This window comes from Rhinatrema bivittatum, chromosome 17 (assembly GCF_901001135.1).
Source record: "Rhinatrema bivittatum chromosome 17, aRhiBiv1.1, whole genome shotgun sequence".
NCBI classification, from domain to species: Eukaryota; Metazoa; Chordata; class Amphibia; order Gymnophiona; family Rhinatrematidae; genus Rhinatrema; species Rhinatrema bivittatum.
Genome location: NC_042631.1, coordinates 16,251,102 through 16,395,280, shown reverse-complemented (window position 1 = coordinate 16,395,280; position 144,179 = coordinate 16,251,102). Strand labels below are relative to the sequence as shown.

Below are 144,179 nucleotides of genomic sequence, written 5' to 3'. Positions count from 1 at the left end.
ACTGAAGCATAAAACTAGGAATGGAAAGAGCTCAAGAGCCTATCCAGTCCACCCGAATCCAGGAGTATCCACTGAGTTTCAAATGCCTTTCAGTGGGGCCAGTGTGCCAAAGGCATTAACTTACATTAATTATTTGATATTGACAGCTCATTTTAATGATATGCTATGGAATTTTGTGTTAATTTAGGAGAGCTAAAATTAGCCTGTTACATTATTGCACCTTGGTATAGTTAAGTTGTTTGCATTAAGGGGTCTGGGTTAACTTTTGTGAGTTTTCAGTTATTCTGTTTCTCCTGGGAATTTCAATCTTATAATGTAACCCTACCAAGGGTCACTAACATGTTTCTAGAACATCTCTGGAGGGGTCCGGCTCCCCAGGGCAGGAGTGTGTTCTAGAAGGTTCCGGCTCTCTTAGAGGTCATTTAGAGGACAGAGTTCTGCTAGTGCAGAGCTCATGCAAACTGCAGGGCTTTATGCTTTGCAATTATGCTTCCTGTTTAGGGCAGGAAGAGTAGATGTGAGAGTTGTGGTGCTGCAAAAGGATGAGGTAATGTAGGAGGTGCATTCCCTCCGAGGGGAATGGCTTAGTGAATCTATATAAGATGCCCCCAGGCATCTGTGGGGGTTGTCTTGTGAGTACTGAGAAAAGACGGGGCCCTTCTGAGGCATCTGGAGATTTCTGAAGCCAGGAACAGGAAAAGATTCCAAGCTGAGGAAAAGGGTTTTGGTGGCCTGCTAGAGAGAGGAATCCTATCACCTAAAGGAGCAAAGTCCTTAGTCTAGGAAAGCGCCAGTACTCTGAACTATTCATGAAGAATATTGGCCCCCAGGGGCCTTGGGGGCTGAAGCTGAATCCTTCCTGCTCAGGAGGAGTGAAACTTTACTGAGTGGTTACCTCCTGTTCAACTGTATTCTGAGACTTATTGACGGAGTCTGCTGAATTTCCTGCCTGCCTTTGCATTTGGCTAATAAACTTCATTTTGGAACCAGGAACTGGTGTGCGGGCACTGGATTGGGTTGAGCAGTCGGTAAGTCTTCCCTTGGGCCTCCCAGAGACTGTCTGGTTCCCAACTGGTGGACTTTACCTGATCCCAGGGCTGCAGCAGTGGCCCTCGCATCCCTCTGCGGCTATGAAGGTGATTCCCGAGAAAAGGGGGGGGGGGGGGTTTACAATAACAAAAATATCAGTGGGTAAAAAAAAAAAAAAAAAAGACTTTTCCACTGCTTCTTCTCCTGTTTGTTATAATAAAGTTTTTTCCCCACTGTATATAATCAACTAAAAGATAATATTCTACCGAAAGAAATGTTAATTTATATAAAATACAAATATTAAATAAATAAGGATCAAGCTATGGGGGACCCCAGAAGAGGAAACCCAGAGCTGAGAAAAAAAAACCGCCACTCATTAACATTTGTGTTCGCCTACAGAAGAAGGTCTGAACCCATCGGAAAACCCGTCCCCTGTCCCCAACAACCTTAATTGATTTAATGAAATGGTATTGAATGCAGTAGCAAAATCCAAATGACTATAGAGGGCCCTCCCCTTGGTCAATTCACCCGTGCAAATCATCCACTAAGCAGTCTTTTTGCTATGAAATTAAAAGCAGCTGCAAATCGCTATTTTCGATTCATTGATTGCTCTGAAATGCACTGCAGTTGCAAAGATCTGCGGAGACTAATAGAGCAACTGCAGTGCATTTCAGAGCAATCAATGAATCGAAAATAGCGATTTGCAGCTGCTTCGGATGATTTGCACGGGTGACTTGACCAAGGGGAGGACCCTCTATAGTCATTTGGATTTTACTACTGCATTCATTTTTTTGCCTCCTTAATTGCTTGAGCATACAATAAGCGTAGCAGATATTGTACCAAAGCTAGACTCCATTGCTCTTTGCACCACTCCCTCTCAAGCCTTACCAGTAGCCAGAGAATCAGAGACCTGTGAGGACATTTGCAGGTAGGAATTTTTCATCCATTGTGTTGTGCAACTGGCTACAGTTTTGGGGAGTTTTAATGTATGGTTTTGAGGGAGGGAGCCTGCCTTGTTGAGATTACCGTGAGAACATTGATAAAGGTGCGGACCCAGAGGACATACTGGCAGTAGTTCTGTAACTGCTGACACTGGGCACCTTTTACCTGCAGACTTCACGCCAAAGGGAAAGTAAGTGCACGCTTTTCCACTGAAAATTATCCCACCACAGCCACCCGCACCACCCGCTATAATTTGGGTTCAGAAGTTTTCTAGGAAAATATGCATGCAAGCTTTTGAAAATGCATGCATATGTGTAATTCCAGATCCCCCCTGTAACCCGGCCCACAAGAATGTAAATTCAAACTGGGCATAAAAGGAGACATACATAGGCTCTGTGTGTGTACTTTTATCCACGATTAGGAACGTGCATGGGGGGGGGGGGGGGTGGGGAAGTGTTTTGTTTTATTTTTTCCTTTTGGGGAGGGGGGTTATTCAGATTTCAGCTCTTTTAATGTATATTTCAATTTTCCTTGTTTACCGAACTAAAATAAACATTACATTTTTAAAAAGTCCACAAAAGTAAAAAAAACAAAAACAATTTCCCATCCCTTTTCCAGACCATGCTCCGTGGGGTCCTCTGACGTAGAAAGGGGCATAAATGATACCCCTACCAGCTCCTGATTCAAAAACATTGCCAACCAGCCCACCAACCTCAGGGCCAACCACGGCCATTATTTAACCAGGAACCGGTAGGGAAGGTGGTCACTCCTGATCCTTTATACAGGTGACCTCCACAGAAGGGGTAAGAATGGTTCAGAAGAAGGGGAGACATTTTACATCTGTCAGGATTTTGGTTTGTTTTTTTTCTTTGACTTTTTCAAATGAAAGCTAGGGAAAAAAAAATTTTGGAAGAAGGGCATTTCATCAAGTTATTCATTTAGTTTAAAAATTACCGCTACTGCACAACGGGTAGACAATTTTGTAAAGCCTGCAGAAATGGCTTTTACAATTATCCTCATTGGGAGGAATTCTGTAACATCGCACACAAGAAATTTATCAACATGAATTTAGTTACACCAGATGCACCAATTTTGAAAGCGGGCTAACACGTATAAGTGCACTTTGAAAGTTATCTCACCAAATCTACCTCGCTCAAGTTACGTCTGCACAAATTTTCCATGAACATTTACATGTGAGGTAATTTTCAGAAAGATTTACATGCATGTAAATGGGCTTTTGAAAATTGCTACAATATGTGCCACTTTTATGTATATAAATGCTTTTGAAAATTGCCTCCTGAAATTTTAACATTCAAAAAGTCTGCATGTATGTCCAATCCCTCCGGAACGCACGAAGATGACAGCCACATATAAGTTTACCCACATATCGGACAGGCAGTTTTGTAAAAGGCCATATCTGCATGTAAAATCTTGAAGTCCCTTTGAAAATTACCCATATTAAACCTACCTTGTATGTATGTTTACAGAATTGTTTACATTTAAATATATTTGATTACCCCCTTCAATTTGAGGGTGTCAGATGATAAACAGTTTGTGATTCGCCTGGCCTAGATTGTGAGAACAGTCTACAAACCACATTACCGGATCGAAGGATTTTTCAGAGAGTGGGAAAAGTGATAAAAATCTGTTTCTCAATTTTAGGAATGATTTTTTTTTTTTTTGCATTAATTGCAAACCAGACAAGAGTGGCAATGCAATTTGATATTAAATCATGATTCTTGATTCCAAATCCCCCAAGTTCGATAGAAAGAACTGCAGGTAGTGACAGAGCTCTGAAACCCTTTGGAGACCTCAGGACTGAATCACAGATGTCACTTTGTATTGTACAAGAGTTTTGTGGCTTGGATTTTATCTCCTCAGAGACAGAGAACACAAATTCCCCCAGAATCAGCTTTCTGGCAGGCATTTGTAGCAGAAATGAATACCTGAAGGCATGGTCAGTATTGGAGCATAAGGAAAGGGTTTCACTTACCTTTCACTTGTTAAGCAAATGATAGAACTACTACAGATTTCTTGTTCAAATACACGAAGCAAAAGGCAATTTGGCATCTGAAAATAGATAACTAATTTTTTAAGTGTATCTTTTTGCTTTATTTTAATTAGTAAATTGTCGTGGTTATCAGATGTACTACTTTTTTTTTAATGCATTGCAAGGATTCTTTCCACAATTTATTTTTTCAATATTTTATGATATGAAAGCGTAAAAGACGAATATTTCTAATTAACGTATATGTTTACATGGTTTCCGTACCTGTTTTCACCAGAAGATTTTCTGAAAATGTACATTCCAGGGGAGCTGGCGTCCAGGTAGTGGAAGCTAGAGTTGTTGAAAGCAAAGTGGTCACATTTGGTCTCAGTGTAGTCGGAAGTCTGGTTGTTTTTACTGATGCTGTAATAGATGTTGATGATTTTGTAACTTCTGGCCATGTGGATTTCTTGGTGGCAATTACTGTGCTTTCTGTTTTACTTGGTGTTTGTGTTACTGATACTTTTGTGGAAGTTATAACTGTACTTGTTGTAGTGGTTGAAAGTGTACTGGTGGGTGGTGTAGCTGTTGTATATGAGTTTATTGTTGCTGAATGAGTGACTGTATGTGTCTGGTTCTGAACTGTGGATGTTGCTTTTGTGTCTCTTGTCACATTGGCAGTGTTATTTCTGGTCAATGTAGACATCAGTGTGCTGTTAATCAGTTCTGTCACAAGGTCTGAGGGTCTGCTTTCAGTCCTGCTGGAAACTGAGGCTAAGGTCAGACCCGAAAACGTGGACGACGAGCTTTCTGATGTTGCTGTTGTCAATGGTCCACCAGGAAATGGTGAAGGGGACACTGTAATGACAGAATAGGTTAAGTTTGTTGTTGTCAAAGCAGAAGGCATATTTTCTGCTGGTGATGGATGAATGGAAGTTATGGTGCTTGACTGCAAAGGGCTGGTGATATTTGTTTGTAATGGAGAGACTGCAGTAACTTCATTAGCTGGCTCACTCTTACTAATGGAATGCAGCACCTCTGAGGGCTGGCTATGTTGTGAAGGCCTATGGCTAACTGCAACAGGGTTCCAACTGGCGTATTCCCGGGAACGAGAGCTAGACCTCTCCATTGCACCTGAGGACACTTTAGCTGGTGTAGAAGACGAAACAGTTTGCTCATTGTTAGATGCAGCTGTTAAACTGGCAATGACCCGAGAAGATGCTTGTAGGTTAGATGTTGTATAAAAGGAAGCTGTTTGAGAAGATGGATTTTCAGAAGTACTTTTTTCAATTTGAGTTGTTTGGATTCGGGAGGGCGAATTATAGATCAATGAAGAAAAGACAACCTTGCTAAATTCAGCAGTTGTTTTATTGCTTGTATCTGTTAAGGCATCCTGCGTTTTGGCATTAAATGTTAAACTAACTGAGGATAACGAGCGTAAAATTGCCGGACTTTTGGTAACAAAGGAAAAAGTTAGGTAAGCGTTAGAAGTATTACTGGTTTTATCATCAGTAATCCTGATGTTGTGAGTTGTGAGCACATGTGAATGCGATAAAGTGTCATAGCTTATGGTGGAGAAGTCTCTGGTTTTAACAGTCAAGAATTCAGTAGCATTTTCAGCTATGCCAAGGCTCTGTGAGGACTGAAGTGCAGGTGACGCAGCAGTAGCAGCGGATAAATACCGAGAGCTAGTCAATCCAACAAAAGAGGAATTTGTATCAGTTTCAATTAAACTTTCAGAAACTGTGCCAATCAAAGCCGAAGTTAATGCAAGAGATGTTACAGATACTGTAGAGCTAGGCATTGTTTGTAGGCGTCCTGCTGTTTTGTATGGCAGAGTTCCTAATAAAGAAGTGCTCTCAGGTACATTAATGCTTCTTGGCATCTGCATTTTTGTTGATACTGAAGCTTTAGTAAGAACTGGTGACGGTAAAAACATTGTTCCCCCTGAAGTTTCAATTTCAGAGGTATATGTAATGCTTTTCTTTGAAGGAATATTTGCAGCAGTGGGGAAACTTGCAAAAGCAGCAAAACTTTCAGATGGCGATAAATCTGGATGCTGTGTAGATGGAGACGCATCATTGGTCAAGGTGGTAGTGATATTTTCATTCCTAGCTGGAGACTGAATAGCTGTAGATTTCCAAGGAGTGACGCTATTCCTACCACTTGTGTTATAAATCTCACTGATTATCACAGAGAAATCCTCCATGCTTCCAGATGTTCCAGCACCTCCAAAGGATGATGAATTAGAAATGGCAGAAACTGTGCCATCATATCCAATGGATTGGGTTATTTTGGATGATTCAGTAGTTGCTACTTCACTGTCAAAAATACCAGTGATTAAAGATTTTGAAAGATCTACACTGGAAGCACCAGTGCTTTCTGCTACTGAACTTATGCCAGATTTTTGTGTATTAGCTTTTGTTTCTGAAGAAAGCGATGAAATCAAATGGGTTGACCATGTAGAAGGAAACTCAGTAAAAAGAATTCTGTTATGCACTGAGGCTTTTGGGGTTGCTGAGGAATACTGACCAGTTGCTGTCGTCCTTGAGGAAGCTTCATAATTTGTTGAGAAAGGTACTTGAAAGGTCACAGTAGAAACATTTTGTTGCAAGGCCCTTGATGAAAGAGGTGCGTTAGTAGCAAGCAGTTTATCAGCAGTTGCTACTGTAAGAGTTGGGCTGCTTGATACTGAGGAAGATGCTTCTGTTGAGTCTGGATATGAACTGCTCACAACAAGGCTCTCAGGTGTTAATGAAAACATGGCTGCATTAGCAGTACTTAAATCAATAACAGTTTCAAAACTCTGAACTGGCAAAGACACATTAATTGCACTACTTTTTGAAGAAATCTCTGATGTATCCTCAAATGCTGAAATTGAATTGATGGGACTTATCACGTCATCAACATCTGTTGCAATGGACAGACTGGTTGACCCCATTGATGAATGCAGGTGAGTGGCTGAATGGGGAACGGTGGAAGTCATCTCTGAAGCTGGAGGTGATAGAAGAACATGTGCATTCTCCCTTGTATCAGTAGCCACTAACATGTCACTACTGATTTTGGTTTCTGAAAACATTTTATTGCTTAGCATTAAGGGGAATGAAATCCTGACTCTAGACTTCTCTGATGTATTTACTCGTAATAAAGACACTTTTGCCCTAGTGCCATTTCTAGTCATCAAAAGCTGAATAGGTGAGGAGAATGGATTCTCTCTTAAGTGAGGTGAGCCACCATCAGTAGGAAGAAACGTTGGCTTAGAAGGCAGTGATGTGATGGATGTTCTCGAGGTTCTATTATTCGTTAACAAGGTAGACTGATTTTTTGTCACATACACAGGCATATGCCTTGAGTATAATTTTGTTTCCTCTGTAGTAATGAATGGCATCAATATGGAACTTAAAAAAAAAGTGTCTGTGGCACCGATCAGTTTTGTTATACCTGCACTAGATGATGGCTGATTAGGACTGCTTGTAAAAGTGGCATTTGTGGGTGACTTAATAGAATTTTTACTATGGTAATGGTCTGCTGATACTGCTAGAAATGAACTTTCAGTGACTGTAGACATAGGCATGTTGGAGGTTAGCATGATAGGCTCATGAAAAGATGAAGATGATGATGAGGAGGATGATGATGAAAATACAATTGCAAAGATGTCGGATCCAGGTATGTTTTCTTGTAAAACAGAGAATGCCTGCAAAATGGTTGGCAGAGGTGGGGTATTTGAACTGTGATATGTTATTGATGAAGGGTGAGATGAGATGAACATGCTGGTTTGAAGCAAACCTGGGATCACAGCTGTTTCTTGTGCAGCTTGAACGGTTGATCTCGCTTCAGCAGAAACCTCCCAAGGCTGCAGAGTTGCATTACTTTCATCGCCCTGGTAAAAGGGGGATGAAGCATTAGTTTGCTCAGTACTTTCGGTATATGGGTGAGTCAGTGCAGTTATCTGATGTAAAGTGGAATTGTTGGAGCTCTGTTCCGTGGAAGCTGTCACCACATCAGCGGATGAGGAAGAGCTCATTTCTACAGAAGGCCATGTTGGTGATAATGTGACTCTTTGACCAGTAAAGGATTCTGTTGCAGACGTGGACACATTTGTTAACTGTAGTTCAGAAGCTGTAAAAAAAAAATAATTATTATATATAGATATATATATATATATATATAAATATAAACATCTTTAAAAAGAAAGTTCTATAATCTTGTCACCATGATTCTTTCAAGTCATATCAATATATCAGCATCATTACATTAACAATTTAATGAGATTGCAGGAAATGTATAATTTATTTACTCTTTCGGATAATAGAAAGACTAGGGGGCACTCCATGAAGTTAGCATGTGGCACATTTAAAACTAATCGGAGAAAGTTCTTTTTTACTAAACGCACAATTAAACTCTGGGAATTTGTTGCCAGAGGATGTGGTTAGTGCAGTTAGCTGTGTTTAAAAAAGGATTGGATAAGTTCTTGGAGGAGAAGTCCATTACCTGCTATTAAGTTCACTTAGAGAATAGCCACTGCCATTAGCAATGGTTACATGGAATAGCCTTAGTTTTTGGGTACTTGCCAGGTTCTTATGGCCTGGCTTGGCCACTGTTGGAAACAGGATGCTGGGCTTGATGGACCCTTGGTCTGACCCAGTATAGCATTTTCTTATGTTCTTATCCTTTGTGTTGCTTGGTTTAACTTTTGCAATAACTAATCAACGTATGGCATCAATGAATTTAAAGGAGGAAACTAAAAAGAAAACACAGCATGGAAAAATGGACCAGTCTTACAGTCTAAACTTCCTATAAATCTCTTATAAGATGAAACAAGAGAGATAGAAAAGACATCTTAAGATGAAATGCCTCACACACACCAGCACTAATCCCAAAATCATTAGTTTCTAACAAAAAGAAAATGTCTGCTTTGCAAAAGAACGTGCAAGATAAGGAATGCATTGTGTGGACAAAACCCTGAAAGCCTCATTTTGTATCTTCTGAGCTCCTGGGCTGATTGTACTTGACTCAGGAATACACTGAGCGTGACGTGTAAACCCTGGCGTTACAGTATGTCTTCTAATCTAGACTACTGTCCATAGTTACTAAGTTTAAGTTAGGGTAACAATAACCAACCTTGTCCAACTCGTGAACAGCCAGAACTGGTATGGAGCAACAAAACTGATTTACAGTGGGCCAAGACAATTACTTACCAGATACACAGCTGCAAAGTAAACGTCAAACATCCTGTTAGCTACACACAGCACAAGAACTAGTCACAGGTTGAGTGAGTCCAATAAAAAATAAAATAATAAAAGAAAAAGTTTCCTCTACTTTGCATTCACTGATCCTTATCTGTGCACGAGTCCAGGACAGAACTCTAACCGGCAGAACCATGCTGCTTCAGCATACAATGTTCCCCACCAGATTCATATTGGCTTTACAATCTGCCTGGGTTACGACTCGGTCATTCTCAGCTACAGTTACTCTATATAGGGACAGGAGCAAAGTGTTAAACCCATCAGAAATGAATGCCTGCAGCACGTACGAGACTGGAACACGTCAGCACTATATGCTCCTCTAGCATCTCGTTTTACAATTGCTAATGGTACTGCTCTGTCTTAACGTAAGGCAGATACTTGTACTTGCTATATATAGGATATTGCAACCGGGGAAAACGGACTTGCTCCCTTTTTTTCGTCAGTCCTCATGTTGATTTTATTGTCAGTTTTGGGTGTTAGAGTTCTGATGTTATGATTCTTACATTTTATTTTGGTTGTTTTTATTGGTTAATTTTATTTTTTTGTAAATACGTGGTATTTTTTTTTATTTTTGTTCACAGATTTGGGCAGGCTTTTTACATTTGAGAAGATTTATAGATATTTTAATATATAGCTGTTGTGTTGGGAATTACTGTTTACCTGCGTTTCTGACTTGCTGCCTAGCGTCTATGTCAACTTCCAACTCTCCTCACTCCTCCTACTTTTCCCCCCTTTTACAACTGACGATTGTGCTGCTCTCTTACTATAAAGATATTTGTGCTTGCAGAATTATCTGCTGTTGGGAATTGCTCTTTTTATCTGTATCTGTCTTGATGCCTCCCATCATTGACTTAGCTTTTATAGATTGAGACTGCCCCATAAACACTTATTTTTTTGCAGGTTTGCTCAAGTAGAAATTATGGTTCCCTCTCCTTATTTAATCCTGATCTTATGATCTGTATTTGACAATTTAAATCACTCCACCTAAATATTTCTTTATTGTGTCTTCTGTAGATTGCAAGCTTCAAGTCGCAGGGACTGTCTTAGCTGTTTCTGTACCGTGCCGTGCACATCGTGTTGTGCTCCAGAAATAAGCATTAGTTGTAGTAAGCAAATTTCTTTTTTTTTTTCCTCTTTAAAAGCGTTAATGTATTTTTTTTTTCTTTTATAAACTGAATAAGTACCTGTAGAGAAGGATGGAGCGGAATTTCTTTATTTCCTGTTAGAGATTCTGAATGTACTGAAATATTGTCTGCTATTATAATGTGAACTCACTGCAACCTGTTGTAAATTCAACGGAGAATATGTGGTCCCTCCTCCCTAGGCTGACATCAGTACTGTGTCCCCTGTCTCCCCCCCCCCCCCCCCCCCCCCCCCAGTACAAGACCTAAACAGGTCCCTTAATTGGCCAGGCTGATGCCAACATGCTGCCACTTTTTGCCACCTACTGGTGCGGCTGCTGGCATCCTCTCCCTTCCTGCCCCCCCCCAACCCCACAACTTTGTACAGAGCATGTCTTTTTTTTTTTTTTTTTGCAGAGTATACATATCCTACAGGCAAGAGCACCCCCTCATGCACAAAGCTGGAACAGCACAGAGATACCATGAGAGTGATGGCTAAAGCCATTGTGTGGTGTTCTCTACCTCCATCTGCTGGTTGGAATGCATAACCACTTGTCTGGACTGGTCTAATTGTATTTAAGGAAAGGAAATTATCAGGTAAATAGTCATTTCACCTTCCTGCTTTCCCACTTGTGGACAAAGAAGGATAGCACTGAAGTTCTTAATTTCCTCTTAAATTTAAAGAGCTTGAAGGGTTAATATAGTGTCAGATATGATAAGGTTAATTGGTGCTTGTGGTAGTTGCTGTCTCTTTTTTGTTGAACAGTGACTGATACAACTGAATTTCTGTTACAGTAAAAGCTTAACAGCAATACCAGAACAATGTATTATAACAAATGAGAACCTTTTATTACTAACTTTATTGCTATCATAAGAATTTTAACTAACTGAAACCTGTTGAAAATTCACAAAAAGGATTATAGTTGGATACTGGTGGTTCTGTGTATAATGTGTTGCAGATTTGATATTTTTATTAAGAAAAAAAATATATGTGTGTGTTATGTGGTCTACAGTTTGGCATCTCTTTTCTCCAAATTATCTATGTCCAACAATATATCTGCATTAGTAAAAAAAAAAAAAAAAAAAAATCCTTTTTTAAATTACAGATGTTAAGAAAACTTAAACTGTTCCTGTTTCCATCTGATTTTCGATTTGTGACCCAAGCTCTGATCTGTGAAAGAGACGTGTTGGTCTCCAGTCCCCAAAGGTTATTTAATCTGATCATGCTACAGAATTATCCCCCAAGAAATGAATTCTAGTGTTGCGTACACAATACTGAACTTCCCAAACAGTGACTGGTGTCACATCCAATTCTGGGAGCTGTCGCCCCCAAGGTTCGCGACAGAGAGGGCTGTAGTTAAGGTCTGGGGATCTCGGTGGGATTGCATCTCATGAGCTCAAGATTGCAAACCAGTGTGATAGGGCAGTGACCAAAGTCAGAGAGATGCTGGGGTGCATGGGGGAGGGGAGCATAACCCACAGAAAACGGCAGTGATAATGCCTCCGTACAAGTCATCGGTGAAATCTCATCTGGAGCACTGTGTCCAATTCTGGAGCTTGCGTATCCACTGAGAATACAGAGAGGAGGCAGTTTAAAAGGTAAGATGGCACCAAAATGGTACACCCTGAATCATCATGCAGCCACGTGTATTTTTAAAGGCATCCACTTTTCACAGGTTTCATGCGGTAATAGGTCAGATTCTGACATCATCTTCATTCACTTTGTAAATCGCAGCTGTCACTGAGTTGTAATAAAACATTGTTTGGGCAGAAGGAAGGAATTTTTTATTTTGACTTTCAAAAACAGCCCTCAACAGCAGCAACTGCAAAGCTGGCACATACAGGTGCAGTATATTAAGGTAGCTGCATAGCAGGCAGTGAGCCCCGACTTACAATATGCCTTACAGAGAGCTTTGCGATGGTTAAAGCTCTGCATTCCACATTCAGAGACTCAAGGCGAGAGAGGAGGAGTTAAAAGATGTCTCCTCCTGTAACCCATGGCAACAAGCAGAAGAAGAAGATGCTTAGAACATCAAGCAGAGATGTGCAATCTGACAGATGGCAACACACAACCCACAGCCATAACACAAGTGAGCAAGGGCTATTTCATTCAGAAGAGCAGGAGCCTTCATTTTGTATGTGTACATCTCTAGCATTAGGGGGAGTGCATGTCGGTGTGGAACAGATAGATTAATTATAGCATCTGCAAAGTTCCACCAACATCTTGCTTATTATTTTTTTAAACCTACTCTTTTCCACAAAAGGCAACCATTCCAGTTTAGGGTTGGGACAGGACACAGACTGCCAGGTGCATGCATCTCAGGACCAAGTGTGACAGGACACTCACCCCTCTCAGGAGGAATGCATGATTTTATTTTATCTGGCTGAAGAAAGGTAACCACTGTAAATGATAGAACACCAGTACCAATGCTGCACTTATTTAAAACGATGGCGAATTACAGCTGAAGTTAATCTTGGGGCTCATTTACACGGTCGAACATGTTTGCGCCCAAGTTCCATGCTGCTGGGTGGGGAGGTGCTAAATTTAGTGCTCTCGCAATTTACAGAGAAGCTAATTGATTAAAGGATAGGAAATAGAGAGTAAAATTAAATGGTCAGTTTTCTCAGTGCAGAAAAGTAAACAGTGAAGTGCCTCAGGGATCTGTACTGGAACCAGTGCTTTTAAATATATTAAAAATAACCCTTGCTGTAGATACACAATGTTAGGTTCTATCTTAGGAGTTTCCACCCAGGAAAAAGATCTGGGCATCCGTGGACAATACATTGAAATCATCGGCTCAGTGTGCTGCAGTGGTCAAAAAAGCAAACAATGTTAGGAATTATTAGGAAGGAAATGGTGAATAAAATGGAGAACGTCATAATACCTCCATGGTGAGACCGCACCTTGAGTACTGTGTGCAGTTCTGGTCGCTGTATCTAAAAAATGATATAGTTTACACTGGAAAAGGTACACAGAAGGACAACCTATGAGGAAAGGCTAAAGAGGTCAGGGCTGTTCAGCTTGGAGAAGAGACAGCTGAGGGGGGATATGATAGAGGTCTATAAAATCATGAGAGGTCTAGAACGGGTAAATGTGTCTCAGTTATTTACTCTTTCAGATAATACAAGGACTAGGGGGCAACTCTATGAAGTTAGAAAGTAACATTTAAAACAAATCGGAGAAAATTCTTTTTCACTCAAGGCACAATTAAGCTCTGGAATTCATTGCTAGAAGATGTGGTTAAGGCAGTTAGTGGAGCTGGGTTTAAAAAAGGTTTGGATAATTTCCTGGAGGAGAAGTTCATTAACTGCTATTAATCAAGTAGTTTAAGAGAATATGCACTACTATTACTGGCATTAGTAGCAAGGGATCTATTTAATGTTTGGGTACTTACCAGGTCCTTGTAACCTGGATTGGCCACTGCTGGAAACAGGATGCTGGGCTTGATGGACCCTCAGTCTGACCCAGTACGGCAACTTCTTATGTTCTTAGGCATGATTCAAAAAAGAATAAAATGGAACCTATCATATTGCCTCTGCATCGAGCCATGGTGCAACCGCATCTTGAGTACCGTGTGCAGTTCTGGTCACCCTATCTCAAAAAAGATATAGGACATCAGAAAAAGTGCAGAGGAGAGCAACAGAAATAAAAAAAAAAAAGGGGGGGGATGGATTGGCTCCTTATAAAGAAAAATGAACTAGTTTTAGGGACTGTGACCCAGACAGAATTGCAGAGAATGAAGCAGATAAAAAGCTTGATGTACGTGAACCAGACATTGTGGCAAAGGAGAAAAACAGAACAATGTTGCTATTAGAAGTGTCAGTACAAAGCAACTATTCTGTAATATGTATAAAGAAAGAGAAGATTCTCAAATGCCAAATGATGCCGAGATCAAGAATCTGCAAGAGAAAGACACAGAAATAGCCACTGAACTGATTAAAAGAACGTCCAATTGCACCTTCATATGTTGCCTGTACATTTTACATGCTATGAACCAACCTATTTGGAGATAGCAGCCCGTGAGAGAGATCGCGGGATAATTATATCCATTTATCTCAAGGCAGCAAAATAGTGCGACAAAGCAGTGATGAGAGCTTGAAGACTGCAACAGATAGTGAGAAGAATTCAGGAAAATAAAAGTGATAATGCTGATATGCAGGCGACGGTTGAGACCTTAGATGGAGTACTGTGTCCAGTTTTGCAAAGTTAAGATTTAAGGACCTAAATATGTATATCTTAGGGGACAGAAGAAGCTGGGAAATGTGGTAGGGACATTCAAATACCTCAAAGCTATAAAAATAATGCAGAAGGAGCAAACATTTTTCAGTAGAACGGAGGAACTAGAACAAGCGGTCATGCTAGGAAAGACATCAGAAAACAAGTTCTTCACTGAATGATGGATGCATGCCTGGGATGAGCAGAGAGGAGCTCTGAGGGATTGAAAGTAAGCCAGTGATCAGGTGGGCTCTGCTCCAGCTGCAGCAGTAAGAGACAACGGGCAGATGGGATGGGCTATCCGCGTCAGGTTCCATGTTTCTATGAATGGCAACAATAGAAGAAATGCGGCAACCTAGGGAGGAATGCGATGCTTTGAGAGGCTCTTTTCAGTGGATGGCACTGTGCCCACAGAGAAAGTCTACATCACTATCGTCAGAAGATCTGCTGATAACATGCAAAGGATTAACACCTCGCTTCCAGCGCTCTCCCTCAAATCTAAATTGTCTTTACTGCTGCCGGGGTAATGCAGTCAGACATAAAAAGGAAATCCACACAGATCATCAACTTGGCAAACTTCCATGACTTCCAGTAATGCTAACCTAGCTTAAATTTTTAATGCCGCACTCGTCCACCTGTGGTAACCAAGGAAATGCTTGAGAGTGATCTACAATTAGTGAAAAATTTCCATTTGTTTATATCCACTAACATTTGTTTTAAAACAGCCTGTGAGATGAAAACAGGAGGCAGCTCTCCAAAAACATCCTGCGCAACAGCATAAAGATTATCAGGTGGGAAATAAAGCATCCTGTACTGCAGACACCCATTGACAGGCCGATGCAATATCAGCACGCATAAAACGGGCGCTCATGATTGAACACTGGACTGGCGTAAAATTTGCCACTTTGCAATGGGCACATTGGAATGGCCATGCGGGAATTCTTTTGCATGGTGGGGATTAGCTAATAGCCTCATACACAGAATTTATATATGATGAGCACTATTAGCTATGTGCTCGACTGGACGTGCGTTTTGAACGCACTAATCCTCTTATTGCATCGGGGGTTATGGACACACGTCCAATCGCATGTTAAGCCATGCACTGGCCGCAGCGCACAGTAATTGCATCGGCCTGTGTGTAATTTGCCTAACATATAAATAACAGCAGATAAAAACTCAGTGGTCCATCCGGTCTGCCCAGCAAGGTGATTAAGGTGGTAAATACCGCTGTTCCTTGCAGGTTACAGCCATGCAGAAATCTTACTTCTAAAGTTATCACAGGTTGGCCCTTTACTTCCTTTCCAACTTCTAGCTGTTGGCGATCCTCTATATATCCCATGCCCTTTTGAATTCCATCATCATTCTTGCCTTCACCAACTTTTCCTGGGAGGTGTCGTCTTCCTAGCAGTAATCTGAGATGCATTCATCTTTCAGAAAGTATCTATGTCAGGGGTGGACAAACTATGGACCCGGAGTTCTGGCCCACTCATTAAAAGTAAATTGAATAGGTTTACCGATCCACTATCTTGTGGACCTGCAGCTGCTCCTGCCAACACTGTGGGCCTCTGATGATGACATGACGTGTGTTCCCTGCTCGCCTCATTTTACAAAATAAGAGGTAGACAAATACCACCTCACAGCAGAAGCCTGTGACAGAAAATGCCTGGGCTGGAGGAGAGAGGGTGGTGGATACATGGAACGGCTTCCTTAGTGGAGGTGGTGGAGACTAGAGCAGTATCTGAATTCAAGAAAACATATGATAAAGGGGATCTCGGAGGGAGTGGTAGGGATTGTAAAGCTGAATTAGTTGGATGGATGGGCAGACTAGACACTTAAGGCCAAAAATGTCTTTTTCTGTTGTTATGTTTCTATGTTTCTAAGTAACATCAATTCATCAGAGTTAATCTGTTGTCAAAACAAAAATCCAAACATACTCTACCTCCTATTTATTTCCATGAAGTAGCACAAACATTGCAAGCCTGAATTATTCACTGTGTTTAAGTGTGCTCTTACCCAACAAGATTGCATGGTTACCTGTAAACACTGCTAGTACTAGGTACAAAGTGAAGAGTGAGCACACGCTCTAATGACAGGCTTACACCATGACTTACAGGACATTCCTGCACAGGAAAGATGGATTGGCTTTAAAATATGATTCAGGTGATAATGACCCAGAATGAGGGCAGTTCCAGGTAGTTATTGCTTACAGCCAGAGCACCGGATTCCCCATCTTATTCTTCTGGTCTTATTCCTGCCTTAACATTATAGCAAAATATTCAAATATCCTTGACTCTGATGTGTTTACATGCGAAATGCATCTCCAGTATAATAATCTGAGTAATATGAGTCAAGGATTTTTTAATATTTCACTATAATATTCATTTTTCAAATTACTTTGAAAAATTGTTTTGTTTTTTTTTAATAAGCATGTCAACATATGTAGGAAATAGATTGGTTCAGAATACTTTTGAAAGTCGAAATCAGACTATGATGATTGGTTGATAGGTAATCTGTCAAACGATGGGCAATTGGAGAGAAGCTACATAGAAACATTAGTGACCATGCTGTGGAGAGGAGCAGTTTATTCGATGCGATTGAATGCAAAAAGTATTTTGATTAGACACAGCTTACAAGTATTAGGGAAGTAAGTTTAGGAAATGCTGAGCCATGACTCAGTAATGCCCCTAGAGCCATATGGAATATAACAAGAGAAGATTGTTTGCAAAGACTGAATAATATAAGTGTCTACAAGAGAAATTTAAGAATATGTTGAGTTTTGATAACAACTTTATACACATTGTTTTGCAGAACTGATTTTTTGCCCGGACGCAGCTATTTTGAGGAACATTGGCAACATCGGCATGTTTTTTAAATTTCTGAAAACAGGCAACTTTCAAGCCAGAGAATTAATGGCATCATCACGATAAGTGTACTTTTTAGACACTTCCTCAATTATTTCAATGTTTGTAGCACTGAGCATACTTCTGCTTTTTTGCTTTTTTTTTTTTAAGTTTAACAAAACAAAAAATAAGAAAAAAAAAACCACGATAAAGAGAATAAGAGGATAGTCTCTCGTAAAATATTAAAAGAGATTTTTTTTTAGACCCATGTCTGTACCAACTGGTTCAGGACTAAGTCTTTGATGTCTCCTTCCAGTACTGAGGTCTTTTCCTCTCTGCACAAAAATGATAAAATATTATAAAGAATACAATGGTGTGTTTTGTAAAATTTTGATTGAATGTTTGGTTTGAGATTGATCAGCAGAAGCAACTTATCGTAACACTAGGCATTTTGTTGGATTTCAAAGGAAACCAGGGCTAGATCCCAAAACTTTAACTAAAAGTCGTTTGGTTTAAACATTCCATTACTATCTGAAATGGCTGAAAAAGAGTAGTAACCACTACTGAAAAATGCAACACCTGGAATCCCAAACTGCTTTTGTGAGAGCCACAACAGAGAATAATTTAGTTGAAGTGCTTGACACTTTATTCTACTATGCTGAAGAATCATTCCTGACCAAACATTCTTCTTGATCTAAGAGAGACATTGGATGGGGCTGGTGTAAGGGTATTAGGTGCCCTAGGCAACCATCAGTCTTGCAACCTTCTCCACCCTCAGGATTTAACCTACTGGCAGAAGCTCCTGTGCTCTTCAGTCACCAGCGGGATGGGCTCTGCTGGTGACCCAGGTGTCCTCTCACAGTTTTGACACCCCCCTAACATGTGGTGCTCTAGGCAATCATCTAGTTTTCCTAATGGAAGCACCGGCCCTGGAACTGGATATTGTTCATCATACCAATTTGTTAAATTGCCAACTGAGTGTCAGGCTCTGATCTGGTTAAGGCAGTCTTTGGAAAACTGCCAACAGTCTGTGGTTTCCATTCTATGCCACAAACTCTCAATTTCAGAGTTCCCCAGGGTTCAGTGATCTTACCACTCATTTAGCAGTACTGTTAAATTTGTTAGGAATCAATTTTTTTCTGCTATGTGGATGGCATCCAGTTAATTATCCGTCGAGTACAGGCTGGAAACAATAGGTTTTTAAATCAAGGTCTTAAGTCCATCCCTCAGTGGCTAATACCAAATAAACTTTGTTAAAATGCCAATAAGTTCGAACTCCTCTGGCTTGGAAAATCATCTAATCAAAGTTTAAAATCATCTTTACAACTGGAAGGAGTAACTCTGGTACCATCTGAACATGTGAAAAGCCTTAAGAGTAACATTTGATTTTTCACTTACACTTGAAAAACAAACGCAAGAAACATGCCATATTGGGTCAGACCAAGGGTCCATCAAGCCCAGCATCCTGTTTCCAACAGTGGCCAATCCAGGCCACAAGAACCTGGCAATTACCCAAACACTAAGAAGATCCCATGCTACTGAAGCCAGTAATAGCAGTGGCTATTCCCTAAGTAAACTTGATTAATAGCAGTTAATGGACTTCTCCTCCAAGAACTTATGCAAACCTTTTTTAAACCCAGCTACACTAACTGCACTAACCCCATCCTCTGGCAACAAAAATTCATAGAGTGCCCCCTAGTCCTTCTATTATCCGAAAAAGTAAATAACCGATTTACATTTATCAGTTCTAAACCTCTCATGATTTTAAAGACCTCTAATATATCCCCCCTCAGCCGTCTTCTCCAAGCTGAACAGCCCTAACCTCTTTAGTCTTTCCTCATAGGGGAGGTGTTCCATTCCCTTTATCATTTTGGTCGCCCTTCTCTGTACCTTCTCCAGTGCAACTATATCTTTATTGAGATGCAGTAACCAGAAATGTACACAGTATTCAAGGTGCAATACAGGGGCATTATAGGGGCATTATGACATTTTCCGTTTTATTCACCATTCCCTTCTTAATAATTCCTAGCATTGTTTGCTTTTTTTTGCCTGCTGCAGCACACTGAACCGACGATTTCAATGTGTTATCCACTATGATGCCTAGATCTTTTTCTTGGGTGGTAGCTCCTAATATGGAACCTAACCATGTAACTACAGCATGGATTATTTTTCCCTATATGCATCACCTTGCACTTGTCCATATTAAATTTCATCTGCCATTTCGATGCCCAATCTTCCAGTCTTGCAAAGTCCTCCTGCAATTTATCACAATCTGCTTGTGATTTAACTACTCTGAATCATTTTGTGTCATCTGCAAATTTGATAACATCACTCATCGTATTCCTTTCCAGATCATTTATAAATATATTGAAAAACACCAGTCCAATTACTGATCCCTGAGGAACTCCACTTATTACCCTTTTCCACTGAGAAAATTGACCATTTAATCCTACTCTGTTTCCTGTCTTTCAACCACTTTGAAATCCATGAAAGGACACTGCTTCCTATCCCATGACTTTTTAGTTTTCTTAGAAGCCTTTCATGAGGAACTTTGTCAAAGGCCTTCTGAAAATCCAAATACACTACATCTACTGGCTCACCTTTATCCACGTTTATTAACCCCTTCAAAAAAATGAAGCAGATGTATGAGGCAAGACTTGCTTTGGGTAAATCCATGGTGACTGTGTTCCATTAAACCATGTCTTTCTATATGCGCTGTGATAATAGTTTCCACTATTTTTCCTGGCACTGAAGTCAGGCTCACTGGTCTATAGTTTCCAGGATCACCCCTGGAGCCCTTTTTAAATATTGGAGTTACATTGACCACTCTCCAGTCTTCAGGTACAATGGATGATTTTAATGATAGGTTACAAATTTTAACTAATAGATCTGAAATTTCATTTTTTAGTTCCTTCAGAACCCTGGGGTGCATACCATCTGGTCCAAGTGATTTGCTAGTTTGTTAATCTGGCCTACTACATCTTCCAAGTTCACAGTAATTTGGTTCAGTTCATCTAACATCACCAGAACCAGTATCGCCAAATCCTCATTAGTAAACACAGAAGCAAAGAATTAATTTAGTCTTTCTGCAATGGCCTTATCTTCCCTAAGAACCCCGTTAACCCCGCGGTCATCTATCGATCCATTTCACAGGTTTCTTGCTTTGGATATATTTTTTTAAATTTTTATTATGAGTTTTTGCCTCTATGGCCAACTTCATTGCAAATTCTCTCTTAGCCTGCCTTATAAATATTTTACACTTAACTTGACAATGCTTATGTTTTATCCTATTTTCTTCAGATGGATCCTTCTTCCAATTTTTGAAGGATGTTTTTTTGGCTAAAATAGCCTCTTTCACCTCACCTTTTAACCATGCAGGTAATCGTTTTGCCTTCCTTCCAATTTCTTAATGCATGGAATACATCTGGTCTGCACTTCTAAGATTGTATTTTTAAACAATGTTCACACCTGTTGTACACTTTTAAACTGAAAGATGTAGCTGCAAAGTTTTTTCTAGTTATTTTCCTCATGTTATGATCACTATAGCCAAGTGGCCCCACCACTGTTACCTCTCTCTCCAAATCCTGCATTCCAACAAGAATTAAATCTAAAATAGATCCTTCTCTTATTGGTTCCTGAACCAATTTCTCCATGAAGCAGTCGTATTTTTCCATCCAGGAATTTTATGTCTCTAGCATGTCCTGATGTAAAATTTATGCAGTCAATATTGGGGTAATTGAAATCTCCCATTATTACTGCACTGCCAAATTAGTTAGCTTCCCTTATCTCTCTTAGCATTTCATCATCTATCTGATCATTTTGGTCAGGTGGATGGTAGTATATTCCTATCACTATACTCTTACCGAACACACATGAGATTTCTACCCATATAGATTCTACTGAGCATTTAGTCTCTTGTATGATCTTTATCTTGTTGGACTCTACACCCTCTCAGACATAAAGTGCTATACCCCCACCAAGTTGATCCACCAAGTTGATCCACCCTATCATTGCGATATAATTTGTATCCTGATAGGTTATCCTCCTTCCATCATGTCTCAGATGCCAATTAAGTCTATGTCATCATTCACTGCTATCCAACTCTCCCATCTTACTTCTTAGACTTCACAGACTTCTGGCATTAGCATACAGACATTTCAAAGTGCGTATTTTGTTTGCATTAACAACCTGCTTTTCAATTGATATGGTTAATTATTTACTTACAGGCACATGGACTACTTTTGCTTTTATTGGAACCTCTCATTTGGATGCCCTAAATCTCCTGTTTCATTAGTATCCTTCAAAGATACATTCCTCCGAACCATGCACTGCTGAGTGACTATCGGCTTTCCTCCTTGTTCTAGTTTAAAAGCTGCTCTATCTCCTTTTTGAAAGTTAGTGCCAGCAGCTTGGTTCCACTCTGGTTAAGGTGGAGCCCATCATTTTGGAAAAGTTTCTCCCTTCCCCAAAAGGTTGTCCAGTTCCTTAGAAAACTGAATTCCTCTTCCCTGCACCATCATCTCATCCATGCATTGAGACTCCGGCGCTCTGCCTGTCTCTGGGGACCTGCATGTAGAACAGGGAGCATTTCACCCTGAAGGTTCTGGATTTTAGCTTTCTACCTAAAATCCTAAATTTGGCTTCCAGAACCTCCCTACCACATTTTCCTATGTCATTGGTGCCCACACGTACCATTACAGCTGGCTCCTCCCCAGCCCTGTCTATAATCCTAACTAGGTAACACGCAAGGTTGGCTACCTATGCACCAGGTAGGCAAGTTACCAGGTGGTCCTCACATCCACCAGCTGGAAGACATTTTTCTGTTTTTACCCTGCTCTCTTAGATTCAGCTTTATTTAAATAAGTCAAATATATTGTCAATAGTAGACTCCAGACAACTATACTTTCTCATCTTGAGTATGGTAATGGTCTGTTAGCTGGCCTTCCAGCTATATCTGTCCAAATAAGTCTCTCGACCTAGAAATAAAATAAATATTAATATAAGATGCAACACTCAGAGTGGAAACCATGAGAACATTTCCCAATATGCAGAGTGTGGAAAATCTCATTCTTATTGAGAAGTAACAAAATATTATACAAGAGCTAGGGGAGTGTAATGTGTATGGTGAAGCCTGAAAATAATGATAATTCTAATAATTGGATCACCAACTATGATGCCCTCCTGGGCAGTAGTCCTGGGAGACTTATTCTCAGTGTGAGAAGACAACACATCACCTGGAGAGCAGGGCCTTGCTACAAAATTACTTCCTGCTCTTCCAAGGTGATGCTCTCCAACCGGGAGACCTTTCTGATCCAAGACAGCACCAGGGCTGCCAGACTGGATTTGGGACTTGGCTTCTATGTCCCTGAAGGTCTCATCAATGTACCTCTCTGACTGCCTCAGCTCCTCCAGGTCTGCCACTCTAGCCTCCAGAGATTGGACTTGTTCTCTGAGAGCCAGAAGCTCTTTGCACCGGATGCACACATACAATCTCTCACCAGTGGGTAAAAAATCATGCATGTGATGCTCTATGCAAAAAGACTGGAAAGCCCCTCTCTAGCTGCTGGACTGCTGCCTTCATCTTAATTTTGTTGAGTTCCTAGTTAAGTTTAGGTTGCTAAGGGAGTTGGAATTATAGTACTTTAAATGTATAAGTATTCACTAATTAATCTGCTAGGGACCTACAAGGGGATGATAAAACTCTCAATAACGGCTGGTGCAATAGTATGATTTAGATGAGTCTGATTGATTTTTACTGAGAAAGTGTCTCTTGCCTAAAAATCAAGGGTTGAGCTAGGCTGGGTGGGAGGGAAAGAGACACTAAAATTAACTCTCTCTGGCTTGCTTATTATCTCAGACTCACAAACTCTAAAGAATATATCCCACTATTAAACCTCTCTTCAAACATTTTTTTTTAAAGTCCTAAGAGTTTCCAAAGCTACAATTACCAATCCTCTTCAACCACCATTAAGTTGATCTTCACTCAAAGAATTGAGAGGTTTGGAAGCTGGCACCATGGAGCTCAAAGCCTGTATCGCTTACTGTGACATCTGGAGTCCTCTCCCAAGGGATGCTGGGAGTAGTATGCAGATGAGCCCTTCCAGTCCTCCTCTTCTAATATTTCCAGGAAGACATTTTTCTGTTCTTACCCTTCTCTCTTAGATTCACTTTATTTAAATAAGTCAAATATATTGGCAATAGTCCAGACAACTATAATTTCTCATCCAGCTATATCTGTCCAAATAAATAAATCTCCCAGCCTAGAAATAAAATAAATCTTAATATAATATGCAACACTCAGAGTGGAAACCATGAGAATTTTCTCAAGATGCAGAGTTTAGAAAATCTCATTCCTATTGGGAAGTAACAAAATATTACATAAGAGCTAGGGAAGCATAACATGTATGGTGAAGCCTGGAGAAAAAAAAAAGAACAAAGTTCTCCTGCACATTACACACTTTGCCTTCTCATCACCTCTTTAGCAAATGAAGTACTGGAAGAGGACTATTCCCTTCAAAAAAAAGCACATCACTGCCCTCCAGCACAGCTCTGGAGGTCATTCTCTACTCCATGTATCACGTAATGGCAGCCAGTCTTCCTCAAATGGTGCCATATGGAAGTATCTATTCAACAGAAGGGGTTACAGGTAAGGGAACTGGACACCCTAGTTGTTCATAGGATTACAACTCATTCAATAAGTGCCTATCTCATGACAGTACAAAGACAAAGGCACCTCTTTTCTACTATGTATCATAGATATTTGTTTATGTTTACTGGATCTGGTATACCACTTGTATATAAACAAACCAAATAGTTATTAAAAAGATACATAATTGTCAGACAAAACAAAAATTCATGGTACATCACCTACTATGTACAACAACAACAAAACTATTCCCCCAAATGCAACAGACAAAATAAAAGAGTTCACATCCAACATACAGAATAAACTCATAGAACAACCTTTTCAAGCCCAGCCAAAACACATGGCCAAGCGAGAGAAAAGGAAACATTGCAAGCAAACTCTAACAGTTAAATGCTGGTTAAACAGCTAGGCTTTTACAGTTTTCCTGAACTTCAGGTAATTCAGTTCCAAATGGATGTCCAGTGGTAATGCCTTCCATAGAATAGGTGCTTGATAACTAAATGGAGCAGGTCACTTGTAATGTTATAGCTGAAGGCAGCAGAATCCTGAACAACTCCTGTTGCGAGGAGCAAAGTGTTCTCCTAGAGCAATAAGGATAGTTAGGATTTACAGGTATGGGGGATTACTATTTAAGCAAAGCTCAGATGCTGACCTGGGAAACTGCAGTGCTGCTACAACTGCCAGGGGCAGCAGGAGGTTGCATTATGGGTAGCTCGAGCCCCTTTCAGCCTCTCACTCTTGCCAAATACTCTCCAGTTTTTTTAAAGCCTTAAATGTCTCATGAAAAATTCCATGCTGGTAGAATGACTTGATCCAGTATGAAAATAAAGGAGGATTTTTTTTCTCTCTTTGAAATGGTAGAAATAAGGGTCAACAAGTAAGTTGTAGGCAAGACTTTTTTTTTTTTAACAATGAAATTACATCTATTACTAGATTTTGAGAGCGGTGCACCCTTCATTGGGTCCTTGCTGCCCTTCTAACTCAACCCCCCTTTTCTTGTGGTTCCAGTCCTTCTCCCTCTCGCTGGTGTTCCTCTAACTCTCGTTAACTCCTGGGCCACCTCCTCTTCCTCCTTGAAATTCTGTGCCCGTTTGACTTTCCTTCTCCACGTCCTTGTCCTCCTTTGGTTCTTGGTCTTCTCCTCCTATTCTGGGCTTGAAACAGGAGCTGCTCTGCTGCTTCCTCCTCTTTGCTCTGCAGGATGGATTGCAGCCTCTGCTTTCTGCCGTATGGTTCCAGCCTGATCTATAACGTCTCCCGCCACCCGGGACAGGCAGCATAACCCATTGCTTTGCCTGTATTTTAGGGCTAGATTTAAGATTATGCTGCCTATAGGCAGGGACCAGGCTGGGGTTTCATCCCTGGAAATCAAACAGCAGTGAGCGGGGTAGGGGTGAATTCACAGTTTTTTGGGTGCTTTCAGAATTTGGCATCCTGTGTACCTATGCCTTCACCTCTGGCTCTGCTGTAGTTATCTAATGCTTTTGTGAAGAGGCATGACAATGCCTGCCCATCTTGATCAATTTCTGTAATTATGTTGTGATTCACCTGGGTAATGAAACATGCTGGACAAGAAAGAAATCTCGAGGGTGATCTCCAGGCCTCTGGAACTGCTCTAGCCTCCAGGGACCTTGGCTTCACTGGCTACGTGTCTAAAACATTCGTGTATTCAAATACTGCAAAACTGACAGAGTCAGCATTTTCCTAATGATCTTGAGTACTTTTAGATGAAAAAAGGTGATTGGTCTCACAGTTTATGATATCTGCTCAAACGCAATATTATCTGGTGCTAGCGAAGTTGAATAAATATTTTCTACATTCTGTAAAACAACGGAATGAGATTGGAAAGGTGGCTTCCATGCATTTCTAAAAGGTATTCTGTACATTTCCTTTTTGCTCTTCAGCTGGCAGGCCCTGGAAACTCCACCAGCCTCTAAGTTCCTGCTGCTGTTCTCTGTCTGTTTTCTTAAGTTTTCACTGCTGTGGTGGGTTTTCCTTATATTAATTTGACTTTTTAAATTGTGTTTTATTCTGCTGCTCGATTGCAATCCCTGATTTTATTATTAACGCTCATACTTGTTTATGATGTGAACTACTTTGATTATTGATGGAAAGGTGGCATACCAAAGAAATAAACTGAACTTGCTTATTACACAGCTAACTTTCTGTTGCCAGATGAGTTATACACACAAGTGGAAAAGCAACATGGACAAAGTTAAACAAGCAGGCCGATGCAATATAGTTAATTTGGAAGAGCGCAAGGCTTTACAAGTGTTTGGATGCGTGTCCAAACCTCCTCATGCAATAAGGGGTTCAGTGTGTCCAAAACGCATGTCCAAACCAGCGCATAGCTAATTGCGATCACATGTAAATTCATCTGACTTAATATCACGGCAATATTAAGTTGGAGGAACCATTAAAAAAAAAAATTAAAAATTAAAAAGTGTCACCGGCAGTCAGGTTTGGAAAACTGATGCTCAATTAATGAGCGTCCATTTTCCTAACCCGTGGCTGTGCTCCGGTAAGGAAAGCAGATGCTCATAAAATTGAGTGTCCATTTTTCTAACCTGCTGACAGCCACCTCTCCTGGGTGCCCAACGCCAAGGAGGCACTAGGGACGTAAAATTTAAGTAAATCCTGCAGTTTCTGTGATGACGTGTCGGAGTCCCATGCAAACAGCACAAAAACACCTGGAGAATGGAGTCAGGGAAGAAGTATTTAAAAAGCAGCATAAGAATAAACCAAAAGATGGATCTTTACTCTAGCAAGATGTGCGAACATTTCATAATGCCTAGTTTTCTTATTTGATACATAAACTTGTAGATGGCTTTTATTATTAACCAATGGTAGGGCAGCTTTAAAAATGCTTGATGGTATCACAGAATATTCTGATCTACCTGAGATTTCAAATTAATTGTACTGAACTGACCTGGGGATTCTAAGTGGGAGCAGTTGAAGGGTATGCAGGGGGGGTAACCAGGTGCCCTACTCGGGGCAGAATTCTGAATGGAAGTTCTCAGGAATGGGAACTGAAAGATGATTTTATAAGGCTTTTCTTTGTCGCAAATGAGGCTAAAATGTATGAAAACAAAGGCAGAGTTATTGTGACCCTTTAAATCAATATAAAGCTGCAAGCCACAGAGAACAATATTTGCACATTAAAATCCACTAATGAAGCTGCTTGTTAGTTTGCCTCTTTGCATTGCATTGTGTCGGCACACACCACAACGATCCTATTACTACACAAAGTAATGGAATCACCTTGAACTGATTAATACCATATCAATTTTCATGGCTGCTTAGACACACTCCATAAGGTATTAAAGAATTGTAAAATAGGGGGGGTTTTGTTGGGTTGGTTTTTTTTTTAATACGGTATAAGCCAATTTTAAATTGGCTTCATTCGCTTATGACATTGGTCATTGTGAGCTTAGATTCACATTTCTCTTTAAACGTAAGAACTGCCATGCTGAGTCAGACCAAGGTCCATTGAGCCCAGCAACCTGTCTCCATTCAGGCCACAAGTACCTGGCAGATCTCATAAAACAGATCTAATTCCTTGTTACACACTCCCAGGGATAGCAGTAGCTTTCTTTAGTCTACCTGGCTAATAATGTGTTATACACTTTTCCAAACTTCTATTAAACCCCACTATACTAGTTGCCTTGATCAAGTCCTCTGGCAACAGATTCCATGGCTTGATAATGCGCTTGAATGTAAGAGTACATTCCATGATTGAGTTGTTTTGAATCTGCTGGTTGTTATTTTCATGGGGTGTTCTTAGTTTAGTATTAGAAAGGATAAATAACCAACTGTCCTTTATTTATCCATTCTACCCCACTCATGAATTTATAAACTCCCATCCTGTCCCCTCTCAGCCCTCTCTTTTCCAAGCTGAAGAGCCCTAGCCTGCGTAGCCTCTCGTCATAGGAGAGCTGTTCTAGCCCCTTCATCACTTCTGTCACTCTCTTCTGCACCTTTTCTAGTTCCACTATAAAACTTTCTTGAAATGGGGTGACAAGAACTGCACACAATATGCAAGAAGCAGCCATACCATGGCTCAATACACTGGCAATATGATGATTTCCATTTTAATCTCCTTTACTTTTTTGGATCACTCCTAACATTCCATTTGCTTTTTTTGACCACCACCCCCCAAAGGTCCTTTTCCTGGGTAGTGACTCCCAATACAGACCTCAGCGTCATAACCCCTAGTTGGCATTATCTTTTCCCTATGTGCATCATTTTGCACTTTTCCACAATCAATTTCACCTGCCATTCCATTACCCAAGGTCCTTCCTGCAGTTCCTCCCAATCCACAGCTGTTTTAACAAAATTTGAATAATGTTGTCACATCTGGAAACCTGACCACTGCACTTGTCATTCCCTTTTCCAGATCATTTCTGGATGTGTTAACCAGCACAGGTCCTGGTACTGCTCCCTGAGGTACTCCACTAAGGACCTTTCGCCATTTGGAAAACCGATTCTTCGGGTCCAGCCTTTTAACCAGTTACCAGTCCTCAATAGAAGGCTGCCTCCTATTCCATGAAACGGTTCATGCAGGACACGCGGTATGAATGGCTCTCAGCACCCTCTCCTGCCTGCTCTGACATGGTACCATTTTGTTGGGTCTCTTTGAAAAATGCTGTTACCCAAAATGTAAAAAAAAAAAAAAACAACACCCCAGCCTGAGTTCCCACAGATCAGAGGGCCAGCAGCGTCCAGTTTCCAGGAATTGCTGCAGCTGCTTTTCTTTCAGAAACAATGCAGCCCTTTTAACCCAAAACCTTCCACAAAAAACAAAAAAAAAAAAAAAAAAAAATCAGACCGAATTAGGCTCGGATTTTTTTTTAGCAAAAGCTTGCTGGGATTGTACCCGCGAACGAAATCCAAGGGACCGGCACTGGATTCTCCAAATCCGAGCCCTTCAGCTCTTGTGCCGGGAGCCCCAGTCACAATGAAGCTCCTACCCCTTGCAATATGTTCTTGTTTCACTCAAAGTTGTCAGGCAGGCGCCTTTCTGACAGCGATCGGGTCTCTCATATCCATGATTAGAGAGAGATCAAGTGCACAATGCGATCAGCAAGCCTGCGCTTCCCACGGAAGGGGTACCAGCTCCTCGATTTCAGGTGTAGCTGGGGAGGAGCCCCCCCCCCCCTATACAAACATTTCTGAAGCCGCCGCCGTTCCCATTCCCGATCTCATCTGAATGCGTTCCTGCGGCCCCCCCCCGGGAAAGTCCATTCCCCGGGCGCCCATCCGGCACCGCTCAGATCCTTACCCGTTTGCGCGCGGGCGGGTTGCACCAGCAGAAAGATCGCGCCGATCCACACCACAGCCTGGGCTCGGGCCCTGGGAGCAGGAGGGGGCTTGCAGGGCCGCCGGGCCGTCGCACCCGCCCGCCCCCGACCTCCGCAGCGGTGCCGCCGGGCTCGCCCGGGCCGTGCGGTCCTCTTCCCGGCCAGATCCATTGCGGCATGGGCGCCGGGCTCCCCTCGGGCTGGGCTACAGGCCCCCTGCACGAGCTGCCAGCCCCATTGCAGTGCGCTCCGAGCCTTCTGCTCGGCGGAGCTCGAGCGCTTTGTGGTCGCGCCGGGTACTGCAGCCGAGAGACGTCGCTTCTTCGGGGGGGTGACCAGGAGAGGGAGGGGTGACACCTGGCAAACCCGGCCGGCTTTGCTCAATGAAAGGGAGCTTGCTCTGGGCCTGACGCTCACTGCCCACCCCTAGGGCCAAGCTGGCAGCCTGCAGGTGAGGGTCAGAGGTCAGGCTGGGCCGGTGCTCGGGAGCGGGAGCGGTACCTTCCCCCGGTTCCTGCCGCACACTGTGCAAGCTTGGGCAGGGAGAGTTAGCACATTCTGCGGCCTCCTTGAAAAAAAATTGGAGAGAGTTGTTTTACCTTAAGAATAAGACATGTTCTGATATTTCTGCTTCCAGTTTTTATTTTAGGGGGGGATTTGGGGAGAGAAGCAATAGCAGACTGGAGGAGGGAGGAGAACATGGCCATGGAAGAGTAAAGGGACAGGAAGACAGGGAAGCAGCAAGGGGGCTGCTCAGGAGTGGAGAAGAAAGGGGAGATGTTGGCTTGATGAAAGGACCCAGAAGCAGGAGAGAGGAGGATGCTGCTCTCCCCACCCCTCCTCTCCACACCAAGCCCTTCTTTCTCCCACCCCTCAGCCGCTGTAGCTCATGGGAATGGATTCAGCAGGGCTTTGCTGTAGCAGCCCAAGGAAAGAAGAAAGAGGCAGCAACGAAGAAGCTCCTTTTATACCCAACGAAATGTAATTTACAGAAATGTAATTCAATTTCGTTTGTGGTGCAGAGTTTTTTATACTATTGACTTACTTTTGCAAGCTCCATGACTTTCCCTCTTCCCCACACCAGCCCCCGGAAAGAAATAACCAGCAGGAAGAAGGGGAGGGTGGCTCGGTAAAAGCTGTACTGGATCCAGTACTGGATCCAGCACCTCCAAAAGGCCATAATAAAGCATAGGGAGGCAGAGAAAGATGTAAACATATATAGGCCTAGGAGAGGAGGGAAAAGGGGAGATAGGACAGAGGCCTGCAGAGCTTGCAGAAAGTGGCCATTGCAGTAAGACAGTAACACTGACACGCAACCTTTCTATTCATAACCTGGGAAAAATCCAGCACCGAAGCTACAAAAAAAAAAGTTTGTGAACACACACACCAAGGCAACAACTTTTCAAAAGATTCTTCCTTCTTCTGTGAACCCTGAGGGTTCATCAGCCTGAAGCCACCCATTAGCACAGAGATTACTTTTCACACACCTACCAATAGCTTGATAAATCTGCAGCAATTGCAAACTATGTTATAGAAAATTAGTCAAACTAAGGTTCAGCTAAGTTTCCCAGTTCCTTCTACTCTGTTTTTACACTGCAGTTGACACCCTAATGTTCTATAACTGGAAATTGGGGGTTACTTTTAACTTACAAAATCGAATGTGTTGCACTACTCCTTAAAATTTCATCCTATCCCCACCTTCATAGATGTTTTATCATTCCTAATTAGAAAAAGGGGAAGTGAGGTCATGTTCCTGGGAAGACACCCCCACCCCTGTGATTATGGATCAGAAATTGCATTGAGAGTTGCACCCACTGTACAAGAAAAGGGGTGCATGAAGAGTAACCAGCAAGGAGCAGTAGCTGCGACCTGTAACAAGGCATGGGGATTACTACCCTTAATCAATTATCTTACATGATTTTTTGATGCAACTACAGCATCACTCTCTGCTTCGATGGGGGGGGGGGGGGGAGGGGCAGAAAAGGGGAATCGGATTGAGACGACAGCCAACGCTGGGCCCTGACTTTTACAGTCTGGGGTACTAATATGCAGGCAGGGAAAAAGCACAGGAGTGCTTCTACAGACAAGTCCAAAAGCAAAGCACATTCAAGCAGGAGGGAGGGAACCTGCCCGGAGCGGCAGCCACTACCATAAGAAGCTTGCTGGACAGACTTGATGGACCATTCGGTCTTTTTCTGCCGTCATTACTAAGTCAAGTGAATCTGATCTTGATTAAAGCCATTAGGTCCACAAAATCTAAAAGAAAGGATAAGGAGAGCACCAGAACCTAAAATGGCTGGTGCTCAGGAGGAAGATGTGCCATCTCCAGTCAGCAATTCCAGAGTCACTGAAGTAGTTGCTGCAGTTGTGCTTGCCCTGGCTAGTAAATTAAAAAAAAAAATGTATGAGAAAATTGAAGGGGGGAGTGCACTGTTAACAAAATTTGAGAAACAGCCGATGAAAGCAGAGATTTGCATCTCTGGGGTAAAAGACTGCACATGCAAATAGGAGACAGAGCTGGCAATCAAATTAATTGCCAGTATGCAGAAAAACTGGACCACCCAGATAATAGGTCCCATCAGAACAATCTGCATTTTGTTGGAATCCCAGAGACTGTGGCAGAAGCGGATTTAGTGGAGACTTTGGCAGCTTGGCTGAAACAGGAGCATGTGGTTCTGTGTGTGTTGAGGGAAAACACTGCTAAGGCCTACATATGGGAGGAAACACAAAGTCGAGAACTGTGATTGCAAACACGTTGCATTTTTCTCAAATTGGACATTATGAGCGAGCTTGGAGGAATTATGAGTCCAAAATTCTGATTTTTCAGGATCATTCTGCTTGAGTAGCAGTATGGCACAGAGCATTCTCAATTTGGTTGTGGCTGGTCTGTTTTACTCTTCAGTTCCCGACAAAGCACCATATGATGTAGGATGGGGGGGGGGGGGGGGGGAATGCAGCTTTTTGACAACAGAATCGGCAGAAGTATTTCTCCAATTGTAGCAGGAAGTTTGAGATGCTTAGCAGTAGCCATTGCCTGTATGTGGCTGCAACTTCTTTAAAAACGCTATTTCTGAAAGCTGCATCCCATTATAAAGAAAATGCGACTGTGTGCATGGAGTATCTTAACCATGGGGTTTGCACTCTGTATCTACTGGAAGTTCTTTGTGAACTGTTTCTATTACGGATTGTGCAAGAATAATGTTTGGGCTTTTGATGACTTCACTGTCCTTTCCTCTTCTCTCGACATCTTGATGGGGGTTGCCCATCATTATAGATAGTGGGGACCATTAACCTCTCCTTTCTACATATATTTGGAGTCACCATAGGAACATTCAGGCCTAGTGATGTTCATCTTTTGCCAAGAAACTACAAGGGAACATTACACACGTTTGAAGCTTTGATTTAATGCCTCTTGCTCTGATCCAGCCTTTTTGATTATGGTTACAGCATGTAATGAATTATGCCACTTAAGCATTCTATTCTATGCTTTCATGGAGATCTATTTGTTTAATGCAGTTACATTTCACTAAATCCAATGGATAAGGTCAGTGCAGATAACTATTAACAAACAGTCACATCAAACAAATACATGACAAAGCATATTATACAATAAAAATATACAATCATAATTAAAACAAAATTAAAACCAAACATAATGGGCAAAGTACTTTAAAAACATTCAAATAAATATTTAAAAAAATTACAACTAGAAATTAAGACAATTAAACCTGCTTAAAAAGTTGATTTAAAATGTTTTCTAAAAGTTTTCTAATCATCCTATAACCTAACTGATGGATCTAAACTATTCCATAGAATTGGACCAATTTTGAAATGCTCTTAGTCTAGGTCTTTGAGTTCCACAACTTGAAATCTAGGGTATCTTGAGCAAACATTGGCCATCTGAACAAAGTGGCCTAGCTGGAATATAAGGCTCAGTTAATTCTGCCAGTGGAAAAACCTCACATTTCAGGGGCTTAAATAGTAGTGTTGTATCTATAGGCTTTTTTTCCCCTTTTTCCCCCTTTTCTATTCCTCTCTTAGATCGATATAATGATCCATTTGGTTGAATAGGTGGGGGGGGGGGGGGGGGTGTCCTCACAAGTCATAAGTGATAGACACCAAGGTTGGTGTGGTGGGTAGCTTAGGGTTTGATTGCTGTGGGAGTGTTCTGGAATAGAGGTAGAAGTGAGAGGGATGGGTAGTTTGGGAGTAGGGAATGGGATAGAAGCAGCATCAGGTTTTGGTTGGCCAAGAATTACAAATCAGCTCCAAAGATCTAGGCTGGGGGATCTCTGCAGGTTTATTCACAAATCTGATCTTGGGAGATTACACAAGGACAGGTGTGGGATAATGGCTTCTAGTGCAATCAGAATTACCACTTGGAATATTTCTGGCATTGGCTTAATAGCAAAGAGATTAAATCTTGCAAACTCTCAAGGAGGTTTAAATAAGATATAGGCATTCTTCAAGAAACAAAACTGAATGATCTGGAAAATGCAAAATTAAGACAACGGATAGGCAAGGATTTTTTTTTTAATCTCTTCTAGTGGCAAAAGAACAAGGGTTAATAACCACAAGGAATGTGGAAAGATGCACAGCACACCAAAATGATAAACAAAGTGGAAAGTGTGTTGCCAATGATTCAATGGTCTGGTGGGTCACATCAGAACCAATAAATGTCAAATTGTATAATTCATAATTTCCAAATATTTATTCTAAAGCTCCTCTGTCCCCCCCACACAGGACAGTGTTTCACCGTAGCTGTACTGCGAGAACAGTTCACAATAGTGAGTGATGAAGTTGTCATTCTAGTGACCATAAAAGCTTTAACGAAGGTTGGAACAACACTGAAGAAATGTCTGTTTACGTGTTTTGAAAAGGTTTGACTCAACCGCGATTAACACTTGGAGGGTCTTGCATCCAACTAGAACAAGACTACACACACCTCAAGAGCCCCATAATAATCAGTTTAGACTGGATTATTTGCTAGTATCTAGAACAGATTTTTCTAAAATGATGAATGTAGAGGTAGGGCCTATAGAAATGTCAGATCACTCTCCTGAATGGTTGGACTTGGAAGGATTCCAACGAAAAGACAGGAAGGGGAACTGGAGATTTCCAATCTATTTATATAGATAAAATCTTTCAAGACTATTGTCCAAAAATGGAAACGTATGCTGGTTTCAATAGAGATCATCATCATTCTCCAGTTCTCTTCTGAGACACAGCTAAGGCTGTTCTTAAGGGAGATATATCATTTGTAGCCGGGGGAGACTGGGAAGTATTACTTCTTGAAAAACAATTGCAAATAGTTTTATAACTATGGACAATTTGCTACACAAGTGCACTAAATTCTCTAATACACCAGCAAACAAAGAAGGGACTTCTGTATTATAAATACAGATACTTTGCCTTTAGTTACAAGGTGGGGAAATTAAACATAACTAAATCAGTATCAGGTCCCAAAATTATAACTACTTTAAAAACTAAGTGAGGGAAAATAGTTAACTCCAGTGTAAAGATTTGCCAGATATTTCAGGAGTTTTACCAGGAACTTTATAAATCAGAATCTGGTAGTTTAGAGGTGGTAAGAAATTATACTCACTCAATGCTCCTCCCGAAATGAATGGAGCAGCAAATACACGTGTTAAATGCCCCCCATAGGGTTAGAAGAACTGAGCAGGCTAAGCTTTATCAGGCACCTGGGTCTGGACAGACTCGAGCTGGACCACATATCTGCACCATTGATTTTAATATATGAGCAATCAGCCAGGAAACACTCCCTTTGGGAGCAAATCTGGCAACTATTACAGTCATGCCTAAACTTGGATGCAATTTGCTACTCCTGTTGAACTTTGATGTGAAAGTATTGACAAAAGTTATAGTCAACTGGTTGGCAAAAAGCATGACATTTGGTTGGGGATGCACAGGTAGGTTTTGTAAAGGCTAGGCATACAATAATAAATGTTCGTATAATGTTGGCTTCTATGGAGCATATTAAAAGGCACAATATTCCCTCAGTTAACTCTAAAGTCAAAACGGCTTTCAGTAGGATGAATTGGACTTTTATGATATAGGCGGCCAGTTTTTAAAAGTTATAAAAACTACGATGAGCAGAAAGCTCATACTTTCTATAGAGATACAATTGAGGAGAGGAATGAGGCAAGAGTGCCCTTTGTTCACTTTACTATTTCTATTGTCACTGTACCACGTCTGAAAAAAATAAGAAAACAAAGATATCGAGGGCATACAGAATTGGTAGTCACCACTTTAAAAATATCTGCAAATACTTCTATTTTATGCACATCTCCAATCCAAGACTTCATTATTTATTATTTATTTATTATTTATTTTATTTATTATTTATTTTATTTATTATATTTTAATAAATAAATAATATTTATTATTTAATATATTCATTATTCATCATGCCTGTTTAATGTTATAATGTAAACCAATATGTAACTTTGCTACATGAATTTCGGTATATAAAAATGTTACATAAATAAATAAATAATTTTACCTTTTACATGAGTTTCATAATTGTAAGACAGTGGTGGAATTTAAGTTGAATTTAGATAAATCTGAAGCATTACAGTTGATGGAGTCAGTTGAAAATATACAGGGTGAATACTTTCCTTTGAAATGGGCAGTGAGTTCTTTAAAATATATGGGATTGTGGCTCTCAAGAGATCCAGCACTTGTTATATTCAATTTTTGAAACCACTAGAAAGATACTACACTCCTGGAAACGTTTCCCACTCTTGTTAAATGGGTCATAAGTAATCTTTTCAAAATGATGGTGCTTTCCCAGTGGGTGTGTTTAATCTTTTGCCTATTTATTAAAAAAAAAAAAAAAAAAAAAAAGGCTGCTAAGATGGAGAAGGAAGTTAGACTGTCCTTTTGGTAGGGGGAAGAGGCCATGGGAAGCTCTCACCCAGTTAAAAGCCTTGGATGGGAGGAGAGGGCTGGTTTACATTTATGTAATCTGGCAATCAGTGAGAGACATTTGTGGGATTGGTTAATGCAGACTAGTTGCTACTTTCTTTTAGGGCTAGAAGCCTCCTTAGTGGAATGGAGATTTTTAGTTCATACTAAAATATCAACTCTACCTGTGCATCTCAGAAATGTTTTGAAACTCCTCATGCTGGAGATGGGTGTGTAATAGACTATCTTAATCCCAAAGCATCTCATTATCTGCCAATTCAGGGACACAGATGTTTTTCTCCAGGATGCAATATAAAAGCTTCAATTATATGGATAGAAAAAGGGGTACATCTGGGTTGCCCAGTTGATAGATGAGGAAGAAAGGATGTTACCATTTCAAGATGTACCTCAAAGTTTTGATATAACCTCAATTATATTTTTATGGATATTTACAAATCAGACATATCAGATCTTCAGGGGAAATAGAGTGGGTATGACAGAAGGAATGAGTAGGTATTGATTTATTTTCTTACGATGATCCAAACAGACAATCTACATGGTTTCTCAATTAAATTAGAACCAGAGTTGAATTTTGAAGGTCTACCCAACAAATGGCAGCAGGAACCTATGCTTAAAGATCTTTAAATACTTTTCTTAATTGTTTCAAGAGTCTTCACACAACTACGGGGAATGTAGCATTGCAAGAGAATCAGTAGAAATTTCTGACTAGATTTTATTTCTCAAAGACGAGCATCCTTGGCTAAGAAACAGAGTGAAACCTGCATTTAATGTCAGACTGCTATAGAAACTCTGGGTCAATTCTTCTGAACATGTGAAGCCATTCAGCAGTTTTGGCATAAAATATGGAGACAAGTCTTTACCTTTGTTTTTTCCCCCCCGAGTTGTTCCTCTTTTTGTGGACCTATCATTTCATTAGTTCCACCTGGATAAAAACAGAAAAACTTATGATTAAGGAAGGAACTTCTTTTGGAAAAGCAAACTATTCTTAATCTTTGGACCATACCAGAGCCTCCATCAATAGAGCGCTGGAGGATTATATTTCAATCTCTTAATAACGGAAAAACTCCTGGCCATAGAAGGGACCGTCGATGCCTTGATATTTGGGAGGCCCATATACAATCCTTGCTACATAAGGCAAGACGTTTGGTACTTTACAAGTCTTAAGATAAGGGATTTGTTGTTTATGAGGGTGTAATCAGACAATGTGGTTGTTTCATGGAGTTAAACGGAGACTATGGAGTTTGAGAGTGAAGGGGGGGGGGGGTTATATTACATAATAGCTGAATTCTTAATTCTATGGTATCTAAAAAAAATATGTGCTGTATATTTTAGTGAATAAAAAGATTTAAACATAAAAAGGGGAGTTTCTTCTCTGATATCCCAGAGATTAACTATTCAGTTATGAAGATTTTCTATTCTGATTTTACATATAATTAAAAAACAAAAACCCAGAGAAACATAGCAGAAAACTTACAACCTATCCAGTCTGCCCATCCACACCAACTTCTCAGCTTTATGATTTATACCTCTCCCTCAGTGTTCATCCCATGCCTCCTTTTATTTAGATACTGTCCTCGTCTCCAACACCTCCACAGAGGAGGTTTTTCCATGCATCCATTACTCTCTCCATAAAGAAATATTTACTTAGTCTACCCCCCCTCTCTTTCCCCCTCTTCCCATGATCTCGATATGCATGACCTACATGCAAATGTAAATGTTTCCTATCCGATTCACCCAGGTAAGCTTTCTATCAAGAAAACAGCCTAAATGGCAAAAGGAGAATGCATACACACAAAGCACCTGTAAAGAAAAACAAAAACCCCTCTCAAATTGACAGCAGGGTTTACCAGCAGCTGCATAATAAGCCATAGCCATTTGTGGCCCCGGAGTGGTGCTTTGCATGCTGCTCATGGAGTACCCCCACCAGTCAGGTTTTCAGGAGAGACACAAACAAACACATAGGAGGCAAGATTTGTGTACAGTGGAAGCAGTGTGCATGCTAATCTTTTCCCCGGTATATTTTGTGGATATCCTGAAAACCAGATTGGTTTAGTGGTACTCCAGGACTGTGTGTTTGAGACTATGGTCTCCATCATTTATAGTCTTTCCTCCCTCCCCCAACCCTCTTGGTATTATATAAAATGTCAAACGTAGTGAGTAATGCATCAACCTTCATGGAACTGTTTTTTTTCAACAGACAATGGAGTGCTCTGATCTCCTTCTGTCTTCATAAATTGCACAAGGATTAAGTCTCACTTAATTTCTCCATGTCTGAAATTGTCATGAACGCCAGCAACAATTTTTTGTATTAATTGAAATGCAGGTATTAGACATCAGCTTCGAAATGGCATAAAAATCTTTAGTGTCCTGCTTAATTATGAAGAAGTGTAACAAACATCTTAAAACTGCCACTTACTCTCTAACCTAAAGCTAAAACATTATATTTTCGCTGATGACATTCAGATTCTCTTGCCCATCACAGAATCACTGCAAAAAACTTGGGCACATTGGAACAACTGCTTACAGGCTATCAACACTCTGCTATCCAGCTTGAACCTCATACTTAATCCAAACAAAACAGAAATCCTCATCATCTCACCTGACGAAAACAATACCCTCACCAACTCCCAAAACGCAACACAATTCTCAAAACTAACTATTAACCACTCCACCTCAGTCAGAGACCTGGGAGTGCGTCTCGACAACAAATTCAACCTTAAATCCTTCATCACCAATACAACTAAAGAATGCTATTTCAAACTCCAAGTGCTAAAAAATCTTAAACCTCTTCTTCACTTCAGTGACTTCCGGCTAGTAGTCCAGTCTATAATTCTGTCTAAGCTGGATTACTGCAACTCTCTACTGCTAGGTCTTCCAGCCTTATCCACAAGACCATTACAGATGGTGCAGAATGCCGCAGCGAGGCTACTCACTAACACAAATAAAAGAGCCCACATAACACCTATTCTTCACAGCCTCCACTGGCTTCCTATAAAAGCTAGAATCTCCTACAAGACATTATCAATGATCCACAAGGATATCATGGGCATCGCTCACCTAAATCTAATCACACAAATCCGCCCTCACACATCACAAAGACCCATCAGGTACAACTACAAAGGTTCCTTATATGCTCCCCCGATCAAATCTACACTAACAAAACGAGCACTCTCCACAGCTGGGCCCACCCTCTGGAACTCATTACCGCCGGATCTACACCAAGAGACCTGTCATCTAACTTTTAAGAAAAACCTAAAAACGTGGCTTTTCAGGCAAGCCTATTCAGAGTCACAAGATCACTCAGACACCGGTCAAAGAGGAAAATAGTCCAACATCAGATCATCGATCACCCATATTCCCCTCAAGAACCAACCACGCCAGACCTGAACAACTCACCTGTTTAAGACTACTTCTCTGATTCATCAGTCTTCTTTAATTCATGCATAACTCGGATTTTGCATTTCAACAAGGTATATGTACCCTCACATCACAATTTAGACTATCCCTCCAATTATTCAAGATATTTATTCACGCTTTAAACATTCCTGATATTGATCTTCGTCCTGCTGACGAGTTATTATCATTATTATTGTTTATGTAATATTCAAGTTGTATTTATATTTAAGTTAAGTTGTATTTATACTTATATTTAAGTTGTATTTATAGTTATATTTATATGTGATATGTTAAGAAAATATATGTTAAGAAACGCTGTTTAATGTAACGCCTTTATTGCGACAGTTATTGTTCTATGTAAACCGACCTGATTCGATACTTGTATTGAGAATGTCGGTATATAAAAATCCGAAATAAATAAATAAATAAAACACTGTTTTGAACCAAATGACTGTCTAGCCACAATCAAGTTCTCAGCCTTTAACAAGATTTCAGTTGCTGGTTTGGAATTAATCTGAAAGTAAATTAATTCTTCCTTTCTGGAGGATCCCTTGCCTTTCAAATTCTTGAAAATTCTGGACCATGGATTGTGTTGATATAAACACAAAAGTTTAGAACATGGCGCCATAGCAGGTGCCTTGAAGACAGCTATCCAATAATAAACAATGCTGATAAAGATCTTCCAGAAAACTATCCACCTACCTTGATTCTCATCCGTGTTATCCAAAATAAAGTTTCCTTCAATGCTCTGCCTTCTTGGACAGAAGGCCAGTTCACCATCCCACACAGCCCTTACCGCAAACAATATTTCTTCAAATTTAAACAAAGGGAATTCAGTTTACATAGATATGAGAGCACATTTGATACTATTGATCATTTATTAGCTACCTCTGATATTGGGATTTGTGATGCTCTCCTAAACTGGTTTCAGTCTTTTCTTAGAAAGGAAACTTATTATGTAGGCTGGAACTCTATACTATCCCAGGTATGGCAACTTATGAGTTCTGCAGGGTTCCATTTTATCACCCAAACTCTTCAATATATGCCTTTCACCTCTAGTCAAGTTAACTCAGAGTCTTGGCTTCAGTTGTTTCTTCTATGCCGATGACATTCAGATTGTAGCTAGTCTAGATCTTAAATTGTTTTATTCTCTAGAATAATTTAATTACTGTCTCAACGAGGTTGCCAACCGACTACTCTTCAAAGGTAAAAGTGGATCCTGACAAATCTGATGTGGTTTACCAGAAACACTGAATCTTTTATTCTCTTCTCCCCCCCTCCCCTCCCAGTGATGTTAGGTACTGAAATTCAAATCAAGTTGTCATGACCCTTGGAGTCAAGTTTGACCCTCCCTCAACTTTTCTCCTCAAACCTTAGTGCAACAATCCTATTGTTTTCTGTGACTTATCAGTCGCTTGAGATTGTTTCTGGTAAAAAGAAATAAGAACATGACCCCCTTACCACAATCTCTCCACTGGTTACCTATTTCTTATTGGATCTAACTTAAAATTAGCAGCCTGTTTAAGGTAGGACGCAGTGGCCCTCCTCCCCACGATCTTGCTAACCTTCTAATTCTAACCTGCTTGCTCTCTACATTCTTCCCAGCAAGAACTACTAAAACTGCCCTCTCCCAAGAAAATTAGACTTGAGAGAACTAAACTTCTTCTACCTGTTTCCCAGCTTGTGGAATTCTCTGCTCCTCAGGTTTGTAAATTTAAAAAAGGCCTCAATACCTCACTTAGATTTATGTAACTTGGGACACCTGCCTGCAGTGAGCTGCAGTTTGACATGCAATACTTATTTTAGTTTATGCCTTTGTAAGATATTTCTTATTGTTTTATGTTTATGACTTGTATATTTTATTGTATTTTTTTCTAAGGATAATTTAATGTTTTATGTTTATGGTTTATTTTACTGTATGTAATCATGTGAATTTTATTGTACATCACTGATTTACTTATGGAAGAAAGTCGATTAATCAAATATAAACTAGTGTAGATGTATTCTCCGTGTATAAAAAAAAACTGAGACAAGCAGAGCTCATAGATTCACTAGCGTCACATTCAATTAAATACATTTCTTAACCACTGTTTCAACAGTTGCCCAAGGAGGCATATAAAGGAAAATTGGTTCTTACCTGCTAATTTTCATTCCTGGAGAACTACGGATCAGTCCAGACTTCTGGGTTTTGCCTCCCTTCCAGCAGATGGAAACAAAGTTTCGCTGATGACATATAACCTGGTGTGCCACCTGCAGTCTGCCAGAATTGACCTATACCCAAGTCAAGGTGCTATTGTACCTAAACCAATATATCTACACTTAACACATCTCTCCTGTACGAGCAGCAAGATGTGGGAAAACCCTTTAAAGGGAACAATCCTTTCCAACCTTAATATCAAAAGAAAACCAAACATGCAACCTGTGCCAACCTTCAGAGTATTTACAACTGATCGAGCGGGCTCTCCAAACCGGGCAGGACTCTGGAGTGATCTGTGGTACTACAGGAATGAAAATTAGCAGATAAGAACCAATTTTCCTTTCACTGTACATACCCAGATCAGTCCAGACTCCTCGGATGTACCAAAGCTTCCCTAAATAGGGTGGGACTGCGAGAATCCTGCTCGAAGTACACTTTCAAAGCCAATGGTATATGGAGCTTGGACATCCAAACAGTAAATATTTGGTGAAAGCGTACAATGACTTCCACATAGCTGCCCTCTGGTGGAGACACCTGTTGACATTCAACCCAGGATGCTGCTTGTGGCAGATAGAGTGAGCCCTCAATCCGATAGGAATCGCATGACCCTGACATATGTTCTCTGAACTTATTGCCTCTCAACCACACGCAATGGTGGACTTCAAAGCCATATGACCCTTTGTGCCACCCCATAGCACAAAAAGATGACTGAACAGCCAAGCTGTGAGTGGTCTTAAGATACCATAACAAGGTAAGCTTCACATCCAAATACCTCAACTCTTTTACATGAGGTACCACTGCATCCAGGTTCGGAAAAGCCGGGAGCTCCACCAATTGATTCAAATGAAAAGATGACACCACCTAGAGCAGGAAAAAAGGAACTGTATACAACAAGACTCCCACCTCCGTAATCTTTAGAAAAGGATCCCTGCAAAAGGTTTGGATAAGTTCTTGGAGGAGAAGTCCATTAATGGCTATTAATTATACTTAGGGAATAGCCACTGCTATTAATTGCATCAGTAGCATGGGTTCTTCTTAGTGTTTGGGTAATTGCCAGGTTCTTGTGGCCTGGTTTTTGGCCTCTGTTGGAAACAGGATGCTGGGCTTGATGGACCCTTGGTCTGTCCCAGCATGGCAATTTCTTATGTTCTTATGACAGAGCTTGTATCTTCAAAATTCTTCTAACAGAATAAAGTGCCACCAGAAAGAGAAATACTAGCGGACTGCAGGTGGCACACCAGGTTATATGCCAGTGCCAGCAAACACTGTCTCCATCTGCTGGAAGGGAGGCAAAATCCAGGAGTCTGGACTGATCTGGGTATGTACAGGGAACAATGAATACATAAACTAATTACATAAAAAAATGCACATCACATTACCACAAGTTACCAAAGAATTGTGGTTACCATGTTAGTCCATTTGGATGTGTGACATTAAGGGTCAAACAAGTTGCAGGTGATATCTTTTTATTGGAATAACTTAATACATCTGTGACAAGCTTTCAAGAGTTATCCTCTTTTCATCAGATCAGTGAAGAAACTGCAGTTATACAGGGTTTAACTCATCTCTGTTTTAGGTTGCCTGCATGTGTAATTAACAGTAATAAGTGCAGTACTTTGGGTGCAGATGTACCTCTTAAAAACTGTTGTAATGGATACATCATGCTTAAAATGAAAAACCTCAGAGATAGACTACCAAAATAAATTTAAGCTATATAAAAGCCTAGGAAAGAGAATTGAAAGGTCCAAAATGTTATAAAGATTTCTCGTTGTGTGGATTTATGTATGTTTGTTTTCGACTTATCTTGTTTTCTGGTTATGCTTGTTAATTGTAAACAACTTCCATTGTTACTGATTATGTGGCATATGTGTGTTTTACATATCATCTCTACTTTGGCATTGGAAAACTGTGGTTATATAATATTTTATATAAGTGGTACTCCACACCAAAGATGGGTTCATAGGATTTTTTTCTGGTGCATCAGCTTCCTGTTGGAGGGGCTGCAACAATACAGGGGATATAATTATATTTGGAGGATGTTTCCAGTTGTCCAGAATTGTTGGGAGGCAATTTGTAATACATTTCAAGATATAATTCTGCATGAGATAGCCTGGAATGCTAAGCCAGTTTCTTTTAGGCTTCTCTATTTCTAATCTTGGTTCTGATTTGTCTAAACTTGTGACAATAGATGCTAAATGTGAACTAGCCTTTCAATGGATGAAACTCTCACCACTATTTCTAACTGGTTGAAGCATGTGTGAGATGCAGTGCAAAGAAAAAAATGAAACCGAAGAGTGATTGTTCCCAGTGAGTTCTGGAGATTCACCGATCCTTTATTGATTATAGATTAAATACTTGAAAAACTGTTGCCACTGAGCCTGCCCACCGAGCCTGATTTTTTTCTTTACTTATTGTACTATGGTTTATTGTTTGGCTTTCTTCAGTTTGGAAAATATGAAAAATGTTCCATGAGACAAATATTTATAGTTCTCAGTAGGCTTATTCACTGTAGGTAATGTTGCTAATGTTCTCAATGTAAAATTCTCTCTTGGGATGAATAAGAATAAAGTTTTTGAAAAAGAGAAACCTCAATAAGGACAAAGTGTTACATTTTTCCGAGAGGTTACTACCAAAGGTTTCTCCCCAGGTCTCCTCACCTGACTCTTTTAGTGTCCCTTCAAGCTCTTTTCCTCTCAGACCACAAGGGGCCATCAGACTGGCACTGAGAGCATCTAATCCTGTTAAAATACTTAGCAGTTCTTGCCAACGTTTTGCCATTTCAATTAATCAAAATAGGAAGGGTTATGACAGTAACGACTCAGTCCCTCTCTCTCTCTATGGATAAAGACTAGATGTAATGGGGACACTTTTCCCTTCCAGGTCTTCGAGAACAACCCACATCAGGATTCTTTTGAGAGAGTCATATGGGAAATTATGGGACAAACAAAATAAAACCCCACAACTCATTTGCTGCAATATATATTTTAATTCAAAGTGAATCGACAATACACCATATATTCTTATTTTGACACTCACCAAAATAGTCACCTGGAAAACCCGCTTTTTGTGACAAAGTACAGAAGGCTTGGTCACATTTAAATCACTGAGAACTAGAGAGAAACACTATCGCAAACTGTAAGACATACATCCATAAAAATTTTCCCAGTCCTCGTATTGTAATATTGCACAGTGCAATTGCTACATGGCAAACTAGTGTAGCATAAAAATCAAAAGCAAAAAAGCCACAAATCCTACAAATTGTTAAAACAGTAACAGTTCAAACTTAACAGTTCTACATTACTGAATTTCTAAACAAATCTTCCTACAACTTGCAGTGTGATTTAACTTTTACTTTTAAACACAAGCAAAGTTCAAATTAGCAGTAAATAAAGAATATTGTTTAAAAATTAAACCAAAAGTCTTAGCACAGTAACGTAGTTGATTAATAAAACACACTGAATTCTAGTTAAAAAGTGAATACAAGGAATTCATATAAAAACTTGCAAATTAAAACAGTATGCTGATATGTTGATCTGTAGTCATGCAGTGTTTTATTTAAAAAAGCATTCAAATGAGAAAATCATGAAAATTTCAACAAAGGATGACTAGATTAATTTCTGATTAGAATGTTTTCATCCACTGCTCAATTTGTGGCAACAATTCTTAAACATTTACATGTTTTAAAAGCCAAAATAAGAGCAGTAGAGTATGTTCCAGTACATTCAGGTCAGAAATATTTACTCTGAAGATTATGTTTGTGGAGTATGGAAAAATTAAATTAAAACAAACTTTTATATCAACTTTCAAAAACTTAACACACAAGGAAAACCGCGCCAGTCCATAGCATAGTAAGGCTCATGTGGCCCCAAATTAAATGCTGAGTTATATCAGATTACAAATGCTTGTTAATAGAAACAAGGAATCTTTGGAGCCACAGATGTAAAAGTTGACAGAAAGCTGCGAGGGTGTAGGACACGTTTGCTTATACATTTTCTTGACTCCATATACTTATGCCCAACATACATGTATAGATGATTTCAAATTAAGTAGGCTATAATCTGTTTAATATACATTTAGATATCTTTTTGTACAAAATGCATAGTGTTGATTACTAAAACACTGAAATGTGGAAAAAAATAGGATCCTTCATTTCCAGTGCAACTAAAAAACCTGTCCTGCTGGTAGTTCTTAATGCTGTATTTCAGTTTTCCCAATATAAAAGTTTCAAATATAGGCACATATATTTCAGACATTCATTAAATAAAACACTGCGTGCATTTATGGAGTAAAGAAAAAGTGTATCATTAACCTATTGACCACTAGGACTCATTTTAGTGGTGTGAAATCCATAAGGAAACAAAATGTAATTCCAAAACATCAGGGGAGCAGAACAAAAGTTATGTTCATTCCAGTCAATGCTGCAGAATTAAAAAAAAAAAATACATAAAAGTTAAGTCAATTCCGCAAGATGCAGCTTTTTAAATGTCAATACAGTGCCAAGATGAAAACATAAAAAAAAAAAATGAAGTTACACGGATACATCCATTTCTATGCAGTGATGACAGCTGAGCGAGAATACTGATGCAAATAACACACCCCCAAAATAACATCTGCAATTAAATTCCATCATTTTACAATACAGTAGGTACAAGGACACTGCAAACATGTCAGCAAAATAAAAACCAAACCCCCACTTCTATTTCATGTAATCAAACAGAAATAAGAAAGTTATGCAAGAACTAGTTAATCACCTAAATTTCACAGCTATCCAAAGTGGCAATCATTATATAGCAGCTTATATAGGATACATTCAAGAGAAATGATACAACTTATTACTCTGCCTGTAAGCTACGCTGTCGCCTCCATTCACAATACCATTCCTTGAATCCTCTTGTCTACACGCGACAGCATACTGAGCTACCTTTGTAAAGAAAACTGATGAGTCAATCTTTGGTGCTGCAAAAAGCAGCTTCATTTGAAACAAACAAAAAGATGCACTAATTTAAAAAAAACCAAAAAAAAACAAAACGCATGTGATTTATGTCCCTGACGGAATGTATTAAATAAGCAGTCAATACCAACAAGCTAAAACAAATACTATAATGTAAAAAGGCTAAAATCTCTCACATGCATAAATGGAAAATTGCACACAAAACTCACATCTTGTCAAGCCTCAACGGTAAATATTTCTGGTACTACTTATCAATACTGCATGGTTTGCTCAAGCTAAGATGAAACCATATCATTAATCAATGAGTATTAATTGCATTTTCTGTCATTCTAATCAGAGTCATGCCTACTGAAAGTCCAAACATTTCAATGAACCCAACCAGACAGCAAACGCAAAAAGAAGCTACTTAGATTGTACTGCAGTTCAGATTGACAGTAAACAGATACTGTGTTCTGTGTTCTTACAATACTATCCAATAATAATTAAAAAGAAACCTGAACCAATGTCTACTGCTTAAAAATGCTCATTTTTTCCTTGAAGCTAGACCATCCTGAACAAACAGGAGAATTAAGCTACAGAAAAACATGCCGTCCTCTTGATCAGGAAAAACCAACACCAGTAAAATCATACCACAAAAAAAAAAGCATTATGCTATAAAAAATTTAGCAGATCTGAATTTTAAGTGCTGCAGTCCTCAACATTAATATTTAAGTAGTAACACCAACAACCTCAAATATTTAAGGCACTATGTGTGGGAACGGTTTACAACGCAGCTGAGATTATTAGGACAACATTGAAGAGCAACGTCTAGGCAATTTGATTTTGCCCATGCAAGACACACATGCAATGTGAAGAGCATAGTTATTTTAGATAGATAACACTGAAACAGACAAAAAAAACCAAAAAAACAAAAACAAACCTCTACTGCCACATATAGGCATCTGTTGCTCTAAATCTGTACATCAAATGGCTTCGCAAAAGTATTCGTGTCTTGCACTAGTTAGAAGGCAATTTTATAAAAATAGCAGGAGAGAAAATGGACTTCTGTTCCTGTAAGTCACCTGTCTACAGATACTATAGAACAACCCAAGACAAGTTATACCAAATGTGCAAAACACATTAAAAGTGAAGGTTTTCTTTTAAAGCTCAAGACTGTTTAAATTGCACCCAAGTCTACATGATTTGAAAAATAATTTTCTTGTGCCATGGTTAGTATTTATTTCATCACCATGTTTTTGTTTTTTTTTCAAATTGTTTGTATCATTGAGCTTCCTCAACACTGTTCTTGAATTTTCACATATACGGATACTGGTTGAGTTTTGTTGGACTCAATGGAAATCCTGTGTAAGCAGGTGATGCTGCAATGTAAGAATGTGGTGGGAAAATTGGTTTGTACCGAGTCTGGTGGATAGTTGGGGACGGTAAAAGGCGGGGATTTATGCCCACTGTGACCTGGTGCACTATGCCATTGGGATGAGAGAAACTGTAGGTTGGATGTTGTAAAATGGGTCTTGAGGTACATGGAGAGGCGAGGATATGGGTTATTGGTGCAGTTGGTGGATACTGAAGAAGTGCAGGCTGTCCTCCAAGATGTGCATGCACCGTGGTGTGGTTTGGGCTGCCACGTGGAAGGGTGAACGGATGGCTGGCAACACTGGCTGGGATATACGGCTGCTGTGTCCTCTGACTGTACTTTCCATTCCACTCCTGATGTCCAGATCCAAAGTGCTGAACCTGTTAAAATGCAGCATACAAATCATTAAGAACCAATCAGGTCACATTAAAAGATCTGGATAGACTTCCATTGTGTAAGATGCTTGAGCACAAAGGGGGAATGAAGAAACGTGGATCTATATACAGACAACAACCAACAAGAACTGAATTACATAGTCTGGGTAAACAAATAAGCATGGGTGTAGCTTGCTTATTGCGGCGGTTACTACCCCTAACTAATTAAGCTAGATATTTCACTTAGATGCAGTTTCCAACACAGCTCTTTGCATTAATGGTGGGGGTGGAAGGGAATAGAACCAAAAGGTTACTAACAGCCAAGAGTAACAGATAAGGATGAGAAAAAAAAAAAGTGCGAAACTTGCTGGGCAGACTGGATGCGTCATTTGGTCTTCTTCTGCCGTCATTTCTATGTTTCTATATGTTTCTATAATTTACTTTTATTTCTTCTTTGGAAGGTGTGTCAGTTTATTTCTTTAAAAATACAAATATGTACGGGGGCTTATTTACAAATTTTCAAAGGAAAATATAAATGTAAAATAGTAGCCATTTTCAACAGCCCATGTACCCTCAGCTTTTGAATATTGCTATAATATATGCTATTAAATTGTCAATAGGTTTACCTTCAATCAGTGCACTTAATGTATGTAAATGGGGTTTTGAAAATTGCTACAATAGTATGTTATTTTCCTTTGAAAATTACCCTGTAAGAGTTTTCTCCATTTTGTGTCTATGTTTAGTAAATACGGCTCTTTTGTCTTTTACACATTTTAAAACCTCGCCTCTCCATGAGTATTTAAAACATGTTAATTACCCCAAAATCTGGTTTCCTATGCTAAATTAACTGTTCCAGTCTAATCATGACAACAAAAAAAAAAATCACATTCTTCTACTACTGATCTTCTGTGTCCCATCCCAAACTTTGAACATAAGGGACACCTTTTCACCAAAGTGCACATATGACTTGTATTAACCATTTGCTTTGGCTGTAAATCACTCACTTGAGTAGCTTGTGAAACATGGAGTATCCCAACACACTTATTCTGCTACACACTCTGTAAAACCATTGCTTTCTAAACCCAAGTTACAAACCAACTTACAATATAACTTTTTGTGATTTTAATATATATTATTTTAAAGATGCAAATTCTTTAAAGAAAACTATACAACGAGTCAGGAGCCCAGCTGGATATAGGATCATAGCAAGGCCAGAGGAGCAAGTAATCTGCTAGAGTTACCCTGAAAATTCACATTACAGCCTCCCACTTCAAGATTGTTTTTGAAAGTAAGCTAAAAGGTAGAAGGTAATGCTAACAATGTCCACTTAAAGGGATGGGAAGACCCAGAGGCAGGAAGAGAAAGAATGTATTCAAATCTCGATAAAGTTATTTTTCAAAATTGCTATAAGAAAAGTTATTTACCTGAGAACATCTGTTAGTCACACACCTTTTAGTAAATACAATTTCTCAGCATCACTCTACCACCTTCCATAACAGACTCCAAATATGACCAATAATTGTATGGTATCAACCCATCAGTAACCGCCCCGCCCCCCCAAAAAAAAAAAACCCAAACACAACAACAAACAAAAAACCCAACCTCACCAGTTTGTGAACAAGAATCAGAGTGGGTTGACCCAGGCTTGGTGTCAGAGTAACAGAAAGAAGGTATCAGATAATTAACTAATCTGCTCCATCTCATCCCTGACTGATATAGGTAGGGCCTAGAAAAAAACCAAACAGTTCCCCAACTATAAGGTATGATTGCAGCCTACACACACACACACACACACATATATACATACACAAAAAAACCCCTCACAAAAACTTTACATCTTAAAGCTACATCTACTGATGACCATTTATCAATCTAGTAACATTTAGAGAAGAAATGCAGTGATTTACAGGTAACTGCATAAAGAATGTCCACCAGAGAGGCTTCTATGCCCTCTTCCTAAGGTGCAGGAACAAGTCTAGAATAAGCCAGAGGGTCTCTTACAAACTCTAAAGCTATCAGTAGAGTCTAAGGGTTGTTGATGTGCTTAGGATGGCTACATACAGTGATTAGCAGGCTATAAGAAACTTAAATAGAGAAAGGTGACTACGCATTTATTTAGGCTACATTTATGGATTCTGTTACTCTTTTCAAATATATAAACCGCCATGACGTCCTGACTGAATAGCGGTTTAGAAATCTTAAATAAATAAAAAAAAAATCTTGCCCCAGAATTTGAGAACAACAAAATAAAGATGCTCCTTGCAACTGTCCTTTTTTTTCCTTTCTTATTTAAAATGTTTATAGCCCGCTCTTCCTACTTTCAGGGCAGGTTACAATATCACATTCACAGATTTTTTTTAAAACATGGTGACAAAGTCACATAAAATAAAAACTGCATTGCAGCAAAACACATATGATGGTAATGGGATAATATGGACCACCAAACTCTACAATCAAATCCAATTGGTAGAGGTAGAGAATAAAGACCAGAAATTTACTACTTTAAGACAGCAGCACCAATAAAACTGTTCAAAGTTTGAAAAACCTCTATTTTTTTCTGTGAGGGATGATAAAGTGCTGAACACTATTGTGAGATCTTTCCCTTGCCAAACAAAATCTCCCATAATTTTTTTTTAAAGAGCTGAACATATTTTGGGTATGTTAATAGGTAGCTGAATATTTCGTGGTTTTTATATATTCTGCAACTTCCAATTTCATGTCCAGCGCAACCGCTAAATAAATAAAGAAATAACGTTGCAAAGAATTTTAACACTGATCCTTCCTATCAAAGAGATTGCCATCTCTCTTCAGGATCTCAAATCCAATATTATATTAGTGACTAATCTCAATTTTAAGAATAAAGGCAAGTTGCTAGGGATCACAACTCAAATATCTGAACTTGCTATCAGTCTGAAAACTAAACTCAGATATTTTATTTATTTATTTAAAAACTTTTCTATACCGTCACTAAGTTATCTACCATCGCAACGGTTTACAAATAGGCACATAGACTAAGGTAAGTAAATGTAGGATATCCTACATTCTAACAGGTGCCAATAAAGTTCGGTTACAATTTCATAAATAAAATCATTATTTGAGTAATGTTGGTCAAGTCCAGGTATATTATTGAGTTACTATCTCTTTGAGGTATTACTTCTTAAATGTAGGATTGAGTAAATTCATTCTCATCTGCATTACCCTGTACTTTCATTCTCTACCCTCCACACTCTTTAGTGAAGGCTTTTTAAAGAGCCATGTTTTTAGATTTTTCTTAAAAGTTTTGAGATTATTCTGTAAACTGAGTTCGGGGGGCATCGTGTTCCATAGTATGGGCCCAGCCAATGATAAAGCCCTTTCTCTCACTTGGGTTAATTTTGCTGACTTTACTGAAGGGATTGTTAGTAGTGCTTTGTTTGCTGAGCGGAGGTTTCTTTGTGGAACGTGTACTCATAAGGCTGTGTTTAGCCAGTCTGCTTCTTTATCATATATTAGTTTGTGTATGGTGTATCACCATCTGACTAACTTTATTCTCAGTTTTGCAAGGCATTAAGATAGATTTAGAAAAGGTTACTAAATAGTCTGAAAGACAATCAAACTGCTGCACTAGGATAAATCAAGTTTGGAAGATACTTCAGGGACTCAAATACACTACAGAGCCTTCTGCATACAAGGAAATCAAATGAGTCTCAATCCCAATTTTCACCTCTGCAATATCATCTGCTTGTCTAATAGATTCAGCCAAGGCGAACAAGGGATTTGGGAAACTCTTGTCCAGCCCCATGAAACAATGGGAAACCTAAAGATCTCCAACCATTCACACATACCACAGCTAAAGGAGCAAAATATTAGGCTTTGATTCAGTCTATCAGGTTATCATCAAGGCCAAAATGAGAGAGAACACAAAATAGCAAGACCAGTCCACTCTGTCAAAAGCTTTTTCAGCATCTAAGAAAGGACAGCTGATCGCCCCTTGAAGTTCTTGGATAAATGTAATACATTAATCAAACGTGTTATCCGAGCCTCTTGATAAAGCCTGATTGAAAATTATATCCTCAAATGATTAATCCAGAACAATGCATAAACACAACATCATAGCAAAATATTGTAGTCCACATTTATGAAAGATATAGGCCTGTAACTGGAGTGCGATAAGGAATCTTTCCCCTCTTTAGTGATAAGAGTGATGGGAGCACTATAGAAAGAAGAGGAGAGCCTCCCATGTCAAAGGACAGCATTAAAGATCCCCAGCCACTAAGAGCCAGATTCACTGAGAAACATTAGTGAAATTCTGCTGGTGATAAATCTGGACCAGCTGACATTTTTTATGAATTTAATAGATGTACAGGTCATGTCTCGTGTGAAATGATGATTTGTTTATTTTCCAGGTTTTATATACCATCATTAAGATATGATTAATACTCTCTCTAATATGATCTTGCAATTTAAGTAATTTAAGAGTTCCCAGCCAATCAGATATTTTCCTCTCTGGGAGCTTGTAATTGCAAGGCATACGATTTGTAATAGGTTGCAAAACATTCTGCAGTCTCGTTGGATTTATATGTATTATTTCCACAATCAGTTTTAATCGTATTAATTCTCCTTTTAATTTTGTCTCTCTTTAATTGCCACAGTAATAGTTTACTGCTCTTATTGGCATGCTCATAAAAATGCCGTCTTATCAGCTTAAAGTAACAACGCTGCTCGTGAGGCTTCTCTGGAGTCGAGCTCATTTCGGACTTGAATTATCTTTTAGTATACCATTGTCTGTTTTCTTCTTAGGTACTGCTTCCAAATTAATCAGCTCTGCTTCAAGAGTCTTTGACTTGGCTGCCAACTGCTTCTTTTTGTGTGTTGCCAAAGAGACAATGCCATGTAAAAAGCCTTAGCAGCATCCCAAACAGTATATAAATCAACTTCATTGTTGTAATTTCTTATGTTTTAACCAAAGAAAAGGAAAGACTAGGGGAAAAGTCTGCAGTTTATCAATCCTTCTAGTCAACCAAATGATCATAAAAAAATTAAGTCTCTACTGAGAGGTAATAAGAAATAGTCTAATGGTTCAAAAGGAAGCAGAGCAGGAACTGTACGACCTCCAAGATACAATGTCATCCTAGTGAACGGGAAGATCTTTTCTTTGACAGGGTTTTATCTGGTGAGGGAGCGGGAGGAGTAACTTCCTGTAAAGATGATGTCTCTGTTTAGATCATTTGTAAGATCTTATCTGGAGTATTGTGTCCGATTTTTCAAGCACGCATATTGAATACAGAGCATGGGGGGAAAGTTCTGAGGAAAGACACCAAAGGGGCACACGGCCCTCGTCATAAAACAATTGAGACAAAAGGATCGAAGTGTCTGTACTACAGAAAGGAAAAAAAAAAAAAAAAAGGGATAGGACTGCATACAATTCTGGTCGCCACATCTAAAAAAAAAAAAAAAAAAAAAGATATATATATATATAACTGCAATAGAGAAGGTACAGAGAAGGGCGACCAAAATGATAAAGGGAATGGAACAACTCCCCTATGAGGAAAGACTAAAGAGGTTAGGGCTGTTCAGATTGGAGAAGAGACGGCTGAGGGGGGATATGATACAGGACTTTAATATCATGAGAGATCTTGAACGAGTAGATGTGAATCTGTTATTTACACTTTCGAATAATAGAAGGACTAGGGGGCATTCCATGAAGTTAGCAAGTAGCACATTTAAGACTAATCGGAGAAGTTCTTTTTCACTCAACGTACAATTAAACTCTGGAATTTGTTGCCAGGGGATGTGGTTAGTGCAGTTAGTGTAGCTGTGTTTAAAAAAAGGTTTGGATAAGTTCTTGGAGGAGAAGTCCATTACCTGTTAATAATCAAGTTGGCTTAGAAAATAGCCACCATTATTACTAGCAATGGTAACATGGAATAGACTTAGTTTTTGGGTACTTGCCAGGTTCTTATTGCCTGGATTGGCCACTGTTGGAAACGGGATGCTGGGCTTGGTCTGACCCAATATGGCATGTTCTTATGTACAAAATGAAGCATTTATCAACAAAAAGGAAATTTAAAATAAGAGGACATTGCATAAGTCTGAAAGAGAGTAGACTCTGGACTAACATTACAAAGCATTTCTTCCAGACAGATTAGGCAGGGTTTACAATGAGCAGACTGGAAGGACCTTGTAGTTATTTCATCTGGCAGCACCACATCCACAATTACCCTTGCCATTGGGGTCTCCGGGTCTGGAACTGTATTAGCAAGTGTGTGCAAGGTATTAGAGATATTATTCCTTCCCTTGTCATCTGTTTAGCCTTCCCCCTTTCAGTGGAAAGGAGCTTGTAGAACAAGAGGTAATATGAGATTCTATGGGTTTCCCACTTATCTCATTTGTTATGGGGCACCCTTATTCAATCAGCTTCCATTTTCAACTCTGTCCTCAAGTTGAAACTATTGCCAAAGTAGGAGCTGAACCTCCTACTTTGTCTCTTTAAAAGTTATAGAAACTCTTTCCAACTTGTCTAATTGCCTCATGTAACTGCTATGAAAGTATTTTTTAGACACCAGATTTGAGAAAGGAGCAGTTTTCCTTCTACTAAGCAAGCATACAAGAACAGAAACAAACAGTGGCAGAAAAAGACCATAGAGCCCATCTGCCAAATTAATTTAGCATTATTTATTATATATGCAGTTTTTACTGCTTTTCTGTGCACTTTCCCGGCGCCGGCAGAAATTAACGCCTACCTTTGGGTAGGCGCTAATTTCTGAAAGTAAAATGTGTGGCTTGGCTGCACATTTTACTTACTGTTTTCCGCGGGAATACCTAATAGGGCCATCAACAATCATTTGCATGTTGCGGGCGCTATTAGGTTCGGGGAGGTTGGACGCGCGTTTTCAACGCGCTATTACCCCTTACTGAATAAGGGAGTAAAGCTAGCGCGTAAAAAACGCGCGTCTAATCGCAGGTTAACAGTGCGCTCCACCGGAGCGCACTTTTACAATCTGGAAACCAAATATACAGGCCAGCTCACAAAAGCTAGCCCACAAAAATGAGAGTCGAAAAAAGAATATTTTAGCCACTCTTTTAAAAGTTTTATAACTGTTTGCTGCAGTTCTTGTAGTAATGGGTTCCAGAGGGTTGGTGTGGCAACAGAAAATGAATATTCCCTCGAGTCTGGCATGATGTACTGAAGGAATGTCCAGCAAGCCCCTTTGAGAAACATAGAAACATAGAAATGACGGCAGAAGAAGACCAAACGGCCCATCCAGTCTGCCCAGCAAGCTTCACACATTTTTTCTCTCATACTTATCTGTTTCTCTTAGCTCTTGGTTCTATTTCCCTTCCACCCCCACCATTGAAATATCTAGCTTGATTAGTTAGGGGTAGTAGGGGTAGTAACCGCCGCAATAAGCAAGCTACACCCATGCTTATTTGTTTTACCCAGACTATGTTATACAGTCCTTATTGGTTGTTTTTCTTCTCCCCTGCTGTTGAAGCAGGGAGTGTGGTAAATTTACCACATAAAGGAGCTATGCTGGAAATGCGTGATGTATCAGTCTTCTCCCATGCTGTTGAAGCAGAGAGCCATGCTGGATATGCATCGAAAGTGAAGTATCAGACATTTGGTTTGGGGTAGTAACCGCCGTAACAAGCCAGCTACTCCCCGCTTTGTGAGTGCGAACCCTTTTTTCTTCTCCCCTGCCGTTGAAGCAGAGAACTATGCTGTATATGCATTGAAGGTGAAGTATCAGGCTTATTTGGTTTGGGGTAGTAACCGCCGTAACAAGCCAGCTACTCCCCTCTTTGTGAGTGTAAATCCATTTTTCCACATTTCCTCTTGCTGTTGAAGCTTAGAGCGATGTTGGAGTCACAGTAAGCATGTGTATGTTTATCTCAATGATCTCCTGGACTGTTTATCTGTAACAGGGCATTAGCCCAAGGCAGCAAATCCAAAAGTTTGTGAGACGATGCCACAATTTTGAATTTGATCCTCCACTGGACCGGTACCCAGTGGAGGTCAAATACAAGAGAAATGCGAGATCTAATAGCACAGCCAGATATCAAGCACGCGGCTGCATTCTGGAAGAGCTGAAGTGCTTTGATAGTAGAGGCAAACCAAAATACATTAGTACAATAATCAATAGTGGGGAAAATCATGGCTTGCAGCACTGAGCGAAAATCAGCAGGCTCTCATAAACATAACTTACAGAAAGCAGATTTAAGTACTGCCTTAACATGGGGTTGGTATCATTACTCCCAGACTTCTCGATTAAGAGGGAATTTTGAGCTCAGTGTCTCTACAGTATGTGGTATTGCAACTGTCTCCCTGCTGCGGATCACTACAACTTCCATCACTCCCTTAGAAATCCCCTGCATTTCTCCCATGCTTTCTTGAATTCAGATACTGTTTCTGTCTCTACTACCTCCACTGGGAGGTTGTTCCATGTATTCATCACCTTCTTTAAAGAAATATTTCCTAAGATTACTCGTGAGTCTACCCCCCTTCAACCTCATCCCATGACCTCCTCGTTGTAGAGCCTCCTTTTCATTGAAAAAGGCTCGCCTCCTGAGCATGGAAACCTTTGAGATATTTAAATGTCTCTATCATACCTCATCTCATCTTTCCTCTAGGGTGTACGTTTAGATCTTGAAGTGTTTCCCCTTCATGTTTTAGAACACTATTTTAGTAGCCTCCCTCTGTGCCGACTCCACCCTGTTTATATCCTTTTGAAGGTGGCGGTCTCCAGAACTGTGCACTGTATTCCAAGTGAGGTCTCACATACAGATTTACCATGTTCTTGAACCAATAATATGCAATTCTGTGAGCAGGCTTTAATGGCAAGCATCAGTATGGACAGGGGAGGGGTAGCTTGAGCCTGTGCGGAAGCATGCCTGTTCTGCTGATCTACTTTGGTTTCTTTAATAAATCTATCAGAGTAAAAATATTTATCAAAAATTCTTTGTTTCCAATATGTCAAATTTCTTTTGATTTAAAAAATACATCGTTTCTCCCTCTATTTTAAGATGGGAGTTTTCTGATTACAGTAATTGCTAATTCTAACTGGTTTATCTTCAGAAAGCCAAACTAACTTTGATAGGATTTCCTTTCATTATACTTCTTTGTTCTTGTCTTACATAGGCACTGTTCCCAGGTGCCTATGTAAGAAAAGATGATCTTAAGGTGGCTAAACCAATGGATAAAGCAACAGCAAAAGCCAGAAATTGCCCCTGTATAGGTCCCTGACTCTGCTTATCTTAGAAACAAAACCTGAAAACCTTAAGGAAGGAATGTACATATCTACCTGACTGAAGTTCATATGCTGCTGCTGGAATGCCGACGTCCGTTTTTGCTGACGGTTACCCATAGCTGAAGACTGGTTTAATCTTCCAGGAGCAGATCGGCCTTTTGTCAGTGGCTGACATGCAGTATCTATCAATGAGCAAAGAATGCAAAATTACATATAATGAAGGGATATGCCAATCTTTTGAATTACTAGTAGCAGCAGCAGCAGCTGTTTTGTGGGATGCCAGAATGGGGTTAGAAAATCCTGTGAACTAAAGCTTGACATGTAAAAATTTTCCTCCTGATTTTGTGAAGGTGATTAGAGGAAATTCAGCAGCAAAAGCGCTCAATACCAATACCTTCAACTTTTAGAAATCCATTACCCATCCAAGATATTTTAGAAGGAGAAATTACTACTTCCCTTTTCTTTAATGAAGACAGGTTAATACAAGACCAGTAGGTTATGCACCTCTACCAGCAGATAGAGATGGAGTAAAGCTGAAGTCATAGTATATAGACCCCTGCACTGACATCAGCCCACCAGTATTCCCTGCAAAAGCCAACTGTGGACAACTAAACAATACATGAACACAACTATTAACAGACAACCATTCAAGCACTCAGATAATAGGAAAACACTGAGCTCAGATAAGAAGTGTAATATCACTAATCTAGGGAAAGGATCTGACAACAGTAATTTCCGGAAATGCAACCACTCAGGATGACCATAGCATCACCATCCAGCAGCCAAGAGCGGGAAGGTGGATTAACCTCTCTTCATTAAATGAAAGGAAATTATCAGGTAAGTAGTAATTCCTCCTCTCTTATTATTCAGATTGGTAAATCCCACTGGTCATGGATTAACCTAAGCTACTCCCTTAACCTAAGCTACTCCTGAACAGGGCGGAAGACTGCCTGTGGGGTCAGATCAACACTGCACACGCAAAGGCTGCGTCCTCCCGGACCTGAACTTCCAGGCAGTAATGCCTGGAAAAGGTGAGTAAGGAGGACCATGACACAGCTTGGCAAATTGACAAGAGACAATCTAATCTCTGTCCATGACACTGCCTGAGCCCTGACTAGCAAAGGCTGATCAGCATCCACATTCGAGGCCGTAATAACCTCCTTAATCCAGTGGGCTGAGTCCACGAACGCCCTTCCTTGTATGATCAGCTTGCAACCACCACTGCAGCTGGATGCTGATCTCCACCAGTAAGTGAAGCCATATCAAGTAGTCCTGAGATTGTGGAGTCCAACGTGCAAGCTGAAGAGAACGTACATGCATCCTTGCCCACGGTACAACTTCTAGGGTGGCTGCCATCAACCTGAGCACCTGCAGGTAAGACCATACTGGCAGGTGTATTGTTTCAGACAATAGTCGCACCTGTACCATCAGTTTCTGAATGTGGATCTCCAGCAGAAACACCCTGCCTTGCTTCGCGTTGAAACAAACACAAAGATACACCAGTGTCTGGGATGGCAGTAGATTGTTCTTGGTCAAAGTTCACCACCCAACCTAGGTTCCTGTAGCAAGGAGATGACCTTGGGCAAGGCCTAAAGACTTTTCATACTCTTGGCCCAAATTAACCAATCGTCTAAGTACAGGTGAACCAAAATGCCATCCTCTCTCAACACTGCCACTACCACCATTCATGACCTTGCAGAAGGTTCTGGGCATGGTGGCCAAACCAAAAGGTAATGCCCAAAACTGATAATGTTGTCCCAAATAGCGAAATACAGAAACCGTTGATGTTCCAGCCGGCTGGGAATATTCAGATATGCCTCTGACAAATCCAGAGATGTAAGAAACTCCCCTAACTGCACTGTCATTATCACATGTATACGGTTTCCAAGCAGAATGAGTCACTTGCAAATGATGGTTGACTCCCTTGAGATCCAGGATGGGGCAACAACGTTGGGTACAACAAAATAAATGGAATATCAGCCCATATTTTCTTGTGACATGGGCATTGGGATCACAGCCCGCAGGCTCAGGAGCCTTGACAATGTGGAGAGCTGAAGGGAGATGCAATGAAGAAGTCCCGAGGAATGCTGAGAAACTCTAGAGCATATCCGCCTCTTATCACCTCCAGAACCCACTGGTCTGACATGATCTCGACCCATCTCCGATAAAAAGAGAGGCAACCCCCTATCTCCTGTTCCCAGAGGTGGGATGGCACACCTATATTGAGGGGGTCGGGGGGCACCACTGCTCGAGTCTGTGCCCTGTCTGGGCAGCCTAAAAGGACTGAGACCTACTCAAAGGTCGAGCCCTCTGAGAAGCCGCTCTTCTGTAAGGCTGAAAATATCTGAAACCCCTAGCAGGACTTCTCATGCTGAATGAGTGCAGTGCTTACTTATCTTCTGGTATCAGAGGAACCTGGGACTCATCCCACTTATTGGCCATTTTTTCCAACACGCCTAAACAAGAGTGATCCTTTAAAGGGCAATTTCATAAGATTAGACTTTGAAATTGTATCGGCCTACCAATTCCTCAGCCATAGCTGACGGCCTGGCCGCTATCAACAAAGCCACCCCTCTGGCAAAAGTACAGGCCAGGTCGCAGCCAGCATCCACCAAAAAGGCAGCTGCCAGTTCCATCACTGCCCTGGAATCCAAACCAGACTCATTGACTTCCTGAGAGAGAATCAAGCAAATGCGAGCTACCAGGGAACAGCAAGAGGCTTTTTTTTTTTTTTTAATATTTACTCTTTACCTGAGCTCAGTCCATTCTGGCCAAATATAGAGTCGGTCTCCTGCGGGGGGAGAGAGCAAAGGCCTTCACTGCCGCGCTTGGCTTCCTGTACCCGCTAGTCTCTCAGCTAAGTCCACGCTGGAAAACCAGCTACCGAACCAAGGCACTCTACTGAGGGATGGATCTGCAGATATCACCTCAGGAAAACTTATCTGAGAGCGGGACCATAAGGTATCACCACAGGAGAGTGAGGCGAAAATGTCCTTTTCTCCTAAAAATTTTTATTGCATGTCCATCTGCTGGAGACTGAATACTGGCGGGCTGTCAGTGCAGGGGTATATATTTATTTATTTAGAACTTTTCTATACCGACATTCAAGTGAATATCACATCGGTTTACAATGAACAGGGGTAACCAATAACTTTAGGAAATAAGAAATTACATGTAACGAAAGGGAGCTAGAACTGAGGGGAGAAAGGGCTGGAGTAGCAAAGTCAGGTGCATGCGAGGTAAGGTAACAAAACAGAATGTTAACACTTGCTTATGCTAAAAATAACCATATTACAATATATACAGATATATCTGCAGGGGAGGAGGTAGCTGAGATGTAGCCGGGAAGTAGGGTCTGTGAGGTTAAGTGAAGGCTTTTTTGTTTGTTTTTTTTAATAAAGGTTTTGGTACAGTGTTCTAGGCCTAAGTAGGAGGGCATAGAATTCCAAAGAGTAGGTCCAGCAATGGGCAGGGCCCGTTCTTTAGTGGCTATGTGCTGGGTAAGTTTGGGGGGGAGGAATGTAGAGGGTTCCTTTGTAAGCCGCTCTCGTGGGTCTGTTAGATACGAGATAGTGTAGGGAGTTATCCAGCCATTGGATGTTTTGGTTATGAAGGGTTTTGTGGATAATGGTGAGACTCTTGTGAAGGATTCTAAAGCGTACTGGGAGCCAGAGGAGATCCTTGAGTGCGGGGGTTATGTGATCTCTTCTGCGTGAGTTGGTAAGGATTCTGGCTGCCGCGTTTTGAAGCATTTGGAGTGGTTTGATAGAGGTGACAGGGAGGCCTAGGAGGGTGTTGCAGTGGTCGATTTTGGTGAAAAGTAAGACTTGGAGGACCGTGCGGAAGTCATAAGGATGGAGAAGGGGTCTTAATTTTTTTAGTATATGGAGTTTGTGGAAACAGTCTTTAGTGGTATGGTTAACATTTTTTTAGGTTAAGATAGTTGTCTAAAGTTACTCCAAGGTCTCTGACGTGTTGAACCTTCATTGCAGGCGAATCGGGTTGTGGTGGTTTGGTGAGATGATGAGTAGTTCAGGTTTGGTAGTACTGAGGGCAAGATTGAGGTTAGTGAGGAGGCGGTTGATTGAGAAGAGGCAATTATCCCAGATCTTGAGGGATTTAGGGATGGATTCTGTAACGGGAATGACAGTTTGGACATCGTCCGCATAGATATAATGGGTAAGGCCTAGGTCAGCGAGCAATTGGCAAAGGGGAAGGAGGTAGATATTGAATAGTGTGGAGGAGAGGGAGGAGCCTTGGGGGACTCCTCGTGTAAGGTTTATGGGATTCAATTAATTGCTTCCAATTCTAACTTTATAGTTTCTATTGTGGAGGTAGGATTTAAACCAGGTCTAGGCGGCTCCTGTGATGCCGATTTCTGAGAGTCTATCTAGTAGGATATTGTGGTTGATGGTGTTGAATGCTGATGAGATGTCAAGTAGAGCAAGGATGAAAGATTGGCCTTTGTCTAATCCTTTAAGGAGGGTGTCAGTGAGTGAAATAAGTAGTGTTCCGGTTTTGAGGAATTTACGGAAGCCAAATTGGGAAGAGGAGGGTTTTTTTTTTTCCAGGTGATCCATGAGTTGGAGGTTCACTACTCTTTCCATAAGTTTTGCTACAAAAGGGAGGTTGGAGATTTTTTTTACCTTTCTTTGACATCTGATGGGAATTCATTCTCTTTGTTACTATTCTCCTTGGTGGGACCACTACAGGGCGCACAGCCGATTTGGTTTCTATGTTGTTATCTGAAACTCTTGTTTCTGTATTTTGATTGGTGTCTTCTACATAGCTGTTCCCCACAAATGGGCTGTCCTGTCCTGAAGAATCTGAGGTTGGGGAACCATCCACTGTATCACAGCCACTCTCTGGTTCATCATCTGATATACTACAAAAAAAAAGTATATCATGGAATGACTTTATCCATTACAACACAGACAGACATTGAACAATATTCAATCTGTAAACATTTCATTGTATATATCCATGTATAAATTAGCATGTGTGTATAATAAACTCAAGCATGTGTGTGTGTGTGTGTGTGTGATAGATATATATATATATATATATATATATCACACACAAAAAAGGTTTACACAGTACACATTTGGCACTTTTCTATATATATAGATAAAACTAAAGAAAATCAAATTAGTCCACGCAGCTTTAACTAAATCTCTAAAGAATTCACATGTCAAGCTATAGTTTACATGGTAGAATTATTTTTCTGTTAGCCATGCCTGTAAAGAATGGAGGAGAGCAAAACATAACACAACTTACCCCAAAACAAACCCATGTTAATACAAAACCAAGCCACCAATCGTAAAATTAATTGGAGTTTAAATCTGCCATCACTTTCCTCTGCCAGGAGGGCTGTACATCTAGCCAGTCTATTTGAGAATAAACTCAAGCATGTGAGCCCAAACACACACTAATGCATTATCCACCTCTAGAAAAGTGATTTATCTCCTAGCATCACTGGATATACAGGATCCAAAGTCAATATAACCCTTGCAACTCAAAACATTAAGAGTGAACAAGAAAACTTCATTAAAAGATACCACTAAAAAACAAAACAAAATTAAACAATTTTAATTTAGAGTATCCAGCTTCTAAAGAAAGCTAAAATTGCAATAATTACTGAATATGGTAGTCTCCCATTCAGCATCAAGTAAAACACTCCAGTAGTCACTACTGACTTCGTGCGTCTGTACTTTTGTTGAAAAAAGTACAAAGCTAGAAAGTACAAAAATTAAGTATTGCAGTTTGTTACCTGTTCGGTCTCTTGCAAGGAGATGGGCTGGATTGTCCTGATGAGCTGGTACTCAAAGTGCTGTCAGGGCTACTTAATGAACACACACGATCAATATTTAGAGTACTCTGGCAGGCCTCACAATCCACACTACCTTTACATCTAATTTAAAAAAAAAGAGAAACCAGAAAAAAATGACATTACATATCCATTTTCTTTTTTAATTAATTAGTTAATTAATCGAGTTTTATATACCGTCATTCGGTTTTGCCATCACAATGGTTTACAAATTTCGAATGAAAGAATGCTAAAGTTAGTAGAGGCATTAACAAACAGAGTCCACTTATAGAATTAGTAAGATTGAACATTTGTACTCAAATATGCCATTTCCACCAAGGGCAGTGCAAGCTGTGTGCAATGCATGCTCATGTGACAGGGGGAGTAGGCCACAGTGGACAGATATGGGGCTTGTCTGTCTTATTTCCCGTTGGACTGTATATTTTAAGTTGGAAGCTGCTTCAGGCTTTAGTGGCCTATAAATACAAATAAATAATACAACATACTACTCAATTAGAAACTTCTGGTAATGAAGTCAATTTCTAGTTACAACTTTCTTATTTTGGCATTTTGAAACATGTTGCAATCTGCAGAGCCTACATTGTTATCTACACTTATTTCAGCAAGAGATATTCCTAAGGCTTTTGAACACTAATGTCTCCATACATGTACCTTTACAGGTCAAGATTTGAATTCATGATTAACTTAGGCCAGTTACATAGTAAATGACAGCAGATAAAGACTCAAATGGTCAATTCAGTTTATCCAGTAAGTTGCTTGAGTGGTAACTGCCACTCCATGCTGGTTATCCCCTTTCAGAAATGTTACATGTAAAGTTAAGACTATAAGTTGTCATACTGGGTCAGACCGAGGGTCCATCAAGCCCAGCATTTTGTTTCCAACAGTGGCCAATCCAGGTTACAAGTACCCGGCAAGTTCACCAAAATTAAAATAGATCCCATAAATTAGTATATTACCCCTTTTCTTCATTTCCATCTTCTAGCCATTAGGGCTCATCTGTGTTTTGAATTCCATTTTCACGGCTAGACACCCAGCATTGTCACTACCTTTAGAATAAGCTTCCTCCAGGTGTCCCAGATGCCCCTGCATCTCTTTCCATCCAAGCTAAAAATGTCCCTGTTCTGTCTGATCTATTCCAAACTGCAATCACCACATTTATGATCTTTGTGGTTAAGCTGCCACAGAAGAAGCACAGTGAATACATGACCCCCTCTGCCTCTACATTCCTTCTAGCAGCATGGGACGCTGCAGCAGGCTAAAAATATACACGCCGCTTTGGTTTTGTTTTTGGCAAGTCGCCATGCCTGTCAGTTCCCTCTCCTTAAGCCCCTTCGTATTTGCATGTTCGGTTTAGGATGATTATAGTCGATTCTTACTCTGGGAGTAAGTGTCCTTGGGTCGTATCCTCCTCATCGGTGTCGCTGCTTATTGTAATCACGCTCACTGCTGGACTTGGAGAATCGGCAATGATGATAGCCTGGCGCTGTTTATTGGAACACGAGGAATCGGCTGAGGTTTTGCAAGGATTCCTCTCCTCTCCTTCTGAGTTATGACTGTCATATATTTTGCCACCAACTTCTCTTTCTACAGCTTTCACATTATTAGATATCTTTGGAGAAACAAGCACCGAGTTTTGGATATTGGTATTTTGTATTAAACTGTTCCTGCAATTAAAAAAAAAAAAAAAGACGTCGTTTAGCATTCAGCAAAACCATGATCTAGAACACATTTTCAAAAAAAATAATATATATATAATGCGTTTGTAACTGGAGTCTCCTGAGATCACTTACTTGAGTTTAGGAGATCGTAGGGCACTCCTTCCCCTGCAATCTCACAGACTGATTCAAAAAGGGTGACGTGGTGCTCTCCTCCCCCCAGCACCCAGGGCAGTCGCCCTGCTTGCTTAGCCCTTGCAACGGCCCTGGGAGCTTGACCATGGCTACAACCTATATGGTCTCCTACAACTTTGCCACACATTTGCTCGTGTGTATATAGATACATACACACATGGAGATCGTGACAGATTTGTATTTTTAAATTTCACTGACCTTTGATCTAGCCTGATAACTTCTCAGATGAAACAGATACGCTTTATTTTAAGCAGCATTTCAACTTAGCCAACCAAATATAGTTTCAAGCCAAAACGCTCCACCATGCTCTATATACCTTCAAATAACGAAACAGGACTTTAAATGAAAGAGTAAGAAGTCCCACAGCTATAATTGCTTTTTTACGCGACATATTTGAGGAACTCCTACAATTCAGATCATAAACCAGCTTTCTTAAATATAGTGAGCAAGTAGATGCCAACGTCTCAGGGTTTCAAGCACCCTATGGCACTGTTCCAGAACATGCATGCTCCTCAGCCTGCAGGAAGGAGCAGAAAAGTCCAGAGGCAAGCTAGAGAAATGCCTAAGGCAAGCAAACTGGACAGCATTGTACACCTACGTACAAATGATGGGAAAACAACAAGTTCGTAAAGATTCAAAGGCAGTTTAAAGGAGCTGAGGAGGGGTCTCATACGTAGCCAAATCCATGACCTTCTCCAGAAAATGCTACCTGCTTAAAACAGGAGAGCAGATGGAGTTGTCCTCACAAAGAACTTTTTAATTCATTGCTAAAAAAGACTGGTGCTGGGAAGGTGGTTTGGAATATATGGGTGACTGGGTCTGTCTGGCAGGCTATGCAGAGAACCTACAGAGCTGGGTGTTTGGGCAGTGGTGTCAGCTCCAGTTCAAAGCAAACCAAATGCAAATGAAAGGCCCATGGCTGCTGTTCCAAATAAAAGGACAAGCAAGCGAGCAGAGCTTTACAATCAATTCAATACATGCAATGGTACAGGAATACTTAGAATCACAGTTTTCGCAGACAAATATCCTAGAGCCATAATGCCCTTCTGCCTTTTGCCAAAGTGCACCAAGGTTGGTCCTTTACTCTTGATCCCAGGTATTAAACTGTATTCAAGAATCCATACATATTGTTATTGCTTAAATATCCCGGACAGTAATACACTGAGATTTCTCAGGTGCAGCTATATTGCAAACAGGAGATTTTAATGCAAAATTTGGCACACTGTATGTTTAGAAGGACTTCCTCGAAAAAACCCCCCAGCATAGCATTTTCTTTCTTGCTGGCTGACTCATTTCACTGAACAGGACGTCCCTTACTTAGCACACCAGTGTTTCCAAAACATATCCAAAAAATTATTAAAACTTTCCTTCACCAGATTTCTTTCCCTCTGAATAATTTTTCGTTTGGAGAGTTTTTGTTTCCCGATAAGGCCCACTAAGGCTGGTCGTCTCCTCTCCCTGTTTCTGCATTACTTGTGAACATCATGTCAGAATATCTTCAAACACGTTACCTTTTCTGGCAGCGCTTATTTCTTTTATGAGCAGTAGGCTGAGGCCAAACCACATGTGCAATGCCCACACTAATTGGCTGAGGAGCTGACAGAGTTATTTGATTGGTTAAAAGTGGTTGTGGTATCATCGAACTATAATGGTTGGCATGTGTAAGAACTTTCCTATAAAGCAAATGAGATAAAAAAAAAAAAACCTGTGAAATTCTTCTTTAAATGAGCCAGCATTTCATCAGAAGTCAATCTTGAAACTACTTAATCACAACTGAACTTTTATATTTTTAATGAACAAGAAGGTATATTCTTCTGCATTCACTAAGTATTACACAGTCACTATGTTCTTATAATATGCATATTTCCTCAACTCACCCCCAGTCTCCAAGCCTTTGTGGACCAGCCACAGTGTCAGAGGTGAGTGCTGCAGTAGAAGGAGCCACAGCTGTTACTTGCTGCCAAGCTGGAACCAATATTTGTTGGGTTCGATTAGACCAGGTTTGCTGTAATGGAGTGCATGTGTCACCATGAAGGCCCAAAGGAAAATAAAGAAATCCTAGATCTCAGCATGCACATTGCAAATTAAAGAGGCATGATGGATTCAAACCTACCTTCCCTTCACCCACGCATATTTAACGGTCCCACCCAATAAGAAAATAGCCTGTTTCCTCCCAAGCAAGTCCTCGCAACTCATTTAAGCTCAGAGAGCTGGTACTCCCATGCCTACATTTTAATGGGCTCGGGGAAGGGAGAAGTTAGCCAAATGCTATATTCCCAGGAAACTCATTACCACACAAAAATGGCATACCTACATTAAAAACTTTTTATCATGGAGAGGCTGAGCACGATTTTAGCGTTCTATGCCTAGGATGCAGATATTTTTATCATGGAGGGGCTGAGCACTATTTTAGCGTTCTATGCCTGGGATGCAGGTATTTTCCAATTACAATCAAGGGCTTCAAAAGACTTCACATTAGACGACCATCTTTTCTGATGGATTTACAAGATCTGCTATCACAATTCAGTCTTCTAAACCCCATTACCATATAGATATAATTTACTGTCCTCCTGCATTAGCAGCCGCTATACACCTCATGCACTGTATAAACTATGATAGTAAGACAAATTCAGACAAGTACAAGTGCCTTCACTTATAGAAAGAATTCACCTAACCTGGGAGAGAACACCAGGTTGTATCTGCAGTGGTTGTATGGCTGAGGCCTGCGTCACTAATGGAGCAGCATTATCCACCCTTATAGAGTAACTAGCAGGCTTTCCATGGTTTGCTGGGATTCCTGGGGAGGGGGAGAAAAGGAAATTGATATACCGTACAAAAATCTGGTCATATATATATTTATACACACACATAGTCAATAAGACAATTCCCTAAATAACACACCTTCCATACCTACTAATCAATACTAAATTAAAAAATATATATATATTCTTGTATAAAATGTAGAAGCTTAAAACCAAACTGAGCAGAAAGCTAGCATGCAAATATAAATTACAAGAAATGCTATGTGAGTAACTAGGTTACAAGTCAGAAGTTGCAGAAAAATGTATCTGGAGTCCAGATATACAACTATATGAGAATAATAAAAAATAAATTAGTATGGAAATAACCTATAAAAACAAAACAGCATACGATACATACATATGTGAGTCCAGATTTTTCATGTTTGTACTGTGAGGGGAGTGCTGTGTAGTGCTGAATTTTAAACTTAACATGAAACATCTGACTGCATGTTGTGAGATATAAAAACAAATGAAGAAACTTGTCAGTTATAATGCTGAACACTGGAAAGACTATGATACTGTGACCCTCTTCTACCTGATGGCTGAAGACAGCGTGAACAAAAAGAAATATCAAGTAGAGCCATCCACCTGATAACAGAAGTCAGCTCTAACAAAGGATTGACAGCTGTAGCTTATAATGGCTGGTCTCACCCTTCCCAATGTCCTTTTCTAGCCATTCAATTGAATGCATACCTAAAGAATGATTCAGTTCTCTCACCCAGGCAAGACTGATTCAAGTGACTACATCAAGACTGAGCAATGATTATCTCAAAAGACAGCCAAGACTGATTTAATGGAATACATTTCTAAAGGCTGATCCAATGGAATACATAACTGAAGACTGATTCAATCTTCTCCACCAATAGCCTGCTGTGTGACTAGATCTCTGCCAACATTACTACAAGATACAAGAACACAGACAGAGACCAAAGAACTTCTCAGACAAGAAAGATGCACAGACACGCACACAAATCAGAAGTCACATGGAGTCCAAGAGAGATTCACACACACATGAAGACCAGAAGAACAGAATGAAGACATCTGCAAATTTGTTCCAATCCAGATACAATGCAGAAGGCCCAAAGACCTGCAGCTTCACACACCCAGAGACTATCATTGAGGGACTATCATCTAGAATGATTCCTTTAGCTGAAATTCACAAAACATCCTGGACATATGCTACGAGAATCTCTGGGAAATGTAAGTTGTGTGATTTTAGATTCAGAAATAATTCTATCATAAATCACCACTCATTTTCCAAGAGAAAGTGCAGGTATATAAATAGCAATAATTTGTAATCTTATGATATTGCTGTTATGAATGGAATATATGATTTATGATCTTCCATAAATAACTTCCTTTTAATAATTCTGCATGAGAAAGATAATTGCTAAACTACCACTTAGCTGCTATCCTCGGAGAATGAACATTCTAAAATGTCTAATTTTACTTCTCAGATAGGCATATATATTGGATGAGCTAGCTAATGCTGGACCTAAAATAAATGGTACATAACACTGGTAATGGGTGACAAAATGCTATTAAAGTTGGCGTCCGAGATACGTCAAACGTAGAATATATTTAACTAGTTTTCATGAGAAAGAAAAGTGATCTAGAGACTTACTGTCATACTGGAAAGCAAATCCCCTACATTTAACAATCAAAGACTACCTGGTAGATGCCTTCAAGACTCAAAACACTTCCTAAAACAAAGCCAATTTATTACCACCCTCTCTGCATCCAAGTCAAGAAATCTAGGGACTGGAACATCTGGATCCCAAATGATCAGACTTGGAGGACCTTTGCACTATAGGTTCTATGATGGAAAGCCAACCACCTACAATATCGAAAAACCACATGGGTCTACAGACTCACCTCTATAAAAAGGACAAAAATAACAAATGTTTGACAGGTTCCATCCCCAACGTTTAAAACTAGAGTTACCCATTAGTCAATTCCTTTACCTAACACAAATCTAGATTTTAAGTCTGCTTCCCAGGAAGCAACAGATCTTTGGAAAGGGGAAACCCACTCTTCTGTATTAACAGTGCCTTTAAACGTGGTTTTGTAAGTCGGGAATTGCTGATTATTAGCAAAGGGTCAGAGGAGACAGCCCTTACTTGTGTATTACCATACACAATGAGCTTACAAAAAGTTATTTCCATCATTAAGAAATACTGGCATGTTTTATGTTATCACATGATCTTTCAGCCTACTAAATTTTGTTTTTACAAGGGACAAGATTATTAGAGATTTGGTAGTGCACTCGAGTTTGCCATCTTTGCAAGATTATAATTTTGAACTTGTCAACATTCGGCCAGTGTTCCTTGTGTATTCAAAGTCTAGAAGGGATAGAATGGACACATCCTGCTACAGGCATGAAGTATTTTCAAAGGAACGTTTTGAGACTCTGCATGTGTTATCTACATCATGATATGTACGCCCTTGTAATTTAGTTTACGTTGGGCGCACACAAAAAAAAAAAAAGCTACAAAACAAGAGACTCCATCAGCAAGCTTCATTTGTGTCTCATATCAAACAGTCATCTGTTTTCAGATCTGCAATGATCAATTACTGATTGTGTCAGCACAGGGTGGGGACTTAGTTTAATACAGATGCCATCAGGAACAACAATGGATATTTGTGTTAAACTCAGTAGCACCTTATGGACTGAATGAAGAAATTGATTGGCCATATCTTTTGTAAAGCATTGTTACTATTGGTTGGCTTTTAATTCAGAGCTCTGCTTAAACAGATTTGCATATGGAAGTGGTAGACGCCAAGGCAAAAAAAATGGCTGATAGTCCATGTGGAGGAAGTTGGAAGTTATGTCTGTGCTACAACTTTCCCCTGATGCAGATGTTTAATTACATTGAAACACAGGCTCTACTGGGTTATACGGATGGAATTATGAAAGTGTGGGAGTAATTTATAGCCAGAGACCCTGGTTTCCTGCAGCAGATTTTTCAAAATTCTGCAGCAACTGTGGCAAATTTGCATATTTTGCAATTTCAATATATTTGCTTTACAAAAAAAATAAATAAAGTCATTTACTGAAATGTGTGTCCAGTTAATTTATTTGGTTCTTTATTAGAGCAAAATGATCTCAGTGATTAGGCTTGAGGAAGGAAGGGGAAGGGATCTGGGAATGGGAAAAGGATACTGTAGAGGAGGGAAAAGAATAAGCAATCTTAGGCAGGAGGGGTAGAGAGATAAGGGATGGAGGAAGACAGGTACAGAGGGAGAGAGGAGATGGATGATTCAGGGAGGATAAGGAAAGGGGAAGAGGAGAAGGAAGAGGGTTCAGGAGTGGGGAGGAGAAGGAGGTGGTGAAAAGAGGGGAGACTGGGATGAAGACCAGAATAGGGAGGACTAGGATTGGGGGTGGAAAAGGAGGAAAGATTGGGAAGGGGTAGGAAGAAAGAAGGAAAGTATCAGCTCCCTCATCCTTTCCCTTTCTGAAGCCCCATTTCTCCTCTCGCTCACCCTGGTTCACTCCCCTTCTCCTCCTGGAGCCCTAATTCATTCACTCCTTCTCTTCCCCCATCTCCTGACATAAAACAGGACGAGGAGGATGGCAGCCTTGCAGCACCTCAGGTGCATGAGCATCACACTTTGAAGGACGTGGTTCAAAGCATGCCATTCAGATGCCAGCAGGGGAGGATGACCTGCCTGAGGCGCTGCAAGGCTGCCATCCCTCCTCGTCCTGTCTCGTGTCGTGATCAGGGGGAGGGGGTGCAGAAGGAAGAGACTGCACCATCTCCCTCGATAATTTGGCCAGGACTGGCCAATCCCCAGGCCCTTACCGCAGTTGAGGAATCATGGGAGATCAAGGTCCCTGCTTACAGTGTTGCTGCCATTAGATCTAACATTCTCAAATCGATCATTATGTCTGCTAGTTCTTAATTTCTCCTTCTGAGGTTGAATCTTGGGCTTTCTACTCAGGGAACTAAGTCTTTGCTTGACTTGTGTCCATGAAATATGCAGAAATAAAGATCGCTCACCAAATTGTAGATGATAGTCAATAAAAAGTAACATATGTGACTAGCTTCCAAGAGTTCTACTCTCATCAGGTCAGTGCAAAATGAGCAAATGATAATGTTACCAGAAGAAATAAGTAAATGTGTGTGTGTGACTCCACTGAGGCCCAGAACAGCAGGAACTGGCAATGTCTCGTTCTGATCTGGGTGAAGGAGGAAACAGCCTCCCACTGGTCCAGAAAGAAGAGAAAGTGAGAGTAGCGCCCCCCACCTCCCCCCCCCCCCCCCCAATCAGGCCCAATAAGAAGTCAACCAACTCCCACCCGGGCTGATGAGGAGGCAGCCATCTGCTGGCCCTGCCACACACCTCCCAGGACCTCTGCTCCAGACTATTCCTCAAGCTTCACTAGATTCCTCATCCTATTTTCCACACTTTCCTGGGTTTCTAACCCTGTAGCACATTTTGATACCTGCAAGACGACAAACCTTTCCAGATAGACCATCACCAATATTCACTTATGAAAATATCAAAAAGAACCGGTCCAAGGATCCATCCTTGCAGCTGACCATTAGTAACACCCTTCTCTTCGTAGTGAACTCCATTTACCATACCCTTTGTCACCGCCCACTCAATCAGTTTCTAACCCAGTCAGTCATTTTAAGGCCCACACCGAAAGTACTGTTTATAGGCTGAAGTAGCCTTTTAAAGTTTGATTTCAAAAAAGACAAAGAAGGAATTAAAAGGCTTTTTTTTTTTTTTAAACATGCCAAGAGGCATGCCAAGGTATTTAGGTATTAACATGCCAAGAGGCATGTTAATACCTAAACATGAAAAGACTTCCTTACACCTTTTTAGCAAGACAATGAGTGGATTGCAAAGGTCATGTGGGAAGAACCAGCCAATCAGAATTTAAGATTCTCATTCCATTCAAGACTAGAGACTAAATCTATATTCTATTGACTACAAGTCTAAGAATGTTAACTGCTCACATTACTGTTAAATTAAATAATTTTGACTGATTCATTCACTAACACCAGCAACTCTAGTAGCTTATCTGGTCTCCTGACAGCTGGTTTCCAGCTGAAGAAGCTCTGGAGGTTTCAGTTCTAACCAAACGAGAAGAACCCCTCTTTCACAAAGTACATCTTTACAACCATTTACCCTTTCGTCATAACTATACCCCGGTTTATAGGAGCAATACTACCTACGACTGTAGTTCTTTGGTGGTCCAGCGGAGACTATAAGGCAGTAATTATCTCTTATACTACTTTCTAGACATATAAAGAAATGTAACGTTGAGCCACATTGCTCAGTTCTACGACCTCATACCTTGAATTGCTGGGGGACACAGGATCAGTGTCTGCTGAAATGCATCATTACAACCAAACTGAGCAGGTCCTGCCTGCAGTGGAATACCATGGTGCAAAACTGAATGGCCCGATGTTGCTAATGCCTAAAACAAGGAACCCAGAGATAAAGCAATCACAAGAATGAATATTTAATGCTGTTGTATTTTAAATGAATAATTTCTTACCCAATCCCTTTTTTGAGAGTCTCATACAGTCTGGACCAGTAGGGTAATGCCACCTGCTGGGGAGTATTCAGATCAACATGTTTCCCTAGAAAGGATTTTTGTTTTTTTTTATTCTTTACAGGAAATGCCAGAAAATACCATTTGTCAACAATAGATTGTCGAGTCCTTTTTCAGTTTGTGTGTATAATTTTCAAAAATTGCATGCAGAAATTCCATGGCATCAGAAACAGGCACACGGCAACATGTTTCCAATGCCCCAGAACTTATGCATGGAGACTGACGAGCAATGGTAAGCAGAAGTGGCAGTTTTCAGTGACAGCTGGGAGTACTTTGTACCCAGGAGGCTACTAGCGGATTCTTAAAGGGAAACTCCGCAGATTTTTCCTTTAAAAATCTGCCAGCTGATCAGGGTCACAGAAAGCAGAGTTGCTTACCTGTAACAGGTGTTCTCTTACGAAAGCAGGATGTTAGTCCTCACAGATGGGTGAATATCAAGCGACAGGCTGCTCCCGGATGCAGTAACAGCCAACAGCCTCTAACTGGGTGCCAACGGGCACAATCAACTATGGTGCTGTTAACAGAGGGAGGCAGCCTGAACCCTAACAATGGGCTCTAAGCAGGAAGAGACTGGGAAAGACAGATTGGCCGAAGCTACTGTCGTGCCAACCATCCTTGTCCAAGCAGCAGTGGGTAGACTGCGCCATCCAAACTTCTGAGCATTACCACCGATGGCCTGGATGTTGAGTGCTTAGTCCTGCAACCCCTGAATTTCTGACGACATGTCTCAAGTGTTAGTAGCTTCCAGGAAGCCTTTCCAGCTAAAGTGGAGGAGGTTCTCCGTCTGGTACAAGGGGCATGGCTTCGATCCCTTCACCTGTCCCACTCCGAAGTTACTGGACTATCTGTGGCACCTCTCAGAGGCTGGGTTAAAAACCACCTCGGTCAGGGTACACCTGAGAGCCATCAGCACTTACCATTAGGGTGTGGCTGGTATGCCCATCTCTGTGCAGCCCACAGTGGGGTGCTTTATAGAGGGTCTGCTTCACATGAAGCCCCCCCAGCCTCCTGTTGTATCCTGGGATTCCAAAGTGGTATTAGTGTGGCTCATGTGAGATCCTTTCGAGCCTATGCGCTCCTGCGATCTGAAGTTCCTCACCTGGATGGTTCTCTTCCTGCTGGTGGTCACTTCAACTCGTAGGGTTAGTGAGCTTCAGGCTTTGGTTACGTATCTACCCCTACACAAAATTCTTTCATGATGGGATGCGTATGCAGAACTACCCTAAGTTCCTACCTAAGATGGTGACTGATTTTCATCTTAATCAGTCGATCATTCTGCTCACCTTTTTCCCCCCCCCCGAGGCCTCATTTACACCAGGGCGAAAGGGCTCTGCACACTGTAGATTGCAAAAGAGCCTTAGCTTTCCATCTGGAACACACAACAGGCCACAGGCAGTTCACACAGCTCTTCATATCCTTTGACAAGAATAGATTGGGAGTTGCAGTGGGCAAGCAAATTCTGTCCAATTGGCTGGCGGATTCTGTTTCCTTTTGCTATGCGCAAGCAGGCCTTCAACTTGGAGGTCGTGTCAAGGCTCATTCTGGTGAGGGCAGTTTCTGTCGCCAAAATCTGTACAGGGTCAGCAAGTCTCACAAGCCTACAGAGCCTCGTGCAGTTTCTATTGCGGGGGAGAGGCAGCAGAGGAGAAAGAACAGGCAGCTGCAGATAAGCTCTCCCACGCCCCCTACTGGCAGGAGACAGCCTGCAGGCCAGGAGCAAAAGAGAAAATGAGAATGCAGCCATGGCACATGTGGACATCAGCAGCGGCACATCGGTTGGGAAATGTTTTCCAACTCACAAACAATCAGGTAAATGTAAACATCTTTGGAAACTTCATGTATTCAATGGAGTACACCTTGCCAATTATTGTTTTAACCCAAGATCCAGTGCTGCTCCTTTTCTCAGTCTGAACTCACTCTCAATATCCAGCAAACAAATGGGACATGTCTAGAGTATGCAATGCAGCAATTGCCAAGCATCATAGAACAGGGTGAAATGGTCCAGACTGCTTAAGGTAAACAAAAAAAGGAATTAGCCAATAAGAAAAATACATTTTCTGTGCCACAGCCAGTCTGGAATAGCAGAGACTTACAGCAGTATTTCACAGTGGTAGGCACTGCCTTTACAGATGCACACTTGACGCTTTGAAAATGTCTATCACCATCTTGCACGATTCTACAAGTTATAAATCCAATCACTTCTCATTTATGGCTGAATTCACAAAATTTGGGACTTAAAAACCAGCAGCCTTATGGGCTTCAAGAATAACATTTTTACTTAAAAAAAAAACCAAAACAAAAACAAAAAACCCTATACCAATGCAAAACAAATATAGGCATGAAAAGGGAGTTTCTGGAGAGGAAGTGATGACAAAATCTATTTAACAACTTTTTTTTATACCGACATTCGTGCGTACATCATATCTGTTTACAAGGAACTAAGAGAAATGCAGCGGGGGGGGGGAGCAGCAACAACGAGAGGGGGGATTAACAAGGCAAAAAGGCATAACGAGAATATGGAATAGCCACCTGGATATCAAAGTTAAAGGGGGATTGGGAGTGCCCCATTTGCACAAGAGTGATAACTGAATGGCATGGGAAGGTGGTGATCAAACCGTGGGTCCGTATTGAACAAGCCCTGGCAGGTGAAATACCATTGGAGATGTGGGCATGGATGTTAAGAGGGGCTTGATGGCTGTGCACCCACTACCAAGATGTGGATGGGGGTATGGAGAAGATGGAGCACACAGGTAGGTGGTAAACACTTCTCCTCCTCCCCCCTTCCTATTTAATATGAGGTTTCCTCCGGGAAAGAAACCATCGGAGGTAGCATGGTGGAAGGCTCCGGGGGTGACAAGGAGGGGAATGATCACCAATAACCAGCAGGGAGGGCAAAAGCAATAGGTCCTGGCAGACTAACCTTAACTGGGGGGTTGGGGGCACCTTCTGAGAATGTTAGCAGCAAATTAAATGAGTAAAACAATGGATAATGTATCTGGTTTTTATTAAAGATTTTGATATGATATTGAATGAAAGTGATTTTAAAATTAAGAATGGAAGAAATTAAAAATATTTGTATGTGCATCAGAAGCTGGCTGAAGAGGAAGTTAGGAGGGTCTTGATTAATAGTACATATTCCCCAATGAAATACAGTGAGTAATGGAGTAGCACAGGGTTCTGTGCTGGAGCCACTTAATATCAGTGATTTATTGTAAGAAAAAAAAGACAGCAATCAACATTTATGCAGATGACACCAATCCACCATACTGTAAATACACAGCAGGATTCACTGATCTGACAGGACTGACCATAGATACTTTAGCGAAACAGGTAGCATTTGAGGTAAAAGAATAGGGAGGTGAAATAGCTTCCAAAAAAGTATTTTTATTTACTTATATATGTAATTTGTTCTAGCTCACTGAAATGAGAGTCCTTTTTGGGGAAGAGAGGGCCTTCCCCCCACCCCAGGAAAGTGACACTGATTCTTTAACCCGCCTGTCCCTTATACCTTCTTTGTGGTGTTCTTTGCCCACATCACAAACTCGCCAAAGCAGGCCTGCACATTCCTTGCAACAGTATCACCTCCCCTCAGGCTTACAATGTCTTGCTCTGTCAGACTCGGAAAGCACCTCTTTGTTTATCCATGGACCCTCAATCCCTTGGCCTAACACCTGCTGTGCTCCCAACTCAGTCCTATGGTTGATTGGTGACCAACTCTGGTCCTCAAGAGCCATAAACAGGCCAAGTTTTCAGGATATCCACAAATATGGCAAGAGAGACTTGCAATACAATTGAAGCAGTGCATGCAAATCTCACTAATGCATATTCACTGTGGCTATCCTAAAAACCAGAGGCCCGTTTGTGGCTCTTGATGACTGGCACTGGCCACCCCTGGAATCAACTGAGCAATTGGTGCAGTTGTCCTCTAGACCCCTGCCCTGTAGCTGCAAACGGTGGGCCAAGACCCACAGTTATAGGAAACAGCTGGTATAATGGTACAACAGAAGCAAAAGCACTAAACAACCCACACTCCTTTTGGGGATTGTGTTTTCTGTCAACCCAATGAACCCCTGCTAGGAAATGCAGACATGGCTAAAGGAACAGCAGCACAGGCTTGTAGGTTTAAAATGAAGTCATTGCAGGAAAAGTATTGGTCTGAAGGCTCCTCAGCAGCTGGCATTACATTACTGATCTAAAATGGCCAAAATACTATAAATGTATATAAATTGAATGATTTTTAGCCACCAGAGGACTCTAAGATAAAGGTAAAACTTCTTAGTGGATGACATGATAAAGTTTTAACCCTTATTTATCTGACCTCTGTCCTTTGAGAGCATGTCCAATTCCGTGAATCCTAAAAACATTTTGGAGTTTAAAAGACAAAAACTAACAGAAATGCCTAAAAATGGAAGCATTCTTACCCGACCCCTGACTCGGCCGATTTTGGTGACATTTGCCGAACTGCCTGAGGCGACTGGTCTCATGAGTAACATTTTATTGCGATTATTTATATCATGTGAATTTGATTGAGATCTGCAAACATCCATGATATGAAAACAACATTTCACGCTGTAAAAAAAAAAAGGAGAAACATCTATGAAGCATACTTTCATTCAGTAGGATTTCACACACTGGCCCAGATGTACTAAAGGTTTGCTCCTGTTTTCTGTCTACAAGGAAACTGCTTAGTATATAGGGCCCACTGTATCTAACAGAAGGAGAATAAGTTTCCAAGAACCACAAGACAGTCACATTTAAGGGACAGAGGTAGCACAGTCAAAACTCAGGAGTGGTCTCATTGCGAGCAAGTAGTAGCATAAGTCTGAAACTGAAGTGCCTTAAGGTGGAAAATACAGTGAGTGAAAGAGATTAATTTTTGGTATTTAACAGGAAAGTTTGCTTTACCTTTTGATGAGATGTAGTCAGTCTCGTTGCACAAAAAGTGCATGAAGGGGGCGCAAAAATACAGACCTAAAAGTCACACTGAAATCTGTACTGCCAAACTAATAACTGAGAAACAGTGAGATACTTCAGTCCACAGTCCTAATCCTGAACTCATTTGCAAGGGACAAAGTTAATTTACATAACTGCAAAATTTGTTTGCTGACCAGGTTACTATAGCTTGCACAAAGGTCCAACTTCCTTCAAAACTAACCATAGTTTTAAACCATCTTAATCGCAAAATGATAACAGATTCTACTAATGTTCCCCCCTGTGAGATATTTCAATACTAGTGAAAAAGTCCCATGCAAAATAACAAGCTGAAATGTGCTCCCAACCCTATGCCGATATGGCTGCCATTATTCCAGCTGTCCTCCAGCAGACCAGTACCACGAGACATCCACAAGCCTGGTCCCACCCAGCACCACCGAACAGTGGATGGGCAGGATGCATGTAGTGCTGCATGCGTCTACCTGCAAATGTGCAACATCAGCAGGATACCCACCCCCATCCCACCGAAACAAATGTAACGCACACAAACCAAACTTACTCTTAGAAATAGGCGACAACTCAAAGACTGAGCTTTTAAAGACCACCAAACGTGGACTACCTAGGCTTCTCTCAGGATATGGGGGAAGGTGAAGTTTGTGAACAGAAAAAAAAACAAAATTACTTACAAACAAACAAAAATAAAAATCTTACTGATTGCTATGAGGAAAATCTAACAGATGCTTCATGCTAACGAAGGAGTGGTTCAGTGTCTCAGCTGGAGCGATTCTGAGATCAGCGTCAATCAGCAGCATCTTCTTCAACAGGTTAACAAATTCTCTTCTGTCTGCCTTCTCTGCCAACACATCACTTGCATCCAAGTCCATGAGCATGTTCACCTGAGGAATAAAAAAGCCACATCATTGCTGGGAACAGGAATCAACTGAAGTCTGTGGTCTCGACTAAAAGGAGGAGTACATACTTTATTAAAAATTCTATCTACAGCACTACTAGTTATTTGCAAGTTCTTGTCCATTAGTTCCACAACGAGCGGAATGAGAAGAATCGAGACCGTACTATCAGACAGTCACAAACGAGTTGCAAGTGATGTTCTAGTATAGCAATATAGTGAATAAAAAGCAATCCTTTGACACACTGCTATACATTTCACTTGGAAGCAACTGCCAGGGCCACAGTCAAATTTCCAAATCAAAATCAATGATTATTCTGGGTTTACCCTGGTAATTCACACCTCACGTTTCTCAGCACAACATGGCTTTCCACTGGGGCATAGCACATTTCCTTTCTAAGAGCCTGATTCATTAAGGCTTTTTTCTTACTTTGCCTATTAAAAAAAAAAATGGACCTTAGTGAATCAGGTTCCAAGGGGTGAAAATCTAAACTACAGCATTTTTTTGGCCAAAACATTTCACTTCAAAAAGGATATGTTATAGCTTAATGCTGCAAAGGAAAGAACTGGCATCCAGTCGAGAAACTCATGTTGTCTCATTTCAGACCTGTGGCAGAATATATTAGAGTTCAGACAATTTTCGGAGAAATTGAAGTGGGCATCACAACAGCCGGCTTGCAATCTGCTACCCTCCTCCTTTTGGCCTCAATAATAAAGCTATCCATGCATTACTTTTATTTTCTGACAGAACTTCAAATGGAGGCAGAGACATTGCAACAGGATGGGCTGCAGGTGCTGGCAGCCGAAGCAGAAGCGGCCCAAGTACTCCTCCCTCCTAAAACATGCACAAAGCGGTTTCAAAAATAGGTTAAACTTTGTCAGTTTTCCTAGCCATAGGCCCTCTAGAACAAAAGCATGAAAGTCCACAGTGCTTCTCAGTAATAATCCTCCGATTCACAGGTGATCGGAAATATTTACAAAAATGTTTTCTATACTGCCTTCTCCATCAAAGATCATCCCCAGGCGGGGAACATAAATAATCAAAATTCAAGATCATATCCCATCCACCTCCCTAAAAAGCCCTCAGCAATAAAATAAACTGTCAGCACTACAACATAACTTATTATCCTCTTCCAGGCCATCCAAATATACTCCACTAAGATTCCGGAAAGAGTCAAGCTTCCACATGTGTCTGCGTTTTGTACCGCACTGGCAACTATATTTAAAGTTGGATCGTCAAAAACTATTCTTAAGAGTCCTTTCTAATGCTTGGAAACATGACTTGGCCAGATTATTTAGCCCATCTGAAACGTGACCAAGACAGTACATGATGGCAGATAAAGACCAAGGGGTCCATCCAGTCTGCCCAGCAGGTGTTTAGGTTTGTAACTTGCTGCTCTGTGCTGGCTGAAGTATATGGTCTTTTAAAAGGAAATAGCGCTCAATACGTACCTTTCAAGATGGCAATAAAATCCCTCCTGTATCAGTTCACATGCTACAGTTGCATACAAAAAATAACCAAGTTAACTTTCTTCAAGGAATTCTCTTTATAAATTATACCAGCTGGGATGTCTTGCTGCTATAGCTTGTGTAAGATGTAATTATTCAGAAGGGATCTAGGAATGTCCAGAGATTCGGAAATTTTGAACAGAAGTGATACAAACATCTTCCCTACTGAATAGAAATATAGTGCTTTAAAATATAGTTGGCTCATTTAGTCTGAGCGATCTGAAACAATATTCTGGACTATCCCCCACTATGAAATGGAAAAATTCATGTGTAGCCAATAGAGAAGAATGGAAAATGGACATCAAAAACAGAATTGCTAGGCAACAACTTGTGTTGAAGAGCTAGGGGCTGGGATTTGAAATATAGTAAGATTTGGCAGCCACAACATGCATATCATAGGGCACAGAGAGGAGAATTTATAAAAGGGACTTCTGCAGGTAAAGCGGTGTTTTACTGGCAGAAATGGCCATTTAGATAAGTGCACAACTGATACACATGTAAAAGTATATGCATACTCGGCTGGGGGGAAAGCAAGATGGCCGCTGCCTAACAGACAGGTTCCAGAGCCACTCCTGAAGGAATTCCCCATTTTCCTTTAAACTTTGCCTATATTTCTTTCTTGAATGGGGAAGTGAAAAGGAGCCATCAGGCAGGGTAAGACGGCTGAATTGCCGATCCCCCTTCGCCAAACAACAAAGCCAGAATTCTTACCTACTTGCAGTACGGCAGTCGTTGCTGGCTTGGCTGACTTTGGGGATGTTTTAGTCCTGACCCTGACTGCCATACCACTCCGCGTCCTCCTGCTGGAACCGCTGCCCAGTTGAAGAGCTTGGGATTTTGGACAGCTCCATTTCTTCTGGCTCTGCTTCCCCCAGTCTGTCGATGCAGTTGCAGTGTTGAGATTTGGTTGGTGAGCCTCGGGACGCACAGTTGGCTGCAGAGGGGTTAAACCCCCAACTTTCCTCGTCAGCTGGAACAATTGCAGCAGGTCTGGCAGACTGTTTTGCCTTTTAGGGCTCCTGTAACAGCTCTACAAGTTTCTGCACCTTTCATTAAACCTGCGGTTATTACCTGGACAGTCTTTGGACTGTTATGTCAATCAGTTTCATCTTTGGTTTCTCTGACTACTGATGTGCACAATAAGTTTCAATCTCATGAATCTGGTTTAACTTCTCAGAAACACCTATAGCAAATTCTTTTTGCTACTTAGTGACAGATGATTCGAGCACTGCACATAGATTTAATGCCTTGATGTATTTTATCATTCCTGGAAAGTCCTCAATTGGTTCAGAATCATCTAGAAGCTGGAAAGGGACTGAAGTCAAGAGTCAAAGTGTTGTCTTTTGGACAAATGCATGGTCCTATGGAAAATTTGTTGAGGAAGAGAGACTCTGGAGCCAAATTAGGAGAGGAATCTAGCTTTCACTTTTTTTTGTCATAGGCTGGAAGTGAATGCTATCAGTGTCTATCGCTGGTGCCTCTGGTGCCAGGACTTTCAGCGCCAAAGTGACCATTGACAAAGAGGTCGCCTGCTCCTACACCTAGGTGACGGACCTCATATTTGATGGTCCTGGAACACTTGAGGGAGCAGAGACCTAGAAGAGCTTAAACTGACAGTATCTGATAGCTCTGGTAACGTTCTCCCACATTCCTCTCAGTTTGTCATGTCATGGGATGAGCCCAGATAGACATAACTTGTGTAGATCCAGCGACACCATTTTGTGGCCATGTGCAGTTCTGATTGCCACATTTCAAAAAAGAGCAGCACCAGAAAAGATACAGAGAAGGGCAAGAAAAATGACAAAGGGGATGGAACAGTTCCCTCACAAAGGAAAGTCCAACAGACTAGTGCTCCCCAAGATGACCAAAGGCGACACAATAAGAGGTATACAAAATTATAAGGGCCAGCAAAATACTCAAAGACCCTTGTCAGTGCTTCCATGTTTTGCTTGGTGGCGCAGCAGATCAGAGAACCAGAGCCATAGAATCGTAAGCTTTGCTTGAGGAGCTCCTGCTCAACTCGGCATTGAAGGCATCAGAGGAGGCTGCTGCTCTGAGATGAGAAACAGCCGGCTCTTCCTCAACCTGCAAAGTTCCTCAGTCTTCCAGGCCCCGTTTCTTTGTGACCTTGGTGACATCTGGTTGCAAATCGTAGCGATTAGCTGTATCCTGGTCTAGCCCCAGTCACCTATAGATTATGGGTATCTTCCATCAGCAGATGAAGTCTCTGAAATCGCTGGGTGTGGCCTTAGAGTGTGTGCGCACATGTGTGCCTAAAAAGTGCTGTTGGGAGGCTGCAGAGGCACATTGAGCCAAGTTAAAACCAAAAGATTCTAGTATCGAAAACGTAGAGAGCATGTCTGTGCAGGAGCCTGGATGATAAAAGACTAACTTGTTGACTTGGAACAGATAATGCTGCTGAATCAGGTTCTTTTTCCCACTTCAACATGACACAATGGCAAAATAAGGGACTCTATTCCATACTATTGAAATCACAAGAAAAAGTTCAGATTTGTCAGCATTTTCTGACAATCAGTGTTCATTAGTCTTTTTTAGGAACTTTATTGCTCTTCCCTGATTTCTTCTGATCGTTCCCTAATTTCTTCTCCTATATCTCCCTCCTCACCTTCTCTGTACCAATCTTTATGTCTCATAACAGTAGATGACAGACCAATTGTCCAGTCTGCCCAGTCTCCATACTTCTGCCTGAAGCTCCATCCTCACCTCTCTACCAATGTTCTTTCCTGCCTCCTTCCTCACAATATTTCCTTTTGTTCATCTTTTCTTGTTCCCCACTCACTTTCACACTCCCTCCCCACTCCATGATGAGCAGTGCAAGTCACCATGTGCTCCCCTCACACTCGCTGATTAACTGTCAGCCTCCAATGATAGACTGGTGTTCTGTTTTAGCCACCGGGTGACAGAAGCAAGAAAGACCTTGAACCGTATTCTGTGGCTCAGTGACTATAGAACTGCCACTCAGCATGACATATGGTGTATCCACTAATGGCAATGAGTGTTATGAACAACCAGACGAGAGCGAGCTGGCTGTAATGCCACAACAGACAGACAGCTGGAGGCAAAACATGCATTTTGCTACTAAGTTGTTAGATCTGTACAAAGGTAATCACATCAGTCTCTAAATGTAATTAACATGGAAACTAAGAGATGGTTAGTGAGAATGGTTTCCTGTGAATTACTCACATGCACTATATCATCCAAACTGTTGAATATATACTTCCTGGCTTCTTTCGACTTCATCCCAGTCTCTGTCTCATGTTCTTCCAGTGTCTGGTGCATCGACAGAAGAAAAAGAGGAAGAATCAGAGCATTAGCCATCTGTATATTCCTGCTGATTACAAACCGCAGAACCACCTATGTATTAAATGTTAACTTGATGCAATATAGCCCCCTCTTCTAAAAAAAAAAAAAAAAAAAATCCAAATATGAGCACATTCACAGCTTTCATGCAACTCCCAAAATACCCACTGCACCAACTGAGCCCAGATCTTTCCTATGAAGTAACCTCTTATTCCCACAGCAGAACACTAAGCCCACCACTTAATACGAATAGGCTTTCCCCTTTTAAATCCCTTTCCTCCAAGCTGAGTAAGATGCTACTGGTTGGGAGTGAGAGTCAAGAAAGGAAAAAAGGTGTCAATCTTTAAAAATAGTCCCTCACAGAAATATTTCCACTGTTAACTGGTTACTATTACTTTTAGGATGAAATAGGCAAATTAAGTTTTTCAACCTCAGTTTGGCTTGTTTTTGTATCTTTACAAAGCAAGTCTATGCACAATCACACTAACATTTATTACCTTTAGTCGCCATCCAGAATATGGCGAATCTGCTTCTCTACAGAAAAACCGTGCAGTTTTTGCTCCCACGTTTAATAGCTGTTCTCCTGGTAACCCCTGAGTCTGTGAAATATAACGAATCTGGAGGGGTGGGAGGAAAAACCATATTCATTGTTACTTTTTCCTTCACATATCAAAAACCCAAACATTAAAAAAGAAAATGCCAGGCTCAATCTGGTATTACATTTCATAATGTTTTTAATAAGTTTCCCCACTATAATCCATCTGACTTAAAATAGAAGTAATCATGAAGATAAAAGAAGAAGAAGTGGAGCACACATCTGAGGCAGTGACTGAGCTACAAAGCTCAGAAAATAATTCATGTTTCACAATTTCTTTAGGGCAATGAGCTTTATTTTTTTTTTTATTATATAGTTTTCTGGAGGAGAGGCTGAAGCTCTCGTTGCAGGAAAAAGTAATGGGAGACTAAATAAGAAAAAAGTTCAGAACAACTTTATGGAGATACAAGCCCGCATTTTCACACGTTTAGCTACAAACAGTGGGAGAAACCCTTCTAATAAGCAGAGCCTTTCATACATACAAATATTCCTTGTAGTGACAGCGAAAGACGTTACACATGCACTAACAGGGATGCTACTACAGTCCTTGCTAGCAGTGATTTTGTTGGATACAGAAGTCAAGAGCGAAATTGTTTGCCATTTGTCACATTCGAGTGCTGGAATGACTTTCCATTAGACATTTTGTTAGCATGAGCTCACCACACTACTTATTTAAAATCCTCTGCAGTATCTTCACGCCATCCATTTAAACTGTGGGGAGTTTTTGTGATTTCTTGCAACTATTTATAATTACATGAAATAAAATGGATTAAAAACATTTCAATTTCAACCCTGAGAAATGGAAAATTGATCACGAGTTTTAAGAGAATCCTTTTTAGAGAAGTAATACCTTGCTGATAGGCGAGTATAATAGCAAACTGCAACACCTTTTCATTTTGCTTTTTGTTTTTAAAGTAATAAAACCAAACAAACCAAAGAAACCAAACTTGACGTTGCTGCTGGCTCCTATGTAGCTGCCTGACATAGCAGGATCTAAAGGTGAACTTGCACCGTCATAATTACAGATATGTGCAAAGAAACTATTTGTTTGCTTGAAATGTGAACCAGCCAGAGACCTGGACTGGTAATTATCCAACAAATGAATATATTTCTATGAGTTGCAAGGTAAAGGCACAAATATCAATTTAAATACTGAGCCAAGCAGAATTACACAATTCAAGTAGGAGACTGAGCAAGAAGGCTCATTGTATAAACTAAGTACAACTTCTAGTTTCCTGAGATAGCTAAGGGGGAGATTCTGCAGTAAGTTAGAAAATTCTGTAGCAAGCATGCAACATTTACAGAAATCTGAATCATTTTGCATAAGAAAATAGTTTTCAACTTTGTGTGCTTTTTTTTTTTTCTTTTTGCAATTTTATGGGAGGGGGAACTCAATGTGGAGGCAGGAAAGGAAGAGGAAAGGGGTGGGAGAGGATTGGGGGTGGGACGGGACAGGGAAGAAAGAGGGAAGATTGGATTTAAACATTTTATTAGGATTTGATCTTTACAGACAAAACAAACAAACATTTGTGTTTTTGCTGTTAAATTCATCTGCTGAAAACTTGTACATATTTTCATTTAAGAGCAGATAAGTCTTCCATATCTGGGAAATTAAAAAAATTGCAAAAAGAAAATTCACAAGGGGGGGGGGAGAGAAGGAACTAACGCCACCAATAGAGGAACCCCAATCTCACGCCAATGTACTGTAGTGTTCATTTGTTTGATAAACCCATACCCAACGTGCTATAAATACAAAAGCATAAAATATCATCGATGAAGACAACAAGTCTGAAGTCCTCACCCTAGTACTCTGATTTAAAAAGAAAAGAACAAACTTGATCAGGATATTAAAAATCAGCTTTTGTGCTGAAAACTAATTTTATATTTACATGAATATTTAAGAATAATTAAAAAAAAAAAATCCAAGGCAGTTACTTGGGGTCTTAAATCCCTGGGAGCTTAGCTCTCTCGTTACATCTAGAAATACTGAGTCTGTTGCCCATAAAACATTTTTTCATGCCTGGAAATAAAAAAACAAACCTAAAAGTCCAAGCGCAATCAGATTTCAACAACATTGCTACCAGCAAAGGAGCCGTCTTTATCAACTTAGGGAGTTTAGAACATAGATTCAAGGACAAGTTATCCAATTATCTCCTTTGGTACAGAGGCTTCTAGCCCAGCATCTTCCAACACCTGCCCTCCCTCATTAGACAAATATGCAGGAAACAAAAAGGTGGCAATGCTGCTTTGAGAAGCTCTAATATTTTTCTACCATCTCTTTGAAGAAAGCATTGTGGTGCGCAAGGAAATTGTGGGAAGAATGCACGTTGATAATGTTATACCCGAGTGGGTTCTATTCAGGCAAGATATGGTTATTTATTTATTGTATTTATAAACCATTCTGTATTCAACCACAATGGTTTACAACTAAAAACAACATAACAGGTACATAAAATTTACAGATTTTTATATAAAATGTATATGGGTTTTTGTTTTTTTAAATAAGTCCAGCGATAGGACATGAGTTAGCAATCTAAATTCTTTTGATTGCTGTTTTTAACTTGCATTGTTTATGTAGATGGTATGGCACGTGTAGGTTATATATTTTAGGGTTTTTTGTATTTATGTATATGTTCATAGTTGTAATCCATAGAGATCAAAGACTGGAGAAGATAAGATTTTTAAATAATAAATCTAGAAGACTACAATAGTATAAATTACATTTCTCATGCTCCATGAGAGGGGGAGGGTGAAGATAGCCCAGGAGAGTTCTGAAAGCCTCCCTTCATTTAAGCCACTTATAGACTGCCTACCCACAGCAGTGAACATAAAAAATTAAAACCAATACAATTAGACAACTACTAAAATTAACATTGACCTGAAAGAGATATGTAGCATCAGACACCTTATGAGTAAAATACTGAAAGACACAGCCAAGTTTTTAAATTCTTTCTAAAAGATAAAATTAGGCACCAACGTAATGTCTGCTGCAAGTTTGCTCCAAAGTGTCCAAAAATAATTTAAAACTTTTTTTAAATCTTGGGAGAGGAGGGGCGGGATAGGTTTAATAATCCACCACTTGGAGAATGAGCCATGCAGTAGCAAAGCTGAACGGTTATTTTATTTATTTTGAAAAAAACAAATCTTAGGGCCCACTGCCTCCAACAAGTCATTCTGTGCAGGTAACTAAGCCTAAAACTTTCCAAATGAAGGACATCTTTATGAAAAGATGCTCATCAAGATCTCCTGGGAGGTCCCACTTCCTTCTGCTCTCAGAAAGGTAGATTTTCTTGTATATGATGCAGGCTTATTTACAAGTATTTTTATACTGCCTTGCCCAGTCAAGGATTGCCCAAAGCGGTGTAACAAAATGAGAAAAATTCAAGCATGTTCACGATAAAACTATGGCTAAAAACAATCAAATGGGTCCTTTAGTTATAACATCAACCTGACAGTCTACACAGTAAAGCTTACCAACAATTAACAGCCAACCAACCGCCACTTCCCATATTGGTTATAAACAAGCTTCAAACACTAAACTGTTACTGGAAATTAGCAGGAAAGGTCCAGATTTTCTACTTTTTTCCAGTAGGGCAGTATGCTAGTTTCCTTCCTTCCAGTGGAAGACTGTTCCACAAAACTGGAACCACAATGGAAAAGGTTCTCGCTCTGAAAGCGCAGCCCCAGTTAGCCCTAAGCCTAGCCTATACAACTCAGCCTGCACTTTCCCAGCAAGGTACGAAGGCTGTTTCAGCCTATGTTCCCTCATACAACTGGTGCCTACCTCTAAACACTGATTTATTCCCATGGCACTTTCTTTACAGACCTCTTCTAGTGGAAACTGGAGCTGCACGTCACTGGCATAAAAGGTGATATCCTATCCTGAAGAATCTGATATGGGAAGAATGGCCGGGAACAAAATTCTGCCACTTCTTTTCAGATTAAGATGCAGAGTAGCAGGGGTATTCATCTTCAGACTCTCTCCTCCAGGGGACAGGTGGAGTAAGGGTGAGATTGGAGCAGAGAACCATCACTCTTCTCCCTAATCTAGCCCTTCCCCTTCTATATTGGAGGGGACAGGAAGAGGAAGGGGCAATCCTGAAGCAGACTTTAAGCAGTAGTGCCATCTTGGCCTTGACAATTGGCAATACTGCTCACAAGTTCCAAACTTATTCTAATTCAACCCCCCCTTCGAGGGGGGACCATGGCGCTCAATGGCAGTCCTGGTTCCTGACACTAGAGGTCGGTGCTGCTACTAGACCACATCGAGGCCCAAGGCACCCTGACTCCAGTGCATCGAGACGATGCCTGCGGCAAAGAAGGCCCTTACGGTATCGAGGGTGGTCACGTACCTCAATGACATAGAGGGCACCCAGGCACCTTGACGGCATCCAGGGTGACTATGGCGCTCAATGGCAGTCCTGACTTCGATGTGTCAGATCATGGTGCGCTGGTCACAGATGTGCACAGGCAACAGTTACTGGGTATGGCACTGAAGGTGTGGCAGCAAGCTGTTTGTCCAGGCTCCTGCTCACCCTCTCTCTCAAGGAGACTGAATTGCCATTAAGGGCAGGTAGGAGGGGAGGCTACATCGTCCAGGGCTCCTGCTCATAGAGACTAGTTCCTTTGAATGTAGGGAGGATGAGCTTCCTCCAAACACACACAGGAACAGTGTGGTCCTAGATCTCTTCACTATCTGAACCTCCATCAATGCTGATTGACTGGTGAAACGACATGGAACTCCTGCCCAGGTAGAACTCAGGCAAATCCCCAGGTTCAGCGGTCTACAGAGGATCACCCATGAACTGCATTCAGTCAGTCTTGCCAATACCTGACAAAGATGCAAAAACAGACAGAGCAAGGAGAGGACACAGATACTAAACTGCAGGTACAGTATTTATTTAATAAAGAGATAGTAACAGGCTCTTCCAGATCGCTAAGCGACCAAGGCCCACCATGCAGCTGGCAGACAGTGGAAAGAAGAGGAAAAAGGAAAAGAAAATAAAACTACCGTAAGGGAAAGTAAAGAAAAACAGCTGCAGCTCTAGAAAAAAAGTAACATACAAAAACTGTGAGGAGAGCGCGAGCAAAGCCGAATACCATGACACACACAGCTCCACTGGGGGGGGGGGGGGAAATAAGATTGAGGGACTCTGATTAGAGGACAGGGTGATGACGTCAGCTGCACATGCTCAGTGGGGCAAGTTTGAAAGTTCTAGAATCTTTGAGATGAAAGTTCCAGCCCGGGGGTCCATCTAATGCTGAACCCATGTGTGTAACATCCTGCTTGTCCTCGGAGAATTTGTTACACCTACACTTAACATTTCCGCATGGGAGTTCCTGCAAGGAGTGGCAGCTATTATCCTTAACAGACAGCATGGTGCTAACCTTTACGAAGCAGCAGTTACTGCCTTAAGCAGCTCGCTGGGCAGACTGGATGCACCATTTTGGTCTTTATCTGCTGAAATTAACTAGGTTACTATTTACATGTCAAAAATGTAAAACTGGTCAATAGCAAACAGAACAGAATATTTAACCAGTCAAACAGGGATCCAATTCACACATGATTGGCCTCATTTTCTTTCACACATTGTCTAAACATTCATTTCCAGTGCCCCATAGACCTTCAAGAATTCCAGGGAAAAATAAAATAAAAACCAAACACGATTATAACAAACCAAAATGGTTCATTTCTGCCCCCCTGATTCTCATCTATTTTGGGTCCCTATAATAAATTTCCAGAAAAAAATTATATAAAAACTGAAAATGAACGTGTCTAGCCATAATCGCTGGAGGTGAGTTTCAGGACACACTCTTCATTCTGAAACTTCTGACAGACATTACTGATCTTCTGCATAAAGACTGTGCAAACGACTCAAATACTCTGCTTTACTCCGGTTTGGGGAATAACAGGTTTAAATCTTCATAATGGAAAATAATACCCAAGACTTATTCTGAGATGTTCTAATTATCTCCACAAGTATTGCTTTTTTTTTTTAATCTATCTTCACTAAAATCAATTTACTAGAATTATCCTGGAACATTTTCCATTTTATATCCCTCCACCCATGCCCCAGTACTTTTGCTTCAAGATCATTGCTGCACCAAAGGGAGGATCTCCATCGGATTGAAACTTATCCACTTTTCAGGCGCAGAACAGTCAATAGCTCCAAGGAATTTTAATTTCCATTAAAGGCACCCTCAGTAGAAAATCATCCAATTTCTTCAAAGCACATAAAGGAATCAAGTTTCTAGGGCAAGGGTAACCAACTTCAGTCCTCAAGAGCCACAAATAAACCAGGGTTTCAGGATATCCGCAATGAATATGCCTGAAATAGATCTGCAAATAACGGAGGCAGTGCATGCAAATATCTCTAAGGCATATTCATTGTGGTTATCCTGAAAACAGAGCCCGTTTGTGGCTCTTGAGGACCAGGAGTTGGCCACCCCTGTTCTAGGGGTGATCTTAATATAGAACCTTTTTCTCCTTCATACCTCCTAAAGAAAAATTAAATAAATAATGCTCTGACCAAGAAATAGGTCACACTGAAATATGCTCAAGGGAGGATTTGTGTTAAGATACTGACAGTAGACTCCAATTTAAGCAAATCAATGAGTCTAGCCCAGAAAACAGCACAAAATGTGGGTTATGGAGTATGACTGACAAAGTGACCAATACACAATGCTAATAAATTATATGAGAGGAGTTAGCTCCTTTTAAAGAGATTTCCATTTACTGAATGCAACAGTGGCATTTCAAACATTATGAACACTACTGTTAATATTTATTTTAAATTGTTCCTTTTTAATATGTATATTCTTTGCTAGCTGCTGAGAATCCATGATCAAGTGGAGTACACATTTTTAAATACTATTGATTGAATATTTTTGATTTGTAAGCACTATAACGCATTTATAAACAACCTCAACAGAACAGAAAAGGGGCAAAATAAGCATTACATTCTAATGACCAAGTATTTCAAATTTGACTTCTTACAGAACAGCAGACACTTTTCAAAAAAATGATGGCTTATAACCTCAGTCAAGAAACCAAGGCAGCCTTGAGTAAATAAGGTCTTTATTACAGATTTTTGGTGAAATATAAAAAAAACTTTACAATATTAATGAGAAACAGTTTCAGAAAAACACAACTTTTCCTTAAACTGCACAGTGCTCTTGTATACAGTCCATCTTTAATTTTGTTTCACTGTCTGAAATAAGCCTGCTCTTCCTTAGTGTGCAATTAGCTTTTATTATTCCTAGTGTCAAAAATAGGCTGGCATGCAGACATTCAGCAACAGGAGTTTCCCCATCTGCTAGCACAATGAACAAATTTAGCAGTAATACTACAACATTATAATGAGCCTAGGGAAGTTCCACTGTGTGGGTCACTTGGATATAAACAAACCGTAGCTAGGCGGCAGTCCAACAGCTCAGTGGTGAACACGACAAGCTTTCATGTAGGAGATCAAGGCAGGAGTGACTTAATACTTAAGTGACCTGGAAGACGTAACAGCAATGCAGACTCAAAACACTGGTTCTCAGGTGACCTTGCTCCTGAGAACGTGACAGTTTAAACATTTTCTCCCAATGCGATCAGTCAAAAAAATCATCATACAATCACCACCCGTTGTCTATTTATCCTTTCCCAACAGAAAAGGTAAGGATTTAAACCCACAGTTTGTGTTTTGTCAATGGATTTTTTTTTTTATCAAGGGATTTCCAAAAATCTAGTTTATAGCATAAATCTAGGTATAGCATAAGTTCACTAAATATAGCCCGGACTTTAGATGTTTGCTATAGTCTTATGTTATTTATTTATTTTATTTAACATAACATGTTATGTGTATAAATACAAATTCTCTGTCTATTGGAATGCTTACCTACAACTCGGCAATTTTTTCAACAGAATGGATCAGAAGGGTACAGTGCCTCCTACTGGGTGGAGACCAAAAACAAAAAAACCCCTCTTCTCTTCTGCCCCGCCCTCACTGACACATCCCAATCAATAGGCCTCTTCCTTCCTCCCTCCCAACCCAAATGTGTCACCTCCCTCTCCTCTCATGATGCTCCTCTGTATCAAGAGCGAGCAAACTTTAAACTGGGGTCACATTACTGGCTGTCATCTGGACCGGGGGGGGGCCCTTTGGAGCTGAGTGTGTGTGTGGGGGCTTTGTTGGCCTTGAGTAGAAGCCTTCTGAAAATTAACCCCCGTCAAGAAAATGCAGAGCTGTGATATCCAAGCAAAAGGAGAGTCTGGCAGCTAGGAGCGGTCCAAATATATTCAGGGAGGAACGACCATGACCCTAATATATAGAAATCTTCGTTTTCAGTTTTTTCTTTTGTTTGTTTTATTTTCCCTGAGAAAATAAGTGTTTATTACAACAAGAACAAAATTTATATTTACCTGTAAAAACTACAAATCTTTTTTCCCCCACTAATTTCTCCCATTTTTCTTGTAATAAACATTTATAAATTCCCAGGAAAAATAAGCCAAAAATGAAGTTCCCTTCCAGGCAAGATACGGAACACAGCAGTGTGTTGAATTTAAATCCACGAAGAAGCTTTGCCCCTCTACAATAATACAACATTTAATAAAAAGGGATTTTTAACTTCACAGTCCTTGTTTACAGACAGAAGAAATGGGCCACAGGTGAGCATCTGAGAAAACCTGGGGGAGGGTATCACGGAAACCGGGGATCCTTTCCTCACCACCGGCCCCAAAGTTGTCCACCCTTAGACCCTCACTAAGCATCTGGCTGTAGCTGAGTCCTTAAATGCTGGCTTTGTTGTCCCACCGGCTGGTGGTTGTGTTCTCCAAGGGTAAAATATTCCTCTGTTCCATGCGTTTCCCGGCTGACTAGCCCAGCCTGCCCCAGATCATACTACTGTTGTCAGTGAATGACAGGGTATGCTCTGCTCCTGCCCTACCTGCTTCACACGACCCTCCTGCCCTTAGGGAAGGAGTTTATTATTTATTTAGAGATAGGAGTTCTCCTTTAGAGTTAGAAATGAAATAAACCAGTCTGAATATATGAAAATAATTTCTTTTATTCAGATAAAAAGTGATCTTTTAAAGCGTGTGAATAACTTTATGAAGCATTTTATTTTTCTAATCTTATCTTAATCAAACAGTACAGAGCTAGAAGCATAAATATGACAATAGTGATTGCAACTACAGCAATTAGATAAATATCTACTAAAGACATTTTCTTGTAAAATAAATGCTTTCTAGAACATGCTTAGCTTATACTAGCTAGGAAGGGTTCTCATATGCAGAAAAGTAAAAGCTTAACAAATATCATGAAGCATCTGGCCCGTCTTACTGCCTCTCTCGTGTGGTCAAAGACTATCTTGCTTTGCTTTGCTACCGTTTCTCTTCTTAACAGGGGTTTAAACAAACAGAATAGCAGGTGGGGCCTAGCTTGCTCCTTCTTATCAAAAAAGTTAACAAATTTGCCCCCCTTCTTAAGACAGAGGGGTCTGAAGTTGGAAGGCTTCCCAGTTCAAGAAAGTCAACTCTTTTGCCCTCCCCTCGAGGGTAGTCAGGCAGGGCTCTCATTTCCTAAGCAAGCGCAAAGATAAAAGTAAAAGTTGTTCTACTTTTTTTTTTTTTTTTTAGCCTCCAAGGACACAGGTGTCTGCAGTTGGAAAGGATCTCAAAAGGAGGCCCTTTTCTATAGTGCAGGGCAAATGAAAAGCAATTCTTATGTTTCAATACTAACTTGGTATAGCTGACTACACTGCATATATATGCGATTACAAAGAAACACATTTTCATATTTACTAACATATTTTCTGACACTGTCACCCTGCTCTGTGCAGCCACCTGAGAAGATAATTCCGTTGCCAGGAGAGCTACAGTTGTTTAAGTTCCCCAGCTCCTGAGTCATTCTCCAATTCTACAGCCATAAGCTATTGAAAGGTCCAAGCTCTTCTGGCTGAAAGTAAGTGATCCTTTAATCCATCAAACGGCGATGTCACTCCCCACAATGGCAACGGGAGCGGTTAAAAATGCTCCCGTCGCTATTTCTTTGCATCTGGCACTGCTGCATTTTTCACAACTCTTTGCTAGCCTCTCTAACCTGAACCAAACACTGCAGTTGCCACTAAAAATAAGTAAATAAATAAAATGAGGTCTGCAACCCAGTGATACCATAGAGGAGAGCAGACGTAGGCTGGCCAGATGAAAAGGTTCTGTGGACCGAAACTGGCCCACAGAACGTAGTTTGCCCACCTCTACATCAGTGACTGGTAAAAGGGATTCTGCCAGCCACGGATTATTTACATCATCCTGTCACCAAACCTAAATGGGCGGAGGTGGCCAGAACAGAGAACTAGACCATCTCACTTTGGGCTCAGATGCCTGGCAAGTTCTCAGAATATATGGTTTACATTTTTTTTTTTTTTTAAAAAAAGCATAGGAAAAATTAATTTGGTATCAAAATTATTTCTAGTTGCCTAATGCTCCCCAGAAATGATACAACCTGCTAAATAAAATGTAAAAGATTACAACAGTCACAGATGCTGCTCAAGTCAGTGGCTCAAGAGTAAGAAAATACAATGTTGTATTAAATATAAAAAACAGGAAATTCATTGGGCAAACAGAAAGAACCTGTAACGAGCTACTCTACTACCTGGTCATACTCCAGTGCTCCTGGGTACAGCGGCCATCCAAGGAACAGTTCAGCAATGACACACCCCAGCGACCACATGTCTATGGCTTCGCAAAACGGCAACCCCAAAATAATCTCTGGTGCTCTGTAAATTAAGTGAATATGATTACTAAATTAGCAACAAAAAACAAATTTACAAAAAAGAAAGAAAAAATTCAGTATTAAAGTTTCCTTTTTAGACTCATTAACTTTTAGAACTCTCTCTCTAGCTACATTTTTTTGCTTCTGACACTCCAGTATCTCAAAATGATTTAACAAGCTGAACAAAATTATTATATTTCTATTATAAAGGTAGATAACCTTTTAAATGGAAGCCCAATAAAGTACAGTGGCCATCACACAGAACTTCCCAAAAGAAATCCCTTAGCCCACAAAGTTACCAGAATACTCCACCTCAGAGTCCCACATTTTAAATGCACTGTGAAAAAGATTGCTATTTCTTTTTATTAAGACAAATTCACTTTTACAGAAAATTTATTAGTATTGAGAAGTTGTTTACATTAACAGAAGGCACAAAATAAAGAATCAGTTTATAGTTATAACCAAATTACAAACATTTTTATAGGCTGTATCTTATTTTAAATTTCTTATAATTAAACCTGTAGGTTAAATCGCTCTCTATGCAATAGTAACTCATAGGTTTATTTGCATTCGTCAGGTTTGTGACTTTGAAGCCAAAAGTGGTCAGTACTGTGGCAACCGAGTGGCAGGTTCCAATTGAAGCAGCAGCAGGGTGTCTTCTGCCTGGGATGGCCACCTTCCTCTTGGGTGCTGGTGGCCAGCAAGGATTAGGTTGAACACCCTGGAGTTAGGTCTAAGCAGAAATGCAGCCGGAAGCATAGAAATACTGGAAACAGAAAAGGCTAGATGAGCTGAATCTGAAGCAGCAAGAAATAGGCTGGACTTAACGCAGCAACAAGGACTCTAGAAGTCCAGACTGGAGAACGAGAGCCAATCCTGAGGGAGGGCTGAGTGCAGAAGAGTTTGCTGGTGGCTAAAGAGAATTGCTGAGTATTGCTTTGATGGGTAATTTTAGGGCAAATTAATTTTTAGTTTGAATTTCTCAATTAAAAAGGAAAGGTAGGTAAAGCAAGCTTGCTTACCGTAAATTATGTTTTCTGTAGATTTATAGGATATATTAGCCATTGCACATGGATGATGTCATCGGGTGGCACCGAACAGACTCGTTATCTCCAAGTTAGTAGAGCTTTGAGATCCTATGTGAACATTGCTTCCTGAGCCTTCTCAGGCTATACCAGAGCTAATCTAGCTATGTAGTTGACTCTACGGGGGGTGGGGGCATTTCATGACTAATTCAATCTAAGGAAAACGCCATTTACAGAAAGCAAACAATTTTTACATCAATAAGTTGGCAAAATAAAGCCATTACATGTGGGGGGAGTTCCAAGCTGAGGGTTGTAGCAGAGCATTAACTTGGTTAAGCAACCCCACCAACACTTTGCAGAAGAAACTACAGCGAGAAAAGATTTTGCAAAATTGCTTCTCCAAATTTACTGTCAGTCTTTGAGAAGTTACTGAGACAGTAGTGAGACAAAAAGGTATCAATGGAAGACCAAGTTGCAGCTTTGCAGATATCTTCAACAGGTACTTCTCGAAGATGAGCAACGAAAGCAGCCATGGTTCTCACTGGGTGAGCTTTCGCATAGTCTGTGATTTACAGTCCTGCTAAGGTGTAGCAGTGAATACACTCAGCCAGTCAGAAAGGGTGTGCTTAGTGACTACTACTACTAGCTTATTGGGATAGACGAACAGTTGGGAGGTTTTACGGTGTGGCTGAGTTGGAGATCATTTTGCCATTTAGTTGTGTATGGTAAGCTGATGTAGCATTAAGGTGCAGTCACATCAAAGAGGTGTGAAGACTTGAGTGAGAAAGGTGGAGAAAATATTTTAGCAGATGCTTAGGTTCACAAGAAAATGAGTCCAAAGCATTTTGACACCATCTGGAGTACCATTTGAAGGCATAATCTCTCTGTATTTAAGGTTTTCTATATTAGACTAATATGTACACAATTTCTGTAGGTAATTGGAGATCTGCGATTATTAAGTGCTCAATATCCAAGCTGTGAGAATGAGAACAAAGTCTGGGAAGAAACAATGTTCCATCTTCCTGAGTTAACACAGAATCTGTTCCTAGATGTATGGGAGGACTGCTGAAAAGTTATTTAAGAGATTATACATAGTAGATCTGTCAGGGCCATACCAGGGTTACAAGAATCAGCCGAGTGCAGCCTGAAGAATCTTTTGCACTTTCTGGAAATAAGTGGTAATTGTGGAAGCATCTCGAGCTAGTCTGATTACTTGGTAGGATTAAGCAAAATTGATTTAAATTGTGTTCTGTTGAGATATGAATACATCCACCAATTGTAGGCCCCAAAAGCTGAAGAGTTCATCAGCCACTGATTGCTGTAGAGAACACTTATAAGGGTGAAACACTCTGCTGAGGTGATCCACTGATGTGCTGGTGACACCTGGCAAATAGATGACCTATAGAGCAGTGATTTTTCTGCCCAATTACAGATATTTGGGGTTTTCTGGCAGAGGCCATGATCCTTCTCCTTGCTCAACAATGTAAAACTTAGGAACAATTGTTGTTGGTTTGAATCAGGATTCTCTATTTCTGAAGGCTGATAGAGAGTGTATCTGATTGCTCTCAACTCTAGTAGATTGATTTGATAACGGCTCTCAACAAGAGTCTTGATGCCCTGCATTCAAACAATCCTGGTGTACATACCCCACCCTTTGGTGGAGCCATTCATCACCAGTACCACTTGAAAGGGGAGCAAGCAAAGTGGGGGTCTCCTTGAAATCTTGGGGTGCAGCTGCCACTGCAATTCCTGCTTCATGATGGCTGTTATTTGAACAGGAGATGAAAGCAGTTGTTCCCACTAGATAAGTAGACCCCACTGGAGGCAGCAGAAATGAAGACAGATCAGTGGGACCACATGGATGGCTGCTGCCATGTGACAGAGGTCTATGAGAAGCCTTCTAGCTGACAAGCTTGGAGAAGAAAGTAGGTTGCAGATAAGCAATGTCATGGTTTTTGCCTGGGAGGCAGAAATGCTCTTTCCTGCAACATGGGCTCCATGCTGTATTTCTTGAAGTTAACCAAAAACCTAAGTGGTGCGAAAGATCTAGTGTCAAGCTCTGGGAGCAAAGCACTTTGACTTGTGATTTTACTGTGAAGAGCCAATCGTCAGAAACGAGAAGACTCGTACTCCATGGTGACACGAGTGAGCTGCTGCTACTGAGGCATTTCGTGAAGACCCTCTGGGCTGACAAGAGGCCAAAACTAGTGTACTTTGTACTGGTAGGGAGAAGAGTACACCTGGAAGCAGAGATAGCACCCATTTTGAAGGGTGTACGAGTATGTAAGTTTAAGCATCCGTTAAATCCAAGGCACACGTTCCTTCATTCTTCTGTATATAAGAAAGGATACTACTGAGGAAGAACATTTTGACTTTCTCCCCAAGCATATGTTTGTTCAGACATCTCAAATACAGAATGGGTCACAGCTGTCCCTGTTTTCTTGGGAATAAGGAAATATTGGGACTAGAACCCCCACATATGTTGAGTTGCTGGGACTGGCTCTATTACTTGTTGATGAATCGATTGGACTTCCAGATAAAGCTGTGGTAGACAAGAAGGATCCAGATGGCTCATTTAACAATGCAGAAGTGACGGTGGCCAGGAGAAATGCAACTGGTACCCAGACCGCACAATCTGGAGGGCCCAGGGTCTTTGGTGATCTGAAGCAGCCACTCTACAAAATGCTGCATTCTTCCACCCTACTGGGAAAGTCAGAAATGGACTGATCGGAAGGTTCAAAAACTAGGCCTTTGTTTGGGCTGGGCCTGTTGTGCGAATTTCAGTTCTTTGTCTAGGGCAGGTTGGAAGTGGCTATTGATGCTAGTCCGGAAGGGGCAGTGAACCGTACTGTTGAAAAGCCCAGTACGGCATCCTATGAAAGTATGGTTGTTTGTATGAGTAGAAGTGATGCTTCATCATGGAGGGTTGCTCAGGAGCTGTTGAGAGTAACTGTACTCCCACATTTGGGTTCTTTACCCAAGTGACTGTCTCCCAAAGCTTCTCGCCGAAAAGGAATGAAGATGAAAGAAGAAACACTGCTCTCTAATCTAGTCCCTCTCCTTTTGCTTCCCCCCCCCCCTCCCTGCTATACTAATTGTCTTGACCACATCCTTTAGCAACAGACTACACAGCTCGACTGTGCACCAAGTAAAAAAAAAAAAATATATTCTCTATGATTTTAAATCTGATTCTTAGTTTCACTGCGTGTCTGTTTTAGTATAATCTGAAAGAGTAAATAACTATCCTTTATTTACTCATTTCACCCCACTCATGATTTTATAAACTTTTCACGTGCCCTCTCAGCCATCTTTTTTCCAAGTTGAAGAGATCTAACCTGTGTAGCCTCTCCTCATAGGAGCCTAACATTCTGTTTGCTTTGATACCCGCTGCAGACTGAGACGGGGATTTCAATGTACTGTCCACAAGGACTCCAAAGTCCTTTTCCTGGGTGATGACTCCTAATATGGAACCCAGCACTGCATCACTTTGCATTTTTCCCACATATATACTGTAAATAATTACACCTCATTCTGTTAATTCTCTCTAGCTTTCCTCCTTCTCCCAGTTTGAACAGCCTTGTTTTATTGTAACTTCATGGTTTCTTTGTACTCGTTCCATGTTCTTGTTTCACCCACTCCCCCTGTTAATTGTAAACCAGCATGATGCGATTCTATCATGAATGCCGGTATATAAAAACCTTAAATAAATAAAATAAATAAAAAATAAGTTTCATTTTCCATTCGGATTCCAAGTTGCCTGGTTTCTCAAGATCCTATCTGCAGGTCCTCACAATCTGGTGCTGTTTTAACTTTGAATAATTTTGTCTCGTCTTCAAATCTGATCACACTCATTGTTCCTTTTTCTAGATTTATGAATGTGTTAAAACAGCACAGGTCCCAACACAGTTCCCTGTGCTACTCCACTAATGACATCTCCATCTGGAAAACTGACAATTTAGTCCTACCCTCGGTTTCCTGTCTTTAACCAGCTAGTAGTCCATGACAGGACACTGCCTCCTATCCCATGTCTTTCATTTCTTGATTCTCTCATAAGGATCTTTGTTAACTGCCTTTTGAAATTCCAGATTCCCTATCACTCAGTTCACTTTTCTCTACATGTTTATTTATATCTTCCAAAAAAAAAAAACCCACAAATTTGTAAGGCAAGAATTCCCTTTGCTAAAACCATGATTGGACTAGTCTCTGAAATAGGAATGTTAGGCTTGAAGGACTTGTGTTCACCATCAACCATTAGATTTATCAAAGATAGTGACCCTAAAAACTTAGAGAGACAGATGTTGAAACTACTAGTAAAACTGTTTGCAAGTTTGACCTGGATTACATCAAATATGGTTTAAGCTTGTATTGAAAACAGTGGTACGCCAATACCACAACATGTTTATGCAGTGAGACATCAGCAAATGGAAATATAAAGCCTACAAAACTGAGGTACTTAAGAAACCAAATATTTGCACTGTATCTGCAAGTCACTTAAGTTTTTCCAAAGAATGCATGATTGTTCCTTTTAAAAAGCAAATGCATTTCTCTCCATTCTGCAAGTTTTAGCAAATGCACTGAAAGCATACATTTTTTTAGCGAAGTATCAATGCAAAAGAAAAAACAAAACTATTATAGGATAAAATTACTCACTTGATATTTGAAAGGATCATTAAGAACTTCAAAACAAGACATTTTAATACAATTTGATAAATCAATGTGTCTAAGTAGGTTCATTTAGTGTATGAGAAAAGCTTCTTGGATGAAGCTATGCCAACCACTACTATAATGAATGAAATTTTCACTGGATTAACTGCAGAGTTGGTGCAATACCATCTATGGTTGGCAAGAATAGTGGAACGATTTATCTTAGTAACAGTGTCCTGTATAAAAGAGTTGCAAAGCACAAGTAAAGTGTCAAATATGCAAAAATTGTTCGCTTCATCAAAACCAATAGTTTTACTTTAAGATGTTTTTAAGATCTTTCTGCAGAAATTAGTTTTTAACAAGACTTACAGACAGATGCGAGATGATTATTACAGGGAGGAGAGTGAGGGAAGGGGAAAACCACTTTTTATTTTTTTTGTTTAACTTTTGTCTCAAAGTACTTATGTAATTGAGAAGAAAGTCAACCACTTACATTTCTCAGTTTGAAAACCAGTGGCTTTTAAAGTTGGCATAGCTTGCAGATGTGTTTAGTTGATTGAATGAGATAAATATGGCCATTCGAGAGGTTTTGCACTACCAACATGCACACAAAAAAACCAAACAAAGCATTCAAGAAAACTATGAAAAACTATGCAGCTATATGCTTCCAACTGTTTTGGAAAAGTATGCAAATGTCAATTTTGTTTCAACCAAAGGGGATACAGTGTAGTATGTTAAACAGTTGGTTTAACAGTTTGATGTACATTTCCCTGAAGATTTGCATGGAGATATTAGGCAGAGAGTGCAGAGTATCACCATATTTTGGCAGCAGACTTTAAACATTTGGAGTTCAGCAAGTAAAAAATATCCAGCTCAGGTGATAAACTGTGCAGCAAGAGTTAGAAAATTCTATGACAAAAGTTTAAAATACTGTGGCAATTATAACTCTGTATAGATCTCTCTAAGCATGCACCACAATTCTGTACCGAAAAGGTTTTAAAAGTTTTTCTTGAAAATAAAACATTTTTCCAACCTTATTGTACATTGTGTCTCTAGAACTAGACATACAGCATTGTACAATAAGTCCCTGCCACAAAATGTTTACAATCTAAATGGGTATTTTATTTATTTACTTTCAGGCCGATACAGTACAGTGCGCTCCGCTAGCTTTACCCCTTATTCAGTAAGCGGTAATAGCGCGTCGAAAACCCGCAGTCAACCCCATCGAAACCAATAGCACCCGCAACATGTAAATGCATGTTGATGGCCCTATCAGTTATTCCCGTGCGATTCAGTAAGTAAAATGTGCAGCCAAGCCACACATTTTACTTTCAGAAATTAGCGCCTACCCAAAAGGTAGGCGTTAATTTCTGCTGGCACCGGGAAAGTGCACAGAAAAGCAGTAAAAATTGCTTTTCTGTGCACCCTCCAACTTAATATCATAGCAATATTAAGTCGGAGGTCCCAAAAGTTAAAAATAAGTAAAAATAAAAAAAAGATTTAAAAATCGGCCCGCGGCTTGAAAACTGGATGCTCAATTGTGCCGGCGTCCGGTTTCCGAACCCGTGCTGTCAGCGGGTTTGAGAACCGATGCCGGCAAAATTGAGCGTCGGCTGTCAAACTCGCTGACAGCCGCCGCTCCTGTCAAAAAAGAGGCACTAGGGACGCTCTAGTGTCTCTAGAGCCTCTTTTTACCGCGGGCCCTCATTTGCATGCAGGCCAATACTAAATCGCTTGCCCGCTCTCCCGCGACTTTTATTGTATCGGCCCGTTTCTGATTTATATTCCGCCTTTCAGGCACTTCAAAGCAGATTACAATTCAGGTACTATAGGTATCTTCCTATATCCCCAGAGGTCTTATAATCCAAAGGGTAGATTTTAAAAACGTGCACGCTCAAATCGACGCAGCTATTTTATAACATGAGCACATTGGCGCGCACGTTATAAATTAGAATTCCCACACGCACATGTGCGGACGGGCGGCCTCTTGCGCACATGGGAAGGAGATTTTTCAAATTACGTGTAGCAACGCAATTTGCATTTTTCCCAGTTCCTTGACCCTATCCTTCCTCCCCGCCCCCTAAACCTACCCTAACTATGCCCAAAGTTTTTATTTTCAGAATCTTACTGCTCCTCCAGAGCAGAAGTAAACTCTGTGCACCAGCCAGCTGCAGGTGCGTGCTTCCCCAGGACAGCGGCTAACGGCGCAGTCCCAGCCCACCCCTTTCTTTATGCCTGGCACTTTTGCGCGTATCAGGGGTTACGCGCATGGCTGGGCCCTTTAGAAAATGTGCGCGGCGCGTGCAGGACCCGGCCCCATGCGAAACACCCAGTATTTGCACACATGGGCCTTTTAAAAAACTCTACCCTTAAGTTTGTATCTGAGGCAACGGAGGGAAAAGTGACCTGCCCAAGGTCACAAGCAGCAGTAATGAGATTTGAACCTGGGCTTCCCTGGTTTGCTGCTTTAACCACTAGGTTTCTCCTCTACTCCTGAGGCAACAAGAGAACGTGACTTGCCCAAGGAATGCATCAGTGCATGCTTGAAATCATCATCTTTGACTGAACATCTCTAATTACCAAGACACTAAGTATGTAAACAAGTTGACTAAGGTATTAACACTGCAGTCATTTATTTAATTCTCATACAAGTGCTATTTTTAGAAAAGCAAAAATCAACCCTGGCTTTGGAGAAGCTGCGTATGAAACCTGGTTGCAGCCCATTGCTCTAATTACTAAGCCATTGCCTCTTATGTTGACTGTTGGCTTTGTGTTTCAATGTTGTGATTTCAAGTATTCGTCATTTTAGGAGAGCTCTGTCTTGAGTTTGTGTATTTCAAGTGATTCTTATATAGTCTCCCTTTTCCTTATAGTAACTAGGAGTACCATATTTACATACATATAACCCACAGGGTATACACGTTTCTACCTTCAAGCAGTTGCTGATGTGGGGTAAACAAAGGTGTGGGTTATATTCGTTTTTACACTATGCGAGTACCTCAGGTATTTTGACATTTTATATACCGTCATTCCATGAGTAGATCACAACAGTTTACAAAGTGACATTCACAGTTATTACTCAAACGCTGATTGGTTACAGAGGTGGTATTCATTGGCTGGCATTATCAAGTGAAATTTCTAGCATATTTTAACTGATCTAGTGCACAAGACTAAGGGTATAGGTAATTGACATTAAATGATAATTTTCATGTCTTAGTCAGTGAGTTGTTTTGAGAGACTTGCATTCTCTTGTTTGAGAACATAAGAAATTGCCATACTGGGTCAGACCAAGGGTCCATCAATCCCAGCATCCTGTTTCCAACAGTGGCCGATCCAAGCTACAAGTTCCTGGCAAGTACCCAAAAACTAAGTATATCCCATGCTACTGATGCTAGTAATAGCAATGGCTATTTTCTAAGTCAACTTGATTAATAGCAGGTAATGGACTTCTCCTCCAAGAACTTATACAACCCCAGCTATAATAACTGTAATAACCACATCCCCTGGCAACAAATTCCAGAGTTTAATTGTGAATTGAGTGAAAGAATTTTTTTTACAATTAGTTTTAAATGTGCTACTTCCTAACTTCATGGAATGCCCGCCCCCCCCCCCCCCCAGTCCTTCTATTATCCGAAAGAGTAAATAACCGATTCACATTTACCCGTTCTAGACCTTTCATGATCTTAAAGACCTCTATCATATCCCCCCCTCAGCCGTCTCTTCTCCAAGCTGAACAGCCCTAACCTCTTCAGCCTTTCCTCATAGGGGAGCTGTTCCATCCCCTTCATCATTTTGGTCGCCCTTCTTTGTACCTTCTCCATTGCTACTACATCTTTCTTGAGATGCAGTAACCAGAATTGTACACAGTATTCCAGATGCGGTCTCACCATGGAGCGATACAGAGGCATTATGACATCCTCCGTTTTATTCACCATTCCCTTCCTAGTAATTCCTAACATTGTTTGCTTTTTTGACTGCTGCAGCACACTGAACCGACGATTTCAAAGTATTATCCACTATGATGCCTAGATTTCTTTCCTGGGTGGTAACTCCTAATATGGAACCTAACATAGTGTAACTAAAGCAAGGGTTATTTTTCCCTATATGCATCACCTTTCACGTATCCACTTTAAATTTTATCTTCCATTTGGATGCCCAATTTTCCAGTCTCACAAAGCCCTCCTGTAATTTATCAATCTGCTTGTGATTTAACTACTCTGAATAATTTTGTATTATCTGCAAATCTGATTATCTCACTCGTATTTCTTTCCAGATCATTTATAAATATCGAAAAGCACTGGTCCAAGTACAGATCCTTGAGGCACTCCACTGTTTACCCTTTTCCACTGAGAAAATAGTCCATTTAATCCTACTCTCTGTTTCCTGTCTTTTAACCAGTTTGTAATCCATGAAAGGACATCGCCACCTATCCCATGACTTTTTACTTTTCTTAGAAGCCTCTCATGAGGAAGTGAACCAACTGAGAACCATTCCGTCGATCCCTATGTTTCTCATCTGATGGCATAATAGGGTATGATCCACAGTATCAAAGGCTGCTGTTAAATCAATTAGCACAAGACAGTAAGATTTGTCTGCATCAAGCCCTCATGAAACTGAGTCCATTAATGAGAGGAGTAGAGTCTCAGTTGAGTGATGTTTCCTAAATCCAAATTGATTTGGGTAGAGTATATTTTGATCTTCCAGGTGATCTACAAACGGGGATAAATACTGCTTTCTCAAGAACTTTTGCTAGAAATGGCAGGTTGGATATTAGATGCTAGTTGTCCCAATCATCAGTTCTATTGGACTTATTGTTTAGGATCAGCTTTATCACCACTTGTTTTAATCCATGTGGAATAGTTTCTTCTGATAGTGAATGATTAATTAGGGCTGTGATTGTCGGTGTGATTACATGGTGTTTCAAGGAACTGGCTGGTATTGGGTCACATGGGTGAGCAGCAGGTTTAACTTTAGCATTGATTTTACTGATTTTCAGTTTTGAGACTGCAGATCACTGAACTTTGTCATTTAAGTCTTCAGGTGCATTTGGTGGGGGTTAATAGTGAATTGTTTTTGCAACTTATTGATTTTGTCTATGAGTGTGGGTGGCATATTCATTGCATGAGGCCTTTGTAAAGCTGTAGCTTCTCGTGGTGGCAGAAGGATGGTTAAGTTTTTAACAGTCTCAAATAGTTTTGAATTAAATATAACCCCGTGAATTTGTTTCACATGGTCATTTATTTTTTTAGCGTTGTTGGTATTGTGTAAGGAAAGATTTATATTTTCCTAGGGATTCAGTAGGTGGGCTTTTCTGCCATTATTTCTCAAGGTTCTGTTTAGTGCTTCTCAATTCATCATTGTACAAGGGTTTTGTTTTTTTGTGTTTGGAGTTATTCCTTTCTTTATTAATAGCTTTTGTTTGGACAGGACTAAGATCTTCAGCTATATCGTGGACTTATCCCATGAATCAAATGCCGACGAGGAATTGTTTTGACTTAGACCATGGATCTTATTTTCAATTACTTCAGCAAGTACTTCCATCTCTATTTTTCTCCTGCAGGTGAATGTAAGTTTATTATCTGTACTAATATGGGTTTGGCTGGTGAAGGCTATATCTGCTTTTATTAATTGGTGAGCAGTTCATGGCAATATCATATGAGAGGTTTTGATAAGGCAATTATTTGTATTAGCAACTGTTAGGTCTGGAGGGTGGTCCACTTTATGAGTGGCTTCCAAGACAAATTGTGACCATCCCAGGGCTTCCATTGCTTCTAAAAACATTTCACAGGCTACAGTTCTTGGTGTTTTGTCCACCTGGAGTTTAAAGTCTCCTACAATTAGTGCATATTCTGGTGATGGGAACACTTTAGTGAATAATTCAATCAATGGTGAGCAGTAATTTTGAAGTAAACCAAGTGGACAGTAGACCAGACCTGTTTAGCTAATGTGATTTTAGAATTGCTACATCATATGGAGGGTCAATCTCTACTTTGCACAGTACCAGTTTTTGGGGTTGTTTTTTTTTTGTTTCACAGATTAATGAACCTCTATCTTTTCGTTTATGTCTAGGGAGGTAAAATAACTCATAGTTAGGGTGGACAATTAGGTTTAGCAGTACATTATCTTTGTCAGTCACCAAGATTTCGGTAATGCAGAATATATTTGGTTGTAAATCTTCTAGCAGATTGTTAAAGGGATTTTTTTTTTTGTATATAGACTGAACATTCAATAGTAGCAAAGTAAACAGACATGAGGAGATACTGGAAGTGTTAGTATTTATCGTTGAATAGATTAAGTTTGTGATTCTTCTTTGCTTCGTACTTGAGGTACTCCTTAGATCTCCATTCAGGCCACGTCCTAGTACGGGTTCAATGAAGCACATCTGGTCCATGATCGTAGTTTTAGATTCAGGGAACTAAATTAATCCACTCCACTTCAGGCGCACACAAATGGGCATGCTCCTTTGTCACACTCTTGTGCGCACACCTCAGAATGCAAGCATCTTTGGCGTCGCCTCGATGGTTTTGGAGGAGTCTGTGGGCAGGCTGGTCTCTGTGCCAGCCACTCGCTTCTCACCTTGTTTTGCGAGGAGGGTGCTGACATCAGTGCCTCTCGCTACCCCCTGATGCTAGTGGAAGCACATCTCAGCGAGGCCAGGTAGGCCTTCCCACTGCCTTTGGAAATGTTGCGGTGGTTTTGAAGGAGTCTGAGCAAGCGGTAGGCGGGCTGGTCTCCTTAGCACCGGCAGCTCACTCCTCACCTCGTTTCACAGAAATACTGGATAATATCACATATAAAAAAAAATTACACGCAATTATATTTTTTCAACCAAAACGGTAGAAACTAATGAACGTGCAGAGACAGAGATAGAGATATATCAAGCAAATGCAGCTTTGTTAGTATGCGGTGTGCAGGGTTTACATAGGTGTGGATTATATACTGATTTACATCCGCTAAGACTACTTTACACAGGGCACACATGGGTGTGGCATTTACACGCAAACACACAGTATGTGTTATCAATGATTTTATGTTAGCCTTTTTGGGTGCTCTCAGAAGACTGGTATAAAATGAATATACACAATCTTTTTTTTATATTCTTCCTTCTCTTCGTGCTTTTAATATATTTTTATTTTTCTAACACTTTTTCTCACCCTACTCTTCACTATCCCTCCCCTTCATCTCTCGCTACTCCCATCCATCACGCCTGATCTTTCAGTCCCCTACATCACCCTTTGCTCCCTCACTCATCACTCTATTCAGTTTTGAGGAGAAAGTGACACTCAATAGTGACCCAGGTAGAAGGATATTTAGCAGCCAGGAGGAGCAGAAAAGGATAGCAGCTTAGATAAGGAAAAGATGGCCACAGAGGCAAAAACTCAACAAAACAAAACAAAAAACCCACACTCTTTACAAAATATATCTGAAGCAGGAAGCCTGCAAGGGAGTCTGTTTGATAACTGAGGGCTTAACATGGCACTTAGGGAAGATAAGACCATCCGTGGAAAGACTAAATTAATTCTTTGCTTCAGTGTTTACAAATGAAGATGTTGAGGAGCTACCTGTTCCAGAGAGTTTCAAGGGTGGCGATTTAGATAAACAACCAAATCACAGTGAACCTGGAAGATGCAGTAGGCCAAATTAGCCAACTGAAGAGTAGCAAATCGCCCAGATTATATACCCCAGGGATCTTAACTCAAATATGAAATTTCATATTACCAGTAATTTGTAACCTATCATTAAAATCATCCATTGTATCTGAAAACTGGAAGATGGCCAATGTAATCTTGATATTTAAAAAGGGCTCCAGGGAAACTATAGATCGGTGGTCCTGACTTCAGTGCCAGGAAAAATCGTGTAAACTATTCTAAAGAACAAAAAGCACAATTAAGCTCTGGAATTCATTGCCAGAGAAATATGGTTAAAGAAGCTAGTATACAGTAGCTGGATTTAAAAATGATTTGGACATGTTCCTGGAGGAGAAGTTCATAAACTATTAGTCAAGCTGACTTTGGGAATAGCCACTACTTATTACTGGCATTAGTAGCATGGGATTTACTTAATGTTTGGGTACTTGCCAGGTACTTGTATTCTGGATTGGCCACTGTTGGAAACAGGATGCTTGGTCTGACTCAGTATGGCAACTTATGTTCTTATATGTACAGTGGCCAATAGGAAGTGGCCTGAGGGAAGAGTCCAGTGGTCCAACAGAAGGGGATATTCGGAGGTAGCAGGTAGTAACAGGGTCTAATTTCCTTTGATTGGGCGTGGAACTGCAAAATTTGTAGCAATTTGCTGTGGCTATAGAATCAAAGGAAGTCAGGAACTCTACTCCATTTATTCCAAAGAATAGAAGAAAAATGAATGTCCACAAGCAGAGAAATATAATAGTTATGCTAGCATTCACATTTTAGATAGCAACTGTAAAAAGCCTCTCAGTTCTACCATACACAAAACTATAGGGTAATTTTATAATACTGTGCGCATCAGTCAGTCAGCAAATATGTACCAAAGTTATACCAATTCTCAAAATGGACTTACATTAATATGTTTTTCCTTATGCATACACTCACACATAGCTATGTAAGGCATTTACAAACTACAGATGATTGTTGCCCCTGAGAAAAATACCCCATAAAGAAATTCATCAAAACATCCCCATATTCAAAACAGTTCATAATCTCTGTATCTTTGACCCTTTGCTTTCAATGCACGCCCATATTAAAGCTCTAACATAAGCTTCTTTTTTCAAAGACTTATGAGACACTTGAAACCCACTACTGCATCCTAACGACTTTCCAACAGTTCTACAATCTTTGATTTTCTCGGGCCTTGATTACTCTATTTTCACCAGTCTCCACAGAATACATAATTCCTCCTCTATAGATCATACAAAATTCCATAGCTAGATTACTGACCAGAACCCCAATATGTGATCACATTTTTCCAGGTCTACAAACATTGCACTGGTTCCCGATTTACCATCAAATTCAGTATAAACTTGCTGTCGCTATCCACACTCTTACATACCAACTCAACATGGATTTCAGCAGTATTGAAAATTTATACTCCGAGAACATTACAATCCTTAAACACAAGGCCTACTGGATATCCCCTTCTACTAAAGCAATTCATTTAGAAGAAACTAGGGAGCACGCCTTTTCTACTGCAAGTGCACTATTTTGGAATTCTTTACCAAAGGAGATAAGAGAAATCAGAACCAAAGTTTTTCAGGAAAACCCTGAGCACATTTTCCCCAAAAGGCTTACTCTATCTGAATCCTTTGGTGTTACCACCACAGAGATATTTCAGATTTTGATGTAAATATTTTACTGTAACTGATGTTACTGTGATTGACTTTTTGTTTTGGTTTTATGTATGTTTGTTGCACCTTGCCCTGAATGTAGGAAGGGTGGGTAATAAATAATTTTAAAATAAATAAATAAAAATAAATATGAAGTGAGTTTTTAAACCTCATAGTAGCATAGCTGATTACTGCAGAAAAAGACCACCTGGTCCATCCAGTCTGCCCAATCACCTCAGAAGATGGCATGAAATAGAAATAAAGGGGTATATTTAGTTTGCATTTTAAGGAATTTCCAATTCTGCAAATATTTTTCAAGTTTAACAAAGTAAGATAATTCATCTTGTAAAATGTTAAGTATAACAAAGAATAAGATAGCACAGGCTAAAAGGACTAGATAAAAACAGATTTAAAGAAAATATTACAACCGTGATATATGAAAATGCAGAACACTGCAGTTTTTTCTTCAACATACCAACTTCCCTATATCTTGACTTTACTTCTCTCTTTTAGTCTTGTCATATCAGTCTAAACTTCTATGGTGTACAGTATGCAACAGTTACATAACAATCTTAGTGAGAGCAATTTTCAAAGGCATTTCCTTGGGTAAAAGCTGATATGCAGATAAACTTACGCATGCACATGTCCGTTTCCATATAAGTTGACCCAGACTGAGCAGTGGCATTCCCGCGGGAGGAGTCAGAGTGCTTTGCACTTGCAAGCATACTTTCGGATTTAAAAAAAAAACAAAAAACGTGCATATATTTTCATGGGAAATTTGTGAAGCTGTTTTAGAAGATGTAACTTGTGCAGTTAGACTAGGTGGGATTATTTTCAAAGCGCACATTCTCCCTTTTCCTTGGAGCCTGATATCTCTCTGGCTTTTTTTTTTTTTTTTTTTTTTAAAGATTGCACACAAGGTAAATTTTGGTTCAAGTATTTGGCAAGCAGGAGAGCAAAAACCTTTTAAAAGCCTGGTGGTCATTTGACCACTTACTGATAACCAGTTTTATGGGTGCCACTGATCACAGCACTCATATGGCAGAAATAGTTCCACGGCAAAGTGTAATTTAGAAAAATGTTATATTAAAGACTGCTCTTATACACCATGTGATCTTCTAAATAAGATGCCTGCTCAGAGGCTCATTTGATCTGTGTGTTTTACAGGAACACAATTTATAAGCAATAGCACAGCAGAATTAGTGGTCTTTATTTAGCTCATTGGACACGTGGTTATTGCCGATGAGAATTTCAGAGTCAACTCTTTATATCTCAAGAAACTAAAGCATGTTACTTTGCTTACTTTTTAATTAAACTTCTAATCTCTGCTTTATATGTCAAATGCAAACAAATAGTCAAAAGCAAAGTGTTCCAACTATACCGCATAAAAGATTTAGAAAGGACTATAAAACTGATGTGATTTTTCCTACAGGAAGAAAAATACCATGAGCAACTTTCTTGGCCATTTGGTAGCTTTACTCTAACTTTATTGTATCATAACTATTTCAAACAAAAAGAAAAAGACTTTAGCTATAATAATTCATTCTAATCGCAGCCCTGACCAACAGAACCTTGACTTGTACTGCAACAATTATCTTCAGCATACAAATGGAAACCATGGATTTAGCAGTCACTCTCTGTACTCGATTGGTAAATCGGCTTCAATTTCTGATTCTTTATACAAAGCCTCATATTCAAATGCCCACTGAGCAGGTAAGTCATGCCAATAACCATTCTGATATGCAGCAGGACTGGCTGGATAATTATTTCGCTGAATATCCACAAAACATTAACTGGAGAACTTTAGGCCAGCTATTTGTGCTGACTTGTTGGTATACATTTAGCTGCAAGGTGCTCAATATGGTGCTGTCTTTTTAAATGTGTTAGACCACTCTCACTATGCCTCCAGATTCACCCTCTTTCTGTCCAGGTAACTGTTGGCACAAATTTGCCCAGAGAAATCTTGCCGAGATAAAAGGGGATATTTTTAAAGGGCCAGATTTATGCAGCTAAAACCTAAATTGTATCTACATAAATCTTTTGAATATAGACCTCTTGTTTACCTAACTCTAGGTTTTATTATCTCTTATGTAATTGAAAGAATCACCTTGTAACACCAGTAGGATCTGTGGTGAGGAGAAAGGGAAGCAAGCAATCAGCTAACAGAAGAGAATTAGCCCCCTAAGGTACTTAAAGTTCAAATTTAGACTGTTTACAAGCTGCTCAAGCAAAGTGGGTCAGCTGGATGCTAGAGCTGATCTCAATCTACTAAAAATATCAACTGCATGAGAATTACAGAAATGACTGCAATGTTATGACCTTAGCCAACTTATTTACGTACTTTGTGTCCTAGTAATTCGAGATGTTCAGTCAGTCAAAGACCATGGTTTCACTCATGCTCCGTTAATGATTTAAACCATTTTTAATTCTACCATCGAAGACCAGCTACCAGAAATGTAATAAGGAATTCTGGTAGTATAAAGTGCATGCTGAGACTTTCAGCAGTGTCTTTGAGCTTTAGCTGCTTCTACAGTTCACAAGAGACCAACCTGCTCTTGGCTTTTGGTTTTCTTTTCCGAGCTCTGTTGTGATGACATACAGAGCCTATTCTGGAGTACTCAGTCTATGCTATATTGATTGCACTCTAGCAAACAGAACATAAAAATAAGAATAATATAAGATGATATTTCTAAAAAAAATATATATTAATTTCTAACTTTTTTCTGTTAAATAGCCAATACTTTTCATTTAAAGCAGCAGTGCATGTGTCGATGACCAACTTCCATGTAATTAGGGATAGCAGCTAATTTTTTTTTAATAAAATCAACTTGCTTTTTGACTATTTCATTCCTGATCTACCTTATTCCTTAGTCACTTTTCCTTTTCATCCAAGATATTTATGCTTCATACATTTTGTAATAAAATATGTGCATATTTCATTACAGAAATCCACCATTTATCACTTTCTTTTCCATGCTGGACAAAGGACAGACAGTTGCTTCAGCGCCAACATTCACTGCAACTACAAGAGCAACCCAGTCCAAACCAAGGCCTTTTATGTATCAACCATGTGACTGTAGCAGCCATACCATACAGGAAGCAAATCACAGGAATTCCTCATCACTTCAAGAAATCTAATCGTAAATACCAAGAACCTTTGTCTCCTCGTTAAACTGGCATTTGATGTATTCTGTGATTTGGTACAGAAATGTAAGACAAAAAAAGACTGTATAAGTGACAGGAGAAAGCATTTCTCTTCCTATAGCTCCAGATCAAGCTTCTGTACCAAATTCTGATTGCCAAAATTACTAAAAAAAAAAAAACACAAAAAAACCAAAACAAAAACAAAACTGACTTGCAAATAATTTATTGGTAACTACCAGAGGCTGTGCCACTGCGCCCTCTTTCCCGCTCCACTTTGTCCTCCTATTCTGCTCCCCCCCCCCCCACCCATGTCATTCACCTGCTTCTATTCCCTCCTCCCCCTCTAGGCTCAAACCCTTCCACTCTCTCCACTCCCAGAGTTCGATCCCTCTCTCACTACTGACCCTCACACACACACACACACACACACACACACACACCCACCCGCACACAGGCTACCTATGTCTCTCCCTCACACACCCGTGCACACTGGCCCCTTCTCTCACTCACCCCCCTACACAGGCTCCCTCTCTCTCTCACACACCCACCCGCACACAGGCTACCTATGTCTCTCCCTCACACACCCCTGCACACTGGCACCTTCTCTCACTCACCACCCCCTACAGAGGCTCCCTCTCTCTCACACACACACACTTCTTCACACAGGCTCTTACACATTTCCACCCTCATGCAGGCTCCCTCTCACAAACAAAAAACCCAAAACACTGAAATATCACATAAGTATTCAGACCTTTTACTCAGAACTTTGAGGCATCTTTTACAGCGATTAAAGCCTCAAGTTTTCTTGAGTGTGACGCTACAATCTTGGCACACCTGGATTTGGGAATTTTCTTCCATTCTTCCCTGCAGATCCTCTCAAGCTCTGTCAAGTTGGATGGGGAGGGTTGATGCCAAAGGGTCTGAATACAGGGTTTTTGTTTTGTTTTGTTGTTTTTAATTTGCACAAATTTCTACAAACTTGATTTTGCTTTGTCATTATGTGGTAATGTGTGTAGATTGAGGGGGAAAAATATTCATTTTAGAATAAGGCTGCAACATAAAACGTGGAAAAAGTGAAGGGGTCTGAATACTTTCTCAATGCACTGTATGTGCACACATGCATAGATACTTATTTTTATGATATAGAGATGTATTAGATGTTATTTCCTTTAGCTCCACTTACACAAAAATGGCATAAGTTGGAAACTTCTGAACAGCAGCACCAATGGCTAAGGCTTCTCTAACAAATTATGCTAGTGACATGGACTTTAGTACTCAAAGTTTTATTTTAATTATATTGTATTTTAATAGCACACGTGGTCTTTACAGGGTAGTTAAAGTGAACTGAAATATTTTATGTACACTTGTGCAATTGTTACTTAAATACAAAAATTAAAAACCATTTTAACTGGAGTATGCCAATACTCATACCTTAACCTCAAAATATAAATGCTTGCTATTCTAACCATTTTTGTCCTATCATCAGATAATCTGAATGCATGTTAAAATATACACTTTGTTAAGACTGATGTAAGTAATACAATCCACTAGCAAAGGTTGCCAAGCTTTGCATCCTTGGCAACCATTTGTTAGTGCACAAAATACACTTGTGTACACTGTCTTCCTGCACATTTAGCCATCAACAATAAACACTTTCTACAATAATCTATGACAATTTGCCTTTATTTACTCATACCCAGCTGTCTTAGTAGCAGAGGTAACACCCATAGGACACTACTGGATTTGGATGGGATCACTAAAGCATTTTTTGCTATTTGGTAAACAGCAGCTTATTTGTTATAGTTCAGCAACATCAAAGCACAGACTACCAACATATTAGTTGTATTTGCTGCATCCCTTCTTCATATGCTACAATCTGAATTTTCTTAGTAGTGTCACATTTCAGGTCTATCATAACAGCAGTGACTCTTAATTATCAGCACTACAAAGCACACTGACTTTCCATCAGTTGCCAGACTATTCTATTCAGCAAGCTGGCCCTGCACACAACACCACTATTCTAAATATTCTCATTTCAAACACAGTGCCCTTTGTTACAGCAGAACCTCACTAACTAGTAAACCAAAAGCATACAGTTACTTTGGAATACAAAACTTCAGTGTGTAATATGAGAATGGGCACTCAAGTTTGTTATCGGCTGGTCTTGGGACTGAGCACCAATAGGTTCAATTTTGTCCTTGGAGTTTGGACGCATAGTCAGGCCAATGCAATATTGGTGTCGTAAAACGGGCGCTCGTGACAGAGCACCCATGCTAACGCGCGCCGATCTACCTCTCCCTGGCATGCAATTTAATATTAAAATGAGACACGTGGTTAAAAAGGAGGGGCTAGGGGAAATTGTGTGGCCCTAGCGCCTCTTCGACATCGGCGCCCATGAGAGGTGGCTGTCAGTGCGGGTTAGGAAAACAGTATCCGATTTCTCCTGCTACTGGCACAGTATACACACAAGATACACAGCCTGTTCCATGTATCTTGTGCTTGTATATTAGGCTCCCCGAAATTTTTTTCCCCCCAATTTTTTTTTTTTTTTAAACCTGGATCTGCTTTCTGTGGTTCCTTCCTACTTAATAAATATCCTGACAATACTAAGAGGACTCACAGAAAGCAGGATTTTTGTTTTTTCCAATGCGCACTTGAGTGTGGCAGACCTTTATGCCAGCTTCAGGCTGGCATAAAAGTTTCCATGTTGCAATGGGTGCATTGGCCACGTGGGACTTTTTTTTTTTTTTTTTTTTTTTTTAATTACAGGGATTAGCTAATAGCCTCATCTACATGTACTTTACATGTGATGACCGATGTTATTTGCGGTGGTTTGGACACGCGTTTTGGATGCACTAATCCCAGTACTGCATCGGGTGTTACGGACGCACATCAAAAACACGTAAAGCCGTGCGCTTGCCTGAGCGCACTATAGTGCATCGACCGGAGTGGCATTGATGTACTTGCACCACTGAAAAGCACTGAAATTAGAAACCTCATTTAAAAAAAAACCAAAAAAAACAAAGGCTTTATTTGATTTATATTCTGCTCTTCAAAGCAGATTACATTCCATTGTATTTTCATATATTTTAGTTAAGACTGTCCAGTTTACTGATTTACTAGTTTTTATTGTGGATGGTAATGTTTTAGAGAGTTAGCACTTTTACTGGATGATTGTACATTGCTACCTTATCTTTGTAATTTTAAATTTATATTTTATGTGCAGAGTTTGAATGCTGTTATTTTTTGCTTTGTCATTTTATTACAGTTTTATAGAATTTATTATGAGGACTTCCACCTCGAGTACTTTTGTGGAAATGCAGGATATAAACTGAAATAAGCAGGCTCAGGCCCCAAAATGCTGTCCTTCCGAAACAGGCTTCGTGAGTCAGGGCGTCATGCTCACTCTCAGGCCATATTTAAATCCAGTCTAAAAATTCGCCTTTTTGAAGGTGCTTTTAATTCCTAACCATGTCTCTATAATAAATGCTTCCCATTGACTCTAGGCTGTCATGTATGTCGGTCTTGCCTATATCGTCAACTATATGGAGCATGGTCTCTTGTGTATTTGCAAAGTCCTGCACGTGTCTAGTTGCACAAAAAACAGCAGTAATAGTAGTGAGAACAGAAAACAGTCTACTTTTTTTTTTATATATATATTTGACCAGAGAGTTAATTTCAAAGAATCAAAATCATGCTCCCTTCCTGTCTGAAAAAAAAAAACAAAAAACCAAAAAAAAAAAAAAAAAAGATGCAAAGGCATGGCTTTTCAACCAGGTCTTTCCCAGTCTATTCATTAATAAAGAATTAACATCCACCGTGCTTGGACATTTATGCAAAGCTGACTGCACACGACCCCACAACTGTTTTTGCTATTGTACTTATTAGTCTAGTATAATTGATTGTAATCTGTTTTGAGACCATTCTTGAAGGAGAGAAATATCAAAGATTATAAACAATAAAAGCATTAGAGAAATCCATCAACATCTAGAGAACTCTGTTTTACAAGAACAGCCCTTTTTGCTGCCAATTAACCTGCTAATTTGTTTTTTAACCCTTTTATTTTTCGGCCAGCAGTCCATCTACATTCCACTCCAGTTGTGATGAGGAAAAGAAAGCAAAAAACGGCAACCTGCCAGAAAATAACCACCGATTCTAACCATTTCAAACTCTTTGGCTTGATCTAGGGATGCATTTTGTTCTCTTTTAATCTTCAATCCACAACCAATATATTGGCTTGCTTTAAAAATTCCCTGAAGGGTTGTCTCTACTTAGTGGCAGTGGTTTCACTGCCATGCAGAGGAACCGGCGTTTAATTTCTGGCTCATATCTTCCATTCGTTGAACTGGACAGGGATACAACGGAGGCAGCACTCATAATCCCTAGAAGAAGGGAGTCCATGATCATGACACCAAGTGGGCAGATTCAAGACCCAGAGGAAACCTGGAGCATGGCATCCTCACCCATCAACCCCAAGTTGAAGACTAGCACTGCGGAGACATGGATATAAAATAAGGGGGGGGAAAATGCATGAGCAGTTGTGAATGAAGGCTTGTGGCACCGTTCCACAGCCCTGGTTCTGGAAGCAGAAGACCACAAGAACCGCCAGTATCCTGTTTCCAGCAGTGGCCAATTCAGGATATGAGTACCTGGCAGGATACCAAAGAGCAGATAGGATCGTCTGATTCCTTAATTTATTGAAAACAATTAAATGTGGAATCTAAGCAGGTGCCACAAAAATGGTATAATAAACTCCATCTAGGAATTAACATAAGGTTGAGGAAGAATTGCTACTCTTAGAAATGTCCTAGTAGAAATGATCAGCAATTCATTAGAATGTGGACTGCTGACTGTTACATTAGCTAACTGAATCTCTACCTACAGAAAATAAGCAATTTGTATTACGTGTAATTACTTAAACAAGAGTAGTAATAGGATGGTAAATAAGCCATCCTGCACCAAAGATATGGTAAAATTAACACAGGTAGAAGAAGAGAAAAAAATTGTACTAAGTATACCCTAAATATACAAAGCAGATGGAATATTCCATAACAAAAATATTGTTTATATAAAAACTTAATTGCTGTTGTGGAACATGAACAACATCTAAAACCAAATTATTCTACTTGTATATATATTAAGATCAACATTAAAAAGTTATTTGAAGTGTAATTTAATAAACCACTTTTCTGCAAGCACTATATAAATCATATGAAGCCTTTTTCCCTTCAGGTCTACAATGTGGATTCAGCGAATCATTTTGTGGTCTATCTCAGGAAGCTGGTTTAAAATAGAGAGAAGATAGAAGGAAAAAAAAAAAAAACCAACAACAAAAACACAAACTGTACCTGACCCTATGAAAGCTAAGCAGACAGTGGACAAAGTCCGGCATATAAAAAGCTCTCAAAATTGGTTGGGGAGTGACTTGCAGTATTTTCTCATCCAAATTTAAATAAAGCATTCTTATATAAAGACAGACAGCTGTAATTTAGTTTAGCCACTAAAGGGAAAGCTGGCTATACCATCTCTTCTTTAACTCTAGCTAGTGGCTCTTCCTCCAAGCTTACCCCCAATCATCATCATTTCCTACTAACACCCTAACCCAAACACCATCCCTGGCCAACACCCCACCCCAGGACCTACACCCTACACCCACCCCCCCTAAGGAACTACAAACCTAAGAAATTGCCACTCAGCACAACCATATACATTTTCCCACTTCTACCATTGTCATCCTGCGCTTACACAATTTTGTATATAACCTGCGTACACACTAATTGTTCCTTTTTACCCCTGTATATAACCTGTGTACACATCAATTGTTCCTTGTACCCCTGTACATAACTTCTCCTTATGTATCCACTCACCATTCCCCCCCCCTTTCTCCTTTGTCCCCCTCCCCCTCCTTATTTACTTATTTATTGTATATTACCTTTTAATTATTTACTATGTTACTTCGTTTATGTTACACAATGTTCCATGTAAAGGCTTTGCCTATATATCCTTGGTTGTAAGTTATCTGTAAACCGGCACGATGTGCAAACGGTTGCCGGTATATAAAACAAAATAAATAATAAATAAAATAAATAATAGTACTTGGATCAGAAATAACGCCAAGTCAATCATTACAGAAAACAAAGCAGCCCCAAAGGCTACAATAAAATAAGACGCTAGCAAGCAGAGATCAAAAGGCAAATCATTCCACATATCAGCTTTCACAGTTTGGTCCATTCATTAGTGGAATTTAATCCTAGGTCTCTCTTCCTTTCTGATCAAATATGCTCATTTCTTACATTTCTGAAATCAAAAGACTGCACACTATTGTTTACACACACCCACCTGCTCTGAACTCCTCCTACCAGTCCAGTCTCTGGCTGCTTGTGCTGTATTTTTACTTCACTTGTATCCGTAACATACCTGTGAGGGGTTCTGATAAGGTTCAGCCCACCTCAATTCTGAGCAGTATGAGTGGTGCATGAAGACATGGATTAAACAAAGCAGAAAGCAAAGAGTATTGGTTAACTTAAGTACTAAACAAAAGGCTACACTAGCACTGCTGCACTCTCTAGCAGGAACTTTGCTTGTGGCAAGACTGCTAAGGTTTAGCATGGGTGGGAGAGGCTGCAGTGAATAGAAACGTTCATGACTATCGATTGGCTATCAACTCTTACAGTTAGGATATTATTACATTCTCCAAGAGTTAGTAGGATACTCGTTTGGGAATCTGACAGGCTACCCAGCTGCTAGAGCAAAGGTCCCCAAACTATGGCCCAAGGGCTGAATGTGTCATTTGGTTAATTTTCATCTGGCCCCAGTAGCAAGAGCAGAAAGAACTTGAGTTGGCCTAGAGCAGCAGCAAAAGCATGCATCCTGCAGACAACACAGATACTTAAGTCGGAAGGGTAAGCAACAGCACATCAGTGCAGCATGGGCAAAGCATAGCACTGCAAGGCCACCATGGACTGATATCATTCTGCACTGTTGATGTCGTGCAGGTACAGCCACAAGGGACCATCGATGATAAAGAGAGAGGCTGCAACAACTGCCTTAAGGAGTTTTCCGCTGCTATGGAGGGGAGCTGCAGGCCATGGGGAGAAAAGGCACTGGCAATGCCAAACCATCAGTTCTAAGGGGCTATCAGGGAACGCCAGGTAAGAATGGCGATTCTTGGAGCTACCAACAGTGCTCTCTCTTCAGAGCTGTGAAAAAGGGGGCATGGACATAGTCTCCTGAAGATGCAGGCAGGCGTAGGAGGCACAAAGTGCAGAAACCATCATTATAACCCCGATACCGAAGTATGAGTGCATCTCCCTGAATTAGGGTCTACTGGGGTTGTTTTGCTCATACCACAAATCTGGCACCTTGCAAGAAGAGAGGGGAAAAGGGATGGAAGAGAGCAGGTGTGCATGTGGGGTGGGACAGTGAATAAGAGAATGCACCATACAACACCTCACCCTGCCACTCATTCACCCTCCCTGCCCCCTACTCCCCTAGACAGGCAGATATCAGGGAGGGCTGAGGCGGGCACTTTTACAGCCAGACTTTTTTTTTTCCTTAATTTCTCGGTTTTTGTGTTGATACTGCTATTTTTAGTTTTTAAAATGTTGCTCTTTTTTTAGTTGCATATTTTTTTCTTCTCTTATACTTTTGTTTTCTGAATTTTAGGCACCCAGATGATCTGGCTCCCAGGAGTTTTCCAGCCCTGCTCTAATCAATGCATTGATTAAAATATTAAAGAAAGTCGGGGCTGGATCCTGAGGAAGCATTTGCTAGTGTGCACTGGGGATTTCTTATGTCTGTTCCCATTAAAACTGATAGGAGTGGTCTTTATTAATGCACATTTGAAAGTTAAGACAAACCAATGGCTCTGTCATTGGAAGTCAACAGGGCAGCCCTCGGTTCTTTGTATTGCATCTCTTTTCTATGGAGCCTTTGATGGTAAAATTTAGATCAACCTAGATTTCTCGGGCATTGAATTGGATGAAAATGTGTATACAAAGCAACCTTGTTTGCTATGTCCTCCAGGAGATTAGTAAAACCTTTCATGTCAATCCCAGTGCTTATGAAGCAATTAGCAATTTTGAAGTTTATTTTTCAGAAAATGGAAGCTTTGGATATTAACCTTGACTAACACTGGCATCACCTAAAGAAACTTTTTTTTTTTCCAAAGGAGTTAAAATCTTTATCAGTTATCTTAGAGTTAATATCCCCAGCCTAGATGAAACACTGGTCAATGTCCATTTCCCATTGTTAAATAGCTCGTCTCGACATTTTTGACAGACTAGCTTTAATATTTATTTTATTTTTATTAAATTTTACACACAGAGCAAGAAAACATCATGCTACAGAAAATAAAAATATCGCAAGTGAAAACTGAACATGAAATAATAAGCAATGGTTTGGTTGTATCCATAGAATAAAAATGAATGTCCTCCCTATATTTGGAATCTATAACAAACTTTACCCACTGAAATCCCAAAATGAGTGTTTTTAGGTATGCAAAACATTTTATTTGGAAAATACCTCCCAATTGTGTCATAAGGAGTTGGGATTTTTTTCACATTGCTCAAAGAGAAAACAGTTACATCCCAAAACCTTATGTAGGATGTTTGTAGCAATTCTGTCAGTCAGCAGCGCCCGATGCTTTTAGCAGTCTTACCTGGAAGATCATATTAAACCTTAAATTACATTAACATTTTATGAGGGCCACTTTCAGACATGCCATGGAGCTACTTGATACAGGGCAGATTCTTACATTTGGTGATCTAGGTGGCCATCTAGAGTGCTGGGGGGAGGGGGAGAGTAAAGGTGCTGCACTGGGACCCCATTATCATCTCTGAAGTCAGCCCCCTGAAACATGGTCTCCCCCTGCCATGGAAAACAACTGATCAGGCTAACTGTATCCTTCCAACACACTCCTCAAGCCCACGCTCAGGGCTGCTACTTCCTAAACCTCTGCGCTTACAGGCATGACACCAACACAGGGCTAAACATATACTCTGCATCCACAGGAACTGTCCCCGCCCCCAAACAACGGATGCAGAGCAGCAATAGTCCTTCCTATGAAAAAGGCAGCAGGGCAGCCCCAGTGCATGTCCTATAGAGAATGAGAAAACACAAAGAAGATTGATACAAATCCCTACCTACTAGTAATATACCTCACCTCAGGCCCACAAACAGATCCAACCTTCATCAAATACAGAGGGATGGAGACAAAAACTGGAAAGGAAATCTCAAAAGGCCACTCTGCATGCAGTGCAAGACTAGAGAGCTAGAAACATAAATGCATTTCTTCCTACACTAAGCAGTGTACAAAGACCGAAGAAATGCACATTCCCAGAACTGACATATGGCTCCTGCACCCCGTCACTCCCCTTCCATGCCTCCATCATCTTTCAGTTTTCCCAATCATCCACTCGCACTCACATCCCTGCCCCCATCCTCTTCCCTGTGCTCCTTCTCTCCCCTGCTTGACTCTAACTACCCCCTTCATCCCTTCTCCTTGCCTGCCCAGCAGCCCCCACACTCCCTCTCCATTCCACCTTTATCTTCCCAGCATCCCCCAACCTCCTTTCCCCCACCCTCCACAGGGTGAAGAGATCAGCAGCAGCGTCACTCCCAGACTCAGCAGGGCCAGAACAGCAGGAACGGGCAATGTCTTGCTCTAATTCTGGGTGAAGGCGGAAACAGCCTCCCACAGGTCCAGAAAGAAGAGAATGTAAGAGAAGTCAACCAACTCCCACCCGGGCTGATGAGGAGGCAGCCATCTGCTGGCCCTGCCACACACCTGTTGAGAACCACTGCCCTAAACAATGCTCTCTCTCCACCAGTCTGTCTCCACCCTCCTGCCCTCTGAATAGCAGCTCCCCTCCCCCAGGCTATAGCTACCAACAGCTGTTTCCTGCTCCCAACAGGGAAAGAGCAGATCAGGAGGCTTTTTTTTTTTTAAGCTGTTCCCTAGCTGTAGGAACTTGCTCCCTTTATCACCACAGCCTGGCTAGGTTATTTAAAGGGATGGCATTCCCTTCCCGTACAACCAAAATAAGTGAATAAAATACATTTTGAGCTCTGCTCTCAGGAAGGTAAAAAGCTAGGCTAGAGCAGAGTGGCTCATAGGGTTTCCCAGACCCTGTCAGCAGAAAACAAAGGGCACCCAAGCAACTGGAGAAGCGAAACTCCCCCAGGACCTGACAGGAGCGGCAGCAGCAGGAGCCCTTCCCACTGGTCTGCCTTACTGCAGCGAACGGGAGCAGCAAGATGGGCTTCCCGCCAGGTAGAGCAGCCATTATTCCTAGAAACCAACAGCAAGAAAATAAGAACACAACAATTCCCTAGATAACAGCTAGCTGAGTAGGGAAACTACACGAAGGTGGACAAGTCAGTTAAGTGACCATCATGCTCTATTCCTACACGTGAGCAGAAGCATCTCTTTAAAGCCTCGATTCTACTGCAACCACTGGTCTTTATCTTTATCAAGTAGAACTAACCCGGATCGTCAATAGATGATCCGCTCAATCATTAAAACTGGTCTTGCACATGTAAAATGAAAATAAGGAAGAGGAGTGGCCTAGCAGTTAGGGTTACGGGCTGTGAAACTGGAAAAATAGAATTCAAATCCCATTTCTCCCATTCTCATGCCTAGTGACTTGATTGGGCAAATCGATATCCATTGCCTCAGGTACTCTTAGGGGCCGATGCAATACAGTTTGCTGAGCCCAGAGCACTGCATAACCCGCAGTTGGACACGGGTTGTAGAGGCGCCAACTAATCCCCTTATGCAATAAGGGAATTAGTGCCTCTACAAAGCACGTCCAACGTGGAGAGAAACTAATAGCGCTCATCACATGCAAATGCATGTGAATGAGGCTATTAGCTATTCACTCCCTATGCAAAAAAAAAATGTGCGTCTAGGACGCATATTTTAGCTATCAGAAATTAACGCCTGCCCGGAGCAGGCTGAGTGCTACTAAAACTAGTACAGAAAAGCAGAAAAAAAAAAACTGCTTATATGTACTGCCTCCTATTTAATATCCTTTCAGGACAGCCTTCTGAAAGGTGATTGGTCCTTTCACTGACATGTGACAGCAATAAGTGAAGGAGTGAATAAATTAATATTAAGTGCCCAACACTTTAATATTGATTTTATACACTCCTTCTGGTGCCGGTAGTCAGGTTGGGAGAATGGCACTGAATTTATCAGCGTCCATTTTCCTAACACCTGCATGTGCGCTGGTTAGGAAAACGGGACGCTGATAAATTCAGCGTCCGTTTTCTTAACCGGCGGACAGCCACCGACAGCGGACCTCTCAACAGCGCGAGGCTCTCGACAGCGCCTGGGGGCGCGTTATGAAGCGGGCGCTGAATACACAGCGCCCGCTTTCAGCACAAATTTTTTTACATCGGCCCCTCAGCCTGTAAGCTCTTTGAAGAAGAGACTAAGCACACCTAGATACTTATCACCATTGTACAATGCTGTGTAAATTTAGTAGCACTATAAAAAAGAATTAAGGCTCGCCAATGAAAACACTGGACTTCAGAAAAACTAATACGATTAGCTACATTACGAAACAAGTCAAATTTAAAAATTATCCACTTTCAAAGACTTCCTGCACCTTTTCATCGTCAGACACTCAAACACTGTATTACATTTTCCACAACATTTCTATCTAAAAACTATGTGCAATGGAAAATTCCATTTGCTTCTGGCAACAGGTCACAACCTTAGCAATAAACACTGCTTTGCACAGAGCAGGGAATGTGTGTTAAGAGTCGTACTTTTCTAATAAATGTGTTTCTATATATTTCCTAACTTGAGAGAAAGAAGAAATGTCTGATGAAAGAAATACAGAACTAGTGTTTACAGTAATACTACAGAATAAGACTAGGAAATGGTGAAAAAATGTTTAGCACTGTCAACTTATTTAAAAAAGTTTTTACAAGTCTTGCTCGTCCAATAAATATTATATATCCCACGTAATTCGGCTGCTAACTGAATTATTTACCGACTACTGCACTGGCACATTGCCATACAGGTCCTGAGGACTCATGTTGCTGATGGCACCATGGGAAATGGAATCCGTGCTCCTCTGAAAATGCTGACACGTAGGAAAAACATGAACTGAACTGCAGGCAGCTATAACCTCACACGTATGGAAAACTGCAAGGCTGGTCTCTCAGGCCTAGCAGTCTAACTGGGAAACATCGGCAGCTGCCTGTGGTGAAAGAGGCAACAATTCCTCCCTGCCTATGGCCCTCTTTCACAAGTAGTGCTGGGCCTGAGTGGCAGCATTCCAGGGGTGGGGAGAGGGGGCGGTTTCTTTCAGAGCACTGTAAAATGCAAATCGTTGCTGCTCACCTACTGTCTCTTAAAGGGGGAAGGTCTTATGGCATGCTTCCACCCAGACTAAGCAAAGTTTGGGAGAGGACCCCCAAGGACAGAGGAAGCCCCCGACTTTCACTGCAGCTCTCATCATCGCCCAGATCAAGCAGAGATTTTTTTTTTTTTTTTTTTTTTTTTTTTTTTTAAGTGTGGCACCTCTTCATTATGTAAGGTGTCGTCCCTTGAAATGACGCTATCCCATGTCCCCAGAAGCAGCTTTACTTGCCTGACGCTAAGGAGAAGTATCTAGAAAAGCAGTCACTCTCCACTATCAGTCAGAAGAGGAGCAGGGAATGGTGGCTCTGTGCTACTGAACACAGCAGTAGCAGCAGCCTAGTGGAGACTATAGGAGCCACACGCAGATCTGTGGGAGACGAGAGAAGATAGAGTAAGAGAGGGATATAAAGGTGAAAAGATGGTGAAAAGGAGAAGGCAGAGGGAGAAAGAAGAAAAAGCCACTAATGTGCCTTTCTGCTACACATGAAAGTTGCACTGTAGAGACACCACTGCTCCTTACAAGATAAGCTGAACGAATCAGGAAGAGACACTCCCCAAAGATACCAACAGCACAAGTCTATGCCAGTTCCTTGCTTGTGGCACCTGCCTGCAGGCAAGGAATGCTGGCGTGTACATGATTTTTGGCAACACCATGTGTACCAGAACACACGGAGCAAACATCCCAATCTTGTTAATCTCAGGATAGGAAAATCCCCCAAATTCCCAGGTTTGCTGAGGAGCCCAGGAGAAGGAATACACTGGTGCTACCAATACTGGTAATGATAGGGGTCCGGTAAATTTAGTTAGATGCCAAAAGGGGTCCTTAGAGAAAAAAAAAAAAAAAAGGATTGGGAGCTACTGGCTTAGAGTAGAAGAGACCACTGTTGGGGTGGAGGAGGAGAAAGACCAGGGTAGCAGGATCAAAGTCACACCACCTACAATGTTCACTTAAAAACAAAAACACAACACAAACTGTTACTAGTCTCATTAATCTGAGGGCAGCAGTAACTCACAAATCCTGACAGATTATGAAAGTAATAGAAAAAGAGAGATGTATAAGATGTGAGTTAACATTAGGCTCTCTTTTTCTATGTTGCAAACCACCACAATCCTTGAAGTGGCGAGAAACAAATTCATGTTTTTAATAAATCAAACTATCCCCTCCCTGGGAGACAATTATCCAAACAGAAGCAGGATCAAATTATGGAGATTTCAACTTCTTTCTAGATGCAACTCAAATATTTATTCATTCAGCTCACGCCTTTACATTGGTAAGCTCAAGGAACGTTACATTCCCTGCGCCCAGAGGACTTAACTGAAGCATATGCTGCAGGAAAGAGAGAGCAAGCAGCTCAGTCCCTGCCAGACGATTTTCAGAACTGCACATGTGATACGGCCTGATCTGAAACCCTATCAATGTTTCCCATCGTACACAGCTCCAATAGTAAATGCCATGGTCTGCATTACACCCTGTCCAAATGTGACTGGCGCACCTGAGCCAACACTTTCAGATATTCGCTTTTTACCTGCTGACTGTTGTGCAAAGACAAGTCAAGCATTTCCACATGAAAACAAACTATAAGTTGGGTAAGAGGCAAAAAAGCAAGTCTTTTGATAAAAGCATTCGACTATAATATACTGGTGTTTTAAAGCCATGAGTTCAGTTGGTTAGTCCACTTTTGATTGGTCACAATGCAAAACAAGGAAGTTAAAGCAAAATAAACAGTAAATGAACTATTTAATAGAAACTGCAGTAGTCCAACACTTAATACAACCAACCTTAACATCTCCAACTGTAACCATGCCCACACACACACACACACAGAGCAGCTGACTTCAGAGCACAGTGACCTTGAACAAACCAATGCCCTTCATAGCAGGAACTTCTGGCGTGTCTCACTGCAACTGCCAGACAGCAGCACCATCTATAGTAGTCAAACATCTCTGGTTACCACCTCCCTTGCCTATTTTAAGAAATCCCCCACTACGTTTCAGTGAAGCCCAGTTCAAAGTGACAGAACAACATCAAGTGGAAGTTCTGTAGGGTGAAGTTGTGTTCACAAGCTCGCGTTCACTCACTGGTGCAGATTAATAAAGCTTCCCGTTTCTAAAATCAAAGAATTCCTTCCTCCTTCATGGGATGCAAAAGCCCCAACTTTCACATTAATCAAAAGCATGAGAAACCATGGCTTTTAATCTTTTTATTTAAATTATTAAGAATAACATAGCACAAAACATCCAACCTGTAACGCAATGCAAATGGTAGAGCTCAACAGCAAATATATATATATTAAGTTATAAGAAAATACCCCCTGAACTCCCACCCTCCACAGCTTCATCTCAGACTGTCTTGTGATTTTTTTTTTTCCCCGCTGTTCATAGAACTTCCAAACAGTCCAAAGCTTAGCAAAATTGTCTTTACGAAGTGCCGTAAGCTGTTCCATAATACGGTCACCTGCCTCTTATATAGATACAATAAATCAGGGGCAGATATTTTTCTCCAGGAAGCTGCAATCACACATCTTGCTGCTACGATGACTTGCTTAATGAGCATGTGTGTCTTCTTGGATACCAGTTCTACTGGAAAGATAAACTGATTTTTTGGTCCCAGTCTACTGCTACTTTTGTACATCTCCCCAAAAAGCAGCAATAGGGCAACCCCAAAACATAGCCCACTGTTTCCTCTTCATCACAATCCATCCAACACTGCTCAGATACCAAGTTATATATTCTACGTAAGCGAGAAGGTGCAAGATACTAGCTACAGTAAACCTTATATGCATTTTCCTCCAAATGCACAGATATAGAAGTTTTAGCCACATAAACTCATCTTCCCCATCATCTCCCCTGCCCCCATCATCACCCACATCATGGATAATTCAGCCCTGTTTATCAACAAAAAGTTGTTTTTGTTGGGGGTTTTAGGGTATTTTAGGGGTAGTTTTTTGTTCTTTATACTCATGACAAATTCTCTCAAGTAGACACTTGCAGCAAAAGTCAAATAAAGAAATGTAATAAAAATGTGATCATATCTGCAACATTAGAACTACAGCAGCTCCTGATATGCGATGCCTCTCTCAGCTGGAGACAGCGAGTTTAAAGGAAAGGCACATCCAACACTAACACAAGCAGAACTCATTACAACAGTGTTCCTTCAACAAGATCACTCATATCGCATATTGCTGTAAAAATAAATTTCAATCCCAGACACAAACTACCACAGTAAACATCCATAATACAGTTATGATGTGCTTAAAAAAAAAATAATTTGTAACTACGCACCCATGTGCAAGGTGTAAAGGTCAAGGTTTTGTGTAACTAGAATTGCTGCTCTTTATCAAACATATGTTAATGCATAACTAACCATCACTGGGGCAGAATGAAGGGTTGTTTTTGTTTTGTTTTTAAAACAGCGGACTGATACACTAAGCATCATTTGTTTCTAACCTGCCTTTGCTATCATAGCCCAGGATGGTAGTCAAAAACTTACAATACATAACATCCCATAAGTTCAAATAATATAAATGCACTAAGTACAACTTGAAGATGAAAAAAGAAAATCACATACATCATGCACCCCATTTTAAACAAGCAGGACTTACTGAAGACACAATGCACAACACACCACATAACTTGCGGAGACCTAAAAATAAAGGCAAACATTCCAGCAAGCTTAGAGAAACTTGGCCACCCTGAGTCTCAGTAAAATATACACTGAATAAATCTGGCTGCAAATAGTTTTCTTCCTTTACTCTGCAAACTGCTCCCACAGTACAGCAGGAAAGGTACCATCTATCGGGCTCGCTGGATGAAATTTATAAAAAGGTCTTTTTTTGTAGAAAGCCCTCAATGCTGGAACATTCTTCTGGACAAAATAAGGGCGATCAAATATTTCCTGTTTTTCAGGAAGCAAATAGCTTCTTTTTTTTTTTTAAACAGGCCTATGGACTTGAATAAGAGGAATGCTTAAAATCCTTGTCCTGATTGATTGTCAGGTTATTTTTTTTGCTTGCGCAATGAAGTGGCTCAGTTTTTATCAACATATGCTAGGAAGCTTATGATTGTACTTGTTTTTAATCTGCATTTAAATAATATGTTTTTATTCTGCATACATTGGATAAAGTGAAATAGGAATTCTTTTCAAAACTTTCAGGATGTCAGAAGGATTTTGGGGGGTTTTTTCATTTAATACCTATACATTCAAGTCTGAAGGTATCAGAAAACAAGGCTTTTTTGTGTAATGAGCTTCCGATTTATTAAAGGTATCGCCGATATTCTAAGCTTTTGTTTTTCTAAAATGCAGCAGAATGACTCCAGTTCCTCTGGTTGTACAAAACATAGAAAACAAATGTATTCAAATGTAAACAAAGTGTCAACAAAAAAGAATGCAAAACCAGAAGCATATTTCATGCTTGCAATACACGAACGGCTGGGGACCAATCTTTCCAGTGTCATTTTAACTACACAATAATTGCAAAGACATTTTAATGTAGGGAACAGGATTTTCAGCATTAATTAATTCATCAATAAATATTGTAAAACTTAAGATATTTTCAAATTCTTTTTAACAGTTTATAACCAAGACAGAAACATCATTGTGATTCAACTACTCCTACAGTCAAAGGAAAAAAAAATATGAAAGTGAAGGGTGTATTTTCCAAATTGCCCTCAGAGAAGGAAAACAGGACTCATCATGATCGCCAGTTCCAGTTTTATTAACTCCCACAGAAGTCAGAGTCCATGAGTTACTACTGCTCAAGGAATGATAGCTACCAGCTGCATTTCTGTCAAACTAGAGTCCTGCATAGACTCACAACCTTCTGCTAAAGCCCGATGATCGTATCTGCTGGTGCTAATACTGCTGGAGTACATGTGACCTCTTGGTATATATACTTATTTTTAAATGTTTATAGATTGCTCAGTGAACAACATTGCTTTATTCTGGGGTGAGTTTACAATATTTCAGTGCTAGATAAAACTTTTGAACAGAAAAACATTACTGGAGGAGATGGGTCATGTGACCTACAAACCGCTGGTCTGAAAAAACATGGAGCTGATCTCTCCTTTTCCTGTGCTGAAAACCCAGCCATACTGTGCACCACCTATAAAAATGAACCAGTCAGCAAGTATCCAACTAGTGCGCTGGCACAAATTAGCTGACACTCACGAATATAAGTAGTGCAAGGAGAAGGACGCTAAACCTTCCGAGACACAAGCGCTATTATGGTCGACAGTGCACTGAGCAGAGACCCGAAGCTTGCGACTTTTTTTTTTTTTTTTTTTTTTAAATATGCATACTCAACCTAAGCGCACAAAATTATGCGTCCAATTCTTAGGTGTCACACACCTAGGCGCTCAAAAATAAGTCACAAAAAATTGCACAGAGGTAAGCGTACGGCCACTACAGTGGCGCTTCAAGGCAGACTGTGCATCCCAAAACTGGGCGCTCAACCTGGATGAACAATTATACACATACGCTGGACTGACAATCCTGTAGAGAGCAGCCTTAGAAAGCACGCAAAATGCCACTGCGACCGACCACGCAGCGTGCAGAGAAAAGCCTTGGAGAGGGGCCTAACCTAAGGAGGCTGCTCAACCTGCCAGGCTGCCCACGTCCCTTGACCTCCCACGGAGCCGGACGAACGTTGGAATGGTGCACCAATCAAGGAGACTGGGGAAAGGAGGAAGCCCTACACAACAAAAAAATCCTCCTGTATAATAATGTTTTGTTTTTTTTTAAACTTACTGGAGCTCAGTCTTACCCAACTGAGTACAGAGACTGTTTCTGGCTGTAAGGGGAGACAGCATGTGCAGACACTGCCATGCTCGGTTTTCTGCAGCTGCTGCCTTTCAGCTGCTTAAGCAGCTTAAGACCACACCGGCTGAAAAACCAGCTACCGTTCAGTCATATCTGAGGGACCACAGAAGTCACCTCAGGAATTCTCAACTGTAGGAGGAACCATTTGGTATCACCGCAGGAGAGCAGGGCAAATTTCCTCAATTCTCCTTTTCTTTAAAATGAAGCAATCCCCAGTGGGGAGGATGCACGTCCACCATCTGCTGAAGATGGAGAACACTGACAGGCTGATGTCACTACAGGGGTGTATATACCGTGACATCAGATTGCTTCATCTCCATCTGCTGGTAGAAGTGCATAACCCACTTGTTCTAGATTCATCTGACTGGACGCTAAGAAAGCTACAATTAGAAAGTACCTAATATGTCTTCACTAAGGCTATACAAAAACTTTTAAATCTGAAAGAAAGCAATGCTATGTGGATGTTTCCATGCAAAGCAGTAAAGCTCTGTTGGATTCTTCTGCACTACCAGAAATTGCTTCTTTATTTAGTATCACAAATGAAATCACACACTATCGAACTGACCTATGTGACTGGCAACATCAATGAATAAATTATTTCAAACGTGGCATCTAAAGAGCTTACAAACTCACTAATAAATCATCATTAATTTAAGTGCCTGTCTTACATTAACCCTGCAAACACTTAAATGGGGGGTCAGCTGTACTTAAGAGTTTTTCCGATTTTGTGTCTAAATTATCCATCTAAATGGCTTTTGAATGTCTACCTCTGTTCTTAACTCACAGCAATGCTCAAATTTAAGGTACTTTTAAATAGACAAAGAAATAATGGTTAGAGACTCAACCATACCAAAAGATTTTGAATGACCAAGTAAAACACGCAGCAGCGTGGCTTCTTCCTTCAAAGCCCATGATTTGAGCATACGTCCTCTGCATTGAAGCAGTTACACTGGCTACCTGTGCAATTTAGAATCTTGTTTAAAGTGATTCTTTTGGTACTCGAAGTAATGCGTGAAGAGAAGTCCCAATATCTAAAGGATGTTTTGCATCCTTATATTCCTAAAATGTACATTATGCGCAAAACGTCAAGATTTACTAGTGATTATCAATTGAGGAGGCTAGAACAGGCATTTTCAGTGATTGGCCCTGCATCTTGGAATGCGTTTCCACCTGATTTAAGTGCCAGGTTAAATCTGAAAGTTTCATAAGAAATTAACACCATCTATTTCAGCAAGCTTTTGGGTAATTTTCTTCTAATTCAAATGTGTTTATATTGTTTATGGCTATATATTTGTTTTATTATATCAATTTTTTATTTTTTATATATATGTACTATGCTCCTCTCTTTCAATGACTGTTGAGATAAGCAGGTTATAAGCAATTTAAATAAAAATAAAGAAGTGAAGTAAGTTTCTTACCTGTAGTACCGAGACTGCAAGTAAGTTGAACAAACAGTCTTCGATACATGGCTGGCAGACCCAAAATCTATTACTTTTACCCTGTAAGGCTGCCGAACAGGATCCACCAACATAATATTCTCTGGCTTGAGGTCAGCATGGATTAAACCAAGACTTTTTAATTTTTTCAGTGCAGTGGCCACTTGTTGAAGAATGGGCCGTATTATTTTCAGTGGCAGAGGACTGAATTTATTTTGCTTTAGGAAGTCATACAAGTTCTGCTCCAACATCTCAAAAACCAAGCATGTGTGGTTACGATGCTGAAAGCATTCATAAGCTCGTACAAAGTTGAATTCATCTGCATTTTCACCACTCAGTTTTGCCAATATGCTCACTTCTATTTGACCTTGGCGGGCATAAGAAGGATGGTTCTTCAAAATTTTGATTGCTACAGTCTCACTCGTCCCCCTTTTCCAGCATTTGACCACTTGTCCAAAGGTGCCCCGGCCAAGAAAGTCGAGGACCTCGTACGTATTTTTCACAGAACACAGCACTTCATGCTGTACCAACTGATAATCTCCATCTCCACTGGTGCCACTCTGCTTTGTCGTCGTCGCTGTCACAACAGTCACAGCATTTCCCACATTTGTCTGCAACATTGCTGGCAAAATGGATAGTTCATCAACAATCTGCATGGCGCTACTTGGGTTATCCAACTCCTCACTCTTACGCTTTAATCCACATCGCTGCTGACTGTCCAGTAAACTTAGCCCATTCCCGTCCCGAGGTACCTCTGGTGGGGGCTGTTGCGCCTGCGCCACTATACTCCCCGGAGCACCTGCAATATTTGTTAAAGCACCAGCACTTGTCTGCAACAAAAAGCTCTGTGGGTGCTTTGTCGGAACACAAGTACCAATTCTGTTCGGTGGATGTGCAACTTCAAAGATTTTACTGTTCACATAGGTCCCTGGGTAAGTTCTTTCGTGATACACATAACTGCTTGGTTCTACTTTAAGTTTCTTCACTCTGCAAAAGGCACTTGACTGTGTTTGATAAACAAATGGTGGGTAGATCAAGACTTGTGAGGCCATACCTGAAAAAAAAAGTAACACAAAGAAAAATAAGGAAAGCCAATTTTGACTTACATGCATGACATTCTGAATGATCTTTACACTAAATACTTGACAAAGTTGTTCATTAAAATAATTCGGAAGTACTTTATCCAAGAACAGTGAAACAATAAGATTATAAATTCTACAGAACCAACTTCTTGAAAAATATTCATAAATTATGCAAAAAAGAACACATTTTCTAATCTTTGTTAAGCTACACCAAAAAGCTACACACACAAAACATACGAGTTTCCCTTTTCCCCACCCTCCTCTAGCTCCATCCTAACCCACAGTTGGCATGCCCCAAGCAGCAGTGGTTAAATAGCGGATGCCAACCCGGTAAGCAGCTAGAACTGTCCTGCTACTGGCTCAGCACGGGACGGTCCAGGGCAGGAGAGGCTTTACTTTTCAGCAATATGAGTTTGGGGCACATGAATCCTACTTTAATACATTTGAAGTAGTTAGTGTAAGTTAGCTGTCACTGGAATAGCTGCAGTCAGTATAATTGGCATTGGAGATTTTTCTACCTATTATAAGGCTAACGCTTGATAGGAAATGGAATTTTGACTTTGGATTCTCTTTGGGGCGCGTGTACCAAGACCGCACAAAAAAAATTCAGTGCACATTTTTATAATGCATTTTACCTATTCAATAGGTGAGCAAACCAGTGCAAGAACAGATCCTCAATGTAATGTACACAAGAAAATACCAAGTTTCCAGAGGAAAAACAAAAACCTCAGTTACCAAAAATAAAAGCTCTATAAATTAGGGAGAGCTGATTCAAAGAAGCTAACTCTCTTTTAGAAACAAAAACTGACAGCATTGCTCTTTGCATAGTGAATTTGATATTCTTCAATTTGAATGGAAGAAACAGATGGTCAGTAGAGATGTTATCGAGTTATAGTCTATTGTGCACCATTTAGATTTTCTATTTAAACCAGGAGTATGCTTAGTTCTTATTAGTTTATTCTGTTATTTTTTTTTATACTTTACTTTTTTATGGATGATCGAGATGTAATATAATGCACTTTGATTGGATCCTTTGACCTTGGAAGGTGGAAGAGAAATGCTTAAAATTACATTTTAATTATTCAAACTCCATTCTTATCCAAAGAATGGGAAGAGAGATTTAGCAAATCAGGCTCATACCATACTACAGAATTCCCAATGTAAACCAAGGAAAACCTCAGCCTCTCTCCTGGGTATCAATTCTTGATCGGTCAGTGCCACACTGTCACTTAACTGTCATTTTTTAATGTCTCCCATCCTTATGAGCTGCAAACAGGCTTAATACAAACATGATGCTTGAACAAATCAGCATTTGATAGTGTGAAACATTTAAATAATTCAGCATATTCTTACGAAAGTATTAGTTATGTGAATTCACAGGTTTTTGTAACACCTGAAATAGATTCTGCTTGCTCTCTTAATGCCAGAACAAAACACTTACCGGTTTATCAAACAAAAGGTTCTTTGAATTTACTAACTTGAAATGATGAACTCGTATCGTTTCATCCTCAATTTCTCCCCTCATCTCATTCCCATTCAGAACCAGTATAAGAGTACCGGGTACCCTAGTCGAACCTTCAGTACGTCCCAACAGTACGTCCCATCCCCCGACAGCAGCTCCAGCATAGAGCACTTACTCTAGCACACCACCCCCCAATCTCTTTTCACCCTCTGCTCAACATCCCCCCTCTTCACCTGCCTACCCAGTGTGCCCTGAATCCCCTTCTCCCCACCATCTCTTCTATTCAACCCAACCTTTTTGCCCTCTCTCTCTCTGCAATGCCAGCATGCTCTTTCTCCACCCCCACATTCACCCAGAACCCCATCCCCACCGTGACAACTTCAGTACCTCCTCTCTTTACACTCCATCACCTGCTATACACACCACTCCACACTTACCCATTTCTCTCTCTCCCCTACTCCCCTACTTGCCAGTCCACCTCCTGTATCATGAACATCGCCAGTGGCCCCAGGCCCTCTTCGGTCACTGGTAGGATGGGCTCCACCAGTGACCAGAGGTCCTGTGCTGGCGAGACTTTGCTGCCTTCTTGCACCACCACCACCACCAGCTCCCCCCCCCCCCCCCCCCCAAGGTCTGGTGCTCTAAGCAACTGTCACCAATGCACTAACAGGGGTCTGCACCAAAATCCCCATGAAAACTAGATTATGCTGTAATGATAGAATTAAACTAGAGTTGGGCCTGTCTGGCAGGGTACAAGTACACAGATGATCTTTAGATGTGCAGTTGCTCACATAGAATATCTGGCAGACAACACAGGGGACCTGGGAGGTTGAATATTTGAGCAATGGCCACATTGGTATGGAGAGATATAGCAAGGGAGGGGTGCTGTATGTGACCCGGGAAGGAAAACTTTAGATGGAAGAGTATGGATGATGAGAAATTGTCCAGGATAAAGGAGAGATCTTGTACATGTGGTTATGCTCTATGGTCAGCAGTTGGAATATATCAATACGGAAAGGAACAACTGGGCACAATGGATGGGCCAGCTGGTCTCTCTCTGCCATCATTTACTAAGTTATGTTACTATGCCAATAATTCATTTTATTCATTCATTTATAAACCGCTTTTATGGATTCAGCACCTCACGCAAAGTGTACACAAAATGCTTAAAGCATAACACATTCCTACTAAAATAACTAACAGTTAAATACAATCCCAAATATCATATCCTACTGTACTCTGTAAAAGAGAAGACTGTGTAGAGGGGTGGCGACTTTCTGTAACCATAGCAAGGAAAAGTGTTTTATTAATAATACTCAGGTTACTACAAAGACTGTTCCTGTCCATCTGATACTTGATAAGGTAAAGTTTCTGTCACCTATCCATGGGATCAGTTTTCCTGCCTGTGGCAAGCAATATCAGTATTTTCCTACTTGGTAAAGTTCATGGCAACATCAAAGGGCTTTTTGAAATAAAATAACCTTTGAATTAAAATGGCTAAGAACTTTTTTCTGTCCAGGACATAACAAAAGCTTCCTAACTGCTTTGAAAGCATATGAGGAACATATCCTTGCATCTCTGTGGGTTCTCCTTCATTACACCTGCATGTATCAAGTACCTGTTAATACCTAGCACCACAACTCTTCATGCTAAGTAATTCAGGGTGCACAACCTGAAAAGTCTAAGACAACTGAATTCCATGCTGTATCTATCCCTCACAGTGCTCATAAGAAATGTCATGCTGAGTCAGAGCAAAGATCCATAAAACCTAGCATCATCTCTCAGATGGTGACTAATCTGGGTCACAGGTTATCTAGCATACCCCAAAGAATAGATCCAAGAATTGATTTTAATTTGTTGTAACAAACATATTGCATAAACAGTAAAAACAAAAGAAGCCATTCACAACGTAACCCAAAATATAAACAAAATACAAATAAAAGACCCAACATAATAAACACACTTCAAACTTTAATCTGCAAAATTTATGTTAGAACCTATAAGAGCACAAAAGGATCGCATCACCTGCAGAAACTGAAATATCTTAATTTGCTTCTGAAATTTCAGATTTAATTCTGCTTTAACAGATACTGACAATACATTCCAAATCTCAGGAGTAATCTATAGAAAAATGTATTTACAGAAAGAATGGTGGACGCATGATGCAACCTCCCAATGGAGACAAGGATGGATAGTATTTGAATTCAAGAAAGCATGGGATACACAAAGGGGATCTTTGAGGGAACGTTGGGATTGTAAAGCTGAGCAGCTGGTATGGATGGGCAGACTAGACAGATACATAAACAGCTGTAAGAGAACATACGGCTTGTTTCTACAAGTTATAACATAGGCACACATACATAAAGAGACTTATAAGGTTCCATATTTGTGGAATTCTGAAGTGCTCACATCAAAGCATCTTTTCTAAATGTATGTTTGGAAAATTCACTGCTGCATGTATACTACTTGTCTCTCCAAATAATCATTTAAATGATTAGGGTGTATCAATTCATTCCAACTGCTGAGAAAAATAAATACTTGCAAATTGATACTCCAAGCATTTAAAACTCAATATTATATCCTTCTGATATACAGAAAAAAACTGAAAGGATTTTAAAGCACTCTTTTTGCAGGTTTGGGCACAGAGATGCAAGGATATTTGATTCAGTTCAAAGTGATGGCATATAAGGCATAAACCCAGATAACACAATCACTTAATAAAAATCATAAAAGAGCATGCAGTCATGTTAAACTTACAATATAAGTGTACAATAAAAAGCACAGATCTCAGTACATATCTTTGGGTATTCCACCATTTACCCTTCTGCACTAAGATGACCATTCAGTGTCTCCTATGCCAGTTATCAATCCGTGATAATTTATAGCCTCCTATCCCCCAAGACATTTTTAATTTCCTGATGAGCATCTTAGGAGGGACTCTTTCAAATGCCTTCTGAAAACACAGCTACATTATAATCCACTAACTCACCCTTGTTAACCCCTTCAAAAAAATGTAACAGATTTGTAAGGTATGCTGGCTCTGCTCCATCAGTCTGTGTCGACCCAGTTGATCAGTAATTTTGTTCTTAACAATGGCTTCTATTTTCCCCAGCACCAATGTCAGGCTCACCAGTCTGTAGTTTCCCATAACATCCCAGAGCCCTTTTAAAACATGGATGTTACGTTAGCCACCCCTCAATCCTCAGGTACTTTAGTTTATTTGAATGAGAAATTAGAGATTAGTAGTAATAAGTAATCTCTAACACAAAACCACCAAGTGTCTCCTTCCTCGCAATTTCCTACTGCTCTGTCACATGATTGATGTGTCTTCAGAGTGCCATGGTTTCACCATAAAAGCATTTTGACAAAAAAATGGCTAAAGCTTCCAGTGTCACAGACAGCAGGAATCAGGGGTTCTTTCCCCAGACCCTTAAAGGAGGGAGAGAGAGAAAAAGTACAGGACACTCCCACCCCAAGCCTGGGAATCCCCTCCTCTGCCCCAGAAAGAGGAGAAAGCAATGCCATAATCATATTTCACTGGTTTCTGCTAATTACATAGTTTTGTTTCACTGCATCCAATGGGGATTTTCTGCTACGTCATGCTAGGTTGCAGACCTGGAACCTTTTTAGAATTTGCTTCCTTTCCCCACTGCAGGAGTATAAGGTGAAAGCAGTCACCAGCCCCAACTAAAAGCAGCTTTTTATTTTGATAAAGAAAATTACGGTTGACTGTACCCCTCAAGAGAGCCTTTGTGATGTCAACAACTGGAAGTGACATCAATTAAAGGCTGGAGAAAGTCTGCTGTATCAGTGCATTCAGATTCCAGGGCAATACTTTGTGTTCTAAAAATAAATATGTAATGCTCCCTGTAAGTTCATTTAACTGCTTAAAGCTCTTTATGATGGTTTACTTACAAGCAGGTCCTAGATCTTACCAAGATATTACTCTCAAGTGTCTTGTTAGGACAGTCACCAAAAATATGCATGCTGACACAGTCAAGACATTTTTTGCTGGAGACAGCACAATAGGTGATATCTGGTGGCCATGCCATCAAACAAGTTTTGGAGATTAGCTCACAATAATATAAAACAATGGATACTAATCTGCCATGGTATCTGAAACTTTTTTTTTTAAACTATTGGGGCTTCATGTTACAGTACATTATACAAACATTTTATGCAATAGCTCGCTGTGTAATAGCTATGTATTGGCAACGCAGTGTCAGTGAATGACAGGGTATGCTCTGCTCCTACCCTACCTGCCCTTAGGAAAGGAGTTTATTATTTAGAGATATGAGTTCTCCTTTAGAGTTAGAAATGAAATAAACCAGTCTGAATGTATGAAAACAATTTCTTTTATTCAGATAAAAAGTGATCTTTTAAAGCGTGTGAATAACTTTATGAAGCATTTTATTTTTCTAATCTTATCTTAATCAAACAGTACAGAGCTATAAGCATAAATATGACAATAGTGATTGCAACTATAGCAATTAGATAAATATCTACTAAAGACATTTTCTTGTAAAATAAATGCTTTCTAGAACATGCTTAGCTTATACTAGCTAGGAAGGGTTCTCATATGCAGAAAAGTAAAAGCTTAACAAATATCATGAAGCATCTGGCCCGTCTTACTGCCTCTCTCGTGCGGTCAGTCAAACACTATCTTGCTTTGCTACTGTTTCTGTTTAAATAAACAGAATAGCAGATGGGGCCTAGTCTGCTCTTTCTTATCAAAAAAGTTAACAAATTTGCCCCCCTTCCTAAGACAGAGGGGTCTGAAGCTGGAAGGCTTCCCAGTTCAAGAAAGTCAACTTTTTTGCTGCCGCCCCCCCCTCAAACAAGAGTAGTCAGGTCCATGGAAACAGGTGTCTGAAGTTGAAGGGCATCTCAAAAGAGGCCCCTTTCTAGTGCAGGGCATATGAAAAAAACAATTCTTATGTCTCAATATTAACTTGGTATAACTGACTACACTGTACATGCATGATTATAAAGAAACATTTCATATTTTATAACATTTTCTGACGGCAGAACCTCTCACTGATTGGCTGGAAAGAATTTGGAATCTGTTTAATGTAATGCTGGCTTACTTGCACCATTTTGCGATACAAGTTAACCATAGGAAACAATGACAGAAGGAAAGAAAGGAAGAGCACAACTATTTTTGGATACCTGGAAACCATTTGTATGCTGTGCTAAACTAAACTGAATATGAGTGACAGGAGAGTGTTCTCTTCTTTAGACTGAATGTGTTGCTTTAGCTTTCTAATTCTGTTTTTGTTTGTATAATTTGTTAAATGTGGACATGCTGTATTTGAAGATTATTGCAAAGGATTTCATGATTTAAGGTATCGAAAGCAGCAGAGATGTCAAGAATTATGAGAATGTAGTCTATGTTAGATTCGAAGCCTGGAATTATGGAGTCGAAGGATGCCAGAAGTGTTTTGGTGCTATGACCTTTTCTAAAGCCATGTTGGTTTGGGTGTAAGATGATGTTATCCTCAATGTAATCGTTCAGTTGGTGTAAAGCAACAGATTCAAGTACTTTCACTAGGGTGGTGAGGGATGCTATGGAACGCTAGTTACTTAAGAGATTAACATATATTACCCCCATGCTGAAGTGTTACACCTAAATTTAACAAAGGTTTCTCCTTTTATTCACTTTTGTCCTCTAGCCATTAGGGATCCTGTGTTTATACCATGCCATTTTAAAATCCATTATCATACTTGACCACCTTTCCTGGGAGGGTATACCACGCATCCACTACCCTTTCTGTGAAGAAATATTTCAGGACGTTGTTCTTGAGTTTCCCCTTTGAGGTTTCAGATCATGACTCATGGTTCTAAAGCTTCCTTTCCATTGGAAAAGGTTTGATTCACATACATCATTAATATCTTTCATGTATTTAAAAGTCTGCATATCTTCACTGTCTTCTCCACAGTACATCTTTTTTAAATCCTCAAGTCTCTTCTCATAAGTCTTTTGGTGCAGATCCCACACTATTTTGGTTGCTTCTCACTGGACTACTTCCCTCCTGTCTCTATCCTTTCTGGGATATGGTCTTCAGAACCAAACACAGTTTTAGGAATATTTAATCTCCACTGCGAAGGGCTGAGTATCTATCCAACTATAATAAAGAGGAAAGTTGCCCCGCCCCTGCATTGCCAGTATGCAAAATTGAGTTCCACCCCTGGCCCTCCATTACCAAACCTCGCTCTGTATGGAAGTTTAGTTCCGCTTCTCTCTCTCCCCTCCAATCCGTCGTTTACTACCACATATGGAAACTGAGCTCTACCCCTCTCTCTAGCTGTACTTTCCAGATCTGTCCACTCTCTACTAGCACACAGTATACCGGAGTTCCGCCAGCACTACAACACATCTGAAGTATGCACTTCCGACACTTCTTTGGGCGAGCTTTTCCTGCTAAATGTCTAATAATGCTATAAAAGACATAACAGTTGCTTATGTGCAGCTCGTCCGAAGACAGTACCAGCAAGGTTTTATACTAAGCATAAAAATCAGCTTCTATTTTACTATAAAAGTTATAGAAAATAATTCGAACCATTTACAATCTGTATTATCCCGCTCCTATGTTTTCCAGCTGCTTAATGCTAGCATATTAAGATCACAAAGAGTTAATATAGTACTTCCAAGCTACCAGCTCTGTCTGGAAACAAACTTCCGCACATCAGGACATTTAGAAATGCGGATAGCGCCTTGTTGTTTTTGTCATTAGTTACACCTCCGCCCGAGATTTTGTACTGGAAGTCAGACCACAAGACTCAAAAGGAAGGGCGACAACCGGGACAAGCTTTCGTCCGATACTTCACGGCCTTTCAAACCACGAAAGCTCGGCTGATAGCTGAACCTAGGAAAACAGCGCGCAAGCTACAAGACCGGCCCGTAGCACAGCGGGTCAGAGGTTCTCTGGCTACGGGACCCCGAGGCCAGGCCTACTCCCGAGGCCCGGGGCTCGTTTACCTTCATAGATGAGGATGATGCGCAGCCTGCGAGGCGGGACCGACCATACCGGGGAGTCGCAGCGGCCCCACAGCATGCTCAGCGCGATCCAGTCCAGGCCATCGTGTCGTATCCAAGAGCGGCCCGGGGGAGCCCTTTCTCCGCCGGGGCGGTGGGGCAGGACTGGGCGGCCCAGGCCCGGCTTCCCATGGTGGCGTTCCGCTCCTTTCTCCTGCAATACGTCGCTCGTTCCGGAGCCCGAGCCGCCGGGAGGAAGCAGCCAATCCCCGAACTAATCCAACGCGAGGCGCACCGGGGCCTCGCAGCGCCACCAGCCGACACTGAGAGAGAAGGGCAGCGGGCGGGCGGGAAGACTGAATTCCGCCCATCCCAACCAACCAGCGGCGCGCCTGCGCAGCACCCTCTTCTGCGCCGAGAGAAAGGAAGGCGTGCGCCTGCGTAGTTGGCCTGTTAGGTTCCTAGAGCGACGCGGGAAAAAAATGCGCCTGCGTAGTTGGCCTGTTAGGTTCCTAGAGCGACGCGGGGGGAAAAAAATGCGCCTGCGCAGTGTCCTCTTCTATTCCACGGGAGAAGGGATGCACGGTGGCACAGCGACCTCGCCTGGTCCGCTGGTTGGAGGGCGTGAAGAAAAAGCGCGCATGCGCAGCACACTAGTCTGCTGTTTCCTCTCCCAGTTCCCATACGGTATCTATTGCTTCAGTTTCAATTTATTAAAATGTATATAGCGCACTTTCAGGGAGCCGTTTTATTATGAATGTTACTTTATAATACAAACAATGGTAACTTCTTATGTTCTTAATTCACGACATCCATTTGAAGAAACCTCTCCGACTGAAGTGTTATTGGGAATGTAAAAACTATCAAATGAATGCTCAAACGCATTTCAAAAAAAACTTAAAACCTGGCTATTTAGCCAAGCTTTCCCTTAATCTATTCACTTTCGGAACTCCACATCTCAAGCCTACCGGACAACTTACATAGTGATACCATTTTTATCACAATGGTTATCCCTCTGTCATTCTCTTTCTTCTATTCCCAAGTTCGATCTCCTTGTTATATGTAAC

At 40.5% G+C, this 144,179-nt stretch overlaps 2 protein-coding genes across 2 annotated transcripts in view; both read right to left on the bottom strand.

Moving 5' to 3' along the window:
- The window catches only part of KIAA1549L (KIAA1549 like), a 123,936-nt gene extending 94,340 nt beyond the window's left edge, over positions 1-29,596 (bottom strand). Inside the window, exons 1-2 of the mRNA XM_029583086.1 lie at positions 29,309-29,596; positions 4,244-8,077 (exon numbers count right to left, since the gene is read on the bottom strand). Of these exons, the coding sequence (XP_029438946.1) occupies positions 4,244-8,077; positions 29,309-29,498 (4,024 nt within the window). The 5' untranslated portion in view covers positions 29,499-29,596. The remainder of the gene's footprint in view (positions 1-4,243; positions 8,078-29,308) is intronic.
- Positions 29,597-44,839: 15,243 nt separating this feature from the next.
- HIPK3 (homeodomain interacting protein kinase 3) lies at positions 44,840-143,498 on the bottom strand. The gene is made up of 16 exons (XM_029582232.1): positions 143,116-143,498; positions 133,575-134,646; positions 95,726-95,849; positions 84,991-85,110; positions 84,377-84,463; positions 79,468-79,652; positions 78,246-78,393; positions 73,563-73,686; positions 68,127-68,248; positions 67,329-67,456; positions 66,963-67,124; positions 64,978-65,265; positions 63,545-63,685; positions 62,421-62,659; positions 57,829-57,956; positions 44,840-48,553 (listed from the first exon to the last, which is right to left on the bottom strand). Exons 1-16 carry the CDS (start codon positions 143,189-143,191, stop codon positions 48,113-48,115), a joined length of 3,585 nt encoding a protein of 1,194 aa, XP_029438092.1. The 5' UTR covers positions 143,192-143,498; the 3' UTR covers positions 44,840-48,112.
- Between the last annotated feature and the right edge of the window lie 681 nt (positions 143,499-144,179).

Bases quoted from the DNA above. Each gene is read 5' to 3' on its own strand.
- HIPK3 (XM_029582232.1), bottom strand. From the start codon at position 143,191: ATGCTGTGGGGCCGCTGCGACTCCCCGGTATGGTCGGTCCCGCCTCGC. The intron at 68,249-73,562 runs GTATGAGGTCGT...CCCCCTCCCCAG, and splicing joins GTGTCCCCCAGCAATTCAAG to GAATCCCAGCAAACCATGGA. The intron at 62,660-63,544 runs GTAACAAACTGC...TTTTTTTTGTAG, and splicing joins CCTTGCAAGAGACCGAACAG to TATATCAGATGATGAACCAG.